This window comes from Papaver somniferum, unplaced genomic scaffold (assembly GCF_003573695.1).
Source record: "Papaver somniferum cultivar HN1 unplaced genomic scaffold, ASM357369v1 unplaced-scaffold_117, whole genome shotgun sequence".
NCBI classification, from domain to species: Eukaryota; Viridiplantae; Streptophyta; class Magnoliopsida; order Ranunculales; family Papaveraceae; genus Papaver; species Papaver somniferum.
The window spans coordinates 5,537,363-5,681,541 of NW_020620714.1; the positions used below are offsets into that span (position 1 = coordinate 5,537,363).

The window sequence follows — 144,179 nt, forward strand, 5'->3', positions numbered from 1 at the left end:
CGAAGAACAGCCTAGTATTGTCAATCACCTCACAATAAACTTAATCGACTAGCGAAATAAGTTATTTTGGAATCAAAAACGATGAGACAAAGTTTGTTTGTGATTACTTTTCTATCTTTGCCTATCAGAGATATAAAATCTCGAGCCAATTATTTCAATTGCACTCAACACAATAGAAACAGCAAGATCAGATCACGCAACTACAAAGATAATAGTTGGGCCTGGCGTCACAATCCCAATGAAGTCTTCAAGTCGTTAATCTACAAGGTCTCGAGAAGAAACCTAAGGTTAAAGGATAATCGACTCTAGTTATGCAACTAGTAACTCACATGAGGTGTGGGGATTACCTTTCCCACTTGCTAGAGTTCTCCTTTATATAGTTTTCAAATCAGGGTTTGTAATCCAAGTTACCTTGGTAACAAAGCATTCAATATTCACCGTTAGATGAAAAACCTGATTCAACCAAGCCAATATCTTTCAAACGTTAGATCGAACTTAATTTGTTACACACAAATGAAATGTACCCTCATTTAGGTTTATGTATCCATACCTAAACGTGTACACCATGTTGGTTCACAAATAGTTAACCGAGGTTAGCCATATGATTACTCTCATATCAACCTTATTATATTAACCATAACTAGTTCAAATGACTCAAATGAAACTAGTTAAGAGTTGTTAAATTGTTTAAAAAACACAATTGAAATTAAATCGGTTTGATTCACTTGAATCAATCATGAACATTATATCAACGGTTTGCAAAGATTTCATTCCTTATGATTTAAATGTTTAAGTTCATGGACTTGACCGATTTGACAAAGTAACCAAATTAAGTATGCGTACGGGTATGCGTACTTAGGCAACCGGTTTTGAGTTTGTGAAGTTTCCAAACTCAGCAGAAATTTTCGGTTCAACAACTTCCGCCAGTATGCGTACGGATACGCATACTTAAGGTGACTGGTTTGTGAGTTTTGTCAAAACCAAACTCAGCAGAAATTCTCGGTTTGAGAACTTCCGCCAGTATGCGTACGGGTACGCATACTTAACCTGTCTCCTTCACCAAATCTGCATGCACACGTAGGCATACTCTTGGCTTCCGGTTTATGGACTTATACACTAATGTGCGAACACAATATATATGCTTATATCCAAAGATGGTTACATCATCAACTCTTTATTTCAATTATTGAAATATTCTTCTATAAGTAATTTTCAAGATATTGAAATAATCATTATTGAAACCTTCCAAGTCTTATACCAAATGATTGTATCACACAAACCATGTACAATATTACTCGAAAATTTTCTCATGATATAAGATGAACTTGGTAGAAGCGAAAGCTTACTAACACATATTTCGAGAAATATGTAAGCGAGATATACGCAGCTCGAAATCTCAAATGTGCATAGAGAAAACTATGTCGTAACACGACTTATGTCTCAATATAGGAGATTGTAAAAATAGACTTTCCAAGTGATAGATAAGTTCAAGTCTCTATATACCTTTTGTCGAAGAAGTTCCACAAGATCCTCTTAGTAGTTCTTCGTCTTCAAGAGATGAATGTCGAGAGATTTAAGCTCAACTACACTATCTATGTCCTAGTTCGAGACATCTACAAATAGGCTAGAAATCAAGACTTGTAGTTTTGATCACTAGCATTGAAAAACATGGAAGCGCTTGAGATAGCAACGCATGCGATTTTGACCGAGTAATGCTCTAACAATCTGCCCCTTTGTCAATTTTAGTGACAAAATTATCAGTACATATGGATTACAAAGATAACAAAATAAGATTCTTATCCACATGCTTGATCTCCTTGGAATCTTCAACGCGACTCGAAATCTTCGTCACTTCCAAGTACTCGATGATCCTAAAGGTTGTAAGTTCAGCATCACAGTTGTTGAAGATCCGTATCTATAACAATGAGAAAACAAAATATTATCGATCTTATACAGTGTCATAGTATTATCACACAGCATCAAAGTTCAATTATATCAAAACTTTCAATTGTATCACAACTTTGACAATAACACTATGGTGATATGCATCACTCCCCCTTAATCAATACATATCTCAACATGAAAACGACTTCCCCTTACATAATGATCCGTAAACCATATGTATTTGTAGTGTGAACTACACATTAATTCTCCCCCTTTTTGTCAACAAATTGGCAAAGGTACGAAAATTAGTGGGATCCAAATGAATTTCCACGGAGATACATCATGACCGAAAGGTGTATAACATACTAACAAATTTAGATGCAATCATAAAGCGGAAGCTAAATGCATTCATCAAGGAGTTAATGAAGATAAAAGATAACTCCTGAAAATTCCACAGCCGCACTCCCCACAAAGATTTGGAAATTAAGCACCAGTTCAAAATGAACTCTCCCCCATAAAAAGTCATCCCCGAAAAACAACAAAGGCGACCTTACTTTCACAAGAAAAGAAGGATTTCTTTTGGACAAACAAATCACATGAAAACATGAATTTGTATCCACAAGATTCAATTGAAAGAACCGCAAAGAAACCCATAGTTAGTTCAATCAAACAATAACAACCAAATTAACCACAAGAGAACCCATGATTAATTTAATTGGAATACACAACCAAATTAATAAAAAAAATGATCAATTTAATTGGTCATGCTCGACATAAGCGAACATACGGAGCAACAACTAAATAACCAAAAGAGAATGATTAATTTAGTTGATCATGTTCGACATAGGGAACCTCATGGAGCAACAACTAAGTAAATCGTAAGAAAATAATCAACTCAGTCGATTGTGCTCAACATAAGAAACCTTATGGAACAACACAGTATATGCACAAATATTGTGGATCGGAGATCGACCAAATACTGCGGAATAGACAAGAATTCATTCTATTTTGCATCACTATTTGCACAATGACATATAATAGACTTAATCCTTGTAAACAAAAGTTTTATCCTTTCTTCCATCAAAAACATGATATAAAAGGCTTTAACTTTTGTAATGCCAAAACTTCATTCTATCTTCCATCAATACATTCATATCGACATAATAGAGATAAATTTTGAACAAGTATGGGACAATCACAGGTTCACAGACGTAAACAACATATCCTATAACAATTTGCAATGTATAAAATCATAAAGATTAAAATTGCAAAAACAATCTTTTCCCTTTGAAGGTAGAATCAATCTTTTTCCCACGGATTTACACCAAGAGTGGTTACCAAATGCATATAAAAAGTTTTTCTTAACAAATAAAAACATACAAAGTCATTAAAGACCATGCATCATAGTTCACATAAGATGATTGTGAACATTCAAGAATCCCATAGGAATGCGTACTACTGCCTATTCTTGAACTTCCTTCTTTTTGATTCACCAACATAATTCTTGTAAAAGCTACAAATGAGCTTATAAGAGAAATACTCAAAGAATCCAAGTGCCAAAGTCCAACAGAAGTAGAACAAGTGCGATGAAACGGAACAAATTACTCAAAAACAAGATACGAGACAAATACCAACCTCAAATCATTCAAATTTAGGATTTTTCATCACCATTTTGAATAGAATTCAAATAGAAATAGAATGCAAAAAGAATGAGGTTATTCCGAGTTCGTACGAAGAAGTTACGGCCAAAACAAATTTACCGAATATCGACGTCAAGTATGCATACGGGTTTGCAAACGAATTTTCTTATCCTGGAGCAGTATGAAAATTGGTATGGGTACTTAAACCCCTGGATTTTGATTTTAAATTATGTACGCATACCTGGTATGTGTACCATGTAGTCCAAACATCCCGAACTATTATTTTCAAACCTAAATATTTAAGAACCTTAAACAAAGATCAAGTTAGGTAGAAATGAACAATAAGCAAGGTACATGGATCATTATAAGTAATCTAAGCAAATAAAAACACAAATCTTGCTCAGATTTATAGACATACCTTTTTAGAAGAATCCAGTTGAATTCTACAACCTTACCGAACATAATCTGTGTGCCCCAGTTCTCGTGCTTTCCTCACTGTATACATAGCAGGGATTTCCTTGGTGAGGATGCACTTACAACACAATCAAGTTGTGTTGGGGTGAAAAATGTCTTGCTCACCACAAGTGACCTTTGGATTATCATGAAAGAGATCGCTTTTAAAACATTTCACGTCTAATTCCATTTTCCCAAAAAACTTGTTAAGTTCCAACATCATGGATACTGACTTCTCCATAGTCATGGAATTTTATGGAAGATCATACCTTTTCACACTCAAAGAATCATTGGATTTCTTTTGTACCAACTTCTGAGTGCGTTTAGGAACAACCGAAACCTTCTTCCCGTTACTCTCTTCTACAATTCTCAGAAGAGAATTAGATTGACTATTCTTTTGCAAGTTAGTCTTTCTCCAATTGGGAGCATCAGATCTTGTCTTCGTACTTACGAAGTTATCCTTTTGATAACCATTACGATTGTGAAAAGTATTCGTATGACGTTTATAGGCAAAACTAGGATTATCACAACACTGATTTCGTTGCCTAAAGGTTGGACAGTTACAACTTGTAACGTTAAGAGGATTAGTCTTAGCATATGATCTTGGTTTCACAACTTCTTGTGATTCCCAAACAAGAACATCATGAAGTTTCTCATTCCTTATACGGAAACGACATGTCCTTTCCAGGTGACCTTTATTTCTGCAATAGTGGCAAACATAAAGAATGTTCTTACCTCGATCCGTGTGTGTTGACTTTGGAGGTTGATATACTTTGCTCTCTCGAACTTTAACTTCCGGTGAAGGTTTTTCACTTTTGCCATCATTAGAAACCTTTTGTTGAGAATAATCACTAGCCTTGACAAACTTTACCTCTTTGCTAATACTTGGAGCGTTTATTCCCTTATAGCCCAACCCTCGTGTATCACGATGATTTTTACTTGATCCTAACATAATGGTTAATTTTATTGAACTAGTATTGAATTTTTTCAAGTCATCTTCCAACACTTTGATTTTATCAAGAGCAACAGATAAATCACCCTCAAGGTGTTTTTCTCGAGTGAGATAAGCGTTTTCTCTGTCATCAAAACTTGCTTGCTGAGAGTTAATCCTTTCTTCAGTTTCTGCAAGTTTCTCTTCCAACAAAAAGTACTTTTGATAAATATTATCATATTAAAGTGACTTCATACGTAGGTTTTCCTCAGAATTCTTGAGGATTGATTCGTTAGAACGATTCGAAACATAAACACATGCGTAACATCTTCTCAATTTGTTATTTGTATGACAGAGATTAGTCAGAAAAGGTGTGACATGAGAAGTTTTCATCTTTTTCTTTTCCAACTAATTCAAAAGCTTAACATACTCCGAGACTTACTCATCAACATCTCTATTAATATATGAATCACCTTCATAAGAAAGTTAATCTAACTGTTCTTTTAGCCGTGTTTCCCAGAATTCAATAGGTTCTACATTAAGAGAATGTTTAGATACTGACCTAGAGGTGACAGTTCTCTCAGGTGAATCCAATCTTTGAAAAACATTTGGCAATTTATGAACTGCTAAGTTATTAGAGATAGATTCGTCCATAATCAGATTGCTACAAACTCAGACTTATAAGGTCTTAACGTGTTTTCCTGCTCTGATACCAATTCAAAATACGGGGGTCTAACAACCGCACCCAACAATTCGTTTGGAAATCTGAAAGGACTTACTCCAGTATACTTTTTAGAGAATCAACTAGACAGTCAGACTTAATGTAGAATAAAGTATATCAAAGAGTTTAATATCTCTAACTCTTAATTCAATCCGCAATCAGAAAATAGAAATCTGCGAGCCCGATTGAATAAGAGGAGTAACTTGAACGGTACCAAAGACCAATGTTCAAGTGTCAATCAATGTAAATCAACAACCCAAGGTTGGATATTATAATTGATTGATCTTTACGCACAACCTGTGATATTTTAATTATATAACAAAATATAATGCGGAAAATAAATAACACAGACACCAGAATTTTGTTAACGAGGAAACCGTGAATGCAGAAAAACCCCGGGACCTAGTCCAGATTGATCACCACACTGCATTAAGCCGCTACAAACACTAGCCTACTACCAATTAACTTCGGAATGGACTGTAATTGAAACCTAATCAATCTCACACTAATTCAAGGTACAGTTACGCTCTTTACGTCTCTGATCCCAGCAGGATACTACGCACTTGATTCCTTAGCTGATCTCACCCACAACTAAGAGTTTCTAAGACCCAAAGTCGAATACTTTATAGACAAATCTGTCTCACACAGAAAAGTCTATATGATTTAATAAATTTGTATCCCACAGAAATACCCAAGAGTTTTTGTTCCGTCTTTTGATAAATCAAGGTGAACATGAACCAATTGATAAACCGGACTTATATTCCTGAAGAACAACTTAGTATTATCAATCACCTCACAATAAACTTAATCGACTAGCGAAACAAGTTATTGCGGAATCATAAACGATGAGACTAAGTTTGTTTGTGATTAATTTTCTATCTTTCCTATCGGAGATATAAAATCTCGATCCAATTATTTCAATTGCACTCAACACAATACAAACAACAAGATCAGATCACACAACTACAAAGATAATAGTTGGGTCTGGCTTCACAATCCTAATGAAGTCTTCAAGTCGTTAACCTACAAGGTCTCGAGAAGAAACCTAAGGTTAAAGGAGAATCGACTCTAGTTATGCAACTAGTAACACACATGAGGTTTGGGGATTACCTTTCCCAGTTGCTAGAGTTCTCCTTTATATAGTTTTCAAATCAGGGTTTTCAATCCAAGTTACCTTGGTAACAAAGCATTCAATATTCACCGTTGGATGAAAAACCTGATTCAACCAAGCTAATATCTTTCAACTGTTAGATCGAACTTAGCTTGTTACACACAAATGAAATGTACCCTCATTTAGGTTTATGTAGCCATACCTAAACGTGTACACCATGTTGGTTCACAAATTGTTAACCGAGGTTAGACATATGATTACTCTCATATGAACCTTATTCATCTTAACTATAACTAGTTCAAATGACTCAAATGAAACTAGTTAAGAGTTGTTCAATTGTTTAGAAAACACAATTGAAATCAAATCAGTTTGATTTACTTGAATCAATCATGAACATTATATCCACGATTTGCAAAGATTGCATTCCTTATCATTTAAATGTTTAAGTTCATGGACTTGACCGATTTGACAAAGTAACCAGCTTAAGTATGCATACGGGTATGCGTACTTAAGCAACCGGTTTTGAGTTTGTGAAGTTTCCAAACTCAGCAGAAATTTTCGGTTCAAAAACTTCCTCAAGTATGCGTACGGGTACACATACTTAAGCTGACTAGGTTTTTGAGTTTTGCCAAAACCAAACTCAGCAGAAATTCTCAGTTTGAGAACTTCCGCCAGTATGCGTACGGGTACGCATACTTAACCTGTCTCCTTCACCAAATCCGTATACACACATATGCATACTCTCGGCTTCCGGTTTATGGACTTATATACTAATGTGCGAACACATTATATATGCTTATATCCAAAGATGGTTACATCATCAACTCTTTATTTCAATCATTGAAACATTCTTCTATAATGTTAATAGCCGTTTTCATACACTATCAACATCAAAGCAATTTTCAAGATATTGAAATAATCATTATTGAAACATTCCAAGTCTTACACCAAATGATTGTATCACACAAACCATGTAAGTTGTTACTCGGCAATTTTCTCATGATATAAGATGAACTTGGTCGAAGCGAAAACTTACCAACACATATTTCGAGAAATATGTAAGCGAGATATACTCATCTCGAAATCTCAAATGTGTATAGAAAAAACTATATCGTAACACGACTTATGTCTCAATATAGGAGATAGTAGAAATAGACTTTCCAAGTGATAGATAAGCTCATGTCTCCACATACCTTTTATCGAAGAAGTTCCACAAGCTCCCCTTAGTAGTTCTTCTTCTTCAAGAGATGAACGTCGAGAGATTTAATCTCAACTACACTATCTATTTCTAGTCCGAGACACCTACGAATAGGCTAGAAATCAAGACTTATAGTTTTGATCACTAACATTGACAAACATGTTTGAGATAGAAACGCATGCGAGTTTGACCGAGCAATGCTTTAATACTTATTTATATGCTTACACAAAATATGACTAATTGTGTCTAATTTATCTATTCTTATGTTCAAATTATAATCTTTGGCTCGGATTTTTTTTATTACCATTATCAAATATTTTTAACATTATACGGATAAAAATAAAATTCAACAACTCAAATAAAGTTAGATACGTCGGCACGTTCAATAACAATATGGTGCAATAATTTCTTAGGATATTATGTATTTGTTTTTCATTGGAGTATGAACAATTAAGATATCCATCATCTAATTTCTGAAGAAGATATTCATCATCTTGTTTCATTTAAAGTAACCTTGAAAGATCTTTAAAAAGATTTCTCAATATAACATGATGACAAGATTATTAAAAATAAAGCTGCAGTTAAAGTAACCTTGAAAAATGTTTAAAAAGATTTATAAATAAAGTGCAACTCTTTAACTTTCTTTTTAATGTATGAATAAAACTTGTTAATTTATTATTTTATGTTTTGTTTTTAAAAAGCGAATAAGATAACATGAAAAACATAAGTAATGTTCGAAACTAATAATATGTGTAAGACTAAGTCCTAGTAGTAGATACTAGCTAGTGATAGGGCCATGTGTTCTTATATACTTTGCATCTAACTGACTTCAACTGTGACTTTCATTACATTTTATATTTTCTTCTTCTGATGATACCGATATATAAAAATATTATCTTTTTTTTTTTTTTGTAATTCTTAAACTCTCTTAATACAAAGCATTACAGTTCTCATAGTATGTTTTCTGGACATTTGATGACACTTCTAGACCTGTTCAAGTATTGAAGATATTCCATAATTCAGGATGCCATATTCCTGGGTTTGTAAGGAAGTGCAGGGCCAAGAAGTTAACTTGTTATTTTTGGTTAAAACTCCGCGTTAATTGTTTTATATATGTTAAAAGTTTTCTACGCTAATTGTTCTACTTTTATAAAAAGTTTTCGTTTGTTGTTTCAGGATTCGTTTGATACTTTTCCCTGAATATTTTACGAATTCTTCGTACCCAATTTCCTAAATTACTAATGGTAATTTATGAATATAGTGATTGTAGATAACGCAAAGGGTCTTTTAACGGATTATAGAATAAACTAAAGGATTCATTTACGAATTCTGTTGAGGATTTAATCCAAATTACATCACGTGTTTGAATTTTGTAGAGTTAAGGAGTGGACTAAAATAACAGCTGATGACAACATGGAGAAACCTTGGAATTCCATTGAGTTTATCAGTGAGAAGTTTCTTACCACCGATAATCCTAAGAAACTCATTGACGATCTATAAGACTATGCCTCATTCATATCTCCTGATGGATTCAGTAAACCAGAAGTCGACTGGGGAAGTCCTAAGAAAACATGGACCAAAGGTGAGAGTGATGCTTCAATCGTTAAAGGATATAACGATTATAGAAAACGCATTATAGTTAAAGGACTAAAGGGTCTTTTAACGGATTATAGCGTAAACTAAAGGATTCATTTACGAATTCCACGTACTCAAGTTCCTAAGTTACTAATGGTAACTTATGAATATAACACTATTGTAGATAACGCAAAGGGTCTTTTAACGGATTATAGCGTAAACTTTTAATGGACATATTAGCCTATGTAAGGTGTTTTTACAATTGAAAAACACTCTATTTTTGTTTTTCAAGAAATATTCATATGTATAACTAATAAAATCACGTGCATCTATTTCAATATTTACTTTTCTTGGTTTTTGTGTGAGTTTTTAACACCTAAGACACAACTTTATTATTAAGTTAATTTATTATTTTTGATTGATTATTAAGTTGACATTAATGCACATATAAAATGTATACAGTAACTTTCGTCATGATAATATATATTAGCAAATATCTTTATACATTGGTACATGTATACATAAATATTACTAACAAGTTTGATATAAAAGAGAATATACGAAAGAAAAAAAAAATAAACGCGAAAAAAATGATAAGCTATTTTAACTAGGGGACCAAATGAACTTAAGTTCATGTTTAAACTGCATATGAGGTGGTGTAACCAACATGTGAGTTGTTATGAAGCATTCATGTCAATAACGTCCGAATTTTTATCATGTTTTTTCCTCGAGGCTTAAAACTTGGTTTTATTTTTAAAGTGCATGAATGGTTAAAAAATAGACGATGAAACCTACCATAAAACTAGGATTACATGATGATTGTTTTATCGTTAAATAAGAATACGAGCACTCCTATCTAATTTACTTATTCCAATTTGTGTTTCAACTGTAATTTTATGTCTAATAAGTCAAAGACCATTATAAATTTGTTGAATTTAAAACAATGAGCGCTATCAAATTTTTTTAATTAGTTATTATCATGTTTCTATGCTCAAGGCTCCAAACTTTGTTACATTTTTAAAGCGCATGAAAGGTTGTGAACAACATCAAACCGAAAAACAAAAAAGATACAAAAAAAAAAAATGAAACCAACCATAAAACTAGGACCACATGGTAAAAGACTATTTAATCTGTTTAATTTGTTGAATAGGAATATGAGAACTCGTGTATAATTTATTTTTTCTGAATCATGTTCTAACTGTGACTTTTTTCTTCTCCAACATAGTATTACGAATACTAGCAATAGGCTATCACACTGACTACCAAATGAAGTGCGTGTGTCGGGATAACTTTGTAAGAAGAACAAAGTTAGTATTTATAGAACAAGGTACATTAGACACCAAGGAATTTCCATAAACTAAAATATTAAAAGATATGCAATAAATACCAAGTTTCAAGTTTGTTTAATTCCTACTGTCAGAGCATTACTCGGTTGAACCCACAAGTTTTCCTATCTCAGGTTTGTTGTCAGTGTTAGATGATCAAAATTGTATCTTGATTTCTAGTCTACTAAGTCAAGTCTCGGATTAGGTTAGAATTGTAGTTGAGTATCAGAGATCACCCTTGAAGACTGAAGATCGCCGAAGACATTTGGAGAACTTCTATATCAGGTATATGAAGACTAAATCATTCTATTTTACTCAATGTACCATCATTCTATATGTTGAGATTATGTCATATGACTTATATTAGAATTACAAAGAAGAAGTTCCGAGTCAAGTTTTTTCTTGTGAAAAATCTCGAAATATGATTTAGCAATTAAGATGATCAATGGTTCGTAACAATATTAGTTCTATTTGTGGTTTAATTGAAAATTGTCCATGCTAATGATCCCATCACTTGGGAATGTTTCAAACATCATAAGAAGGTTTGCGAACTTACTAATATTTCTACTCAGGGTAGGTTGGCGAAAAAGTTCGCAAACTATAGATATTTGAGATACAGAAATATAGGAAGGTTGGCGAACCAGTTCGCAAACCGCAAGATCAGTCAGGAACAGTTCACGAACCTGGTTGGTGGGCCGTGGTGAACTGAATTTTATAAGTTGGATAAATAGGCTAACAGTTGATGAACCCGGTTCACGAACTGTGGTCAAGTGAGTTTGGTAGTCTAATAGGGTTGACAAATCCGGTTCATGAACCATATTACCCTGGCTCGTGAACAAGCCTTGCGGTTCAGAAACCGTTCTACCAACAGTCCCAGTTTATATTTTAGTAACTTAAAGAATTATTTTTATAACATGTTTAGCATTATTACCACTCTTTTAAACACTTCTAAGACTTCATTGATCACTTAAACACTTATGTGTGTGAATCATTGCTAAATTCTTAGTTGTTTAAATGAACATCAAATTTATTTTAGTTCTTTGGCTAACTTACCAAATCGAATAGTCATTATACGCATTTCCGTAACCGAACCTATGTGTATACTCTTCTATTGTATTTTGAAGACCTAACGTGTTTGCTTGATTCTCAGGTTATCTCAGCTTGATTTCTGCGCTATCCCCGGTCTTTGAAAACTATTAATATGTAATTCATTTCTGTCAACTGGGAAAATCAATCCCTAAGACTTTGTGTATTAGTTGATTCTAGAGTCGTCCTCTATTGACCTAGGTTTCCTCTAAGAAACATAATTAGGTCTACAACTAAAAGACTCCACTTTCAGGATTCGTGTAATCAGGTCCGACTATCTTTAAAGGATGCATTTTTTTTCTTATGTGGTGTGAAATTAAAAATCTATTAGAAATGTCTAATCAAGTTGTCTAACTAAAATTCCCAATGTCTTCATCTGTTTGATTACGTGATACAAAACACGATCTTAGTTATTCTACCGAAAATTTCGCCGAAATAAAGTTATCAAGATGTTTCGGCCGAGTGCGGATCCTCTGTGCCCAAAATTGCCTATTCCTCTGTCCCCACCTATCACAGCGCACCATGTGTCCTTAGGATTTCTCATGGTATCTACCTCCGTTATCTCTTTCTTTATTTTTTAAGCATGAAACATTTTTTCTTAATAAAAGGAAATTAAGTTTCTTGTCCCCCCTCCTCCTCTCCTAATATCAAAATACACAGTGGTTTTTCTGAAACATATATCACAATTTCATATTGATATATCCATATTTCTGAAATTGTTTGATACGATCAGTGAAAAACATATTTAATGACTCGTAAAAAAATAATCTTATTCTTCAGAATTATTACGTAAACCAAATCAAATGTTAAAAGGATTTTATATCAAATCAATTAACAAGCAAAATAAATTTCTATTTAATCTTTGTGATGAATTAACATCTTTGATTTTTTATAATTGATTATCTTCCATGACCATCAGTATTCATGAAGTTATACTATTGAAATTAGAAATTTGTAATTAGTTGAGAAAGAAGAATCAAACACATCTATGGCTCTTGACATGAGATCGCCAGGTTATTTTCTAATGCAATTGAATAAAGGTCGCGGATGTAATCTTCATCCCCTTGATGAACAATCTTGTGGCAGATGGAAGCTAAATAGGAAATTTGTCAACCAAAATTTGGGACCAGACAATCCCAATTTTTATTAGTCAAATTATTTATCTTGACTCTGTGGGTACCACATACCCACGCCAAATTGGAACATAATGTTCGTTTTATAAAATGAATGCTTCAAGAAAAAAAAATCCCCTCGATGATTAGAGTACTATCACAAACACCAATTTCGGATTTTCGTTCCTGCTTCAAAGTACCACTAAAATTATTTTCCTGTCAAACTAGATTTGGTAAATCCAAATTCAGATTTCAGATGACATAACAAAATAAAAATAAGATATGAACAATCAATACTCCATTTATTTCCTTGTATGATTAAGTTCATAAGTGTCTAACGACGTTTAGCAATAAAAACATGAGATATAAGATTTATTTTATATACATAACGGTTGGATCTTGAACAATATGATAATCACAATACGCATAGATGTGTTAAAATAGAATACCTGATGAAGCCATTGATTGAATCCAAGAAATCCTCAAAGGTTGCAATCAGAGCCGTAGAGCAGAATACAATGGAATATCTTGGTTTCTCCTTCTTGACCTTTTGTGTAATGAATAATAAAATTCTCGAACCAATACTAATGGCTATTGAGTTCCTTTTATAGTTAGAAGGAGGACCAAGTTTCCTAGGGTTAGAGTTAGCAATCAATCTCGACCGTCCATCAAGGAAGAGTTAATAGGAATTAATCCCCTAGAATGGTAACCGAAATATTTAGAAATATTCTTAATTAACCAAAGTTATTACATGGGACCACAGGATATTTCTATTTAGAGAAATATTCTTACATTCTCCCACTGGTCCATGTGATAATTTATTTAACGGTTAATTATAGAAAAAAATAAGCGTGCATAATTGTTAAACAAATTTAATGATTAAACGAAATACCTTAACCAAGCAAATCACTTATGCGAGTCATGGCGGTGGCACGTTGTCCTGTTATCAACATGTTCCCTTCCATGTACCACAACACAAGCAACTTACTTAATCATGCCTTAAATGGGGACATCATAATGGTCCACTAATGTCTTCAAAAGAAAACAATATCTGTAACATTCATCCAATAACATAAAAGTATACTAAAACGGATACATAAATAAGTTCAGAATAATGACAATAATAAGATATCAATAAGTGTTCAAACATAAGAAAAATTCTAAGTGAAGCTAATTATTTGTTACTCCCTCAAGACCCATGTTTCCAACATGTTCCAGAAAGGTTTTGGGAGGTAACGCCTTCGTAAATACATCTGCAATCATAAGTTTTGTGCCTATGTGTTCAATGAACAACTTTTTAATCTGAACAACTTGCTTCACGCATAGGTACTTTAGATCCATGTGTCTTGAACCCTTAGTATATCTAGCGCGCTTTGAAAAGAATACTGCTGCGGCATTATCACAGTAAAGTTTCACTGGTGCGGAGGAAAAATTTAGGTCTCCAAACATTGAGATGAAATTCCGCAGCCATGAACAGTGATTTGTAGCCTCATAACATGCTACAAATTCAGCTTCCAACGTTGAGCCAGTGAGAATAGACTCTTTTGCACTTTTCCATGATATTGCTCCTCCAGCTAATAGAAAAAGATATCCAAAAGTGCTCTTTCGAGTATCATTGCATCCCATGAAATCGGAATCTGTATAGCCAACCAACTCAAATTGATCTGACTTCGTAAATGTGAGACGATGATCCTTCGTTCCTTGCAGGTACCTTAAAACTTTCTTTGCAGCTTTCCAGTGTTCCATTCCAGGATTCAAAAGGTATCTTTTCAGCATACCAACTATATAGCTGATATCTGGTCGTGTGTAAACTTGAGCATACATTAAACTTCCCACCACAGAAGCATAAGGGATTTTATCCATTTGCTTACGTTCCATTTCATTCTTAGGACAAAGATTGAGTCCAAACTTGTCTCCTTCAGAAACCGGAACTATACTTGGCTTACATCCACTCATCTCAAACCTCTCTAGAATTCTCTCGATATATGCTTTATGGTGAGATTGATAATGTTCCAAGTGATCTATCACGGGATATTTCTATCCCAATCACATAAGAAGCCTCACCCATATCTTTCATTTCAAAATTCTTTGAGAGATATTTCTTAGTTTCATGCATAAGGCCAAGATTACTACTCGCAAGTAGTATGTCATCTACATACAATACCAAAAATATGAACTTCCTCCCACTGATGTTGAGGTATATATGCATGGATCTACAACATTTTCTTCAAAACCAAACTTTTGAATGGTTTCGTTGAATTTTAGATACCACTGCCTGGAGGCTTGTTTAAGTCCATAAATTGATTTCTTAAGTTTGCAGACCATGTATTCCTGTCCTTCTAAGACAAAACCTTCAGGTTGACACATGTGAATTTCTTCTTCAATCTCACCATTAAGAAGGCTGTTTTCACATCCATTTGATGTAACTCAAGGTCATATTGAGCTACTAATGCTACAATAATTCTGAGAGAGTCTTTGTTTGACATGGGAGAAAAAGTCTATTTGTAATCAATGCCATCTTTCTGAGTGAAACCTTTGGCTACAAGTCTAGCTTTATAATATTCAATATTGCCATTAGCATCGTGTTTGGTCTTAAAGACCCATTTACACCCGATTGCTTTGTGTCCTTCAGGCAATTCAACGTTTTCCCAGACTCCATTATCATCCATCGATTTTTTCTCTACTTTCATAGCATTAATCCATTTACCAGAATTACTACACTTGATAGCTTGTAAATAAGAAACTGGATCCTTCTTAATCCCTAAATCAAAATCCGATTCTTGTAGATAGACCACATAATTATCAGAAATAGCCTTTTCCATTCTCTGGTAGATCTTCTTAAGGCTACTTATTGTGGTTGTTCTACAATTTCTTCAGTGGAAATAGTGTCATAATGAAGCTCCGGTGCCGTTATTTGTGTTGCTCCCTCATCAGTCGATTCTACAACCGGAGGAGTCACAATATCTGTAGAAATCTGAGGTAAAGGGATTATTACTCTTATTTCTTGAACAGATTTTTCTTGCACTAGTGTACTCACACTAACTTCGCCATCCTTAATGAATTTTGCATTTCCAGTTTCAACAATTCTCATACTATAGTTAGGACAATAAATAATATACCCCTTGGATTTTTCAAGAAAACCAATAAATTAACCGCTAACAGTTTTCATATCCAATTTCGTTTCTTTGGGATTATAAACTTTATCTTCTACTGAACAACCCCAAACTTCCAGGTGTTTTAAACTAGGTTTCCAGCCTTTCCACAGTTCAAAAGGAGTCTTTGGAACTGATTTGCTTGGAACTCTATTTAAAATGTACACAACATAACCAAGGGCATACATCCACAAACTTAAGGGTAAACTCGCATGACTAATCATGCTTCTAACCGTTTCCATTATAGTACGATTTCTCCTTTCTGCTACACCATTCTGTCAAGGTGAACCTGGCGTTGTGTATTGAGCAACAATTCCAAGCTTTTGAAGAAGTAAAGCGAAAGGTCCAGGATGTTGTCCTGTTTCGTCATACCTTCCATAATACTCTCCACCCCTATCAGACCTAATGATTTTAACCTTCTTTTCTAATTTCCTCTCAACTTCGGTAATGAATTGCTCTACAACATTCACATCTTGAGATTTATCATGCAATAAGTAAAGATAACAATAACGTGAAAAATCATCAATAAAGGTGATAAAATATTTTTCTCCTCCAAAAGTTGGAACGTCGAATGGTCCACAAATATATGTATGTATTATTTCAAGGAGTTCGGAACTTCTTGTGGCAGCCTTATTTGTGTGTTTTTGTCATATTTCCTTTAATACAATCCACACAACTCTTATAAACAGTAAAATCAAGGTTCTATAGAATCCCATCTTTTACCAATCTTTGAAGCTTTTCACGAGATATGTGTCCCAGCTTCTTATGCCACAAGAATGAGGAATTACCCTCAGCATGTTCAGTTATATCATTATGATGCATCGTTAAATATGTTTCAGGTATTGATGATGATAAATGTAACTTGTAAAGACCATCAGAAAGATAACCAGAACCAATAACTTTATAATCTTTAAACAAACTAAAAAATCCATTGGAAATTTGAAATTGAAAACCTTGTCTATCTAGTTGAGAAACTGAAATTAAATTGCGAGAAATAGTTGGAACATAAAGAGTGTTTTCTAAATCAAGAAAGTATCCATGATCTAGAATCAGACGATAGGTGCCTACAACATTAACTGGGGCTTTATTGCTATTGCCCATAAAAAGGAAGTTTTCATTCTGGTTTGTGATTTGGATTGAAAGGTATCCCTGCAACGAATTAGAAACATGAACATTAACACCAGAATCAAACCACTATGATAAAGAAGATTCTTTAATAGTCAAATTTGTTTCAAAATAGCTTACGAATCCCAACGGATTACCTTTCTTTTCGAACCATTTTGACGCTTAGTGCGATCTTTCTGTAAATGACCAGTTTTCTTACAAAAATGACATTTATTTCCATCTTGCTTTGCCTTCTTCTTTTCAGGTTGACCAGAATTATTCTGTGGTGCTCCCTTATTTCCCTTTGCAGGCTTACGCTTATTGTTCACTCCTCGATTGACAAAATGTGCTTGATTAAGACCTTGCTGGTTTAGCATAGCATCCTCTTGAACCAACATGTTTCCCAGTTCATTTGCAGTCCACTTTTCCTTAATAGTGTTGTAATGCACTTGAAAGGGGGCAAATTGTGGTGGTAGCGAGTTGAGAATGAATTGGACAAGAAAGTTCTCATCCACAGTTAATTTCATCTCAGTGAGCTTAGAAGCAATGCTACGCATTTCTATCACGTGATGGTGCATTGAACTTACACCGGTATACTTCATGGTGGTCAGATTAGCCATCAACTTCCCAGCTAGAGACTTGTCCGCCGTCTTAAAGTGTCCCTTTACGACTTCCATAAAGTCCTTAGCATTTTTAGGTTTGGGAAGCGATTCTTTAATGTTTGCATCAATGTGCATTCGCATTAACTGTATGCTCAGTCTATCACTTCTCTCCCACTTTTTCAAGAGATCCTTATCTTCAGTGGAACTCTTATCATCTATAATTGGATTTTCAATTTGGAGAGCAAGATCAATATCCCGCACACCCAAAGTGAACTCAACATTCTCTTTCCATTCTGAGAAGTTGGTACCGTTGAAGAATGGGATAGAAGAAGTATACGAATGCAAAGACTTAGAACTAGAACCTGTAAATATGACAAAGATACACAAATTCAAACTCAAAAATATACAAATTAAGAAACTCCTGTGGGTAAATTAAGAAACTCAAGTGGGTAGAATCTTAATAAAACAACAATCATGTCATAAAGTCATAAAAACATTCATACATATATAAGCAAGCAAAGAAAAACATCTGTGGACATTATGCCTTTCATGGTTACATACATAAACATTCACACATATATAAGCAAGCAAAGACAAACATCTGTGGACATTATGCCTTTCATGGTTACATACATAATCATAATATTTATTCAAACATGTGAATTAGAGTTACCTGTGGGTAACTTTTCATTCTAATATGTATGACTAAATAGTTAATTTATTTATGTTTATATATACAAACACTTGAACAAACATCTCCTGTGGGTGATAGTTATTCTTATGTGATTGCACAAAACGATGTAGACTTACAATGACATGTTAACATAACATAATACTTTAGTATCACTGTGGTGATAGCTAAAGAGCATACAATTCAAATATTTTTAATAACCTATACATATACAAGTTAGGCTGATTTGAAACGAAAATCATACAGTCAAAACAGTCAAAATCATCATGTGAAAGACAACAAAAAGTCAAAGTCCACGGTCAAGCAGTCAAGTCAAAGTCAACACATGAAGTCAAACACAATCAACTCGAACAGTCAAAGTTGATGGTCAAACAGTCAAGTCAGAATCAACATGTGAAGTCAAACAGCCAGTCAACAATCAACTCGAAAAGTCAAAGTCAATTATGCAGAAGTCAAACAGACGCAAAGACATGATTAGACGGTCAAAAAGATAATGGAAGGAAAAGAAATCAAACGTCACACTTGTTCCGAGCAAACCCACTTTCATTTTTTTTTCCAAAACTAATTTTATAAAACAAAACAGTTGGGCTTGGTTCTTAACAGAACCCATTTAAGCATTAGAACATATTCTTCATAGCATATCGGGCTGTTTTAGACGAGGCCCAAAACGCATACAAAAAAATTGCGAACAGTAAAGTGAGCCCATACACAGTTACATAATAAAAAAGAGAAATTAACGTACTGTTCTAACTGTTCAACTCTAGCCGCATAGTTACAAACATTATATGGACGTTTTGAGTACTTTACCCATGAATCAAACAAAACAGACTTTTATTCATGAACTAATCACATCATCATGTTATATCACGTCAAGCAAAAATCATACGAGATCATATCATTTTCAATCTGATGAAACAACACATCAAATCTTTCTTATATGTTATAAATCCAATAATCATAGAAACATATCAAGCTATTATAGGTGAGCCCATATTATAATTAACAAGATCTAAAAAAAAATATATAGCCGCATCATTTATTTTCTCAATCAATCAAAATTGAATATCAATTAAGTAATACAAAATATTCATATTTATAAATAGTACATAAAAATGAATATTAGTAATCAAACAGACATACCATGGATTGATATAAACACAACAACTGCATACAATCATCAAGGACAATCATGGAGTTCTAAACCTGGCTCGATGCCAAATATAAGATTTATTTTATATACATAACAGTTGGATCTTGAACAACATGATAATAACAATACGCATAGATGTGTTAAAATAGAATACCTCATGAAGCCATTGATTGAATCCAAGAAATCCTCAAAGGTTACAATCAGAGTCGTAGAGCAGAATACGGTGGAATATCTTGGTTTCTCCTTTTTGACCTTTTGTGTAATGAATAATAAAATTCTCGAACTAATACTAATGGCTATTGAGTTCCTTTTATATGTAGAAGGAAGACCAAGTTTCCTAGGGTTAGAGTTAGCAATCAATCTCGACCGTCCATCAAGGAAGAGTTAATAGGAATTTATCAGGGCTTAATTGGAGGCCCCAAGGAATAATTAAGGGCCTCAAACATTTTATTCTCACCCAAAAAAATCTATTTCCACCCCAAAATATAGTCAAAATACTGTTTTACCCTTCACTAAATCTAAAACTTAAAATTCTATTAACCCTTAACTCTAAACCCTAACTCATTTTCATTTTTAAACCCAAAAAAATAATCAGTCCCCTCCTCCCATCTCTCTCGACTCTCCATCACAACTGAAAAATAAGAGTCGTCAATCTCATAGTTATACACCCTAACGATTTTTCATATGCATGTTATTTGTATGAAAAATCGTTGATGTCTAGAGTGTAGGAGATAACGACCTTTTTTCTGGGTTTTGACGACCCCTTTTTATACACTAACGACTCTTTATGACCAAAAACTATATCTCTGTCCAAAAAAATTGAAGGATCGTCATTGTTTATTCAAAAACGACCTTCAAAACGACCCTCATAAGTCTTCATTGTTTATTGACGACTCTAAACAGTCGTTAATGCTTATAAAAGAGTCGTTATCCTCTTCTAAGATTCATTAATCGCGGAGATACATTAAAGGGTCGTCAACGACCCTCACGAGCCGTCTTTGTTTCTTGACGACCCTAAACAGTCGTTAATGGTTATAAAAGAGTCGTTATCTTCTTCTAATGTATTTCCTCCATTAATGACTCTTCAAAGAAGATAACGACTCTTTTATAACCATTAACGACTGTTCAGAGTCATCAAGAAATAATTTTTAAACACTAACGATTCTTGAGGGTCGTTTTTGAAACTTAAAAGACTGTTAAGAGTCGTTATTGAAATACTTCACTACCCTGACGACTTTTCATGCGTGTCTGGGGAAAAAAATGAAAATTACAAACAAAAATTTTGGAAAAAAAAAGAAGGTTAAAATCAAATTAAGTGAAATTAACACTAATTAACTAAAATTATCACTAATTAAATAAAGGTAGATTAATATTTTTAGAAAAATTTGGATTAGGGGTGACTCAAATTAGGTTTTAACGACATTTTTTATCCTCTAGTTAGGGGTCCCCAATTATTTTCCAGGGCCCCCAATTCAGTCCTGAAATCAATCCCCTAGAATGGCAACCGAAATATTTAGCAATATACTTAATTAACCAAAGTTATTACATGGGCCCACATTATATTTTTATTTGGAGGGGACAGAGGAACATGCAATTTTGGGCACAGACGATCCGCACCCGTTTCGGTCCGGCCAAGACGAGACCAAGATCCGAAATTATCCGCACTGATCAGGCGTTTAGATGCACAATGCAAATTACTCTTGGTGCCATATATGTATTCAGTTTTTTATTTTTTGTGATAGCCAGAATCCGAAAATACGCGTCTCTTAATTAATCTCTCCCTCTCTCTCCACTGACTACTGTATAAAAAAACTAAAACATGAATTCCTCAACACAGATATTCAATCATTTCTTCTTCATCCTCTCCTTCAAAAAAACAAAAAAAAAGCTTCAAAAAGGTGAACTTTGATCTTTGTTAGCAAAACCATCTCCTTAATTCTCGTTGTATTTGTTAAATTCTGCTCAAGTATGTTCTCATTAGCACCGATTAGACTTGGAATATTGACTGTTCGATAAAATGCCTGACAGAATTAATGATAACCACCTGGGGCTGGGGAAACGTCATTCCGAATGCTTCTGCTGCTACTGCGGTCAATTCTTCTTCTTTTTCAAATAAGGCTTCAACAGGTAAACTTTCATCTTTTATTTATGAACCATGCTGATGTATTAAGATTTTGTTGCATTGGGTTAGTATAAACGAATTTGTTTGAAAGAATTCTTATGTGTGAAAACAGAAATTGGACACATTATTGGATATTTGTTTGATTAGAGTTGGTTATTTGTTGCTTCTGAAGGTGGAAGCTGATATTTGTTGCTGGCCATTTCTTCTTGTTCTTCTACAAAGGAAGCTTCAAAAAGTAAAACTTTCATCTTTATTAGCAAACTCATATCTTTGGTTCACCTCTGAATGTATTTGTTAAGTATGTTCTCATTAGCAACGACTAGATATGGAAACCACATTCAAGCTGACACAAAAATAAATACTGAATTTTAAGTAGAAGAACTTTATTAATTACCATCAATTTTTGTGAATACATATGACTATTTTAACTGCCACAGAATCAACAAATCTCCAATAAGGAAACCGGAATTTCTGTGCATTTAGAAGCAAAACTAAGAACAGACCCCAAAATCCAACTCCAAATCCTAGGGCAACAATAACATGCAACAACAGCTTCTCTGTTGCATCCTCTCGAGCATCTTCATTAGCTTTCTTTGAAGGATTAGTATCACCTGTGCTAGCATTAATGTCACCTTCACAATCTTTGTCCAAAGGTAATCCAAACAATAAATCATTCCCAGTGAAAGCTGAACTGTCCAAACTCAATGTATCAAAGTGATTTGTTCTAGGAATCCTACCACTTAACTTATTTTGAGATAAGTTTAGAAATCCAAGGGAGTAAATCGATGCCAAAGATTGTGGGATATGTCCAGATAGTCTATTGGAACTTAAATCCAAAGACTCTAAACTAGACATGTCTACCACACTTGCTGGGATGTTGCTCGATAAGCGATTATGCGACAAATTAAGCATAAGAAGTCCGTTTAATGAACCTATATCTTTTGGAATGTTTCCATCAAGATTGTTGCATGATTGATCGATTCCTAAAGTATAGGTTTTCATTTTCTCAAGTTCTCTCATGGTGCCTTTGATAACCAACTGGAATTTCCCAGTATCGTAGTTGCTATTTGGAAACCTGTAACTTTCTCCACTTGTTAGCATCATCAAGTTAGCAACTTTAATAGGAATTAGACCCGAGAGATTATTTATCGATAAGTCTAATATTTGAAGATTTTCTAAATAAAAGAGCTCCCCAGGGATAGAACCATTGAATTTGTTTGACCTTAAAGAAAGAACAATAGGGCCACTCAGTGAACCAAGATCAGTGGGTATATTACCTTCTAAGTTGTTCCTTTCCAAGTTAAGGACTTGCAATTCTGAAAGTTTTAAGATGAACTCAGGAAAAGTACCATCCAGATGGTTGCCACTTAAGTGAAGATTTTGCAGACTTTTTGCTTGTTGAGAGATTGTTGTTGTTGAGGTTTAGGAAATAGAGAGAACTACAATACCTATACTAGTAGGTATAGTCCCAGATAATTTGTTATTGGATAGGTCAATTATTCGCATTTTATGAGATAGTCTTTCCCCAGTGTCCATTGAGATTATGCCATTAAGTTTGTTGTTAGACAAATTTAATAAAAAAAAAAATTTGAGTTTGGAGATGCAAGAAGGAACAGCTCCTGCGAGGTTATTAAAAGACAAATCCAAATACGTAAGATGAGTGAAGTCACAAATGAAAGTAGGGATGATTCCTTTCATATTACATGACTCCAACTGTAAACTCTTTAGTTTAAACTTAGATGGATATAGGAGTTGATCTATAACTACGTTTAGTTTGTTTGAACTCAGGCCCATGGTAGTTAAATTTAGCTCATTGATTAGAGAGATGAACGAAACTTTTCCTGTAATAGAATTCATGGAAACATCAAAGACACTAAGATTTTGGAGTCTTGTAATGCAATGTGGTATAGTTCCTGTTATGTTATTATTCCGTAAATCAAAGTGTCGAAGAGAAAAAATCTCGCAAATTGATTTTGGAATGGGTCCTTGGAAATTATTGTAAGACAAGTCGAGAAATTTAAGATCTTTCAAATTGGAAATCGGGGATTGAATATAACTTGTTATGTTGTTGATAGATAGGTCTAGGTACTTCAACTGAGAAAGATTGTAGATTGAAGAAGGTAAAGATCCTTGAATTTCACAAATTGAGGCAGATGGACTGAGCAATATTGGTGCATTTGAAATTGAACTCGGAATTGATCCAGTTATTCTATTTGATGATATCTGAAGCTTTTGTAGTTTATCCCAAGGACGTTCAAACATCCTAGTTAGATTCATTTTAAGTCCAAAATTACGACTCACATCAAGCTCAGTAAGTTGAGGAAGATAAGGAAATGAACCATAAAGATAAGTCAGATGACAATCAGACAAGTCAATAATGGAAAGTGATGTTAAATTATGATGACTCGAAATTAGTTCTCCATTCTCTTGAGAATAAGATAAATCAAAACCACTTAACTTTAATATCTTTAGATTCACTAACCCGCTAACCCATTTTATGGTTGATGATTGTAAGCAAGAGGTAGGAGAATAACTTTCTATGCCTGTAGACCACGAAGAGCAAGATAAATCGAGGTATCGTAGAACCGATTGGTTACTGAAATGTATTTTAGTCGATGATGGAAAGTTTGAATGGGAGAGATCAAGATGAGCTAGTTTTTCCAGACAAAAAAACTGAAGTGTGATATCTGATCCTGAAAAATCATTGAAAGCAAGATCAAGGTATTCGAGATGAGTAAAGTTGAAAAGGGAAGGAGATAACTTACCTCGTAGTGCGGTATTTGGACATGACATGAAAAGACTCACTCGGGCATTGAATTCCATGCCAGTCACAACAATTTCCATGTTGGCTGCCTTCTTTCCACGAAGACAAGTGTTTGTAAGGGTCATCCAAAGAGGATTTGAAATTTAACAGAGATCTTCTTTCCTCTTCATGGCATCCACTAGAGTCTAATGGACATAGAATGATGCTGAACAATAAAAACAACAAGAAATGAAGATCAACAAGAAGAAGAGGAAACGATCTTTTATCGAGCAGTCTTAATGAATAAATCCATGGCTATCTGAAAATAAACCAACTGTATTGATTATATGAAGCTTTCGTTAGATAACTGAATATGCAGAATGGGTTAGGTATAGATTGCTAGTTTTGCCTCTAACTTTAGTATTTCAATAATTGCTAGTTTTACCTCTAACTTCCTCTTCTGCACCACTAGCTATTTTCTTTGGCCGTAGGACCTAGATAACTAAATCCATTAATTGAGAAAGTTAGTGTGAGTAGGTGAAAGTTGCCGCCCATTTATACAATTGTGGTCCTCGTTACAAGTTAGCGTAGCTAGGCAAGACCGATGATATACTTACTCCAGCAAGCACGCTAACATTTCCACAAGAAAATGTGGCAGTGGACAAGAAAAAAAATTGCATTTCGTGATTTCTTATGTAAGGTGGGTGAAAACATTTTCTGCAGAAATACATGAACTTTTTTTCTAGTGGACTTTTTAATTTTCTTTTAATATTTTTATCGATAAAGAATTTGGTGCTGACGAGTTTCGAACTCAGGTCACTGGTATAAGTATGATCACCCAAAGAGTTTACCACTGTATTGTAGTGACATCGGCATAACATCTCGTTCCCCATAGATCCAAGTCCAACACACATAATGCTTTGAGGAAAATATCCTTAAAAGTATCAATGAAAACGTAACCAGAAGAGTTGTGTCTCATATGATTTATAACCCCAAGATCCCTAAGTCATGATGAGAAGACTGTTATCTATATTCATTGTGGGTTTTCTTTCTTGAAGTGCTTCTGCAGTGAACTCCACTCACCTCCCTGGGCTCCTTTATCTATATTCATTCATTGACTTATATTTCATTCATTGACTAGTATTACAGTGCAAACTAGACCTGGAAATCAAATACTTCAGCATTTTCTACCATTAGTAAAAGTACTGATTAGTTTGTTTTCTGAAGAATTCGAAAGACATATCCCTTATTCAACCAACTCAAGGTTTAGATCTCTTTAATTCTCATTGTTCTCTGTTTGATAAAGTGCCTGACAGATATAATGACATTATGTCCACCGGAGAGAACTTCACTCGAAATGCTGCTACTGCGGTCGAATCATCTTCTTCAAATAAGGCTTCAAGCGGTAAAAGTTCATATTTTATATGCAAACCTTTCTCACGAGTGCTCTTGTCAATTAATTTTTTATTGCATTGGGTTATAAATGAATTTGTTAGACTGAATTTCTTATGCAAAATTAGACAACTAGCCAAGAGTGACAATGAACTTGAAATTGGACGCGTTGTTCTGTATGATGTTTCTCCGCTTAGGGTAGGCTAAGAGTGATACTTTTGATGTTAGTAGTTGGTACATGCCTGTGTGTGGGTTTTATCACATCTTCATACATTAGGTGTATAACGCATCTACAGTCAGCTAGTGTCTGTAATGTCATTCTTATAATATGAAACGTTACATTTGAGCATCATTTACAAACACAGTTGCAGACCAAATATAATTCAACTTTCAATAGACAAGTCTAGTCACTCTAACTGCAACAATATCCACTAATCTCCAATATCCGAACCACCATTTCTCTTTCCTTATAAGCAAAACAACGAACGGACCCCAAAACCCAACTCCAAATCCCAAAGCCATAAAACTGTAAAACAACCAATCCACATGTTTGTCAGTAGTAATACTGTTCTGGTCAGTGTCACAAGTTCTGTTTGTAAGGAACCCACATAACAAACTGTTGTTGGCGTACACTGAACCATCACCACTCAATGTATCAAAGTGTTCCCCTCTTGGGATTCTGCCACTGAAATTGTTCGAAGATAGATTCAAATAGCTGAGAAAATCCAATGACGCTAGGGATTGTGGGATAAGTCCAGACAGTTTGTTGTCTCTCAAATCCAAGGACTCTAAACCCTTCATGCTTCCAACAGTCGCTGGGATTAAACCGGAGAACTGATTATGTGATAGATTAAGCATAGAAAGCCCTTCCAGTTGACCTATCTCTTCTGGTATGTTCCCCTCAAGAGCATTGCACGATAGATCGATTCCAGAACTGACGTACAACTGCTCAAACTTTCTCATGACCCCTTTAATCACCATCTTGAATTGAAACTGAAAGTTCATTAGCTTTTCACTGAAGTCCAAACCAGGATCCCGAAAATGATACTTTTCAGTAGGTCTACTCAGTAGCCACCTCAAGTTCCCTATCTTAAGAATCGATCCTGAGAGATTGTTTATCGACAAGTCTAATATTTGAAGGTTAGGCAAATTGTAGATCTCTTTAGGGATTGGCCCACTGAAGTTATTTGACCTTAAAGAAAGAATCTTTAGGCCGACTAATAAACCAAGACCAGTGGGTATAATACCTTCCATGTTGTTATTTCCCAAGTCAAGAATTTCCAAATTCAGAAGTTTCTCTATTGAATTAGGAAATGTACCACTGAGATTGTTGTCGTTCAATTGAAGAAATAACAGGCCTTTTGCATTTTCAAGCTGTTTTGGAACATTTTCAGTGAGGAAGTTGTTGCCGAGATTTAGATAAATAAGAGAATTGCAGTACCCTATACCAGTAGATATAATCCCGGATAGTTTGTTGCTAGAGAGGTCAAGGTATTGTGTTTGTGAACATATTGAGAAGGGAATTGAACCTGAAAGTCCATTGCCATTCAAAAGTATTGTGTTAACACTAGATAATCGTTTTCCAGCTTCTATTGAGACTTCACCATTAAGTTTATTATGTGATAAATCGAAAATCTGGACACCTTTAGGTGGAAGAGGCAGACTACCACGAAGATTGTTGTTAGACAAATCTAAGTAAACGAGATTTTCAAGCTTGGAGATGCAAGATGGGATAGCTCCTCGGAGGTTATTATGAGATATATTCAATGCTCTTAGGTGAGTCATATTACAGATGAAAGTTGGAAAAACTTTCAGATTGCAAGATCCCAGTGCCAAAGTTTCCAGTTTAGGTTTAGAGGACAGATGTAAGTGTTGATCTATTGTGACCCTTAGCCTATTTGAGCTCAGATCTAGGGTAGTTAGGTTTGATAATTCATTAACCAAAGAGATAAATGAAATATTGCCTTCGATAGAGGTTTTAGATATACGCAAGTCAACAAGGTTCTTGAACATGGTAATGCAACTTGGTATGGTACCTGTAAATTTATTGCTTTCTAATACAAGTTGTCGAAGAGAAACAACCTTGCAGATTGAATTTGGTATAGGTCCTTGGAAATTATTTCTTGACAAGTCGAGGAAGTGTAGGTCTTTTAGATTGGAGATTGAATTTGGTATTGGTCCGTGGAAAATATTCCTGGACAGGTCTAGAAATCTTAGCCCTTTTAGCTTGAAGATTGCACTTGGTATGGATCCTTGGAATTTATTGTAAGACAAGTCAATAGAGTTTAGTTTTTTTAGATTGGAGATTGAAGAGTGGATAGAACTTGTTATGTCGTTCTGAGAGAGGTCCAGATGATGCAACCGAGAAAGATTGTAGATTGAAGAAGGTAATGATCCTTGAATTGTACCCCATGCGGCAGAAAGACTGACTAATAATGGCGCATTTGAAATTGAACTTGGAATTGGTCCATTTATTTGATTTGATGTTATCTGAAGTACTTTTAGTTTCGGCCAACGATTTTCAAACATCCTAGTAAGATTAGGCTGAAGATAATTGAAACTCACATCAAGCTCTCTGAGTTGAGGAAGATATGGAACTGAACCTTGTAGTTGACAGTAAGACAAGTTGAGAACTGAAAGTGAAGTAAAATTAGCTAGCTGTTCTGGTATTAAAGAACCGATGTAGTTGTCATTCATTTTGAGGGTGGATAGATGGGAAAGATTGTGAAGCTCATGGATTGGGAAAACGGAAGTACGAATATTGCAGTGAGAGAGATCAAGATATCTAATATTATAAAGGTACGACATATGCTCAGCAAAATTCTCTTCTAAAGATGTGGCCCCAGCTAGATTAATACCACTCAGCTTTAATACCCGGAGATTTACTAAACCTCTCATCCATTTTATAGATGACGATTCTAAGCAAGAGTTAGAAAACTTGGAGATTGTTTTGCAAGATAAATCAAGGTACTGTAAAGATGATAAGTTGCTGAAATGTGTCGAAATTGATGTTGAAAAGTTTGTGTTTGAGAGATCAAGATGGGTGAGTTTATTTAGATCGGAAAACTGAAATGGGATATCCGGTTCCTGAAAATTATTGAAGCCGAGATCAAGATACTCTATATAAGTTATGTTGAATAGAGAAGGAGATAGTTTACCTGTTAGCGAAGTGTTTGGTGGGTTGTAGGTGCCTTTGCCGTACCTAGTTTCTTCGATATAATTTTCAAGGTTTGTGTTCCGAAGGTCGATAGAGACAACACGAGATGACTCATCTGAACACCCAATTCCATGCCAATTACAACAGTTTTCATGTAGGATGCCTTCTTGCCATGAAGTCAAGCGATTTGAAGGGTCGTCCAAAGAGGATTTGAAATTTAATAGTGCCCTTCTTTCCTCTTCATAGCATCCATGAGAGGCTAGTGGGCATATAGTGACGTTGATCAATAAGAAGAACAATAAATGAAGATGGATAAGAAAAAGAAGATCAAATGATGTTGTTTGGGTAGTCTTATTGAATGAATACATGGCAAACAAAAACTTAATTAGCCCTATATGCTTATTTCAAGTTTTGGTTTGATCAATGAATATGCAGAATTGTTTAATCAGATTCTGATTACTAGTTATAGTTTTCATATTATCAGGGTGCTGCATTTATAGTTCAATATTTGGAATTTCGTTCATTGACGTAAGACTTTAATAAGCATGATTTGACTAAGGTTCCTTGCCGTGTGTATGCTAATGAACCATCACAAGTTTGGATAGTTGAAAAGTCAGAAGTGGGTGTTTTCTGTAGAGTTTGGCACTCTGTCTAGCTAGCACATCTGGTCCCACAGCTTTATTGTACCCATGCGGAGCAAAATAAGATGCTCACCAAGCAAACTGAATTGATCACCACAGCTTTGTGGCACTTTAATAGCAGACTCTAGATGCAGTCAGGTTTATAGCCTTAAGTTCAGTTGCACATCTAAATGTCACAAAAGTCTTTACGGAAGCAGAATAACTTGGGTTCTTTTGATGGGAGAGCTTCAGCAGTGAGCTCCACTCACCATCTCCCTGGGCTCCTTTATGATCTATGTTCACTTATGTTTGATTGACTTGTGCTTCTTTCACTGACAAGTATTGGAGTGCAAACTAGACTTGGAAATCAAATGCTTTCCTTTGCTAGCAATGCTTCTTTTCCACCACTAATAAAAGTACTGATCAAAGACTACTGATTAGTGATTAACATGTTTCCAGAATTATATTCGCATCATGTGGACACATTTGAAGAACAACTTACTCAGTCAATCGATGATAGTTACACGGTTTCTAGTGCTCCACTAAATTGAACAAATATTTCACTTCTCTAATTCCAATAATTGTAGTTTCTACGGACAAGAAAATGTATTGAATTTGCCAGTGAATTGTGTCGACTATTGCGTCCCAACTTTTATTCTACTGAACTAAATTTGCTCGATCGATTTTATAAACATTTTGTTTCATCATGAACTGTACGGAATGGGTTACTTATAGATTACTATTTATAGTTGAAACTTTATGGCATAATAAGTTAAAGAGCACCAACTTGTTCAATTAATTGAAATTTATATGCACTTTTAGTTCATTGATTTGACTTCACTTGGAAATTACTCACTGTGGCTCTTTTTCGTTGCTTGTAGACCAGTTGGGACATCTTTGTTGAATCATATTTGAGATAAGAATCATGTGGACATCTTTGAAGTCAACATATCCCACGTCAATCAATTAAAATTGCTAGTTCAAAAGCAGTACAGTTTGGGATATCTTCATTATCTGCCGACAGCTTGTTTGGTATATATCACTACAGATACTGCAGTTTTGTATAACCATACAGGTACTTGTGTATTACAGCTCGAGGGACAAAGTGTTAAAGTGCCGAAGGTAAAGGCTTCTAGCGTCAGGAAAATGCAAATACTCATAACTCTGTCATTATTTATAGATGTGTAAATTTCTTGCTTTCAGAACGAGAGGAAATGGAAAACGCCGTTTAGTATCATGGTCAGTGTCAGAAATAAATCACCCGTTCTATGCTTATTTTTCTTTGTCATGACATTTATACTAACTTACTTGCCAAAATCGTAGTATTAGTAACTGGATATGTAAGCATGTAGTTGGGGAATGCAATAAGCCAGCAGATTCATTGGCAAACGTATGCTAGGAACTTTCAGTTATCCGAAAAAAGGAAAAAACACCAACATGATAATATAAATTCATAATGATCAAACTTGATGCAGCAGATTTATAACGAATTTAATAGCTAATATATTTCAAATGCTAGAAAATGTATCCTGGCTAGCTAACCTTCACCCTACTTGATGGAATTGATCTTTTCTTTCTTTTCTTACATGTTGTTTCTCCTAAAGCTTTCAAGGAAACAAAGCTGTTCATATGAGGAATTACTTCAAGAAAATCCATAGTCCCAAGTGTTTACCAAGTTGCAGTTTTCGGGTTGTAACTATAGAATGTCCCTTTCTCCGAGACAATCGACAAGTCTGCATACCAGAGTACTAATAAACCAGTCTTTGTGAACGCAACAGGTACGTTATCCCAAGAGGATGAACCTTCAAGGTCGATACTGAACTCTTTACACCAACTCCACGACTCGTACTTGTTATTGCCAACTGTAATGGACGTAGTAGTACCTGACGATGTTTTCTTAAAAGTCCATATATCTAAACAATCACCACTGTCATGGTTAACAACACACAACCACTCTCCATATCAGCCAATAATAAAAGTGTACGTTGAGACGGGAAAATGGTGGAGAGGGGAGCACATGGAACCCTTCGTCTGACAAATTGAAGGCCATTATCATCGTGTCTTCTTCATTCATATCTAACCAATGTATAGCTCCATTAACAAAGACACCATGTTCTTCAGATAACATGTAGGTGACTACCCCTTTTTTTCTCCACCCACTACCACCAGCAAGAGTGTATACTTGTAGATCTGCTGTACCAGCACCAAAGCTATATAAGATTCTAACAACCTTGTACTCGTTGGTTTCTGCACTGTAACCAAAACCACTATGTATACAAGTAACATGATGGTAGTCATTAGTTTCGTTAAATCCTTGAAGATTTGAACATTCTCTAGTAATGGGATTACAGATATGGATTGGATCCTTGACGCCATACATTCTAGGTTCGGCTAAGCAAATCAAACCATTGCAAGAACCAACTAGCAAACGTGTGCTGTAATTCTTTTGTGATCGAACGGGAGGATGATTGATTAGTCTAACTGTGTTAGGAATGCTACACTCCTCTTTACTATTATTATTGTTATTCGTCTGATCATATTCTCCGTAGAAGAGTTCATGACCGCTTAAGTTTTTTGACTTGCATAAGAAAATAAGACCTAGACTTACCTTTTGTTCATGATGATCTAGTAGATCCTGTTGACGGCGAAAGTGCATGTCAATGAACTTCTTATCAAGTGATAAGAGATTTTGCCATGTTTTACAAACACTTTCGCATTCTAAGATTGTTTCTGCTGGTACTCGAGAAAATATTTCGATCGCTATTTCTGCTGGGATAACATCCATGGGGCGGGATGGGATTTGCCGATTTTCCCTTGTCTTCTTTTCTTTTCCCCCAACTATGAAGCTAGTAGGTTTACTTGTATAATGTTCATATTTACTATATCACCCTTGTAACGTTTGTAGTTTCTGGTGGTAGCCCCAGCCCCAAAACTGGTGCTACCTGAATAGAACTCTAGTATAAGTTTTTCTAATCTATTTGATTATTAATTCTTAATTTTAACTGTTTCCAACCCAAGAACTCTGGGACTATGATGTAAAAACTTTAAAAAGAACATTGGTTTTGTTTTTCTCCTCGTAAACAGTTTGCATAAACTTCAAAACTAATATAAAAACAAATTCAGATCAGCGCATTCAGATGACACACAGCAGTAGGCCTTCCTTTTGCCTTGATATCATTATTATTCATTTAGTCCTTCGTCCCACAAGAAACTTCAACTTCAATAATACAAGTATCATTTACGATGTATCCTTCATCAGGGTCGTACAGTTCACTGAGATGCAAGAATTTTATCCATCCCCAGTCCAAACCATATTTTCTTGGTAGGGAATTGGTATCTGTTTCTGCAGATTGAGTACAAAATTAGTTATAAGCTTAGTAAGACTGTGACTCAGTAACACTACTAACACACAGCAGCTACACATATAGAACATATTCTTATATTTTGATGCGTACCTCTTATGATTCTGTTACTGCTATTGCTTTGACTAGTAATGGATAAACTGAACTTCACATACAGATTGCAAGGGCACACGAAAATTGACAAGTAATCATACACTTTTTCGACTCCCAATGGATGAATCTCCAGCATCCTTTATAAGAACAACGTAATGGTAAAAACAAGCAACAAAAAACAAAGAGAGAAAAAAAATTCAAGTACATGGAAAGCTAGAGTAGCAATAACTCGAAAGTAATGCATATAGACAACTACATACCATTCGTAACCATCCGCTCTAAATACATCAGAGTGTTGTACCGCTTTGTCAGTCAGCTCTGAGAAATTTTCAATCGTCCAGACGAATTTGGAAGATACTTGAACTAGTTGACCTACCATTTTTCACTGTGAGTATTTTCTTCTGAAAAAAAACATCCAGTATGCCTGCATTTATATACTCCATCCGTTCCATTTTATATGATGTTTTAGGGTTATTTTTTTGTTCCACAATACTTGAAGGTCTTCATATTTTTCCACAAAACTTCCAATAACATCTTAACATTTTGTCTTGAAACTATAAATTTATTTTTAAATGCATTAATAGTAATTAATATTTGATGATTTTTTTAAAGGTATAGATGGAAAATATTTATATCTCTCTCCATTTCTTAATCTGCCTAAAAACTCCAAAAACATGTGGAACCGAGGGAGTATAAGCTTCTTTCTTGTTTGAGGGAAACTAAGAGACGTATTGGAGTTTGAAGACTCTTTATTTTGACTTGACTCATTGATTAGAATTTCTTTGGAGAACGTAATAGTCAGAAGAAACTTGGGTCTTGGGAATTCAAGAAAAATCAATTAATGGGTACATTGTACAAGATATTTTTCACCAGTGAATTTCTTAATGGAAAAGTCCAACTATTCTTATTCAATGAATGAGATGGGTTGGTGCTCTTTAGATTTTGGGACATACCCGCCCTGGAGTTATTTATGTCTTCTTTCTTTCTTTCTTTTTTTATTTTTTGATTTTTTTACATATATTTATGTGTCTAATATGTATGTATATGTTTTCATTCATGTATAAAAAAGAAGAAAAAACAAATTAATAAATGAAAGAAAAAAATGGACAAATTAATAAGTGGTGCACAATACTATTTCACCACTGTACAAGTACTAACTTTTGTTCTTTTGACCGACAAAGAATTTCGTGTTGACGAGTCTGAAAACCAAACTTAAATCACTGGTATCTATGGCTACCTATGCGGTTTTAGAGGGTCGTGGCCAACTTTCAAAAGCTAGCCTTCTTCTAAAATGCATACATGGGCATAAACGATGAATGGCCCCTTAATTATACATTTCATATGGTTGTCTCTCTGTCTGAAAAGCCAATTAAAATTAACATGTGGTTTGAAAAAAAATTAGAAACATGTGAGTTGTTATTGTGAAGCATGCACACAATTTTTATGAATGAACCATAATGCAAATATTGGCAAATTCTCTGATATTTAATGAAATATCTTTAACATACCTCCAATATCAAACTTTAATTCTGTGAACCTTCTCCCTTGCAGATTACTCCTTTTAGGGTGGGTCCTATGATTTTTTTTTTTATATAACCCTCAATTTCTAAAATGATTAATTATTTATTTTCTTATTTTAAGGCTTAAAGTTTTAGGGGAATCTGGTTAAATAGTCTATCCAAAAAAACTACGAGATCTAGTCCAGTTCTGAATACTCTTAGAATTAAGCCGCTATACAATTAAAGAATACTAACAACTTCGTATGGTTGAGACCAAGTAAACTAATTTATTTAGTTCCTTCTATATTCCTTCACCTACTACCAAGCTTTCCAACACACGTGAGTCTTGATATAAAGTTCATCACCTACTACCAAGCTTGCCAACACACGTGAATCCTGATATAAAGTTCACTATCTTAAGTTGCTTCACCCACTATGAAGACTTCTACAACTCCTTTGGAACAAATTCTAAAGCAGTTACAATTCTAAATAAATGAATCAGAGATGTATGCTGAGTTATACAAACAAGCTTATTATAGGGGCGACATGGATTATTAGAAGGACGGCATTGCGATAGTAATGTCCCTTTAGTTGGTTAGGGGATGTCCTAAAGGGGATGCAAATTGACTAGATTACCATTTTCACCTTGCATCAACCAAAATCAAATAATTTTTTTTGAAACCTAATGAATCAGAAAAAATCAAATCAGTTTTTTTTCATCTTCTTCTTCATCTTCTCTTCGCCTCCATCAACCGTAACCTCCACTAAAACTGAAAATTTCATCGTCTTCGATTAATCGGCGATTTGAAAAATGTTTGGAAAAACCCAGTTAGGGTTTAGTTTATCGTGTTGGATTTAAGTTAATTTTGTATCAAAAGTTAGGTTTTGTATGAAAATTGAAATTGAAATTTCTAGTTGCATGTGAGTTACGGTTGGTAATAACTCAAATACCAACCGTAAGTTCTTAATTTTGAGAAATATGTTCAGCTACGGTTTGTATTTGATCAAATTTAACAACCGTAATTGAGTATGGTTTGTTACTCAAACAACCATACCAACCGTAATAATCTTGTGTCTTAAGAATTTATCAAATAATGATTTACGGTTCAAAAGTTAAATTGACACACCAACCGTAGGGTAGTTACGGTTGGTCTCGATTCATTAGTTACCAACCGTAGTTTAGTTACGGTTGTTGTCCAAATTTAATTACCAACCGTAAATGGTTTTACGATTGGATCTTCCCCAAATTTAACCAGTTACAGTTGGTATTCGATAACTTACAAACCGTAACTAAGAGTTACGGTTGGTCATGAGCAAAATTGCAACCGTAAGTTCTTCTGAAAATTTAAAAGTTTTGATTTTGTTACGTATTTTAGATAATTTTGAGCGATAAAAAGCTAATGGGAACTAATTTAGAAGTATACCGGGTCACTGGAATCACTCATTTTGGTTGAGTGAATCAAAATCTAGGGTTTCACAAATATCACAAAAGTTTTTCTTTTTCTTCTCCTCTAAACTTTTTTTTTTAACTCTAAAAATCTGATTTTGTTTTGATTTTGAGTTAATATAAGTGAAATTAATCATTAACACTAAACTTGATAATCATCACTAAACTAGGCTATCAATAATGAGGATTAATTTGTCATTTCCAGTTTTTCTGATAAGGGACACTTTGAATGATCATGTAATGACCCTTTTTGTCCTATTAGAATGCCGCCCCTCTAATAAACCATGCCGCCCCTATAATAAGCTTGATATGCTCTTCTGTTTAAATAATATAACTTCTTTGTTTCGGTTTAAATCAACCAAGATCTAGATTATCGAGATAATCAAACCATAGTTTGCAATCTATAAGATTCAGTTCCGTATAAGAAACACCAAATGATACATCACCCATCTCTATTACAAGCTATAAGATGTCTATCAAGAAAAACAAGTTATATCGGATCCCAGTAAATTAAATGTGCACGAAGTATATCACAAAGATAAAAAATAAATCATAAATCTTCTTGGCTTGAATTCTTCGGTCTTCAATATACTTGCAGAAATATATTGATTCCCTTATGATCTCAATCACGTACAGAACGAAGTCAATTAACAGTAGACGATCACAAGTCTATCTTCAAATCTAAAAAACTGATCTGAATCTTGTCGATCATTGATCTAGTTTGAGTGATCATATATCAAAAGACAAAAGAAAAAAGCTAATGATTTTCAAGGTTTATCGTTAGTCAAACAAATTAATAATCAAAAACTAAATAACAATACGATTTTAGTTTTCCACCAATGCTACATGCAGATGCTTCTTGATTCCACTACAAAAGTCTTCGAAAGCAGACGTAAGAGGCATAATTAGGTTATTTTCCTCTCCAACATAGTATTACGAATAGTACTAATAGTCGGCTCACACTAACTATCAAATGAAGTGTGCGTGTCGGGATAATTTTGTAAGAAGAACAAACTTCTCTATTTATATACCAAGGTACATTAGACACAAAAGAATTTCCATAACCGAAAATATCAAAACATATGCGATATATACCAAATTTGATTTTTGTTTAATTCCAAATAATATCCAATGTGGAAATTTCTGTAAGATGGTTTATTTCTGTAACCCATCATTAAGATGGTATATCCAAGAGTGCATCATTAAAATGGTATATTTTTGTAACCCAAAATACGACATGTACAGTTAATATTAATAGTTTTAGACTGATTTTAGATTTCACATTTTATGTGGGACTAAATTAACCTTTATAAATTACGATAAATTACGATTTATTAACAAAATTGTTTACGGGTCAATTACAGTCGAACCTCGATAAATGAATGCTCTCGGGACCAAGAAAAAATATTCGTTTACGGGGTTATTTATTTATCGATAAATGAATATTTTATTCATTTATCGATAAACGAATATTTATTCATTTATTTCTTAATTAAGAAGTTAAATTGTATAGGAGAAAACGTAGTATACCTAGGAAATATTGGTCAAAATTCTTATCAATAATCCAATTAACATTCATTTTCTTTTGAATGAACTGGTGTCATTTCTAATTTACGTTATAGAAATGTGATGCACGTCGAATATCTTTTGAACTATCCTAATGAGAATGATGCAGTTATATGGAGTGTCCAACAGAAGAAGAAATTATTGAGTCGGTAATGAATAATGAGAATGATCCTGAACCAGATGATAGTAGAGTCATACCAAGTTTGTCATCAAAAGATGTTTTTCAAGCGATGGTCACTTTAAAAAATTACTTGTTACAACACGAGCAAAATTTTCCAGAAATTGTGCAAGTATTGCATAAAATTAAGGATAAGGTGCATTTTAGTTTGGGTGGAAGAAAAAGCCAATCAACCATAGATAAATTTTTTTTGAGTTCATTCTTACATATATTTTTATGTAAAATTTTCTGACTATGTATTTTGGTTTATTTTTATATATAATTCAGTGATTATTCGTTTATATTTCTATAGGGCCTTTAAGGATCAATTTTTTCTTATCATTAATACATTAAGCTAGGTTATTCATTTATCACCTTACTCGAATCGGGACCGGAGAAAATTATTCATTTGGAGAGGTTATTCGTTTATCGAGGTTCGACTGTAGTTACCTTATTTAACGGTCCAATAACATACTTTCCGGTTTTAATTAATAGGTAACCTTTCTTCCTCTTCCATTTTTACTTCCTTTTTTATTTCTTCTTCATAGAAGCTTTTACTTCTTTCTTTATTTCTTTCATCCAAACAAAGTCGATTGTTGGGCTTCTTAATATCAATTGTTAATAACAAGTCAAATGCAACCTTTTCCGTTTTGGTATCTTTAATTAATTGATTAGTAAATCTATCATTCATGAACAATTAAGATGATGCCATGGTACTTTTATATGCTATAGAAGCTTCCATTATACATCACATCAAGAACAGGATTTTTCATTGGATCGGTCGGATATGAATAACTGCCCTGATTACTATGATTTTCACATCCATCATGCGCATGAGAGGGAAACTATAAAGAGATTACTATATTGAAAGTCTATAATTAACAGCCATATATAGATAGGAAAAGTGAGATACCAACCAGTAGTTAACTAGTCATGGAGTTGGAATGAATATATTAGAACGAAATTTGTGATTTCATCATGTTATCAGATTTTACATCTTTCACATTATTTCATATGAAAAGTAGACCTTTCACACTGTTCGTTACGAATGAAAATTTATGTTTTCACGATATTTTTGAAATAGTGTTTTTTCACGTGACTTTCGAATGAAAATTTATATTTTTCACCGTAGTTTGTTTGGAGTGAGAACTTGATCCATCACGTTTTCCGTTTGGCAACTTTTACTTATTTAAACTTGGAGAAATAAACAGTAATGGGTAATTTTAAGGTGAGATAAACACTAAAGAGTATTTTTAGGAAAAAATAATTTCGGCAAGCATAAATTCTCAATTGAGTGATTTTAGGGAGTAAACCTTTTGCTAAATAATCTCAACTGGTTTAGAGTTTCAATAAAAAGAATTAATTTCCTAATTTATTGGAAGGATATTAGTGTAATCAACTACAATTAAGGGTGGGCATTTGGTTCGTAATCCGCGGATTTAATCGGGACCAACTGTTCATTTGCACATGGATGCCCGACCGTTCGTTAATGGGTTGGATGCAGATGGAATTTTTGAAATCCAATGGATTACGGATCGGTCCCGGATGCAACTTTAAAAATCCGTTGGACATCCATATCCGTTAAATTAAGTGCATTTATATAGATCTAAAAAATATTATGGATTATTTAGGAATTCTTAAGGTGTTTGCTTGGGGTGTTGTACATGGCATTTTTATCTTCCTATACATATATAGGATATGTATGTTCTATGAGGAGTCATTTGTCTTGGATTTATTTTCTTTATTATAAATTTTTACTAAAACAAATCCATTGGATTATCCGTATCCAATCCATCCATCCGTGTATCCATTGGATGCGGAAACCAAATTTGAAATCCGTTATGTATTGGATTGGATGCGGATGAGGTGAAAACCGGTCTATACCGGCCCGTGCTCACCCCTAACTACAATATAGTTAGTTATGGATTTTTGATATATGTAAACTTATTGATGGGTTTCTAATATTGAAAAACATAGAATTGGCCTAGAAACAATTTTCCCCAATATCCAATATACCAAAATATCCGATGGATAGATAACAACTCAATATTAAGCATACTTAACTAATTGTATTCTCCAGAGATATGTTTTACTTACATGGAAAGTAAAGACATATAAATTGGAAATTCCAAAAAAAAAATTCTCAAATATATCGACTTGGGATCTCATATTGAATATCAAGGAAGATCTTTTAAATTTGGGATACAAGGAAATTAAAAGTAGGCTAAACTTTAATTATTGAGGAAAGCTATACGACCAATTATCTCAACTGGTACAATTTCGTGCCGAAAACATGTGAAACAACGAATTTTCATTGAAAATAAGAAAAACAAAAATCAAAGGAAATCGAGCGAGTTAAAAGAGTGGTAGAGACATACATTTCTCATACCCATCTTAACAGAAGTAAGAACCCTAAGATCATCTTTAGATATGTATCTCAACACATCTCCATTTAACTTCGTATTGTGTTATTTGATGAATTAACAGTCCATAACTGTAAAGTTAAATCCTCGGCAGAAAAAGAGATGAGAGAGTGGTAAAATAGGAGGAAGACAAAGAGCTTTGTTGTATGGGACGCGAGAAAGAGGCGAACCAAGAAGGGTGTTGGGAATTTTATATATGTTTTTGTGTGAGTTAGGGTGGTGTATAAGGATCTCCATTTTCGATTGAGGATAACTTTTGATTCATCTGAGACATCCAGGGTGATCTTGGTCTTTTCTGATAAATTCAGTCTATTGATAAAATCCAAGTGTTTGTTGTATTACTAAAATATATATTGTGTTGAGATTAAATCAAAATTCACATAAGTTATCATTACTAAAGCTTCAAAGAAATTTGGAAAAACTAGCAGTAGAAAATTAAGAAGCTAGTTTAACATAAGCTATTAAATATTTTAAGAATTTTTGACCAGAATATTGCTACAAGAATGCAACCTTTAACAATCCACTGATTAAGCTCGTGATTTTAGAACAAACTAAATCTTTCATGCGGAACGCTGTCTTTCAAGTTTCACTTTGTTTCCCAAAAGTCGAAGCAACAAAGACGCCCACCATTGAACTAAATATGTTTCAATGTACAAAACGAACAACGCGCAGAAAAACATGACCTAAAGAATAGGTCTTAGTGGACTTAAAATCACCCGTATTGAATGCAAACGAAATTATCCTTCTAGTTTTAGTTTCCTCCAATATTTTACACACTATCATTATTTTGGTTATTAAATTATTGGTGTTATTAGCCACCTAAACCGGTTCTTTGCGAAACCAACTTAACCTTTTATGATCAATTAGTCATGTAGTTTAAAAACATATATAAAAACATGTTATTAATTTGTATAAATCATGCATGCAAATATTGTGAAGCATGTATGCAAATATTGGCAAACTCGACCTGGTTTAGGAATTGCCAACTTTTAACATGCATGTCATACACCAAGTAGGCCTATACTCAGGGCCGAAGCCATATTGAAGGGTGGATGACCAATTACCCGTCCAAACCAACTGCATACCAAACCCAATTCAAGCTATTTTGCCCAAAATTAGGCATTTTAACACATTTTGCACCTTTCAAATGTGTGCCCACCGATGAATTGTCGACACGTTTTTGATTATCTGGCTTCGCCCCAGTTTATCCCTATTCCTAATCACAATTAGAAAATTAAACAAAAAGTTTTAATGTATTTTCCCATCAAACTTTTACCAAGCGTTTATTTTATCGACCATATTTTTCTAGTCGGTTTCATGACTTTTGGATAACTCTTCGCTATGGAATGTTTTATTATCGCCTTTTATTCAACGATCGACCTAATAAGGCCGAAATATATTTTTAACTCAAGTCTAATAGCTTTGATAAGCCCAATATGTGTTTGGTGCCAACGATTATCAAACAACAATCACTAATGTTAGTACCAAGTGACTTTACCACTATATTGCAATGATTTTGTTGATTTATAATAATTTTGTAATCTAGCAAATGCTATCAGGATAAATTTGGAGAGCTAATCAAATGAAAAATAATACTTTAATGGGTATAAGGTAATATATGGTAAAAATTCACACTAGCTTACACTATTAATCGATTACATAACTATTCTCTAAATGAAGTTTTTCATTGTCAAGTCTTTTAACTGTTCGCAAGCTTTAATTTATATTTGGGGAAAAAGTTGACTAGGCGGTTTTACATTTATTTTCTTTGGGTCCCTCAAAAATTTAGTTTTAGGATTGTCAGTTATTCTGCCTTAGACATAGGACGACTTTGCCGGAATCATGTCATCACTCAATAGCTTTTATAGTGACATAGCGCCGACCATATCAATTTTTTTTATGTAAGAACGATTATTTTTAGGCATCATGGTTTTTTTTTGGGCCATGATTTTATTTTGGGTAAGACATTATAAGTAAATCTAGATCATCCCTTATCTAGATATTTGTATTAATACCTAAATTACCCTCCTCATTAATTTTGGGTAATGATTAGTTAGTGTTAATAATAGTTAGTGTAATGATTAATGAGATGATTAAGTTAAATATAATTAGTGAGATTAAAAAATCAGATGTTTTTTTTTTAAAAAAGTAGAATTATTGATAGAGTAAAGTTAGGGAAGATGAAGAAGGAAAACATGAAAAACGATGGATTTTACCAACCACAACCGGAGGAAGAGTATTTGGGTACCCATGTATGTTTCAAACTTAGATAATGTTGGTTGAATTGGTCCAAATATTCATAAAACTGTAAATTTTTATAAAAATTTCCTGCTAGGTTTAGGTAGTTCGGTTATTAAGTGTGAAGAACAGGTAATCGAACACGTAGTTCGGTTAATAAATGTCAAGAACATATAACCGAACACAGAGTTCGGTTTCTTTCTTCAAACACGTAGGTAGCCGAACTTTAGTAATAAGATTTACAGAGGTATGTTCGGTTGGTTCGCAAACTTCAACGCAACCGCACTGCAGGTTAAAAGTAACCTAGTGTTAGAAATTCGGTTGGTTCGCAAACTTCAACATATTTTGCGAATCAACCGAACTGAGCTTATATATGCATATATGCAATTAGGAAAACGTTCGGTTACTACGAAATCTATTTCTTGGCGAATTAGGTAGAGTTCGGTTACGAAGTTTTAACAGTTTTGTTTTTTTTGTACCCAGGGTACAGTTCGGTTAAAGTAAAAACTTCACAATTTTTGCGATCCAACCGAACTGCACTTGCAAATGCATATATGGAATCATCCCACAGTTCGGTTACTTTGAAACTTATTCGTGATAACCGAACGTTTTGCGACGTAACCGAACTAAAAGTTCGGCCGAGACATTTTTTTTGCGACAAAACCAAACCTTTCTCTGAAAAAACCCTCCATTAAACCCCTCCGCAACTTCCATTTTCAACTCATTTTGATAATTACTTCTCATTTTTTCAACCAAAAACGAATGACAAGTAATGGGTTTGTGAGAATATCTTTGTTAATGATTTACATTAAGCTATATATACATATAGAGGTGGTGGTGGTTGGTGGTGATGGTAATCGGAGGTGGTGGTGGTAATCGGTAGCTGGTGGTGGTGATAATCGAAGGTGGTGGTGGTAGTAATCGGCGGTGGTGGTGGGAGGAGGTGGTGGTGGTAATCGGTGGTTGGTGGTGGTGATAATCGGAGGTGGTGGTTCTATCTATATTATAAAAAGAAGTGATGTCTGTCTTGGGTATAGACGGCCATTGATTTCGGCGATCCGGCGGCTAAGATAGATAGTTGGTGAGGTTTCTATCCGTCCATCCATTACTGACATATAAATTTGAGAGATACTTACGTCCGTCGGTTCATGAGATGATCTTAATTATTTTGGACGGTAGGGATTATATCACGACCCGACCTGAAAAGACCTAAACACGTCTAGCCTTGATTACTAATCTGCGAAACATAGGTTTATTACGCCAACGTTTAAGATTCCTAATTTAATTAGATTTCCTATCTTACAGGGGAGTATTGGATTAAGATTTACATGGATATTTAACAATCCTAAAAACTCCTAGGTATTCAATTAGGATATGTAAGGAATCATTAAATATTCATGGTATTCAATTAGGATTTTTTAGATTCCACAAATATCTTAAGCATTCAATTTATTTAAGATATCTTAGGATAGTTAAGGGACAAGATATATATAGATTCTTATGGATACTTGCAGGCAAAATATGTATATTATATATTATCTCATATCAATCTTAACCCAAACTACAAGAGTTTCATGGATTCTTATGGACAAATTTTGTTTTATCACAACATGCTATGTTTTTCCACCACCACCATTACAAACCACCACATACCACCAACCACCACCAGCACAACCACCACCATCGACCACTGCTGTCACCACCAACCATCACTGCCACACACAAACCACCACCGCCGCCACCAGCAACCATTACCGCCACCACCACACCATACACACCAACCACCACCGCCCACCACCACCTCAACTTTTGGAATTTTTTTTAAAGGAATCATCATGATCTTGGTTTTTTCAAATATATTACTAATTGGTAATATATTTTAATTTTTAAAAATGTAACCACTCTCCCAAGAAAATTCATTAAAATCCAGAATCATATATTTATAAGAATTTTAAAAATTCTTTAAGAAACATTATAAATCCACTAGATTCGGGTAAAATTAGTATCCAATTTTATCTAGAAAAATCTTGATCCAATTCCAATACACCCCTGTTAGATTTCATCTTAAAATTGCCCTGACACAGGATTGTTCTTTTCTAAGGCAAGTACATAAACAATCTCTTCTAATGATTTGACGGATAGCATGGATTGTGGTGGCTCAGTTCTTTTCTCAACTGTTTGATTAATGAGTAAGTCAGGACACGAAAAGTTAAGAGTTAAGAGAAAGAGATGTCTCTCGCTCTCACGCTACTTGGGAAGTCATGGAATCTTCTTTGCTTCTCTCCACCACCACTGTGTCGTTGTTTTCGTCGAATTCTTCGTGCATCATCATCGTTATTATCATCATCATCATCAAACTTCAACATATTTTGCGAATCAACCGACTAGAAATTACATTTGATTCTAAATTTTCCAATCTACGGTCGAGCCTATGACCACGTCTGTTATAACCCGACCAACTGCGATCCAATCATTACAATCTGATTATGTGTGAGGATACTAACTAAAAAAATATTACGAACCTCATCTGTAATTTTTCATTTCAACCCGGCCGATTTGAACTGGTCATCGATTTGATACACCGTTAATAAAAAAGGGCTAAAATAAATAAAAAAAATCCTTGAAACGAACCATATGCAACAAAAAATAACTAAAGAGGTTGAGCCCCGAACGTAGGCCAGGGTGATACCTGGTATATATAAATAGGTGGTTATTAAGTTGGTTTTAAATTAAATTAGGTTAGGATAGATTAGTCATTTTAATCTTTAGGACACCCTTTATAACTATAGGGAAGGTGGCCTAATAAAACCATGGTCCCCTCAAAAAAAGAAACCATGGTCCATAAAAAACAAGGATGAATTGGGAGCCATGGAAAATAATTAGGGGCCTCATCCAATTTATACCCACCCCATAAAAGATAGAGGGCTTCCAAAATATTGGTGAAAATACCAATTTATCCTTCTCTAATAACTACCCTAAAAATCTCATTAACCACTAACCTCGACCCCCAATCTTCATTTCAATCAAAACTTCTTCTCCTCCCATTCTTCTTCTCCTCCGCTCCCTCCCTCCCACTGTCTCCCATTCCATTAACGACTTCTGAGAAAAAAAAAAATCTCACCGATTCATCGTCGTAAGTGAACTAAAACCCCCTAATCTAAGTTGGGTTTGTGTTTAATTTGATTTGTTGATTGGAAAATTAGGTTTTCAACTTCCAAATTGCAGTTACAGTTCCAGGGTCGTTAACCACGGTTTTTTATTGCTTAACGATTTTTGATATGCATATTGAATTGATGAAAAATCGTTAACCACTAGGGTGTAGTAGATAACGACCCTAAAGCTGGTTTTATTCCATAGAATAATGTCGTCCAGGAATTTCTAAATCGTAAACGATTCTTCTCGACGACCCTTTTTAAATACGAACGACTCTGTCTTATGCAGAACCACCTCTCTGTCCCAAATAGTGATAGGGTCGTTGGGTTCTAAACATATTAAGTTAACGACTCTGTGTGACCTAACTAGCTCGAGTCGTCAATCATATCACACTTGGCTGACGATTTTTCATAACCTGCAACTTTTGCAGGGTTGAGTCGTCAAAGGTCGTGTCAAGTAAATGACGACTTCTTAGAGTCGTTCGTTTATTACTCTCTCAACTTAACGACCCTCACTCTGAGTAGTTGCATAGTGTACATGAATCGACCACTTGGAGCATCATTCATACAATTTGAAGAATATAGGAAGTTTACCTGATTGTTTTGATCTTCGGGTTCTTCATTTTGAGGATTGGTTCCTTCAGTTTGAGCAATAGGATTCCTCCATTGGAATCACTCATTTCAAATAACCCTAAATTTTCCCCCCAAAACTCAATTTCTTCCTCTCCACAACACAAAAACACAATTTTTCTTTTATCAAAATTTTATCCCTAAATCTAATTTTAATCTAACTAAACTAATTAACAATTAATTAACACTAATGATTTGGAGGTAGTTTAGCCATTTTAAAAAGAGTGCGATAAAAGATAATTTCCAATTACCATTTCATGATCTTTTTTTGTCCTGTAGTTAGGGTCTCCAATTATTTTTCCAAGGCCCCCAACTCAGCCTTGATAAAAAATCGTTCTTATGTAAACCTCCAGGTTAGATCGCGGCTGGACAGAAACTAATCCTCACATATATTCAAACGGGCCCATAACAAGTGGCCCTTGCTAATCTAGTGGAGGCCAACCCAGAGGATGGTTTTTGCCTCGTTCATTTTAGGCTGTCTTCAAAGAATCACTGCCACCCTAAAGAACAAATGTCGGAATAACCTACTTGCCCGGAGACTTGCTTTAGACTTGTCTCACATGGTTAAAGTCAAAGAGGTCAGGCTCAGAGCTGAGGTTCAACTACATAGTTTTCTCTTTCTCTGTAAATCTTAGGTGGTAGCCCGAATCCAAAAGAGAGGGCTATTCAACAACAGCCAGTCTCTCATCTCCAACTTCCAGTCTCCTTTTCTCTCCGTAGTTAAAAGTTCAGAAAACTTGCTAACATTCTCCACTCAAAAATCAGAAAAAGCAAACGAAAACATGGTTTCCTCAGCAGATCTATACAATCAACTAAAGGTCTGATTCACACTATATCTAATCAATCAACTCCATCTGAATTCGCTCTTGGATCCATAGATTTTAGCTTTTTCCTTGATTTCTATTTCAATTCTGATTTCTATGTCATAATTGAATACAATGTGATTTAACTAAAGATGGGTGTTCTTTGTTTATGATTTTTCAGTCTGCTGAACCCTTTTTTGTATTAGCTGGGCCAAATGTGATTGAATCTGAAGAGCATATTTTTAAAATGGCTAAACATATCAAACACATTACCGACAAGTAAATGTTTTTCTGCTCTTGTTTGCGTTATTTCTTGCTATAATATGGTTGAATTGTGTGCAATGAAAATTGGGTTTAGTCTCTATTCTCTTATTGGTTATCAAAATTTTAATTTTTTACTAATGCGTGAATTTTCGGGAATTGGGTTGTTTAATTAGAGTTGGCGTGCCGCTTGTGTTTAAGTCGAGTTTCGATAAAGCTAATAGAACGTCGTCTAAATCGTTTCGTGGTCCTGGTTTGGAGGAAGGCTTGAAGGTGAGTAGCATTGAACACTCCTTTAATGGTTAATGAGATTTTGTTTTGTTGACATTCGATACATCCGGGTAATTAGACGAAATTGATTCTTCCTTTGTATACTAGTTTGGAATTTCTCACCTTTAAGCAGTAGAGTTAATGATGTGCACTGGATAACTATAAAAGCTGCCTAAATTAAGACTTCCAAGAATATGTAGCTCTTACTAACATCGAAGTAGTTTTATGTTTAGCCCCCCTATGTACACTGGTTAGGATGTGTCATGTTTACCCCATCGAATGAATTGTGTGACACGGACGTAACATTATCATTCTCTATTATATCAAGTTGAACTTGAATATGATAACTTAAGCCTCTTCTTGTATCCAACTACTATATGTTTGTTCGTTTGAGATTTTGTTTATCATGTGTGCTTCTTAATAGACAATATATTGTCAGAATATTTAGTTACCTTTCTGTTATTTAGTTACCTTTCTGTTCTGGGAGAATATTGGATTTGCATTGACTTCTCCCAGATTTCCTGTAATATACAAAACTCTACTTATATGAGTTTATGGAAGAAGAAACAGGAGCATTGATTACCAAAACTCTGACACTTCTTAATCTCTGATGGTTCAAAGTTCTCATAAAATTCGTGCCAGTCCTCTCTATTTTCATTTTGTCAGGACTCAACTTTGTATACCATTGTTTGCAAATGCAGATTCTTGAAAAAGTTAAACTTGCCTATGACTTACCTATGGTTACCGATGTGCATGAGAGTTGGCAGGTAAATTTGTGGTTTCCTCTAGTAACTTGGGTTCTTCGATTTTTGCCTTAAAGGTTAGCCTGGATTTCATGTCACTTCGCCTGTAATCATTTAGGAGGTTTTAATGAAGTTAATGTCATGCAGTGTGAAGCTGTTGGTAAGGTTGCTGATATTATCCAGATTCCTGCTTTCCTATGCCGTCAGGTTTGTATCCTTTGTCATATTTCTCACTGAATATTCTTTCAGTCACTCAGCAAAGGCTTGCTTTGAATATGAAATTCTTAATATGGATTAGCGTGCTACCTGACTTCTAATTCATGTGGACTTCTTTTTATTGTGACAGACAGACCTTCTAGTTGCAGCTGCAAAGACTGGAAAAATTATCAACATTAAGAAAGGCCAAATGTGTTCTTCTTCTGTAAGTGTCGCATCAAATGCCTTTCCTTTTCCGCTCAAAGATTTTTTTGTATCTTTCTTCAATACTCAGCATATGGATTTATGGTTTCGAAGTGCTAATATATTTAAGGGTTACTATCTTTCATGGTGTTCTTGATCTAGTTGAAGTTTTACATATAGCGTGAATTCTATATAACATGTATTGCTTCTTTGACAGGTTATGGCAAATTCTGCAGAAAAGGTTCGGTTGGCTGGTAACCCCAATGTGATGGTCTGTGAGCGAGGCACCATGTTTGGTTATAGTAAGTTAATTAGCATTTGTTTTGTTTTGTTTTGTGCAAAAGTTGCATCATTGTGAGATCTTTGTTCAGGCACAAAACTGCATGGTTTGAGAGTACAATTATGTTTCCTTCCTTTAGTATCAGCATAACTGAATTTATAATTGGTTTCTAGATGATTTAGTTGTTGATCCCCGCAACTTGGAGTGGATGCGAGAAGCAAATTGTCCCATTGTAAGTACAGTACTAATTTTGCCTTTTATTCTCTTCCCTGTACTGTGTGTTTAATAGGTTTCAGAGGTGGTATATCCTAAGATTGATCGAGTGTTCTCCACATCCTTATTGATAGTTCCATAGTATATGATTGTTATTTACCTCATTGCAGGTAGCAGATATTACGCATTCATTGCAACAACCTGCAGGAAAGAAGGTCAGGCATTTTATGAATGCAATTTTTTTTAATTGAGTTTAGGGATACAAATTATTGGAATATTCAGTCACTGAGGTGACAGAGGTGGTTAGTTAGCATTTGCAAGACTAAATCGTACATGATTATGTAATCTAGCTAGTGACCTCTGACTAGGAAAACTAAAACTTATCTAGCTAGAATACACAGTTACTAGCTAGCTAGATTACATAATCATGTACGACCTATTCTTGCAAATGCTATCTAACAACCTTTGTCACCTCTGTGACTAAATATATCAATAGAAATTGTTCACTTTTGATCTGAAAGGTATTGCATTTATAACTTTTTTTATAATAATATAGTGCACTAGATGGAATCTGTCGTTCTATATTGTTTGGGTTCTTTAGTAACATATATATGACTGAATTTCCTAATTAGTTGGAGGGTGGAGGAGTTGCAAGTGGAGGACTTCGCGAATTAATACCATGTATAGCAAGGACTTCAGTTGCTGTGGGGGTGGATGGTATCTTTATGGAGGTATATACTTGAAACCATTATACTTTACATTTTCAAATTTGGTTTATTTTGGTATCTCTATGTTTATTTCCCTTTGCATGTTAATGTCTGGTTAGTTAAGTCATAACTTCTAATATAAATTGCCATTGGAGGTAACATGAGCCGCAGAAAAGGATACATGATTTTCTTTGTTTCCTTTAAACATGCATCTCACTGTTCTTCCTTGATTTACTTCATGTTCTTGTAGACTGTAGAGGGTTTCTTGATCCGTCTTTCTTCTTTGCACCATTGTAGCTAATATGTTTTTCCTTGATTTACTTCATGTTCTTGTAGACTAAAGAGGGTTTCTTGTTCCGTCTTTCTTCTTTGCACCATTGTAGCTGATATGCTATTTTTTTGACCGATTAGGTGCATGACGATCCCCAAAGTGCACCTGTTGATGGTCCAACGCAGTGGGTGAGTTTCGTTTGGTCAAATTCTTTTAGGAAAAATCTAGTTCTCGGTACTTCAGTTCTTATATCTATTAAGTTAAGATATTCTTACCAACAATGGCTACGCTTTCTTTTACAGCCATTACGTAACTTGGAGGAGCTATTACAGGAGCTGGTGGCGATTGCTGTAAGACTTTTTCCATCTTTAAAATGATAAAATAGTCCTTCAATTTGGCAAAAATTGGCACCCTTCTTTTGAGTAATTACTGGTCATCATTAAGGATTTAAAAACGTGCATGGTTTCTTATCCGCTTCTTCTCTTTTTGTCATTCAGCGAGTCAGCAAAGGAAAACAACAATTCAAAATAGATCTCACACCATTTCGTGAAGATTAGTCTTCAATTCACGGGAAAAGGTAAAGCAAGAAAAGCGATGTAGCCACCATTTAGTGATAATGTTTTTCCGCAGTTTAAACTTATCTATGCATCAACAGAAGGAAATATTGATAACTGTAATTTCTGTCTATCATAGCAGTTTCGACCCCATATAAGTAATTCATTTACATGACCTTCCCAGTTTTGGGTTTGCTGAAGACCTTATAAAGTTTTAATGTCAAAGTCTGTTTTTTCTATTGGACCGACTCACTCAGTTTTTAATTTTTGGCCTTGTAATGCAAGCATCTTAGAAAAGTATAAGATGTAACTGGCATGGACTGGTTATCGCAATAAGAAGTGGCCAATGTTTTTGCGTACTGAATTAATGCGTATAGTTCACTAACACACATGAGTTGGCCAGTACATTCTGCATGGTGCATATGTCTTTTAGTCGGCAACAATGACAATTTCAGGGCTTTTGGTTGAAGGCCGAATAAGGCTTGAATTCTAGAGTTTCTGTCCCCACTTGACCGAATATAGACCAATAAGGGTAGGCGATAGACAAACCTAGCTTACGTGCAAAATAAGTTAAAAATACCGTGTTTTTATTATTCTCAGACGAAACGGAATGAGATATAAAAACCCTAATACTACTGTCTTCTTCCCTGATTCTCTTTTTCCGACTCTGTAAAAAATGGTGTATCGCCGTGGTGTGGTGCAGCTGCGGCGGTACAGTAATTGAAAATCCACTCCGACGGCATCTATTATCTGCAATCAAGGTAACTATTACTGGACTAACTCAGTTCATCGAGATCATCTGGCAGTTATTATTCTTTTAAAACAATGTATATCAATGGATATAAAATACACATGGTCATGATCTTCTACTATTAAGAAACAAGCTGTTCTCCGACCTATTGCAGGAGATCTAATATTATCATATTGAGGTACTTAATCCAAGAAACGATAACGTAATAATAGAGGTGATTTATCAATAGATATGATTATATATCCTCTAATGTCATCAGCAATTAAATAATTTAGCTATAATAGTTTGCATGTAGATATGATGGGGATATTTCCGGGGTATATCTAAACCATAATTAGATGCCAATCATATCAGAAATCTGCAATTAAAAGGTAGTTTTAATACATAGTAAAACAGACCTATCACTAGATTTGCGCAATACCAGAAGTTAAAACATGCTCTCCTAAAAAAAGCTCTGCAACTCTCTTATCCCTTGTTTACGGTTATATTCATCTAGATTTAGTTATCTTCAACAACTGTCATCTTCAACCTATTTTCGTCTAAACTTTAAGAGGTTTCTCACTTATCTAAATTAGTTTTCTGCCCGGATCTTGATTTTGTTAAGATCGGGACAGAGTAATTTAGGATTTGTATATGTATATATATCTTAATAAATAAAAGTGGATGGCATACTATTGCAATCCAGATTTCCAATACACCGGTGGTTTATCTTAGCCTTATAGGCGTATTTTGGTGGTGTTGCTTTATCATCGATCACTTTATCAAGGATGATCTATTTCAACAACTTATTGATCAGTTCTTCTGGAGACAAGATCAACAAACATCAAAATCGATCGGAATAATCTGGACATATCACTTTCTCTTTATGGAAGCATCTAAGCTCTACGGTGAACATCAACTGCAATGGTTTCGAACCATTGGTGATCAAACAAAATGGGTAAATCCCATTAAAATTGCACTTAAAGAGTCTTGAGATGGCCAAATTTGCGGTCCATGAACACAACAAGAATGAGAATGCAGTTTTAGAATTTCTAAAGGGTAATGGGAGCGAAACAACAGGTTGTTGCCGGGGGGGAATCCAAGGGGGAGCCAGTGGGGTCACTGACCCCCTAAAATTTCTGAAATTGTACTGACACCCATATGTATTTAGGTGTTTTTAATCTTAAAACTATTCTTGGCCCCCATAAAATATAGAAATTATAAAGGTATTCCTATAATTTCTATGTATTTTTTGTGTAATTTTGAAACCGACTCCTTATATCCTATTATATTCGTGATAACTATAGGTAAGGCAAAAGAATTTCTTATGCTTATGAGACTGTTTCTGACTATGATATCTTAGGTATGATTTCTAATGACCATGAATGCCCCCACTGAATACTTGTTGCTGGTTGTATGCATTATCTGACACTGGAAGTGGTAGATGAGGTTGAGAAGAAGAAGACGGTTTGGGAGAAGGCGTGGATGGATTTCAGGGAGTTGCAGGAATTGAAGCATTCTGACTATTATGAATATTATGATGATTTGCAAGCAGTGGCCAACAGATGATCCTCCAGTCAAAGGTGCAGAACGCTTGATGCGAAGGCTTATTTGAGTGAAGGGTCGGCCAAGTCCCATATGATTCTCAAGGTGGAAAGCAAGGAAGAGAATTCCTACAAGGTTGTAGTGCAAAAAAATGTCAAGGGTGATACCCCATTTCTATTCCATTATACATGAACCCTGCCAACGCCAGTTACTGGGTTTGGATTGAAATTTTCCGGTACATTCAAAATCTACTACTAATATTAGTACACTGCTCGAATATATAAGATACTTCTTTCATAAATATAATTAGCGTCCGTCATTGACTTCTTTTTCTATTTTGATAGGAAATAAGATTTCATTGCAATGATTATATCATAACAGATTGTTTATCCTTCTCCGAATCATTCAGGAAAAAAAACAGGAGGGGATGACCATTCTAAGTTAAGCGATTCTTTTCTGACATACTTAGCTAGTCTGTCTGCACAAGCATTTGTATCCCTTTTCTAAGCATTGGCTTCTTCTCTCTTTGTCATTTAGAGGGTTAGCTAGGAGGGATAACAAGAAGTTCATCTTATCGTTAGCTAGCGAACAATGAAACTAGGTGGATCTCTTGGAGCTTTTTGGATGGACGATTCCATCTGCTTTAATTTATCAAGTTGTTGCATATGGTTTCTGTCGAGGTGGCTTCTCAGCGACTCAAAGAGGGCTCTCAATCAGTCATTTAGAAAATAAAGACACATGGTTTTGAACGGCTACACATCTTTCTATGTGCACTTTCTAACAGCTATTTTCTTTCTTGGATTTGTGTTGTACAAAACTTCAAAAATTGATGCAAAAAAATCAACCAGCATGGTATTGGAGTGTACTACTTGGCGTTGACATTTGCTGATGAACTTGTGTAGCATAAAACTTGAAAAATTGATGCAAAAAAAGAAAAGCAAACAACCAGCAAGGTATTGGTGTACTGAACTTCATAATTGATGCAAAATAACCAACCAGCAAGTTTCCTCTCTGGGCAGGCTGAGTAACGGAGTTGGGTGTAATATAGATAAAATAAACTACACAAGAAGCAGGCTTGAGTAAATGTTTTTTGCATACTTACTGAACAAAATAATGCAAGTGTTGCACAGAATGAAAGCAAGATAAAAGAAACGAATTACATGCTCGCTTTGCTAAACCGAATGCAGTTCCGTACTCAAAAATTAAAAAATAAAATACATATATAACAAAACGAGTTGCTAAAACATTCCATCAAGCAGTAGACTCTCTCGTATCTCCAGGTAGGTTTCATCCATATCTTCTTATATAGCGGAGCTTGTGTTTCTAAAATATCGGAACCTCAACTTTCTCAAACTCCCCGTCCAGGTCGTCCTCCTCGTCCCATGAGGATTCCCATAACAAATCTTTAGAGTTGGAATCGATGATTTCCTCAAAGGGTTGTCCAGCACAGGGATAATCTCGTGATTCACCCCCACTCTTGGTGTCTCCACCATCTAGAGCGTGTTCTTTCCCATCATCATGTTTTAAGTCATCCCCTTGCTTGATGATACAAGAAATTCGAACTTCGAAAATAACAGTATCATTCACAATATATCCTTTATCAGGATTGAATAGTTCAGTAAGATTCAAGAGTTGGCCAGAACATTCTGGAGTACAATGCAAAATTATGTGTTTCAGTCAATAACCTCGCATATACAAGTACTATCAATCTAGCCATTTAGTCGAGTAAAAATTTATAATAGTAAAATTTATACGCACCTTTCATGATCACGTCTTTCTTATCCGTTTGACTAGTTATCACAAGACTGAACTCCACCAACAGATCTGTGGAGGGCCTCTCGCCGTCGACAAGTTCAAGCATGGCAAAGTAATTATCATACACTTCCTTCTCCGGATATAACACTACCTTCCTATAAAAACAAAGAGAAACGAAGTACCTGAGACTGAAAATCGTAATAACCCTAAAAAGATGTGCTAGAAAGCTTCGACTATGTACGTACCATTTACAACCACCGATTGTGAAAACATCGGAACAAAGCCCTTCAGGGCTTAACTCGGAGAAGTTTTCAATCTTCCATATGAATTTAGTGTTGAGATTATTAGTCCCACATAGTATGGGCAATCTAAGATCCTGCGATTTATAACTCTATGGGCCTCTCCACTCATTGCCAATTGGTTTTGAGTTGGATGCCTGTATTCTAACATGGTATCAGAGCAGGCTATTTGCGACGAGTCGTTTGACCGCGCCTTTACTTTATTGTCCACGTGTTAGACCCAACGAGGCTACACGTGAGGGGGCGTGTTGAGATTATTAGTCCCACATAGTATGGGCAATCTAAGATCCTGCGATTTATAACTCTATGGGCCTCTCCACTCATTGCCAATTGGTTTTGAGTTGGATGCCCGTATTCTAACATTTAGAAGACGATGATGAATCAACCTCCTCTAGCCAAGATGATATGACTACCTACTTTTCAGTGCTGGTCTTCTGATGGAATATGCGCTTTAGCAGCATACCCAAACTGTCACAAAGGTCCATTTTAGAACACAGTAAAGAAACGTGCGTAATTTAGGGTTTTGCTGATTTTAACCGATCAATTTTTTTAGGGTTTTTGGATTTTATATATGAAATATAAATGGGAGTGATAATTAGGGATTAGCATTTAGCCTGTAATCCGCAGATGAAAATCTGTAGAATTACAAAGATACGATTGAGAAAGTGCATAAAAACTTGTGACCCAAAAAAAACCCCGGAAGTTAGATAAATGGGCGTTTTAGACGATAACATGGTTTGACCCAAAATATATGTCCGGTCCGGTGACCTTAAATCTGCCTGGATGATCCAAAATGCATCTTATGACCCAAAAACGAAAAATTTTCTTTTGTGACCCAAAATTCGGTGTATGCATGACTCGGGGAGCCAGTTGAAAGCATGGTGGTAATTGTACACCAAGCCCAGCTGACTTTGAATCTTAGGTTTTTAAGAATTTTGGCTTCCAAGCCCATTTTTACTTTCTGCACCCCAGACCCTAGCAAAACTTTGCTTCTCCTTAGAGCATATCCTATGGGTAATCTCCAAACGGAGACTAACTCGCTCAAATGAACGACCACTCAATCAAACGAACGAGAGAACCCACTATGGGCAAATACAAAAAAAGACACTACACGGAAGACTGTCTCCCGTGCAGTAAAAAAATTTGGAATTTTGATCAGACGGGAGACTGTACCCCGTCCAAAAAAAAACATCCAAACGGGAGACTTCTCCCGTTTGGAACTAAAAAACTTCTAAAACGGGGGACTGTCCCCCGTTTGGTGCAAAAAAAATTGCTATACGGGAGACAGTCCCCTGTGCAGCCCTATTTTTCTTGACGGGGGATAGTCCCCCATCCAGTGTTACACTCCCAACAACTCGTCCAGATGAACGAGTGCATGAACGGGTTTGGAAGAAAATTGGGATAAAAAGTATCCATAAAAGCATCAAATTTGATCAAATCGGTAGTGCACTCTTTCATTTTAAAAAGTGACACTACCCATAAAATTTGCTCTTAGTTCTGACCCTGAAAAAGACTAAATATGATTCATGACTTCATCCCAGTACCCGCCGGTGATGTATAAATAGCGAAAGAGTAAAAAATACTGGCAATAGGATCATCTCCCATGATTTACTGCTCTATCTCAATAATGTTGATCTCATATGCACAAAAAAAATAAAATCTAATCGGATATGAATGTAGAGGCTCAATTGAGACTTCAAGGCACACATGGCAGAATCTACCTCAATAATGCTGATTCTCGTATGCAAAAAAAAAAAAAAAAGAAAGAAAAAGAAAACCGATTGGATATGAATGGCTGATAGCTCATATAGGTTTATTAGGTTGGGCATACAATTAATAGCCAATTGGCGATATGCAGTATGATTTTAACTTATCAAATACAGGATTCCTCAAATAGTACCCACATTTGTGGGACTAAATTATTAACCGTGTAGCACGACTATAAAGATCCATTGTCTCAAAAGAAGTTGGTTTCCATACAAAGGAAAAATTTTATTGAATTCCCGGGATTTTCATACCGGAGCTTCGCATTAAGATTTCAGAATTTGAACCAAGCATTGTGTGCATTAAACTGCCCCAGCTAAATTTATATGGAGAACCTTTCCATTCTTAGTAAATCCAACAGAATAGAAGAAAGGGATTTACAAAACACGAAGATGTTGCTTGACCTTAATACAGTAGAACTGTAACTCTGCAAGGAAATGTAAAAACGAGCATATGCCCTGCTTCATCTGCGGAATATGCCGCGAAGAACCATTTTGACAAACATTGGGAGATGGGTGCATAAGAACATACATACGGGTACTGAAGCAACCATAGACAAGGGAATTGGAATCCAGGTGAATCTAGGTCCGAGGTAACTAGGTAAGTAGCAAGTGTAGCACAGAAAGCTACCATCATCGTAATTATGGAGATGAAGAGGGTTACCAGACCTATAATCAATCTTTTGGGTAAAGACCGGAGAAAATCGCCATGCTCATACTGGGAAGTTAAGAGAGCTAAGAACATAAGAAGTGATGAAGTTGAAGAGAATAGTGCCACGGCATTAGATACTGCAAACAATAAGAATGAGTTTTTGTTTAAGAAAATTGGGATTCCTCTGTTAATATCACTGTCGTCACTGAAAGTCCCACCGGGTACCGTAAACGTAGCAGCAAAAACAACGGTAAGAATGAGTGCAGATACAAATGCTAATGCTTGAGATGTGTCTGTCATCCATCTCTTTCCATCAAAAAATAGTTTCTTGTGCTCCTTATCTTCAAATATATCTTGAGCAGTATCCCCCTCACGGTTTCGTAGTAATCCATGTGACGGCGGCACAATACTCTCCACCTCATGCACAAAAGGTTGTCAGTCAGCAAAAATCATCAAAAGCCAGTGCAGTTTATCATTAGATTAGCTCTGAAAATTACCTTGAACCACTGGATCTCTCTTTGAACCTTCAGAGCAATACAAGACACTGAACTGAGTTTGGAACGAGATTCTAATTTCGCAGCCAGATGCAATATAGTGTTATTACTGAAGTCTATTGAGGCTTCAAGCTTTTTCCTATACCCACTGATTTTATACACGAGATTGAATATCTTTTCTTGTCGTTCTTGAACTGCACTCATAAATACATTGTGTCCCTCTTCTCCCATTCGAACCCAAACTAGGTCAGGAAAATTCTCTAAACACTCAGTTACAAGTTCAACTGTTCCAGATTTCGTTGCAGTACCCAAGATGTTTGTACGTTGGAAAAACTCTTCCTACTCATTGAGGAGATGATCTTTTCACAAATACATTTAACCAATGCTACAGCTTCTTCGTTCATCAATTTTTTATTGTATAACTGTTTGATAAAAGGGACTGAACAAGGGAAAACAATAAATATGTGGCAGTTTATATATGCATCATTCTGTCACAAATGTTTCTTAACTGCATTCCCGCTATAGAATATTGAGAAGGCATTCTTAAATATACCTCTTGATGGAATTCCTGCTTTCAAACTTTCCCCAGCTTTCTCTATGTCTGCTGGTTTTCCAACCCAATAATTTCCCATGTCTGCTTTGTAGGCATTGCAACAGAATTGCACACGGACAGGCAAAACCGAAGAAAGTTTAATTAGAAAACAAAGACAATGGTAAAAGAAACGAATGATTCAAACTAGAGTTACACACAGACATGGATAGACGCTACGCTCCCAGAATGTCAGTTGAGTTCCACTTAGGAATGCATGTGGACTTCCTGCCATCATTTCTAATGCACTGACACCATTGTTGTCTGTTATTGTAGCCAGATATGGATACCTTTGGACCATATCATGGGCAATATCTACAATGGATACAAGACATGAAAGTGTCAATAGAAATTTTGCTGGTTTTCGATTACATATATAAACATTAAAATGACTGAAATTTATCATGCTGGATCTGTACGACCTTTAGCTTACCATAGAACCCAGCTCCAATTATACTGCATATTACTTGAGCACCCAAATTTCCAGAGAAGGCACTCGGCCGGTTGTCCACATCATTCTCTCTAGTAACTGAATAAAGATAATCGATCATCTCCTTTTTTTCTTCCTTCACTGATGCGTACTTTGATGCATTTACCAAAGGAACCCATCCATATTTATCAGGTATCAGGGTCAATTTTGGGTTCTTTTCCACCATTGCTTTTACAGCTTCGAAGTTTCCAGCCATCACAGCATTTTGAAGTGCTGTTTCACCCTCTTTGTTCTTTATTTCAAGTTGCTTTGGTTTCAGGAGTTTCATAAGATTCTTCATGAACATCAAGTGTCTTGCACCTGCAGCTACATGTAATGCTGTCTCCGAAGAGAAAGTGATCCTCGCTGCTACAGCTTTCTTATCAACAATATCAAAGAAATGTTTAGCCTTTTCCCAATTACCTTCAACTGCTGCTTTGTATAGCGGCAAGTACTTATTAAGCTCTTCCCTGGCATTGCCTCGCCAATCATCAAAGTCGCTCTGTTCAGAACCATCATCTCTGTCACCATTTGATTCAGATCCCATGTTTGTATCCGACTCCCTAGAGCTCTTTGCAGAAGAGACAAAAACCAATATATCTGAACTTACTTTACGTAGTGACTGAGGGTTTTTTGAAGTGGCTGAACTCATTCTGCAATACGAGCCAAGATACTTTTAACTTTTTTTGAAAGAATAAAGACTTTGCCTTATGCTCAAGGAAGAGCCTTTACCTTAAGTAGGAATTACCAATAAGTACTATTATGGTAGTCTTAGTTAGTAGCAGGTCCACCCACTAAAGTCCAGTAACCAGAGGTCCATAATAAAAAGAAAAAGAGGAAATTGGACCAAAATTTTTATCCCCTGGTCCGGTACACGTGCGGAATGTCATAATCCACTTTTAAAAATACCCAAACTACCCATTCCCTGATAATACATATATATCTCTTAAAAAAATCACCATTTTTTACGGATCTGAGTTCCGCTCTCCTCCTCTCTTTCTTCATCTTCTCAAATTTTGCTCCTGCTTTTGGATTACGAGCTAGAGTTTTTATGAAGATTTCTTTGAAGATTTACAGGTATGTTATGTAATATCTCTTTCTGCTGCTGTTGTTTTTTTTTTCAACTGAATCTGTGAAGATCGGATCGTTTTAATTACGTTTTCACTTTCTTGTTTCGTTTTTTGTTTGTTTTTTGCATTTATTTTTGTTTTGGTTTGTTTTTTATGAATCTTGATCGTAATTATTCAATTTTTTGGCTAGATTATGATGTTTTTAACATATTTGAACTTTCAATTTGATTATCTTGTTGTTTTCGCTTCTTCATTTTATCAAAATCGTGCTTGTTTGTTGTTTCAGGGGTATTATCCAACAGTACATATGTTGAATACTGATACAAATTGCTTTTGATTTTGTTTTGTTCTTAGTTTTATCACTTGTTGTTGTTTGATTCATAATTACATATCTTCGATACTGAAATAAGACTCTCTCGATTACGTTATTTTGATAGATTCTTTACATACAATTGTTTTTTAGTTCATGAATCAGCAGTACATATGTGGAATACTGATACAAACTTTTTTTTTTTGGGTTGATCCATTAGTACGTATGTGTAGTACTGAATATGTGCTTTAATTCGTCTATATTCATGGATTCGTCACTTTTTCTTTACATGCAGTTGATTTTTTAGTTCATTTGATTTTGTTTTATTCAATGTTTTGCCACTGTTTGTCTGTTGGTAGTTTAGTTCGGGTTAGGCGTAGGAATGGATCGTGGTGGCCGTGGCGTATAATGGGATTTCCTGAATTTCTTGATGGTTGCGTCCTTTCTCTGAAGGATCAAACTCCGGTGAAGTTCTTGGGAAGATATAATGCAAACATGTAAGTGTTTCGATATTCTTGTTTATGTAATCTTGTTTAGTATGAAGTGTGTTTTAATAGGTGTGTATAATGTATGTACTGCATTCTCATGCATTTTTAGTGTGTTTTGATGAGAGTATGTAATGCATGTATTGCATTCTCATGCATTTTTAGTGAGTTTGATGGAGTCCATAATGAATGTACTGTATTATTCCCAGATAAGTATTGTAGAAGGTTTTTGCAGCTTCATTTGGTATAATTTGGCAGTGCGTATATGCTGCACTGTTGAAAATTCAGTTTATATATGCTACACTGACGAGAAATCAGTGTATAAATGTTGCACTCTGTAAAAATCACATTCTACACTTCATAGAACATTACAGTAGCTGCTGGTTTTTTGCTCCATAACTATTATTCTGCACTAAGCATAACCAAGTAATCCGCTTGGAGTTTTTATACATTTTTTGATCATCTCAGTTGGTTACTAAGCAGGGGGCTCAACAAGACGTGCTAGTTGATATGGTTGCATAAAGTCATTCTTACAAGCAGAGATTGGTACACCTTATCAACACAACTACGTAAGACTCTTGCTTAAGTTTCTTTTTTCGCATATAGGAATACCAACAAAAAAACTAATAAACAGTTTATCTCCTTGCTATACCTTTTTCTCTTAGTATACCAGCACCGTCGTCTATCCGCTGGACAACCCATAACGATTTTAGGTTCAATTTTTAAGTATATTCACTCTATAATTACCCAAGTTGGACCAAGTGAAGTATTGTTCATTATGGGGACATTTATAGGATCCTTTACATATTTTTCTTAACATTAAATCCGTGTTATTATGTTTAAAATCCACTGAAAATATGAGTGCATCCAATATGTACTGATAGTTGTGAAACGAAGACTTGCCTTTCTTAGCATTACACATAGGTTTAGATAGAATTAGTTGTGTTTTGTAACGCAATCACTGCCATGGTGTGAAAGGAAGAATTTTGTTTCTTAGCATTATCCATTGGTTATATGATCTTTTTGGGTTGGTAACGGAATTGGCTTATTAAGCAGTTTATGTGTCGGTTCGAGAATGATTTTTTTTTGGATTATACAGTATGGATTGAGTTTATTCAAGGATGATTTTTGTAGATGTAAAACATGAACTGAGTGTAGGTATACTGTCAATAAATTGGGTGTATAAGTACTGTCAAGAAATAGTTATTTGTTGCCTTCGAAAAAAAAAGGACCGAATAAATTGAGTGCAGATGTACTGTCAAGAAATTAAGTACATCATTTATAGACTGGAAAACATTTTGCAGGATTATTACTCTTCGTTAGTTGGTATGGTTTGCTAAACGCCTACACGTCTTAAGAGTTTTCATTGGTAATGGGTGATAAGTGCCTTAAATACATCTTTTGAATGTTAATTTTTTATGCTTTTCTTAGTTATTTCTCTTGTATTTTTGTATATTAAGTTTGTTTTATTTTGCAGGCATTTTGGAGTCATGTTACATGAAAGAAGAGGAGAAGAGGCATAATTCATCATTTTGGCTACGCTAAGTGCTAATGGATTTGAAGCCAAGGAAGTCACACTTATTAATCGGGGTAGCCACCTTCTGTGATAAGGGCCAGTCTTATACGCAGCAACAACAAAGCTAGGTCCTAATACACTCGACCAGTTCCGCTCATTTCATCTCAGTCTACAACCAAAATACGAAGAGCTGCTGCCAAGAGTTCACAGTTGTCCAACAAAGTCGACCAGCAGCTAGTCACGGTTCTTGTGGTCGTGTTTGAGGAAGAAAGGCGTGATCCAGAAGCTCATAACAACACGACAGAGTGAGAGATTAATACCGAGAAACCAGTTGGGAAAGAGTTGTTGTCTATCATTGATTGGAATGAAGATCAAGGGAGATCAGGACTGGGATCTCGAAGCTGAGAAGGAAATAAAGGTTGGGTATTCAATTTTGGAGAGTTTGGTTTGATTTTGAAGTCTTTTGCTGCCAAGAGAAGGCAGTGAAGAGAAGACAAGTTGCTGCCGTTATGATGATAAGTGATGATGAATGTTTCTGAGTTTTGAATGAATTAGAAATGTGGATGCTTGTGTAATTTAATTATTGTCGCAGGGAAGGAGATTGAAAGAGCTTAGGATTCAACATCAAGCTCAGAACTGTATATAAGCAAACTGCACACATGTTGTTTGTAGAAAGGCCGGAAAGAGCATTTCTTCACAGTTTCAAGATCAACTGCGACCAGCTTAGTATGTCAGATATAGGAGATGTTAAAAATGTAGACAAGGGATTGCGCAACCAATATTCACAAATCCAAGTAAGTCTTTTGCAGTTAGCAGCCATGGTTACATTGGTTGTACAAGGGTTCGACGAGACTTTCGACAAGAGTTTGAGGAGAGTAATCAGTGAAGAGGGCAACAGTTCTGCCCAAGTATTGTGTAGCTGCTAGTCTTGGCTCGAGGCTGTGCACAAGGGTTGTCTGGCAAAGGCAAAAGCTTGATTTAGAACTTGAGATAAACATGGAAATATTCGTCGAATATTCAAAGATTGGGTTTGTAAAACTTGGACGAAAAACCAGTTAAGAGAGTGAAGCTTCTTGCCGTTGATTTTGATAGTTAACAGTGCAGAAGATATGTACTCGAATTTATAAGTATATAAGCTATGTGTACTCAAATTTGTAAGTAGTGCAGCGGATATGTACTCAATATAATAAGGGTGTAGACACGCACACGTTTGCTAGTAGAGGGTATTATGGTCATTTCAATGTTTTCAATTAATTTTGAACCTCCAGATAAAAGAAAATACCGCTTGGACCCTACTATAAATAACTATATGGGTCCAGGAACAACCAACAAATTTTCCTTACCTTAAGCCCAAGGAAGCACATAATCTTAAGGACTCCTCTGGGGTGTTGATTCCAACTTTCAGAGGTCCAACTTTTTGCTTTTACGGACAAATAACGAAAACGCAGATTATACTAAAATTACTATACCATACAACATACCAAAAATAAGAATCAGTCATTTAAAACTTTATTTGAAATTATTCTACATTCGAACTGGATAAAGTGAACGGTAAAAGGTACTGCAGGCACCAGCAAAACTTCTCTCACTTCATATGGACATTGAACATGACATGAATGTGTTGCCGTCAGTAAAAGAAAAAGAAAAAGTTGTCACCAATGGAAAGGAAAAGGTCACATGGTTCTTGGATATGATTCCTGCTGATGTGAGTTTAGCAGATATGCAGTCTTGGTGCTTGATACCTTAGCTAAGATAAACCCCCTAGTGCTTTAGCTTTAAGTCGTGCTTGAACAATGATGCCATCTCAATCTGTAGGAAAAAAAAAAGTAAACCATGATCATTACGGGACACACTAACTGAACTACGAGATCAACGAATGCGTAGTCCTAAAGAAACTTTAATTAGACAGCCAGCAAGAATTTTCTGAAAATAAAAACAGCAATATAAACTTACTGCAGTCAGTGCAGTCTCAGATCCTTTATTTCCAGACTTACCACCAGCTCGATTTAATGCCTGTAAATATCAAAAATTCTTAGACTGCCTCGGACGATTAGATACTACGAGAATGAAGGCATACTTTAGCATGATTAAATGTCCCATGCAATTCAACCAGCAAAATATCCTAATGTGGGGGCCAAATAACAATAGACAAACAACCATTTAATTTTAGACACTTGGGCAGAATAAAATCGAATAACTGGAAACCCATTGTTTCTGTTGATGACCTTGACATTTAACAACCATCAGTTTCAAATTTGATCAAGTGATTCAGACAAGTTCAGATTGATCAGTGAGCATCCAACACCACCCGAAAGTAAGAAATATTTTGCGAGTTTACCTGATCCATGTTCTCAGTTGTCAGAACACCAAATATACATGGAACCCCTGCAATTTAAAGAAGAAAGATGCTATAAGTTCTAATTAAAGAAAATGATTGCTTTATCCGAAATAACAAATTATAGCAGGGGAGGGGAAATTCAGGATGACCCAACCATATCTGACAGCCTATAAATTTGTGAAGTTTGACGATGGTTTCCATAGTCAATAAAATTCAGCCTCAACCTAGTATTTGCAGCTGTTTAATTGTGACACCTAATTGATACTCTTCATTCAAACATTTTTTTTTTGAAGTACATTGACTAAATACAGTTTTGGTGCCCATGATGTTTTTGCCCATCCATGATAATGGCATAAAGGTCAGTCAAGCTACGATATAGCCTGATTATGATTAGGATTTGGTACTGTGTATTGGGAAAATAAATGACACAATAAGCTACTATGTGCCAGCTAGCTGTTTCTCTAGCATCAAGAAAAACTCAAAAGAAATTCAGGATCTGTCGATGGCAACAAAAAGGCAGGTACTATGCAACCCACCTGAGTTCAATCCAGCAGAAAGTACTCCCCCAGCAGCAGAATTAGCAACCGCGTCATAGTGGGTAGTATCACCCCTTACCTACAGACAGTAGATATGAGATTAGGTGCATAGTTTAGGGCATATTCAACAAGTAGAACGTGCATTACCAAGTGTTCCACAATAAAAATACAAGCTCTAATAAACAGACATCACTAGGTGTGTGTCAAATTGCTAAACAGAGCAGTTCTACTTGTCTAACAACAGCCTAGGAACAGGACCTAATAAACTATAAAATGAACTAACTTTGCAGAGGAGAATCATACCACAGCTCCAATACATAAAATTGCATCGTATTTTTTCAGTTTCCCAAGTCTTTCAGCAACCAGAGGAATTTCAAAGCTGCCAGGAACCCAGACAACCTGAACGCCAGTAGAGAAAAAGATAAGATTACTAACATATGCTGTAACCGACTTAGAAAAAATAACCAAATTTAGGTTCTTAAACTATGAAATGACAAGAATAAGCGTATGCCGTGCAAACTGCAAACACTGTCTATGTTGCGCGCATTGAACTGATAGATGTCAATTAATTGTTCGACTTCATCTGAGTGAATCATTAAATCTAGAATCTAAGCTGGTAAACGTTAAGCCTATCCACCTATTAATAAATCGAACAATAAACTAGGCTGTGACAACAGCGGCAATCAGTAAATGCAAGAATTCCAATCAAATTCAGATTCTTTACATAACACAAAACAAACTTGCAGCATGTTATCTTTCAGAGAGATTATATACATCAATATCTCCCTCTCCAACACCGTATCTCTTGAAAGTATCCAAAGCTCCATCCAACAACAACCTTGTCACAACTTCATTAAATCTCGCCACAACCTGATACACCAATCAGTTACATAAGAATACAGGACAGAAGCCAATAAAAACAACAACATTAATTTAAAGTACTTCTAATAAATTAGACAAAGAATCCAAACCAACATCCACAAGATCTCGCAAATTTATACAAATCTGAAAAAGATAAACCAATCCAGGACAATAAAGTTTCAATAATAAGCTACAAAAGAACAAAGAAGACAATTTTCTTACCACAGCAAAACGAAGTCCTTCACATTTAGTAAGAGACCCGACTAAATGACGCACAGCAGCTGTTTGTACAAATGCCGAACGACTTTTCCCTTCCGAAACCGATAAATTGGTACTCAATTTGTTCGAATCTGAAACAAAAAATAAAAACCCACATTCAAAACCCTCTCAATTTCATCAATCAACACATTCAGAAATCAAAACCACCCAAAATCACATGAAACTGAAGTATACCAATCTGAGCAAATTAATTAATGAGTAAAAGAACTTACTTGGAAATGAAATTGAAGAAGAAGGAAGATGAATTGAAGGGCGGATTGAAGAACCCTTCGTAACAGATTGTGTGAAAACCTTAGTTACGGCTCCAATTGAAGTCATCTCTGTAGATAGAATCTCACTGTATGGAACTTAACAGTCTAAAAGAATGAAACCCTAGGTTATATACCGGTCCTTCCCACCACCCCCAAACGGTCCCTAAATTCCCGTTCTGTTCTCGTTGAGGAGGATGGATGGTTAATGTACAACCCCGGTTTACGATATGAGTTCTCTTAAGACAGAAAATATATCTTCTTACGCGAGAATCACGGCGCACGTGCAGCGCACAATATTTTAGGAAAGGAAACTTGCTTGTAATAATCCAAGTTACATGATGTGGAAGATTTTATACAACAAAAACGATGTCTTTGAGTTTGGACACGTTTGACTTGTGGATGGCATTCGTTGAATTTGGGCAGTCGGCTTTTGTGCACTCTTTCTTTCACCAATTTAGAAACTCCAAAACGTCATATTGACGGAGGAGAATGACTGAGCTCGCTTTACTCGTTACTTATATTCACGGCTTTTCTTAACTTGTATACCCATGATAAGATTTAATAAAAAATTATCTTAGGGTATCGGAAATTATATTTTTTTGTCTTATTTTATTAGAAATTGGTTATTTTTGCACTAAAAACAACAAATTCCATTCACAATGTAAAAAAATGTTGTTTTCATTGCAATAAAACAAACAAATCTTATTTCCAATGCAACGAATTTTTATTTTAATGAACCTTAACATGTATACGGGTATACAAGTTAACATGACCCTATTTTCAGTAATAGACACAGTTCAGAAAAACGTGGGATCTTTATATGAGAATCTTTTTTGCAAATTTCCTCGGTTAGTTTAACAGCTCCCTTTTGAATTTTTCACTACTTATAACTTCTTTTTTTTCCGTGCCAAAGTTGAGAAAAGAAACCTCATAATTTATTTATTTTATTCAAAAAGGGTAAGATATATCAAAAATCCATACCATCGCCAAGTATGTAACAAATTGAAGTAAGAAAAAGAACAAAAACAGCTCAATCAAAATAGATTTGTAAGAAATGAAAAATTAACCCACCACCAAAGCCAAAATAAAGAAATTAGCTAAGCTATCCTAATACATTACAATTCCCCAGTTATACAAAACTGTGTTGATATCAATGCCGTCAATTATATTAGTTCAAATATATTAATTCATGTGCACCAATTATAGATCAGGATCTTGATGTTGTCCTTGATCTTTTTTATTTCTATGTGTTTTTCATTGAAGACTCTGGCATTTCTTTCCGACCACACCGCCCCCAAATAGCAAATGGTATAATGTCCCAAATTTTTCTTCACATATTGCCGGTAACACCTTTTTTTATTCTTCATTCTCAAAGATTATCTCTTACAGTAGCTTGAAACACCCGATATATCCTTCTTGAAAATTCATTACATTTTTTATTTCTAATTAAAATAAGACACTATTCCACACAAATAAAAAAAGAATCTAAAAACACCGTTAGATCCACTTATTAAGGAAATGATGAACCCCATATAAGGATTGTGGGTTCTACCTAAATAACCTTGTGATCCGGTATTTTTATGTGAGATTTAACTTTCAAATTTTATTTGAAGTCTGTTTAGAATTTTTGTTTTATACTTACAAGTCCGAACAATAGTAGAAGGCTAGGGTTAGAGAACGAAAAACTTACCCGCGTAGTGATTTGATACATTTTGTTCCAAATTTTCATGGCTGCCAATAGGGTTACCAATGGCTGCCAATAGGTCGTCTTATAACATTGGCGAGCAAGGCGACCGCCTGGGGCCCCAAATTTTTGGGGGCCCAATTGTTATTTAATTTCAAAAATAATTATCAAATCGTAAGAGTTATAAGTATTAAGAAAACAGTTTGACACGTTAATATAATTGTATCAATTATAATTGTTACTAAATTTTATGTATCAACTATGAATGTCACTGATATTTTGATGTTTCCAATTAATAACTAATTTATGGGGTTTCTATATACCAAACAACAAGCTTTCAAACTAAAATCTATCAAGAAAGATGATAAAAAATTGAGAAGCCTTCAATGGCATGTAGAGGTGTAAAACATTCCTGCCTGACACAGCCATGAAGTCATCTGTCTAACGTGCTACGTGTTGTGCTAGGTTGCGCCATAGATTCTAACTGATGTGCTATGCCGTTCTAAATGGCGTTCCGTGTTGTGTTGTGCCAGAAAAATAAACGTGATGTGCCGTGATGTGCTGTGCTAGCACACTTATTTTATGTTTTCTTAAGTAAGTAATTTTTTAGATATTTTAGCTAGTATTTATATTATTATAGAAATAAATTAGCATAAAGAAAATTAAATATCAAGAGCTGGCCAAAACAATGATTGTTTCGTTAAATATGCATCAAATGTGATATATTTTGTAGTATTTTATGCATGATATGGCGCGCTTTCTTTGCGTGTCGTGCTGTGTTGTGCCGTGCTGATGTGTCTATATGTCTGGCACAACACAACATACTAAACTAACATGTTGCGTCCGTATTGTGCCGTGTTGTGCTCGCCGTGTTGTGACGTAGTGTCATGTGACATAAACATGCCGGCCCGACACAATTTACACCTCTAAATGCATGGTTGGATCCCAATTGTCATTTTAGATATGTAAATTTGTGTCCCTCTAAAATAATATTCCAACGGTGGCTTGCTTTAATTTATGAACCATAAAAAGAACTCATATATTGCTTTCGTCTAGGTTACGTTAGTTTAAACTATAAGACGGCCCTATCACCGTGAACTCATCATTGTTATGCGTTTTTTATCCTCAAGGTACACCGAACTATGGGTGATCTGGCGATCTTGCAATGAGGTAGTGGGTTTGTCTGGGGTTTGGTTCTAGGTATTTGACCATCAGCTGACTTCGTCTTCATATTTCAACTTCGTATGTGTATTTTAACACCAAACCACACAACTTTTCGTGGTATCCTCCTTTTAGATCCTAGGATTTGTTTTCTTCCGCAATTTTCATCTCTGATTTTCTCAATGACAGGATTCGATAAATCTTTTCCTTCATCTCCAATTCATCAATCCACAAAAAAATAACCAAAGCTCAGAAAATCATCCAAACCATGTTTCTGCAAAACCCTAGAGTTTAAGATCCTTATGTGATTCACCCATCTGACAACCCTGCAACTGTGTTATTCTCTCCACTTCTTCAAGGAGATAACTATGCTTCTTGGGTTCGTGGCATCACAAAGGCTCTGAATGCAAAAGGGAAGCTCGGGTTTGTTGATGGCTCATTACTTCCTCCAGCTGATGATCTCACTTACACATGCTGGAAGAGATATGACAATCTTGTGGGAAGCTGGTTGCTTAATTCTGTGCATCCTGACATTTGAGCAAGTTGATTATATGCAGCCTCCTCGTATGCTATCTTAAGGATCTTCAAGTACGTTTTTGTATTTCCAATGCCCCCATATTATTTTGGCTAAAATCTGCCATTGCTTCCATCCGTCAAGAACCCATGCATGTCTCCTTATACTATACCAAGATTAAGACCTTATGGGATCAATATGATTCCCTGGTTGCAATTGAAGCCTGCATCTGCAGGGCTGGGAAGTCTTTGCTTGAACGTGTTGAGCGTGATAGAGAAATTGAATTTCTCCAAGGTCTTCATGATCGATTCTCGAATTTAAGAAGCCAGATTCTGACAATGGATCCATTCCCAAATGCTTTGAGGATTTTTAACTTGGTACAACAAGAGGAGGAGCAACAGAATATCACTGCTAGTCCCCTACCAACTGTTGAATCTACATCACTCAACATCAATGGTCATGCCCCTCAACATCCTCGTTCTTCCACTAGTCACAATAAGCGTCAGCATGCTCATTGTGACTACTGCAACCGCCACGGCCATGTTTGTGACAAGTGTTATCGTTTGCATGGATTTCCATCTACACCCGGCAACCCACCAACTACTGCTAATACAACAATCGTGACTCAAGAAAATCAAGTCGCGCAACCACAAGTTCCTTCTCTCTCAGCTGAACAATACTCCCGTCTCATTGTTCTCCTTGTTGGGACAATTGGATGCTCTGATACCAATTTTCCCAACAATTGGTATCAGAGCTATAGGTTGGGTAGAAGATTTGAAGAGAAAGTTTTGGATTTTCTGGTTGGAAGAAATTTTGAAGACGAAGGATTTGGTTTCATCAAGTATGTGAGGATTTGATGTTGCAGCTTCCGAAGATGCAGAGTTTGATGTTATCAAGTATGTGTAGGATTTGATTTCATAAGTTTTGGATACAAAGTAAAGTAAGCGTACCTCTAAAGGAATGAGATTATATCAGGTGATCTACATTCGATATGGTCAAGATGTATGGTCTTGATGTTTATGGTGCTCTACGTTGGAGATTTGACATTGATACTTATTGGAGCATAAATCATATACATGACTTCAAGTAAGTTTATTTATTCTCTATACTTCGTACCATATTCTTGTGATCTGTTTGAAAGACCTACGTAGATTTTTTTTTCAATTAATCGGTGTTTGTTTGGCAAGACACAAGAAGGAAAAAATATCGTAGTTGGGATACAAATATTGGTTTGTATGTTTTTGGAAGTAAAGAATATTAGCATGTCAAAGTCTCATTATTGTTCCTTACCAAGGGAAACCATAATTTGGTTATCAATCGTCATCAGTTGGATCATGTTGTTGATTTTATTTAACCTGAAGTTGAAGAATGTGAAGATGAATTCTTACTCGTTCTGCCTTAATTGTTTGTTACAATAAGGATTTGGGAAATCTCGTAGTAGGTTTCGTTTTGGAAGTATTTACTGTTGTCCAGGGTTTGATATGTTCCAGAAGTGAAGAGTTTGATTGTCAGTCTTAGTATTTGAAGCATGTGGCTACAAATAGTTACAAGACATTGATCATTGGATGAGATGCGATATTGGCTGTGGTGGAGCTATGGTTTCTTATTTTTATATAAGAAGAAGTTTTTCGACACAGCTTGTAGGGTTTGTTTGTCTGTGTTGAGTACGACATTGTGTCGGGTAGAACAATGTTTTCTGGAGTTTCTCTCGTACTGTTTCTGATGGAGAAGCTAGATAGTTTATGATCTTTTGATTTTTGTCGATGACGTTCAGTCGAAGAGTTGTTTGGTTGTACACCATTTGAAGTCGATCGGAGCTGGTTGAAGTGCAAGACCGTTTGAAGAAACAGGTTGGTCTATTTGTGTTGCGGATACGTTCCTACTTTTGTGAATACCCGTTGTGAGGAATTAAAAAGGTATCACTTGGACACTTCAAGAGTTTAAAGAATAAAGATACAATACTACAATGTGTATGGTGGTATGGCTACGAGCTAGCGCATATTACTTAGGAGAAAACACGGTGCATGAATTTGACAGAGCTACAATTTCTGCGTGTTTTTCCGTCAACCTTTATTATTCGTTGGCTATTTGATTTTCTGATGATCAATGTGAGATTTTCTGTTGGAGAGAGCTACATTATAGCTATGGTAATATTTGGTGGTTTGCTCATCTACTATGGTTGTTGAAATTGGTTTCAATAAGGACAGAGCCTGTAGAGATGAAGGTAGAAATTTCTATTGAGAAATTTGGTTTAGCAATGGTATAGTTTCCGTCAAGTTATTTTATCTATATTGTTTGAGAAGATAAACACAGCAGCGTCTTGAATTGCTTGGACCTTGAGGAAGTTACCAAAGGTTTCAGATTATGGCTATGTGTGATTGGGTCTTTATATGAAGGACGGATTATCAGATTTCAAACGTTGGTGTACGTTTTGGAGCAAGATTGGTAAAAGGATATGCACAAGGCAGAATGTGTGACTTTATGTATTGTTACAACGGTAACAATGAATTCTTCGACGTTAATCATAGTTCTATATAAGTCTTACTATGTTGTGATTTGACTGTCGCGAAGTCGAAACTACATGATTGCTAAGAAATTGATAAAAGACTATCTTGACAATTCTGTTAAAGCCCGTAAAAGGACATTGTTGTCAAAGCCCGTTGAGGTTGCTGAAGTGATGAAGATGATTGGTGTGTCAGTTGTCAAAGACTCTGTGAAGCTGGACATATTTAGTATGGTATGTATGCATTAGTTGAAGATATGATGAGCTTTTTGAAGGAGTAAAACTAAACTGGGGAAATATGGTCGTAGAATCATGATCCAATCGGAGATAGGCTCGTAAAGAAAGATTCATAGACATGAGATCGAGATTGGCACGCAGTGGCAATGATCCATGGATTGGTTTTATTTGGTGCGCAGTTAGAGTCATGCTCAATATGCTTTGGTACATACAAGATGATTAGTTTCTTGGGAGCTAACATGAAAGTTGGTTTATGACAAACTAACGCAAAGTTTCTCGTTAACTCGCTTTGGAGGACATGCTCATAGAAAAGAACAAGTACGTGATCAGTTGTTTAAGTAAGCAATTGACTCGGCTGGAGTTTAGAGACGAAGATGAAGACTATGGTTCTGCTAAGGTAATACTTAGGCAGACGTGTGGAAGCTACTGTGGTAGTATTATTTGCTTATCGAGTAGTTATGGATGTCAACCCTAACGGATGTGGTGCGTAACTTGGAGTTAGTAGCTTAGAAGAGTGGAACATTAACTCAGGTGGAGCAAGGCCAGTCAAGATGGAGATGTGTTCGTAGTTTGGAGCAAGTTCGGAGGTGGCGAAGGCTCAAGGGCGCATAATGACTGTAACTAAGTTCGATGGAAGCATATGGATAATAATGTTATATGGTCTGATTGAGTTGGCATGCAATACACCTAGATGATGCCAATCAATGTGGAGTTGTGAACATAAAGGAGTAAGGTGTATTTTCTCAAGATGTTGCATAAAGGATGATCATATGATGTTGATTTGTTGAGATGGTCAGATTTTTCACCGTGGTGGAGATTTGTACAATCACCAGTAGGTTGGATTGTTAAGTCTGAGTTGGTGACGTTCAAGTTTGGTTTGCTCTCTTCTGGTGGAGGTTCTACGGAACAATATGGGTGAACTACATTTTTCGGTTTGATTCCTATTGAGGATATGTAGGCAACCAGTGATGGTGCAATCAATGTTCAGAAGATGGAGGGATAACAAGTTGATCGTCTCATGCATGAATGAAGTGGAAACTGTTATGCATTTGTTTGTCAGATGTCCTATAGCTGCTCATATTTGGTTTTCTCTTTCAATTCAGCATATGCTACCAGCTAGGTTGGATTGCATTGATGATATTTTTCTGCTATGGTTTGAAAATACCTTAGGAAAGTCTCCTTTCGTAGTGAATTGGCCGTCTGTTGGGGCTATAGTTATGTGGAGTATTTGAAAAACGAGATGTGATGTTGTTTTCAAAAAGGCTTCTATCAATATGGACAAGTTCATCCTTGATACAAGAAGACTTATAAATTCTTATGTTGCTGTGCCGGCGATTGATAAGATTTCTATTAAGATTGTTAAAACTTCCATTCAGGAGGTTGATCATATAATGTTTTTAGATGGTTCCTTTAAGGATTTTAACATGGGAGTTGGTGTTATTATGTGTGATATTGCAGGAACAGTAAGGAGGTCGAAGTCAGACTTTGGACTAATCTCAGATGCAGTTGGTGCTGAGGGAACTGCTCTCATTTTGGCTCTCTCTTGGGCAAGGGAGAGGAATTTATCTAAAGTCCTTTTTGTTAGTGATTGCCTCAAGTTGGTAGATTTTGTGAATGGAGGCAACCATGTGACAGATTGGAGAAGCAGCGATCTATTGGAAAGATGTCGGAGTTTATTTACTTTCTATAGTATTTTCAAGCTTGTATATATTAAGCGTTCTATAAACAATCTAGCGGATCGACTTGCACGTCGAGCTAGGAAATTTAGTCTTAAAGACAGTTGGATCCCTTTTCCTCCCTTTTTGAGTTCTCTGTTGAGGAAAGATCCCCTCTCGGATGTTTGTAATTCCCCTTTATTCTAATGACTCGGTGTGTTTCTCAGCCAAAAAGAAAAAAAGAATGAAACGATGAAGTCTACACAATCGTGAGACTATCTTCTTATCTGTTTTATAAATCTAAGAAATACTGTGTGCTTGACAGTTGTTGTCTTGTTGATACGATCATTACATTCGAGCTTATGGATTTGCTAACTGGATTATGCTGGGGATGATTACTATATTTTTGGTGGTTACTACGGGACATCTTGGAATTCAGCTGCACTTATGATGGAGAAAGTTTAAAATGTGCCTCCTTCCTCCTTCGAATGAATTATTGCTTAATTCTCAATCTTTGAGAAAGCAAAACAATGTTCACGAAGCGTGAACATCTAATACAACTCGACGCCAATGAAAGGAGGAAACAGGCACTAGCGGTACAAAAGAAACAGTTGCATAATTAAAATACTCCCTCCGTTTTTTTAATAGATTGGTTTCTATAAATAAATGTTTCAAAAATATAGGTTGGTATCCTAATTGGGAAAGTCAAATGATACTTTAATTTTATGGGACCAATTTTTTCTTAACTTCTTTTGATGACAAGTGTCATGTAGACCATTTCACTTTACTTCTTTTGATGACAAGTGTCATGAGATCATTTCACTTCACTTGTTTTATTGACAAGTGTCATGAGGACCACTTTCAATGCTTGATTCTTTTAATTTCCTTAATTTTTTCTAAAAATAGTTAAGACAACGTGATTAGTACGAATAACTTATCATGACTCATTATTTGTTAATTTAATCATTTGGATTATTCAGCTCCATGTCCAAAGGCCACGGGTAGTTAGTACTTGCATTGCGTTGCACTGACTATTAGGTGCGCAATTAAGCGCCCTGATCAAAACTAATTAGCTTAAAATATTTTTAACTCGGATTACTAAATTTTGAATTAAGTTGTTTATTACCGTTACCCTTCGCGTTAACGTAATTTGAGCAAATTATGCAAGTTGAATATATAAATGAAGCTGAGCGAGTACTCCTGCTCACGTTGATGAGATTTATTAAAAACAAAATCTACTGGCTGGCTGTACTATTTGCCTCTTCATATATCCTTTTGTAATTAATATAAACACGAGCACGTACCGGTTGTGATCTTAGATTTGATTCTTTTAAGTATTGTGCACTTGCAATTCCAGCAACTTTTGACATTACTCTCAGTTTATTTATTATTTGCTCAAATATCAGCAGATCACCGGTCCATACCCTAGTTAGCAATTCGGGATTCAGTAAACGTACGGAACGGTAAACGTACGAGTATTATACGGTTTTGTAAAATCCAGATTCGGTACAAAATTCGGTCAACGGGACGTGATTCGTCAGTAATTCGGAACGACATACGTACGTGTATAATTCGATTTATAAATGTGAGTTCGACTCTGAAAATTCGGTATCTATATATAACAAATAATTTGTATTTATAAGGTCATAGACCAATTTTTATGCATATGTGTGAGTTATTTAAAGAAAAAATAAACTTAATATGATGATATTAATAATATATACAACATTAGTTATCCAAGAGGACGTCGTATGGTGGTTTAGATGCTTGGTTAGTGAGTTTGAGATCTCTCTCACCTTCACCTTCAAATCTCTTCAGTCGTTTTTGTTTCATAAAAATTACAACACGTTTAATATTCGGTCGTGTATGCTCGGGAGGCAGTAAAGCCCAAAAAGTGGAGTCTTTGAAAAGTAAAAGCTAAAGAATTTATGGCGAATTAAGCGGACGTATCATTCGGGATATGTAAAATTCGTGAACGGTTCGCGAATAATCCGGGAATGCCACATAATACGCGACTTGGGTTCGGAGTTGCAAACGTACGCGAATAAGACGGTAAAATTCGTGATACGGAAAAATTCGCGAATGATTCGCGAATCATTCGCGAACTTACTAACTAGGGTCCATACTCCCAGCAAGACAATTTGAAGATTATAACGTTAAATACTGTATGATCAGATTTAGTGGGACCCAGTGATCTTGTCTTGGAACCACATCTGAAAATATACTAATTAACGAACTATTCAAATATATTTCTTTCAGCAAAAATCTCGGTATAATCATTTTTGGTGGGTAGTGGTGGACGATTAAAGTATTTCAAGCTCTTTAAATACATATATAATATAGAAAAGCAGTAGTCATAACCCCCGTTCTGATTATCCTCCTCATTCACCTTCCCTCCATTGTTTTCTCTGCTCTTCAATTTCTCAAACTTCATAACAAGAAACCGATTGTTTCAAATTTGCTGCAACTTATTGTAGTGATCAGGCCTTTTTTGATTATATACATGGCGTCATCTCTCAACCCAGCTTGCTCTATGATAACTACTCTCTCCCATTCCCAGTAATCTCTCTCTCCCTGTCTCTGGATCTGAATTTATTGATTTCTTTGATTTTTATATGATTTGCTTATTGTTTTTCATTAATCTATCAGGGCCTCCCACTGTGATCCTCAACCAATGTATGGGTTTGATTAATTTGGGTTAGTGTATGTGAGATTTTGTTTGGTTTCTTTCCAGAACCAATAAGTTTAAGTACTATTATTTTTATTTGTATGTGGTTACTAACAAAGTGTGAGCATCCATGAACAATCTTATATAGACATTATTGATCATATAGTATACTGTATATATGCATTAAGATATTTATATTCCTTCTTTCAAAATGATAGACTTTTTTTATTTTACACCGGAGTAAGAAGTGTGATCAGTATATTTTTTTTCCATATCCGCACTTGACATTTTTTCCATCTTTTCCCTAGGAAACTATGTAGTTTGGTAATGAAAATGTCACTGTCTACTTCTTAAAATAGAAACAAACCAATTACTTATTTTTGTATTATGAAGGTGCCTTTGTATAGTGAAATTGAAGTAGTTTATCCTGATAACGAAGTTGCTTACTCATAATAGTAAAATGTGTTTGGGTTTCCGTTGAATTTGTTTATTTTGGGAACTAATCTGATTACCTTTTATGGTTATGAAGAGGGAACAAATATTATAACTGGTTCAATCGGCTAAGATGGGAGAAGTCAATTGGAAATGCAACCACATCGAATATTTCCATGATTAGACTGAATAATTCACGCAAAGGTGACAGTACAGTTAGAGCTGTAGTTGTTTCTGGGGATGAACATACTAAATTATCAGGTGCAATTGATGATACACTGGCAGCAGATATGATTCCCACAACTGATGATTTTTTTATGCACAAGAATGAGCCTGATTGGGACACGCCAACGTGCGGATTCGCTTCCGTAGATGAGGCAATTGAAGATATTCGTCAAGGCAAGGTTTGTTCTCTTCTTGGATCTCTCTTTCTGTTATCCAAAATTAGTGAAAGTTGTATCCATAGCTCGGATCTGGGTTTGATGTGGCCTGATCAAAGTATCCATTATCTAATTCAGTTCTTCCTTTGGGTCTATCTTGTAGATGGTCATTGTTGTGGATGACGAAGACAGAGAAAATGAAGGAGATCTAATAATGGCAGCAGAACTAGCAACGCCTGAAGCTATGGCGTTTATTGTAAAGCATGGAACTGGAATTGTGTGTGTCAGCATGAAAGGAGAAGACTTGGATAGGTTACGGCTTCCTTTAATGGTTCAGACAAAAGAAAATGAGGAGAAGCTTTGTACAGCATTCACAGTAACAGTGGTACGTAGTTATCTCCCTTCTTAATACATGCAACTAAATGTTGATTGATTCCTATACACTTCATATAATGTGGTGTTTTAGGATGCAAAACATGGTACAACCACGGGAGTGTCCGCTGAAGATAGAGCAAAGACGGTCTTGACACTTGCATCAAGAGATTCTAAACCCGAGGATTTCAACCGTCCAGGACATATCTTCCCCTTAAGGTATAGGGAAGGAGGTGTTCTTCGAAGAGCTGGGCATACTGAAGCATCTGTTGATCTTGCAGTCTTGGCTGGGTTTGACCCTGTTGCAGTTATATGTGAGATCGTTGATGATGACGATGGTTCCATGGCAAGATTACCAAAGCTTCGTGAATTCGCACAGAGAGAGAACTTAAAAATTATATCGATTGCTGATTTAATCAGGTAAATAGTCTTGAAATCTGCAAATATCTCTTACCTTCAAGGATGATTGATAATTCTTGTAAAGTTGATTATTCGTATTGCTATTATTTTGTAGATATAGAAGGAAGTCAGATAAATTGGTCGAACGATCCTCTGTGGCACGAATACCAACCACATGGGGACCTTTCGACGCCTACTGTTACAAGTCGATGCTAGATGGAATTGAGCATATAGCCATGGTGAAAGTAAGCAAGCAAGATCCTTAAATTTGAGAAGGAACTATGCTGTTACGAAATTTTTAATGTGATTTGTGTTGTATAAATAGGGTGATATCGGGGATGGTGAAAACATTCTTGTACGAGTACACTCAGAGTGCTTTACAGGAGACATATTTGGGTCGGCAAGATGCGACTGTGGGGATCAGCTTGCACTTGCTATGAAACAAATTGAGGCAGCTGGAAAGGGTGTGCTGGTGTATCTTCGTGGACATGAAGGAAGAGGAATTGGTCTAGGCCTCAAGCTTCGAGCATACAACTTGCAGGATGATGGGAGGGACACAGTAGAAGCTAATGAAGAACTTGGATTACCTGTTGATGCGCGAGAATACGGCATTGGTGCGCAGGTACTCGTTTTATAATCAAAACTTTGATTAAGCTTGCTAAGGCCCTTAGATATTAAAGAAACCATAGCTAGCTCTAGTCGAGGATTCATCACTTTACTGCTTATTTGCAGATATTACGAGACGTCGGCGTACAGTCGATGAAGTTGATGACAAACAATCCAACAAAGTATGTTGGGCTCAAAGGTTACGGTTTGTCAGTTGTCGGCAGAGTTCCATTATTGACTCCAATTACAAAGGATAACCACAGATATTTGGAGACAAAACGGAAAAGAATGGGGCATGTATACAATTTTGAATTTAATGGTCGGCTTAACATTGATCTCATTACTGGTACTGAGCAGCAGTAACATTTCGATTGTGATAAACCAGGCAAGGATTACGTGCTTCAACTCCTGATCCAACAAAACCCTGGATGCGTTTTTTCCTCAGGGAGACCATGCATGATATTGTAAATTTATTGTCACTAATGGAGCCGCTTTTCTTTGTTATTGCTCGGTTTCTTATCCACACATTTAAAAGCTCAACTACTTTTTCGATATATATTGTTTTTTTTTTTTGAAGATAGATTAAAATTGATAACAGGGTGCCAAGGAGGCACAAAGGTACAGAAGGTCATACAGTTTACAGAAAGAAACAAGCCTGACTGAAAACAAAAATTACAAATTACATTTGGTATATTATACTTCCCCAATTTACGACGAGATCATCAAAAAATAAACCTTTGAAAGCTTTGGCCGGTAATCCCCATTAAAATAAGAATGCCTTCACGGCAATGATTGTATCCTCTTCAAGTTGAACTTTGTTATGGAAGCATCTTCTATTTCTCTCCAGCCACTTTGCCCACTGCTTTTGGGTCTGGTTTCAAATGTAACAGTGCTGTTTGGAAGGCTTTGAGGACCATAAATCCAGCAAAGGAAAAGAACCCATGGATGGATGAGATTCAACAGTTCCCAGTCGACGTTCCAAGGGTCGCAGCAATCTAAACTTAAAGGTTGTTCTTCTACCGCTCTTGGTTTATCGAAAACTGATTATTCTTTTGATGGTTTATATGAATGGACAACAATCTGAATGCTGCACGCTGCTGGAGCTCTTTGGTTGTGAGATGCTTGTCAGGGAAAAAGGATATCAGTTAGGATTGATAATTTGTGTGAGTGATGATTTAGACTAGAAATTTGTGATATTTATGTTGGTTTTCTTTGGGTACTGAAAATTGTTTGAGTGTTTTTTTTTTACTCCATTAGGGAATTTGAGTTTTAGACGCAGATTAAGAAGCCGAAATTGGGTTACTCAGGCTAACTTAATTCATGACTTATGTGGGGGAGGAGGGAAAGAAGAAGAGGGGGTTTAGAGAGTGTGTGTCTGTATTTAGACCCTAATTCCATTTAGTGGAATTCAATAGATTCATTATTTTGATCTCTGTTTCAATCAACTTTGTTATATATTCTTTAACTTTTCCTTGGCTATATTTTTTGTTTTGTTTGTTGTTACTGCTCTTAAACTGCTGCTGACAGGTATTCCGAAATTGAAACAAGGATGCAAAGTTTCAAAAGCATAAAGCACATAGGATTGGAAGTAAATGAAAATTTATACCAAGTAACCAAAATGCACAATGATCTACTAACACTTCCTCCTTTTACTACGCCGCAGTATTGGTATGTTACTCCCTGAACTCTCACCATTATCCGGAGTCACATTATTACCGGAACATTCTCCGATATCTTTTAAAGAAACAAGGGTATTCATGTGAGGAATTGCTTGAAGGCATGAAAAGCCCTTACCATCGTCATTCCGAAGCTTAGTGAAAGTTGGTGTATTAGTGTCATAGCAGTATAGGTACAAACTCTTCTGTTTATACCATAATAGAACATCACTGCTCTCTGTGATTCCAAATGGTATGTACTTGTGCATCCCTGTGCAATTGAATCACAAGCACTCCCGTGTAGTGCATTTGTTTAGGGTTTAGATTCATTTCTCATCCACACACCCCAAATTACCAAAACCGGTAGAAATAGTTTTCACCCATCAACAATTGGCGACCACAGTGGGAGGTTAATCTCTCGGTTGCAAAATTGGATTCTCAATATTCATTCCAACCTTCTCAATTTTTGGGATAGATCTTGGGTCCGATTCAATCATTAACCTATTCTTTTTTCAGTTTTCATCTCGATTTTCATCTCACGCTGTATCTTCGCTCGCGAGATTCTTCGGAAACCATAAATGATTCAGATATCATGGGAAGTGTGGCTAGAATGCTGGAGGATGTCCTGGAAAATTAAGCTGGTATCGCTAGAAGGCAGAGCAAAACATTCCGCCTTTTGAACGATATAACAGCCCAATTACAAGAAGGATCGGCAGGCATTTACCTAGACGGTGCAAGAAACGCTGAATCCTTATCTAGAATTCATGCCTTTACCAGCGGAGATGCAGAGAGAGCGCGTAGCCACATGGGACTCAGGAGAGACGAACAACATGATCCAGCTAGCGGCAAAGACTCGAGATAACTCCACAGAAGAAAATACTTATCCGGGATGCCACAACGTTTGCTGGATAAAGAAAAAGAACCTGCAGCTTACGGAGCCTTGCTAGAAGATTTGTACCTCAAGACTCTTGCCGAAGCTCAGAAGACTGCCCAATCCACAACGACCCTTCATCCAAGTGAAGAAGTGCTCGAGGAGGGAGAAATCACTCAAGGAACACGTGAGTGCATAGGATGGGAGCGTTGAACTCATTCACCCAGCAATGATGTTATGACGCCTTCCGCATTCCGTCATCCAGTCAAGCGAGCCGCGGATATGATGACACACACTGTTTTTCCAACTCCGTATCCGAAGCGTGCCCCACATCAAATCCACATAGAGACGTCACAACGTCCGCTAACGCAAAAAAGGATGGACTCAAAGTATCCTCGTTTCCCGTTCCCAATGAAGAAGATCTTAAAGCTGTTGGAGGCATGGGTGCGAGACGGAGAGGTACAGCTGCCTCCTGTATGGTGTCAACCGACTGATCAAGAAGTGATAGATCCGAGATATTGCCACTATCATCGATTCCTTCATCACCCTACCAGTGAATGCAACGCCTTGAAGTGCATTATTCAGGAGAAGCTTAATTCAGAAGAGTTGCCTTCCCTCTCTAGAAATTAATGCGTACGACTTCCTTGAAGAGATTACTCAGGAAGATTCAGTTTCATGCAAATGAGGTTCCAAAGAGCAAGTAAGTTCTATTAAACGATTCTACAAGAAAGATAGTTTTAGAATTTACTGGGGACTTGGCATCCCACACGTGGAGAAAGAAATTCAATTATCAAACACCATGCTTGTTTCCCTTCATGTTCCCTTTTTCACACGATATTTTCAATTTCATATGACATATGCAATCATTCATAACCAAGATGCAAATTCCATTTTAGAATAAACTTTTTCGGAAAAATCATTCACAAAACTATCTCAAAAAATAAACCAGTTCAAAATTCAACCACCTATTAGTTCAAAACCTGAAATCAAATTGTGAAAGGAAATCCTCACAATCAGTCAAAAAAACATCAAAAGAAAGAACACAAGTAGGCGGCACGAATCCTTCAAGGAAAGTCCTTCAGCAGCAACTCGTCTTTCTAAGCAAGAGCGGATTTCATCCTTTGGAGTGCGGCCTGTTTCAGCTTCAACTCCTTAGAAAATTTTTCAACCTCTTTTTCCTGGCCAGCAATACAGTCTACATAAGGAACTTCGCCTTGCAGTTTCTGAAGCTCCTGGATTTTAGAAAATCCTTTGAAGAACCAAGGAGCGTTGAAATCGTACTGCACAAACACGTCTCGGTGACACTTCCAATCTTCAATCACCTCCTCAGAAACACTACGACCAGTCGTGACGCTCATCCCGTAAATGGAGAATAAAGCTTCTTGGACGCGATTGACCAATGCAAGGTGACTTTTGAGCTTCGTAGTGGTAGCAATATGGTCGTGCTTCTTCCATATCACCGTGTATAACTCCTCGAACTAAGCCGGCACACTGAATCCCCAAACCAACACATGACCTGCATGAGGGGTATCAAAGGGAGGATCGAAGATAGCCCCAGGAACAACAGGTTGCCTTGCCAATACTTCATCAGGAACCTTGTCAGCTGCAAGATTCCTTTCAAAAGAAGTCACTATGACTGCCTTATGAATGGGAACCTGCTCAGGAATATCTTTAAGGGGAGCCGCCTCAGCATTAACAGATGTTGCCTCTCCTGCATTCCTTCGGGTGTCCAGTTCACTCTGAATGTTGATTTCCGTCACGACCTCGTCTACAAGCTCACTAAGGTTACCACTTGGGGAGGCACTCTGTTCAGTCGAGCTTGCACCATCTTTGTCATTATCTTGAAGAGGATCATTATCACTAGACCTCTCCTTAAAAACATCACCAGACTTCTCATGAAGACCAGTATCGCCAGACCTCTCATTATGACTACGAGCCAGTCTTGCGAAAGCATTTTCTTTCGAGATTCCCTGATCGCCAACAAAGGATTACCTTTAGTGAAAGTTGCTCAGGAAGAACGAAACCAAGGGATCAAACAGAAAGAAATTTAAAATACCTGCATATTGGAGGAATTGAGGATCACCGAACCACATGCCTGCTTCTTAGACCTCACTCCTGCTTGGGGACTACAGTCCTCAGCTCTGGTTCGTTTACCTGGGAGTGGTTTCAACCGAAAATGCTCCTTCAAAACGTCAGAAGATGGTTCGCCGAGGGAATCTGTCACAACCTCCTCGGTGAATTTCTGAAAGGTTAACAATTGCTCCCTCCAAAATTCCTTATACCTGTAGGTTACCGCTGGGTTTCTTTCGATAGGCCAGAAAGGAAGACTCTGCACTGACGAAAATGTATCATCATTAAAAATGTCCGGGAAAAGTTCTTTTGGATCCTTCAACGGACGAAGAAATGGAACACCCTGGTCAAATCCCATTTGCCGGGCAGCCTTGTCAATATTGTACGGAGTCACGGTGAATGCTTCGTAAAATAAAGATGGGATATATCCCGGAATGCAGCTTCGCAAGTAAATAAGTTCCCCAAGACTCGCGGTTTCGGCATCAGTACGCAACACAGCATCAGGAACAGTAGCAAAAGTCTTTGGATGAACAATGGAAGGGTGGATCGAACCCCATGGACGATAACTTATGGAGGACACATTGTCGAAGACATCCACAAGCTTCACACCGGTTTTTGGACGTCTCTTCTGCCAACGAAGTATTCTCGAACCACCATACAAACTGCTGAGTGAAGTTGCAGGAACAAGAGCATAGATTTTGAAATGTTCCCACAAAAACGCCTGAAGAAAAGCAATGTGGATATGCGACTCCACCTTCTTATACCCATTGGAAGCATGCATGTCCGTTACTAAGGCGTCCAGATGAGAATACAGTGATCCAAGAAACAAGGAACCTAGAGGAAGGACCTCACCTTTTGCCAGCTTTATAACAACACATGACGAGGTCACCTCTTATTGTCTTCCTTCCAGAACCGTCGTCAAATATGTCTCTGGATAGCCACAAAGACAGAAATGCAATCACGCTGAGCTCATCTTCCAACTCCTGATCTGCTTTCGGGTCTGCAGGAGACCACTCCGACACCCACCAAGTGTAAAAGCATTTCGTATCTTTCTTCTCCTTCTCCAGGTCATCAAATTCTCCCGCCTTTCGAAGTATAACATTATAATCGCGACGTTCTGCACCAGAAAGTTTATAAAAGAAGCTACCGGCAACGAGCAGGTTCATCAATGCAGCAACTCTTTCCAAAGTAATGGTCATCTCTCCCCATCCACATATGGTTGTATGAGTAGATGGACACCACCGAGAAATGAAAGTGATCAAGCCTGCAACATCCTTCTTAATCTGAAGAGTGACGGATTCCATGATCGCATCAAGGATTTGCGCCTTAATCAAATTAGTTTTAATACTCTTATTATTCAGCATGCGTCTCATCCATCCTTCATAAGGACCCAGCGGGGTATGACATATCTTGAAGTCAATAGGAGAAGGTGGATACTCATTTCTCCGAAGACAGAATCTCATCACAAGTGCTGAAGAAGAGGATGGATCAGCTTCCATATTTTCTGAACCAGAGAGCAGGACTATCTTGTGTGAAGGATGCTTTCTAATTTTCGGAAAAGGCATGGTGAACAACTCATCATCTATGTTCGGCATATCTTTGAATCTATCAACACTCCCTGACTTGGCATCAGCATTATCCCCATAAGACATCTTAGCAGGAGCCCTTTTGTTCATTCTACAATAAAGAAGAAGCAGGAGAGTCAATACTTGTACGCGTATCATGTATAGTCCCGGCCGAGAAGGACACACATTCACATTAAAGTACACCAAGCTGGACAAAGAAGGCAAGGCTGGTATTGGGCCCAAACAAGGACGGTATTGGGCCACGTCACCAAACGAGGCAGGTGTTGGTTAAGTCCGCGAAGCTTGTGTTGGTCGAGATTACATGGCTAATATCCCCGAGCAAGACTGATATCACGTCAGTCAAGCAGGGCCATGCAAGCAAGACTCATATCATGTCAGTAGGCTAGTGTTGGGTCACGTCAAGCCGGTATTGGTCAAGGCCGATCAAGGTCACAAGTCTGGTATTGGGCCACGTCAGCAAGCAAAGCCGGTCAGGACCGATCAATGTCACAAGTCTGGTATTGGGCCACGTCAGCAAGCAAGGCCGGTCGAGGTCACGAAGCTGGTATAGGGTCGATGTTCAATCAGGCGTACATAGTGGGACTCACGTTCAACCGAACATATGGTGGGGACTGCATTCATTTGCACGTATTATAACACGGTTTTCTTTATTCATGGGAATCGTGTAAACGAAATTCAAGCCAAGGGTTTTTCAAGCTATAGCCTAAAAGCTAGGTTTTGCATGCAACAATGAAATAACTCGATCGTAGGCAATTTCTCTATATCTATCTTACATATGAAACCTTCCTTACCTTGTTTTAATCTCGAATCAATGAGTTCATTTGCCACCAAAACACTATCTAAAATTTGTTTATCTTTCACGAATGCTCCCTGGCAGTTGGAAATAATCTTGGGAATCACGACCTTGAGTCTATTAACTAGTACTTTAGCAGTAACTCTATAAACTCTCCCAATAAGACTAATAAGACTAATAGGCCGAAAATCTTTAAAGGATGAAGCACCTGTTTTTTTGGAATAAGACAGAGAAACGTGCAATTTAAACGCGAATCTATATTACCTCCATTTTGAAATTCTTTTATCACCTTCATAAAGTCTTCTTTAATGATGCTCCAGGTTGCTTTGAAGAATTTGTTGGGCATACCGTCTGGTCCAAGAGACTTACGATTTGGAAGCTTGTTGATTAACTGCAGAACTTCATCTTGAGATATCGGGAGCTCCAACAACGTCTTCTCTGCAGCTGATATTGAAGGAAAGACCAAGTGATCAACTTTGGGTCTCCACTCTTGCTCTTCAGAATATAGGTTAGGGAAAAAAGATACAGCTTCTTTTTGGATAGAAGCAGGAAAACAAATTCATGTCCATTTACTTGAATTTTATGAATCCAATTTGCTTTCCGTCTGCCATTCGCCACCACATGAAAATAAGAAGTATTCTTTTCTCCCTTCTCTACCCAATTCACTTTCACTCTAATTTGCCATTTTTGATGCACCAGGTGAGACACATCCTTAAACTTACCCAACAAAGAAATTCTCTCACTAAATTCTTGTTGAGAGAGGAAATGGGTTTCTTCCTTTGCATCTAAACGTCCGATCTCCTTCTCAAGAGCTTCCCGCTTAGTTTCTAAATTCATGAACTTATCTCTACTCCAATTCTTCAAAATAGGCTTCAAACTTTGCAGCTTTTTCGCGAGAATGAAACCGGCTGAACCTCGAAATTGGAATTTATTCCACCAAAATCTCATAACTTCAAAGAATGTTTCTTCCTCTAACCAGTAAGCCTCGGGGAACGAAGAAACTTCTGCGATCCACCTTGCAACGAGATAGGAGAGTGATCCGAAGCGCTCCTGATAAGTACCGACTGTTTAATATCCGGAAACAAAGTTAACCAATCTTTCGAGAAGAGAAACCTGTCGATTCTTGTCGGAGTTGGATTTACTTGTCCAGGTATACTTCCCAGGATATCAACAAGTCCTGCTTTGACAATAAACCTATTAAATTGTTTCATGGACTTAGTTCTTCTAGTTGCTTTATTCTTCTCATTAGTGAATCTAATGCAATTGAAATCACCACCTAAAATCCACGGACGTTGCCACAATCCCCTAATATCCCACAATTCATTCCATAACAAATCTTTGTCCTCATTACCAGCCGGACCATAAATATCCAAACAAAACCATTAACTCCATTTCTAAGTAAAAGAGTGATTGAGTATGGACCTTTTGGTAATCTGCAATCTTTTTAGCTTGAGTTTCCTGTATCAAAAGAAAAGAAACTTTTTCTACTGCCATCATCCTTCTTAAAACTTCTGCTATTCCTTTACAATTAAAATCCCTGATGTTCCATGAAACTATTTTATAATCCACCTACAACAGAATCCCCTCTCTGACCTGCCCTTCTCCTTCCTAGAGAATTATTCACTGGAGTAAGTGAACTTGCAATTCTCGCTTCTTCTCTTTCTGTTTTGCTCTTCTTTCTTGCTTTGGATTTATCTAATTCTTCTTTCCTTGTCTCTTCAGATCCCAATACCGGCTCATCTTCATTAAAGTCTTCTATTGATGAACTAGTAGAAGCAATTGAATTCGAATTTATCTAATTCTTCTTTCCCTACCTTGAGAAGCTGCTCCTAGAGATTGGAGAGCTTGAGGCAAGATCTGCCTTTGTTGATTATCCTGGTCTAATAAAATCATTTCTTTTTGTTTCTCTACAGTAAAGCTTTCAATTGGATCATCTTGCTCTTTAGATTGATGATCAGAGATTGGGCTGGAAGAGATTATTTGAGTTTCAGAGCTCACCGCCGTTGTAGTGTGAATCGGTGTAGACAGTTCCATCTCGGTGAAGATAACTCCTCCTCCTCGACTTTTATTAGAGTATAACGCCGGATCCAACTCTTGCAAGGAAGGTCCACTATCTGCCAAATTGATTTCTCTAGCAGTAATTCTGTCAGGCCCACCGGTCAAAATTCACCGGTCAAACCCACTGCTTGTGTGGCAGTGCTTTGACTTGACTTTCTAGTTTTCTTCTTTCTCAAGCAGGTTACTCGAACTCCCTATAACAGGGAAAAGAGCGTTGAGAAGGAGGAAGCCAGTTCATCAAAGCAATATCCAGGAGAGGGCGGAACAGATGGAAGAAATCAAAACCAAAGACTTGGTCTCTTTCAGGTTCATAAATGATAAACCCTAATCTCCTTTTTCAATTCGGGTATTTCTCTTCTTTATTATTTTTTTTTTCTGAATGGTATTCCTCATTCGTTTCGTCAATTTCATGCTCAAAAAGTAGATCAAAACAAAAAATCTTCAATTTATCATAGAAATTTTCAACAATTTGATCCATGAATCAGATTAGTGCTGCATAGGAGTTCAAGTTTTTAGCTTATAAAAGTCAAATTTAACCCGGTGAAGCTAGGTATTATAAAGCTGCTCATCAATTCAGGTAATTTTATCTTTCTCTACACCCTGGTTGAAGTTCCCATCGGTTCATTTGAAATTATTATATGGGTTTGTGAGAATGTGTTACAATCTGTATACGGTGGTAGTGATAAGCTTAATTTCTCATTGGTGGGAAACTTTAGCTTGGTTAAACTTGATTATGGTTTTGTTTACCATTGTTTGTGTTTGTTCAAAATTTCGAAATTACTTACTTCGCTTACTGAATAGGAATTGCGTTGTTTCTCAAAAGTCTTTATCGATCCAAGTATTCAATCCTTACTGCTAATATCAATCCTGGACCTGGAGGAAACATAAAACATGTCTAAATAGAGTTAGATTTGAGAAACACATATGAGGTAAGGATTGTCTGATTCTTAATTTTTACTTGACTTCAGTGGTGGTTTCACATTTCATTTTGAATCCATACTTGTTGCTGGGCATCAAATATTGTTACAACCCAGCGTTTTGAATTTAAAATGTTTTTTTTTCATCTTATGCTTGTTGGGATGGTTGCATGAACTGATTTGAGTACTAGGGAAATGTTCACCACCGTCAGCAGGTGAAGAATTTATCGTATTAATTTTTCGATAAAGTTCTCTCATTTTCTGATTTATATGAGATTGTGTGTATGTGAGCTAGCTATTGATAATTATTCTTTGAATTGCGCTGAATTAGTATTTTGCATAAAAGAATATGAAATGTGTACTATACTGCTATGTATAACGAGATGGTCTTATACGCATATGGCCATGTCTTATATGTGTGATTTCCTCGTATAGGAAAATTACGTTTTTTTGTTCAGAAACAATAAGAAACCTATTTATTAGTATTTTAGCATTTGTGATCAAATGATGGCTGCTAAGAGTGTTAATCATCCACTGAGCCTTATTTTGGTTTACAGGTATAGTGGTTGGGGTGTGAATAAAACTTTTCATCTTTAAATTTCACTCATTCATGATCTTGTCTCTGTTAGTAGTATGTACAAGGGTATTCCTCGTCCACGTGCTTACTACAGGTGCGCAATGGCTGTATGATGCCCAGTGCGGAAGCAGGTGCAGAGATGTTCGGGAGACAAGACTATATTACAGCTTATGAAGGAAACCACGATCATCCTTTACTGTCTTAAGACACATCAATAGCTCACACAACCATTGCAGCTGCTACTGGTCACCTCTCAGGTTCCATGAGCAACAACAGATAAACAACCGGCGCAGCGAATGGTTTCTTCTCTTCACCATCAACATCTCTTGTATTCCCTTACACTGCTAGCATTGCTACGCTGTCAGCCTCTGCACCGTCAAACTGCACACCAGTTGGCTTGTAAAGTTAAAGTTTTAATCTTATCGTGGCTTAAAGTCCATCATCCTACAAGTGCAATACCCCTTCAGCGACTGGATATTCACATGGGACATTCTTTTGGAGTGGCAGCCACCTTAGGTGTTTGGATTTTGATTTCATCTCTTGTCTGTAAAGCTTTTTGAATGGAGTTGGTTTTGTACTTGATGTTCTTTTGGTTTTTTTGATCATTAGAACTTGCCTGTATTGCTTGTACATTGTACAATTTTTATTTGTAAACTTCGAACAACCACTATTGTAAGACATCATCTGTATAAAATGTTTAACCCCTAATAAAATAAACCAGATTTGATAATATAAATTACTTTGTGTGAAATTTCTTTTCCTCTTCTATAATCGTGAGAAAATATTACCAGAGATTGCCAACAAACTCAAGCCGATCGGGGAAGAAAGAGGAAGGTGAAAGTGATTCACCGCCGACCAGAAAAGGAGATAAGAAAAAACAGTTCGCCGGAAAAAGTGAAATTAGTAAAACTAGAAAGTCAAGTCAAATTACCGCCGCATCAGCAGTGGGTTTGACTAGTGGGTTTTATTAGTGGGCTAGATAGAATTATTGTTTCTCTAAACAAGTTCATTTGAGCAAAGTCATGAGGGCCTTTCTCAAGAATCATAATATTGGGCATACCAAAATCTTTCAAGGCATACTGAATGAAGACAAAAAAAGGTTGTTGAATAGCAAAATCAGATAACCCCTTAACCCAATTTTTTTTTAATGGCAAATCTGCCCTTTACGTATTAGTGTTAATAATCTTGATTAGTGATTAAATATTTTGTTTAGTGATTAAGATAATTTTCAGAATTATAAGAGTTGTTTAAATGAAAAATTTGAGGAAAAAAAAATCAAAGTTTTGGTTTGGTTAAGAAGGAGAGAAAGAGAAGGAGAAAGTGAGAAAATTCTAATTCTTGATTCAATGGAGGATGAGGAGGGTCATCATTCATCTAAAAAACCTAGGAAAATACACATCAACTACAACAATGATCCAGAAATGGCTGATTTCTTAGATTATGAGAATGATTTTACACCCACTCAAACTCAAGCTCAAACTCAAACACAAACTCAAGATGATGATTTTTATGAGCCGAATCCTGATGATGAATACATTGATGAGGAACCCAATTCTTCTAATACACAGGTACACTTATATCTTATACTTAATCTCACTTCTATAGCTCTCAATTATCAAAAGTTAGGTTTTTTGAATCATGGTTCGGCGAAACAGGTTGAGGTTCGGCTCACATCTATGAGCCGAATCTACCATTGATGAACGGTTCGGCTTACTGAATCTGTTTACTGCATGCGCCGAACCTATAAATTCCAATTCCAACCCTTTTTCTAGACACTAGTTCGGCTTATATGAAAGTTTCATAGTAAGCCGAACAACATCCTGAATAGCCCGGAATAGAATCATTACTAATTCGCTTACATATCCAAAATCGTATGTGCCGAACATAATTTTTTAATTTCTGGGTTGAAATATTGTTACTGGTTCGGCACATATGGAGAATATCGTATCAGCCGAAACCTCTTATGTTTAAGGTTCGGCACATAATTTGATTATAGTATGAGCCGAACATAAATTTGTAAATTTTGGGGTTAAAATATTGTTCGAGGTTCGGCACATATTGAGGATATCGTATAAGCCGAAACCTCTTATGTCCAAGGTTCGGAACATAATATGATTATCTTCTGAGCCGGACATAAATTTGTAAATTTTTGGGTTAAAATATTGTTCGAGGTTCGGCACATATTGAGAATATCGTACAAGCCGAAACCTCTTATGTCCAAGGTTCGGCACATAATGTGATTATCGAATGCGCCGAACCTTGTTATTATATTCCCTTTCTGGTTTTTAACCTTGTGATATTCTTTGTAGATCGTGCTTGGACCCATGGAAAATCAACCTGATCCAGTAGACATAATTCACGAGGATACCAAGGATCACTTCCAAAATGATTTGGTATGTAAGAACCTTTTGCTTACCTTAATGTTATAGGAATATTCCAAAGTTTTGCTTACCAATTACTTGTTTTGGAATGAACGTAGATATGGAATACTAAACCAGAAGTTCTGGATTGGCTTGAGGAACACGCGATGAAGATAAATTGTGTACTAGTTAAAGCACAACAAAGCCGATGGGATCGGTTTGAAATGATTTGTGAGCGTAGTGGAACCGGCGCTAGCAAGGTTAAAAAGGGTACTGTATACGTTGGGAAGACCGGGAGAAAGAATAGGACGAAGACGAAGAAAAGAAATTGCCCTTTGAAGATCGTTTTCAACCTCAAGAATAAGTCCATGAACAAAGAAGATCAATATTGGATAATGAATAAAGATATGGATTGTCGTCATAACCACCCACGTCCCAAAGACCTTCATGGACATGCGAAAGTAGCGCGACTCAAACCCGACGAGATGCTAGAAGTGGATAAAATGACACGAGCACGTTTGCCACCTTCTAGGATTCTTAGAAAATTGAAGGCGGACAACAACAATAACAAGTCGACTATGCAAACTATCTACAATGCAAGACAAAAGATTAGAATACTCAATTTGCAAGGTAGGATGGTGATGCAACAAGTAATGTGGTTAGGGGTGAAGAATAACTACGCTTGCCAAAAGAAGTTGGATGACTTCGGTCAAGTCACACACCTTTTCCTTGCCCACCCGGAATGCGCCCAATTGGCTCTATACTTCCCACAAGTTATTATATTGGATTGCACGTACAAGACTAATAAATATGAGATGCCGTTGATGAACATTGTGGGGCATACTTCGACAAAGGCACCGTTCACCGTGGCTTTTTGTTTCATGAAAAACGAGAAGAAAGAGAGTTATGTTTGGGGGTTAGAACAATTGAAGTTAATCTTCCGGCGCGTAACTAAGGCTCGGCTTATAACTCAAATTATAGAAAAAGCAGAACCTGAAGGACAAATGATTCGGCGCGTAACTAACATTAGAGGATAAGCCGAATTCTATAAATTCGGCGCATAACCGTTAAGCTATTCATTAAAACATGAAATTGAAGGTGTCCATAACCAAACCCAGCACATTTAAAAACAAAGTTGAGCACCTAAAAGCAAAGGTGTTTGCAACACCTTAAAAGTGTACTTAAAACTTAAGAAAAACATTAAAAGGAAGTTGGAAACATAAAAGGACATTTAACCACGACCCCTCTTCTTAGTGGTAGGCTTTTGTCCGGGTTCCTCGGGTCCTTCTCCTTTGTTGATGATTGCATCCCACTTTTTGTAGAGGTAGTTTTGTTCTTCCACGGTCATTGGTGTTTTGGAATCAATTTTGTCCTTCATTTTTTTCAACATCTCCCTACCCGCGGCATTGGTCCTGACACAAGTATGAAAGTTATTAGAATAATTCGGCGCAAGTATGAATCATGTCTTGAAATTTTTATTAGCTTACACAGAGAGTGGATCGGCTCATACCACAAAATAATTATACGCCGATCCTAAATATTAGGCTCAAAACCTATATTGTTGAGTAAGCCGAACCCTGTATTCGGCTCACAACCGATATTGTCGAATAAGCCGAACCTATGATTATGAACTCAAACATGTATTCGGCGCAACATGATATCATATAAATAAGCCGATCCTACACACTTGTAAAATTTATGAAATTTTAACAATGATATTCGGCGCAGCCCTAATACTATCGAATAAGCCGAATCTAGACTTATGAATTGACACATTTATTCGGCACAAAACTAATACTACCATACAAGCCGATCCTAAGCACATGCAAAAATTCTGAAATTCAAACAACATTTATTCGGCACAAAACTAATACTACCATACAAGCCGATCCTAAGCACATGCAAAATTTCTGAATTTCAAACAACATTTATTCGGAACAAAACTAATACTACCATACAAGCCGATCCTAAGCACATGCAAAATTTCTGAATTTCAAACAACATTTATTCGGCACAAAACTAATACTACCATACATACCGATCCTAAGCACATGCAAAATTTCTGAATTTCAAACAACATTTATTCGGCACAAAACTAATACTACCATACAAGCCGATCCTACGCACATGCAAAATTTCTGAAATTCACAAAACATATTCGGCACAAAACTAACACCATCGAATAAGCCGATCCTAAATATAAGTCTCTGTTTTACTAAGTTCGGCTTAAAACAGATTTCAGATATACGCCGAGCCGTTCATATGCACTTTCAGAGTTCAGTTTCAAGAACAGCTCGGCGCACATCAAACATTTGTTTTACGCCGAACCATACCCTGTAACCGCCGAAGAACACATGATTTTGACGAATTAAATCGACCAAAACAATCAAAAACATCAAATATGAGATGGGTTGGTAGAACTAACCTTCTTATTTTCATTTCCGGCGTTGGTTCTTTTTCAATCTCTTCTTCCGATTGATTTTGTGGTTGATTTTGAGTTTGTTCTTCACTCTCTAAATCTTCTTCTTCATGAATAGGTTGTTCAATCGATCGATTTGAACGAGATACTGCCTTACGACGATCCATTATATAGTTTCACAAATCCACAATTAAATTTCCGCGATGAAAAAAAAAGAAAGGGAAGGGTGGAGTTCGGCTGTGGAGAGGAAGAAGAAGAAGGTGAATGAAACTGATTTTAGGTGTAGTTGATTATAGGTTTTGTATTAGGGTTAGGGATAGATTAGTAGTAATTTAATGGATTTAAGGGCATATAGGTAATTGAACCACCACATAGGATACCCCTTATAAGGTCACCCAAGTTAGGACTAGTCCTTTGTATGCCTTGAAAGTTTTAGGCATGCCCAAAATTGGTGTTCTTCTCAACATCTTCGGGTTTTCTGACGCGTGCCACTCTTTCCTGCTTCTTTTGTAAGCCCTGTCAAGCCCATTAATAGATTTAGATTTCCGCATTTTCCATTGGACGAGCGGTCCTACCGGATTAATAACCTGATCAACAGTGTTAGCTGGCATGCTAGCTTCCTTGTGGAGGTTTTGTTCACCTTGAAGAATTAAGGGTGAAGCATAGTTAGCTTCTGATTCGACCATATCCGACACTGTTAAGTTTAAAGTACTGTTCCCATCAGCTAGAGAATCCTGCCTGCACCACACAATTGTTAGCTTCTGATTCGACCACTCCCTCCCCAACTAACTCTTTCTCCTCATCAATGCTTGCAGCTTTGCAATTAATGTGAGCTACTCCTTTGTCTCCATCGCTTGAAATAACCGTTGTTTCTAACTGATGAATCAAAGGCTGTTCTCCTCGGGAAACTGTCCTTGACTAGAAAGATTATTGTGCTCTTCTGCGGTTGATCCTCCTCTCCCCTCCGATGTATTCCTCCCGTCCCTCAAATATAGCTCTGGAATCATTGTCTCTTTGATTTTCCTCTTCTCCCATCTAGGAAATGTTTGATAAGAGACTTTAGAATGGTCACTTAATCCCAAGACAAAGCAATCGATCTTATCAAGATTACCGGTGGGGATAATCTCTACTATTATTTGGACATTAACATTATTGATCTCCATAACTATGGCAGCTGGGATATTAGTGATTTTGCCATGAACAGAGATTGTAGCTTCACTGATCTTCATGAAATCTGTAGTTTCCCTAGATATTGCAACTAGATCACCACATTTCCGACCAATCTGAATAAAAGTCTCTATGCACCAAAGATGTAATGGAAGACCCTTAATTCTTAACCAAGTGTTGGTTTGATCTAAATTAAATGATGATAAGTGAAAAGAAGGGGACCATCTTTGGAAGGAAACTTGAGAATGGTTTAATTGGAAGCCATTAAATTGCATTAATTGAGCTACTTGACAATCATTTTCTGCAATAAATATTGCATGCTTAGAATCAATCTGTCTGAGACTAATATTCCTTGACCACCCCAATTCTACCTGAATTGATTGAGCTACCTTCCTCCATCCTGGATTCCTTGGAGAGGTAGTGATGACAAAACCAAACTCCATGATCTCTTGACGTTCAAACCCCTTGTTCCAAGTAGTGATGAAGGACTTTGGATTTTTTGAAAACTTCTTGAACGGTTTCTTTTCCCCAGTTTGAGATAAAGCGTTCACGTATGATGTGTGAATTGACTTTTTTGATTTAGACACCAGCTGTGGAAAAGATTTCTCATGAAATATCGGTGATTGTTTAGCCACCTCTTTTTTCAAACCTTGATTCACTATCGAGTCTAAAACAATAGCTAAGCTTCCCCAGCCCCATCGTTCCTTACCAGCTGGAAAGATGAATGATTTCTTGAAGCCATTGTTGTTAGAATAAAGGTATATAGTTCCCCGAATAAACTCACCTTTGGCATTACCGTCTCTCTGAAACATCCACCGTGCTTGTGATTCAGGACACTTGACCAAATCATACTTGCAATGAGCCGTCGCAAAATGATGGCCGAGAAAGCCTAAAAGAACATAAATGGTCTCTAATGAGAGAGAGGCTGTCCATGAGAACCCTATTCCTTTTTCGTTGATCTCCAGAGACCTGCCTTCAAATCTAGAGCAAGTAAAGGTTTTACTTTCTATCTAAAAGCTTTTTGTTACCGGTACCATCGTTGACACTGAGAAAAGAGAACTTGAAGCAAGACGGAAAAAACCCTAGTGACCAATAAATCACGGACCCAAGGGGAAATATCCACAAAGAGATCCGTCCTTGGACATCGCTGAAGTTCAATCAGCACACTCAAAAACTCACTCAGACCCAAGGGGAAGGAAACAACTCAGTTGCTCCATCCTTGGACGCCGGAGAGGAAGAAGAGGCTGGGTTTTGAAAAAGACTTCGCTAGAAATGATAAATTACAGGAAATACTTTCAAGAACGGACAATCAGAAAAGAGATACTCAGTATCCATTGTTTCTTCTATAGATATATGCCGGAGAATATGACCGGAAAAATAGCTCAAGAAATTTCATCAAGTAGTTTAGAGCATCCAACTTCTCCTCTTTGCCTCACTAAAGTTGAGGTTTAGCATACCGTGAGTAGTACCTCCATATATGCAGAGGTACAATAACTACTTCCATTTTCCAGATCATTTTGATATACATACGAAGAAGGGACGGCTCACTGTTTGAATTTTACCTTTAAAAAATAAATTGATGGTAGAGAAAAGTAATGGGTTAGGAGAAGTAATTCTATATTCTCTGTTCATTTTGACTCGTTATCATGGGTTGACAAAGTCAACAGGGTTGTGAAACACAATTTCAGCACTTCTGTAACATATAATTTATGACCTTGCTAAGACTGGGTTCGGTAGTTGAAATTGAAAATGAAGGAAGATGGGAACCATAATTTGTTAATTGTATCCCATCGACCTCTCAATTTGATCGAGCGGTACCACCACTTGATGCGGGTGAGTTAGGTATGTGCCTAGCATGCAGGTAGTAAAATATGGGCACTCCATAGTCTTTACTTTCTTTTCGTTCTTCTCTGAATAGTCGGTGTCTTGCATTTAATGTGGTCTTGAATAGTTCGTTCTTCTTTTCATGTACTCCATTATTCTTGGTGCAACCGATCTTGCATTAGCAAGAGGAATAGTCGTTTGTAGAAGATCTCTTTGTAGAAACACAACAACATTTCTTTTTCCTCCTAGTACAACACAAATGCAAAAGATCAAATCTCATATCAAAACGAATGAAAAGAAGAGGATAAAGTGCCACTAGAGGTACAACGTTGTTTACTTGGCAGTCGATCCTAGAATATTAGGTTGTCACAGACTCACAGTGCCACGAAATACAAACAGTACTCATAGGCCATAATTCCCAAGATTTACAAGTTACATTAGTTCTTAATGAAACTTCATCAATAGCGTGGTCTAAATCAAGTGAAGATTATATGTTAAGATGGATGGATGGATAGAGAATAGACTAATGATTTCTAAGAATCGTAGGATCAGACTAGAGAGAGGAGAGGACAAATACAGAATCAATAATCGATTACATTGATAATAATCTTCGTGCGCAAGTTCTCATGGCTCAACAACCTATTTATAGTTTAACAAATTCAACGACTAGGCAACCAACTTTTCTAATAGAATCAAACTCTAAACATAGAACTCTTCAGGAAACGAAACAACCAACCACATAGTAATTTAATTCTAAATTAATGGGTGAAAATTTCACAAAGTTCATTTGGCTTCTTCATTGACCCTGTCTCCATTTTTGTTGATTTGAATTAAACTTGATTAGTTAAATGGAAATGTCTAGATACCTAGAAAAGGTGAGTAGAAAATTCAGTGATGTAAATGAAAATATCTCAAGTACTGACGAGTGAATTCACTGATAACTAAGTTTCCATAACCAAGTTAAAAAACAAAATTTCCGGGTTGTCGGCCCCACTCGCCAGACATCCCTGGGGGCAGATGCCCTATTCACCCGAAAGGATTTACCCACAAAAGATTGGGTTTTCTTCCTCCATCCCATGCGTTTATCAACCCTGTGACTTCTTTTGTGGCCTTTGAGTACTCGCTCAACTCCTGTTTGCGTGTCGCTAATCAATAATCAATTCGGGAAGCATTTTGTGACCGGGAAAGTTGAATCAATTCGGGAAGCATTTTGAGACGGGGAAAGTTGAATAATGGTAACAATGATCTGAGTAACCTGTTAACACCGGAAAAGTAAAAAGTATTTAGTACCGACAAATATTAATTCGGGAAGCATTTTGTGACCTTTGCATGCGGTTCAAACGGGTAAATAACTAATGTTTTGATTAAAAATCATGGCTACTTGTATAACCAAATATATGAGAAGATTTACCAAAAAAAAATAAAAAAAATAATCATGACATCATTTCTCATAACCGTGCAAAACATAGATCTTTTTACTTTTTTTTTTTTTTTTATCTTTTGAAATGACTTTTATTATTGGGAAAACTAAAATGGTTCGAGGAAAGCTGACTTTTAGCCAAATATGACTGATCTAAAATTAATTTGGGTGCGAACATAAATCTTCTAATACATGCATAAACCTTTCATCAAATACATAATGAAAGAAAATTACTCTCTTCTCACAAATAGTTAATGACTTGATCTCCAAAATAACTGATTATGATTAATTAGGATTCTAGTTCTTGTTTTTTTATTAAAAACAAAAGAAGAATTCTTACATAGCAGACAAGCGAGCAACAAAAGAAGAGTTCTTATATAACATGATGGAATTGTTTGTTTGTTTTTTTTTGCTTTTATCGTCGTCCTCATATCATTTACCAAGTAACAAAAATTTTATTAGCTGGATCACTGTAGGGGAAAAATATCACTTGACCAATGGGAACGCACAAAAAGCATTTAGTAATGTGATAGAATCATAACAAGGGTGAATCAATAACTCTACTGCGTCACTAGTGAGGTATGCGATAACATCACGGAAGTAACTTAGCAATATAGGATTGCATGTATACTACCGTGTCTAAATTAGATTAATAAGTAACCTAAGGATACAATTGTAATCTTTATTTCACAACCCTAGGTACTTAAGAAAAAAGTCCAAGAGAGAAAAAGGCACGGTGTATTATTGTTGTCTTCTTCATCTCCTTCATCCTCCATCACCAAAATCTAGAGCTCCACAAAACTCATTAATGGAGTTTTATATAACACAAAAATAATTACAGTGAAGAATCATGGATGTAGATCACACTAATCGAACCATGTAAAACTTTTGTGTCTCTTTACATTTCTAGCATTTATATTTGATATTTAGATGAAAAATGATGTTTAGATCTAGGAATTGATACTTGAGTGTAGTTGTGGGGGTTGAAGGAATTCTCGCAACTACATTTTGGCGCTAGAAATCACTCCGAAAGAGTAAAAGATTTATCCAACCTGCTACTTGTTGGTATGAAAGAATTTCATTGAAGAAGCTTACTGTGAGCAACAAATCTTACTGCATCTACAAATTTCAAGGGGAAATACAAAAGTTTAAGCGATAAGTTTATCTCTTCAGACAACTCACAGATATCAAAAGAAAGTAGAGAGGGAGATGTTAAAGCAACATCAGCAGCCAGTTTCAAAAAAAAAACGCATAAGCAGAAAATCAAAGGAGTCTATATCGATCTTCAAAGGACAAAACCTCTTCTTATTCTTTTAGTTTTGCTTTTGAAATGTTTAGATCTGGTGCTTTCACTACACCAAATCAAGGATTTCATTATGAAAGAAAAGTGTTACCAGAAAATAGAAACTAATTTCCCTAACTAAAAAAATGATTACCCGTAGGCAGTTATATAATGTGTTAGTATTTTATCTAACTCTTTTAGTCCATTAGGGAAATTAAATAAACTAACACTTCATTTCCATTACAATATTTATCCTAACTATTGACATTTTACACTTCCTATTTATTTTGTAATGAAAAGATTGTGTTATAACCTTTGCTAACTCTTTATATAATTGTTCAAGTGACTAATAGAGAGATGACATGTGTCTTATTTTCTGACCAATGAAGAAACACCATATGTCTATAATGTTTACAGGGACCTTTCAGGTAACCCAGGCCAGGTTCCGGCTACCGGAAAATGTCAGGTCCCGATGACCTGAGGTTCCGGCTACCTGAAAATGTCAGGTTCCGGTGACCTGAAAATATACTGCAGTTCATCTCATGCATGTGCTCGGATTCAAATTTAAGTGCAAATTTATAACAAGAATATTGGTGAAACTACAATTCATATTCATATCCAGTACTATTTGATCCCAATACATTGCAACCTTTCTAAATTCACAGTACAAAACTGAAACATTTGGAAAATACAACCAACAACCTTCTTGATCTATAAATATTATTTCCCAACCTACAACAGTAACCAGCAATGCAAAGTTCACCAAAGAAAACTGGACCAAATTCCCTCCCCAAAGAGGAGAGCTTCCAGAATTCACTGTTTGAAGTGTGTGGGCTTCTTTTGTTGAATCTGTTTGTGAAGTATGAATGCTTACTCTATCTGGTTCGCGTTGGATCTGTGTTTGTACTTGATTTCCCCTATTATTTCTTTCTCCCATCCTTGATGATTCAACAACTTCGCTTCTCCTTCTTCCAGCGATTCTTCTGCTCCTTCTAGTTGCTACTGCTTGGTCTGCCGCAATTGCTTGTCTCACCATCTTTTTTTTCTGTAATAATTTTTTCGCTTTTCAAAGATAAAAATTCTCTTTTGAGGACCAAAGATTTTATTAATGATGATTGTTTTTCTGAAACAACAAAGATTGTTCACTGAATCTTTTAGATCTAAACTTTCAAACTTTTCCAAGATTATGAATATCTTCTAACTTGTTTTTAAGAAACTCCACCAACAGGGTACATCACTCCGAGCTGATTTCTAGCGCCAAAATATAGCTGTTGGAAATCCTACAACCACACCCTTAATGAAATCTAAAGAACAACTCAAGTGATCATCATAAAATTCATAAGAACATTCATTAGATCTTCAATTTGGATACAAACTTATGAGAAAGCTCTAACTTGGAGAACAAACAATCTTTCTCTCTCCTAAATTTCTTGTCTAAGCTCTCAATACGAGGTCGCGCGGTCCCTTATATAGGGATTTACATAGTGGATGATAGCTAATAAAGCCATTATTTTCGGATCTGGCGTGCGTTATTAACGCACGCTTACACTGACTCTTCTAGCACATACTTTATAACATCGCACGCTCTTCACACTTTACTTGTGATTAGACTGAGGTCACCCGATGCGTCATTCTGAATAAGTTGTACGCGATTGTCTTCGCTCGGTCTTGATAACCATTACTTCACACGCTTGATTGGTGTGCGGTATTTTGTATCTACAGCTACATCGGCAATATCAAAGATGGGTGGGGCTGGAAACTTAGCATAGACATTGCTGCGCTTCCTGCTGCTATCATCTCTATCGGATCTTACTTACTCCCAGATACTCCCATTTCCATGATTAAGTTAGGTCAGTTTGACGACGCAAAACAGTTGCTCCAACGCCTTCATGGCACCAATGACAGCATTCATATCCTGTTCAATGATTTATTAGCCGCCAATGAAGCTTCAAAGGTTGCAAAAGGATCTGAGAAGCAAATTATGTCTCAAACACAGAACAGGCCTTACCGTTTGATAGCCATAGCTCTCCCCTTGTTCCAACAGCGCACAGGAATGAATATAATACTTCGCTATGCTCCCTACCTTTTTCGAGTTATAGGATTTCGAACCAGCACAGCTTTCACGTACACTGCCATCATTGGAGGGGTCAATTTTGCTGCAACCATCATTGGTATAATCTCAGTAAGTCGAGGTTGGAGAAGGTTTTTCCTCATAGGGGGAGGAGTTCAAATATGTGTCGGTCAGGTAATTAATGGCACCCTAATTATACAACAGTAAAATTTTGGAATAATTACCTTCTTTTTATGTATCTGAGTATCACTCAGCAAAGAAATTTCCAATTTCAGGTCATGTTGGGGATTCTGACATGGATCAAATTAGCAGGTGCGGTGAGCCGTTCTGATGTGTATCATGACTACTTAATTGTAGCCACCACATGTATTTGTGTTTCAGGATTTGCATGGTCATGGGGTCCTTTAGGCTAGATATTTCTCTCTAATGATGATATGTTGGTGTTATATCCGTTGGAAGTTCGGTCATGCGGTCAGAATTTGGCTTCAAGAGTGCACTGGAATTTTTCCAGTTTCATGACTTTGGTATTCCGCTTCATGGTCTGCCTATACGGGCACTATGTGTTATACTTGTTCGCTTTCTTTGGTGTGATTATATGTATGCTTGCCTACTATTTCATACCCGACACAAACCAAATCCGGGTCGAAGAAGATGTCTCGGAAGTATGGAAGCAGCATTGGTTCTGGAGAAGATACCTTGTTGACCTCGACAACGATTTGATGGTTTGAGTAACCACTTAGCACATAAAGAAACCACACAGTAATCGCTTATAATATCCCATCAAGTTTCTCTCCCTCTCAACAAATAACGCCCTGTCAAGCATCTTTTCTTACTAATTTGCGGAAAGTGTGCCATTTTCTGAAATTGGACTCATGTTATCTTAAGTCTCCTTTACTAATGAATGTCAGTTAGGCAGATATCATAAACTACCATTTACTTTGTTCATTGATAAACTAACTCCTACAGAGCAGACACCCAAGACTATTCACTCGATGTTAGTTGCTGATGCTTTTTTTTTTTTTTGATATTTCATTAATTTAATCCTCAACTAGTCAGAGAGAGGTTTCACGAAATACAACAAGGAGGGTCATGTTTAGACCAATACCAAAACTTAAAACGCCATTAGTATTACCAAATGGCATTTATTCCCGACATGCATATTATCTTGTTGAATTTTGTATTTATTCTCTATATAACCTATACTGCTGACATGTTCTTAAATCACTGATTTAGAATAAAAAACACTAAGAAAAATTTTGATATATGAATAGTATGAGTTTTTTAATTTCTATTGGTATGATTTAGCTGCAAGGGCACATGCTTTGTCTGCAATTTTTTTTTCTTTTATCATTTGGGAACAACATGTGTTCATGCAGATGCCTTATTCCAAATACAATGAAAATAATTCTGAAATCTCATCCACATAATTAAAAGCTAAAGGTCAGTGGTTATAAATCCACACTCTTAATTGTCTGACAAGCATCAAACTACATTTTCCATACAGAGTTTCATTTATGTTTTAGCATAATGTGTGTGGTACCTCCATACGGGTCACAGTCATATTCGGGGTTTCTTAATTAGTAGCTCGATGTCGTCAACCTATTAAATACCTAAGGGAAGTTCTTGTGTCAACGCCAGTACCAAAAGTATAAAAGAGCTCAGGAGCGGCATAAGGCTGCTCTATCTCCCCGGATTTCGTTGTACGGCCTAGGGCGCACTACAGTATTTTTGAATCCAAAGTCGGATTATGTTAATCATGCATCCTGTTGCAGTTAAAAAACAGCAATATAATAGAGGTAAAGGTAATTCCTTGCCAATCAGCCTCCTTAGCTGTCTTCATCTTTTAAAGCCGTATTCTTGACCGTCTTCATTTTTACGACTCTTTTGATCTATTTTCTCGGACATTTTTTTTCTAGTCGTCCTGCCTTTATCTTTTCTTACTTCTAATAAGTCATCATTTAATTACACCTAATATCTAAACGTGAGTCCTCAACGAATCTCGAACTGAACTCGAAGATTATATATACTTGGGAATACAGAAAACACAGTACTGTTTATAAAGGAAGTGAGTGGTTTACCCATTCCGACGATTAAAGGTGCGTGGATATACTCATTCAAATATTTTACTTTGCTCTCAGCTTATAAAGGAAGATATACGTAGAAGCTGCTTTTTCCTTTTCTTTTCCATCCCGAATGACGAATGAAGTAATTTCTGAAGTTCCCTGTGGATTTGCTTACTCGCGTTTCTTATGATGGGATATTTTAATCATGACATGTATAGGATATAGGATACAGGCTACAGCTTAGTGGGAGAATTTCAGCCTTGCACCTGTCATGGACCCATATTTGTACAGCCTTATTCCTCTTTCATTCCATTGAAGGACACAAAAAATCTTCACTCCCAAATTCTCTGCCATTTAACTTTTATGATTAAAAGTGAAAGGGAAATGTACTATATATAGTGTTACTCTTTTACCTGCCATATGGGATACTTTAGCAGTCTAACCTAATAATGGTAGAGGGTTAGATCCCAACTGACTGATGGTTGAGGGTCTCTCGACTCTCTTCGGGGCTGTCTGTTTTTTTTTTAATCGATAAAGAATTTGATGCAAACGAGTTGGCCAAAAAAAAGAATCAAAGATGCTAAATTATATTTAGTCATAAGATCACTTGACTGTAGTCCGCTTGGTAAATGTGCTTCATCACCAGAATTCACTTGACTGTAGTCCGCTTGGTAAATGTGCTTCATCACCAGAATTTGAGGCACATGAATAACAACGCCGATGCTCTAACATTTGTACTGAAAAGTCATGCATAGCATAACGGTTAGTTGTCTGAGTTTGAAACTCGTCGGCACCAAATCATTATCTGTAAAAAAAAAGGTTAGTTGTACAGCAGATGAATTAAAATTGATCGAGCAAACAGAGCGAGCATACTGACATATATAAAGTCACGACAGCTGGGATACATGTATAGTTGGAAAGGAGAAAGAAAACCCAGCATTAATTTTGGTCCTATATTTCTGTTTTAAGTCATGTCCATGGGTCGTCTAAAACTTGAAAGACAAGTCGTTTCAAAGTTATCCATATCCTCCACATCTCTACACATCACATCAGCAATCAACTTTAGTTGGCCCTAACAATCAAAACCAAAGCTACTTTATCTATGATTATTTGATTCTTTCACACCCGAGATAATCTTTTATATATTCTTTCTATATCTATGATTCAATGTCAAAAAAATGTTCAGGCAAGTCTATAATTTAACCAGTAAATCCAACTTTTTTTGTTTTTATTAGTGTGCAATATTTTAAATAATTTGGTATGATATGAGGAGTCAGAAAGATATGGAAACGAGTACTAGTCCTACTCATAATCAGAAAGAGAGTGCATCGTCAAATACAAAAACTGAAAGAAAAATCGTTGAGAGAAACAGAAGAAATAACATGAAATCACTTTACTCGCAACTTAATTCTCTTCTCATCCCACAGGAGAACTCCTCAAAGGTACTACTCTCTAACTCTTTCAATCTGTCTCCTTTAAACTCCGCAAGAACATAATAGGATCAATCAATCGCATCATCTTGTGTTAGGACGTCATGTATGCTTTGGGTTGATAAGCATTTTGTTTCATCATATTATAGAACTGCATGTAACTCCATGGACACCCTGCTAGCTAGCTAGCTACTGGATGTAATAGTATATGTGTACAAATCATTTTTTTTTTTGTTTTTGAAGAAAAGTATAAATCTCTTTGGCAGAAGCTAATGTCAGTACCGGATCAACTTTGCGAAGCTACAAATTATATCGGAAATTTGCAGACAAGAGTTGAGAGGATGAAACAACAAAGAGAGAGTTTATTGGTAAGGTCTTCAACAATGAACATTAATAATAATGTTAAACCACCACCTGAAGCTGATATGATACCACCTATAATCGAGATTACAATTGCTGGTTATGCTTTAAAAGTGGTACTAATAGCAAGTCGGATTCACAATCATCAATCCTTGTTTTATGAGCTTATTCGAGTTCTCCAAGAAGAAGAAAGAGCTGAAATTGTGAATGCTAATTTTTCTATCATCGACAGTGTAGGAATGCATACTATACATTCACAAGTAAGTTTTTTCCATTAGTTTCCAATGGTCTTCAACGATGATTTTTTATATTTATCATCTTTATTATCAATGGTTTTTTGAGTTTTAATGTTTATGTTAGCATTTTCTCATAAACTTTCTCTTTTCGAAAAAAAAATGTTCATATTCGTTAGCATTATCAACAAAATAAATAGAGAGTTGATATATATTTACATGTGCATATTAATTATTGTGTGTTCTAGGTTGGTGATTCTGAACTCGGCTTTGGAGTCGAAAGAGTGAGAAGAAGATTAACAAAGCTCGTGCATGAATTTGTTATACTTTAAGTTAGAATACATTCCGATGTTAGTGCAGTACAATGATATGTTTTTGAATAATGGTACCAATGATCTTCGAAACTTCTCACCATCAAATTCTTTGCCTATCAAAGAGAAGTGAGAATATGATTCGTTTATGAGTATAAAATTTTAAGGCAACTCAAAGAAGAAAAACCAAATATTGTGTTGTCAGTGATTTTTCTTTGATTCATTTCCTGTCGGATCTTATATATTTAATTCGTAATTCGAAGAACCAGATTTTCGGGTCAAATTTTGTGCACCCTCTCCGAGGAGCTGTTCATGTAAAATTTTAATTTCATCATATATAGTCATGTAACAAGATGAGAATTTTAGTAGCAATATCTAACAATTAAATTGTCAAATTACACACTAAAAAAAAAGGTGCGGGTTCCAATAATTTTTCCCATGAAATTAGTAATTGACTGTGTCCGGTAGAGTTGAGGACAAGTGAGATATTCATCACTATCCTCAACCCAAAAAGAAAAAAGTAAAACAGAAATATCTCTCGTTGTAGAAGGTAGCACAAAATTTGGTCATTTAAACATACACGATTTACATATGAAAATGCCTATTAGCTTGTCTTCTATTGTATTTGTCCACCATATGAGACATTTTCACAGTAAATGCAGCAGTTTCATATGGACAAACATTATCATAGCCTGCTCAATCATCGGTGTATAATTGCTGTGCCAACAAGAATGCCATTAAAATACTCTTCTACATTTATTTTAGTGTTGCATCATCATTCTTGGGTGGCAAGTAGTTGACTCCTCATGCTTGGATCACAAGTAGAGGATTGAAACCAAGAAGAGAAATATTAAAAAAATACAAAGAGGAGTCCACGTTCTAATCTTCAACTTTTCTTTATAATGCTTGAATTTTCTTGTAGTTCTTCTATCTTCATATTACCCTGAAAATAACAGACAGTTTTAGAGACAGTGAGACAGAGAGAATGGAAAACCTCGACAGTTTAAATTCGATTCTACCATATTTACCAATAGTATCATCATCATCATCTTATGATATATCATGGCCGAATCAAATCATTGAAGCATTAAAATCTCTGAGTGAGGGTCCTGATCATAGTGGAGTTGACTCTGGTGATGCTTTGTTTCATACAATTTCAAATCTCAGAAATTATCTTGATTACCCTTCTTCTGAGCTCTCTCATGGTACTGAAGTAGGTTACACTCTTTTCTTCAATGAGGTATTGAGAATTTCTTACCCTTTTATGTATTTCTATAATTTTTGTAACTTCAATTATATGTTGATTTTATTGTTTTGTAGTTGATGTCACCTGTTGAATCGAGGAAATGGTTTGGAGAGACTGTACCAGCGTTAGCAACTTTGTTGTTAAAGCTACCATCTCTAATGGAAGCTCATTATAGAGATGCGGATGAAATTCATCGTGGAGATAAAGAAGGTTATCCTAAAATCAGAACTGGACTTCGTATGTTGAGTCCGCAGGAATCAGGCAAGGTGTTTCTCAGCCAGGTACAGTCCCTTTTTAGCTTTTGGTTTCGATTATAACCTGTAGTTACTGGTGAAAAAGGTAGAGAAAGAAGGCTATTGACCACTCTTAGAATAGATCTAGACTTTGTTAATGATACATTTGTGACTTTTTGGGGTTCTTCAGGAATTGATTGGTGCTCTTCTTGCCTGCTCTTTCTTTTGCTTGTTTCCGACCGTTGATAGGCGTGCCAAACTACTTCGAAGAATCAATTTTGATTTTTTGTTTGGGTATGTCACCTTCACCTTCTAGTTAAAGAATTATCCTTGTAACAAGAAAATGAGCTTTTAATTTTGTTTTCTGCAGAAACCTTCATTCCAGCTACAAGCAGCACATAGAACATAAAATAAGGTGTCTGGTACACTACTTTGAAAGAATATCAGAATGCATGCCGATAAACTGCGTCTCATTTGACCGAAAGGTTATTCCTATGGCTGTAGAAGGTAGTTCGCTTGGTGTATCATATCCTGAAGCTGAGTTCTGGAGCAAATCTACCACTTCACTCTGTCAATTTGAGGTAAGTACTGTTTCGACCATCCATACCTTTCAACTGCTAGTAATCGCCATCTGAGTTATGGATACTGGAATCTTTGTCCTTGACCTATTTAGGAGACATGTATATTCTTGATTTTATACAATTAGTGATTTCATTATACATATTCTTGGCTGGCGTGTTTCTAGGTTTTTCTGTCTGGCTTAATAGAGGAGCAGACACGTGAAGCTCTTGAAGTGGACTTCGCCAACAAGTTTATTGGTGGTGGTGTTATGGGTAGAGGCTGCGTACAGGTTTGTCAAGTTCTTTCTTAATTCTAAGTAAGCCATTCGATATGATTTTTTTTTTAATAGTAGATATACTTTAATAGGTTACTAGTTATATGAGAAGTCATTTAAAGTAATAAGGCTTAGTTGAATTAGTCAGGTTATAGTCTAGAAGCTTCCCACAGCCTCACAAGTACGTAGGAAAATATTTGTTCTTCTCTGTGAAGTACTAATGAAAATCCATTTACAGTAGGAAAATGTTCGGTATTTATATTTGTTGCTAGACTTTATCTTGATTTCGTGGTAATTCTAATTCAGTACATTCTCGAAAATTTCAACCAATATAGACTATGATTCTTACTTATATACTGCTGTGCATTTTGTAGGAAGAGATCCGTTTCATAATTATCCAGAGTTAATTATTGGCATACTCTTCTTGCCTTGTATGGATGCCAACGAAGCTATTGAAATTGTGGGCGTGGAGAGATTTTCAAATTACACAGGGTTAGTTGATTCATCAAATTGTTGTTTCTTTGATTTTGTAATCACATGGAGAATGCAGATTTTTTCTTTTTTTCTTACTCACTCTCATTTCGTCATCTTTGCTATGCAGATACGGCAACACATTCCTTTTTTCGGGTGAATATTCAGATAACAAGATAACAGATTTCATGGGAAGACGCAAAACCAGGATAATTGCAATTGACGCATCACCAAGACTAGGAATAAAACAATTTTTGGTCGAAAACCTTGTCCGGTAAGATAAATTTTCTACATTTTCTTCTTTACTGTCTCTCTTATCCTTTCTTTTTTATTTTCCCGGATCCGGTCCTCTCTTACTCAAGGATTTGAATTTGCTTGGTTACCACAGGGAGGTAAATAAGGCGTGGTGCGGATTTTTTGATCATGATGAACATTGTCATGTCAAAGATGATATTGGAATAGCAACAGGGAATTGGGGATGTGGTGCTTTTGCAGGAGATCCTGAACTTAAGGCTATGCTTCAGTGGCTTGCTGCTTCTCAGGTTACCTTCCTTCGCTTTCCCTCTCATTTTTGCACCATGTCTACTTTTATTGTATTTTTGTACAATGTATTTGTTGGTATGATAATTATTGATCTACATGCTGTTGTATCATGGGGGTAACTTAATTTGTATTTGCAGGCCTTAAGACCTTTTATTTCGTACTACACATTTGGGCATGAAGCTCTGCAGAATTTAGAGCTGGTATCATTCTCTTTGGCTGTCTAAACTTACTTTACAAATGGTTTCGGTAGATAATGGCTCCAAGTTCCATTTATGGTTTTATCAAGCTTTTCATTGTGCATATCTGAACATATTTTTTTTTGATTTGGACAGATGACTTGTTTGATTCAGTCGTACGGATGGACAGTCGGAGATCTTTGGGATATGTTGGCGGAGTACTCATCTCAGAGAGTAAACGGTAAAACCCGTCTCGGGTTTTTTAGTTGGCTCCTTCCATCTTTGGCGCCACCTCATATGACAAAAAAGGAGAAATGGAAAAAGAAGAAGAAAGAAAAACGTTAGATGTTTCTGCACTTATGTATATATGTGGCATTACTTGAGGTGCCGAAGAGTGTTTAATTGTTATACAAGCATTTCTCACATGCTTAGAACTTTGATCTAGAACTGGAACATGATAACAAAATCATTCTAAGCTGTGAGATAAGTTGGAGGGAAATCTTCAAATTTCCAACTGTTTTACGACTCATTGTCTTTTATTGTATTTGTGCGTCACATATTGAAACATGTGGTTCGTGCACCTTATAAGTGTCAGTTCCCTTTGAATAAATTACTCTTTACTGTTTGATTTCAATATCTCGCAATTGCTACTAAGAAGAAAAACAAAAGGTGTTGGGAAACCAACACTATTCAGAATTCTAGTTCCGTAAATATTTGCAAATTATATTTATCTTAGGAGTTTCTATATATTATAGGAATTGGTTTACGTTCCAGTATTTCCTTTTTAAGTCTAGGACTTCGTATCTTAATACTCTGCTGCCTCATGTTTATAAGTGTATTTATTCATTCAATACAATATGGCGAGCCTTCCTGAAGATATGATGATGGTTATACTTTCGAAGCTACCAGTCAAATCGATGTCTCGTTTCAGGTGTGTATGCAAACCTTGGTATGAATTGTTGAAAGACCCTAAGTTCATTAAGATGCATCTTCACGATGCCATTGAGAAGAACAAGTTTAGTGTCCTACTAAGATCAATCAAGGATGAGGGTGGTACTTATTATCATACCATAGATTTTGACGTAACATCTCATCGTACCATATGGCTGTTGAAATTAATCTCCCAAGTAATACATATACACCACCTTTTCGACGTATTGATTCGTCTGATGGCCTCGTTTCAGGTGTGTTTGTAAATCTTGGTATGAATTGTTCAAAAACCCTAAGTTCATTAAGATGCATCATCACCATGCTACTAAAAACAATAAATTTAGTGTCCTGCTTGAATCAGTTGACGGTGGTTATTATACCATATATTTTGATTTAACATCCTCATCTTACCATAAAGTTGTTCAAACTAGTCTCCCTCAGGATACGTATATGTCTGGTTTTGAACTTTTTGATTTCTGTGATGGCCTAATTGGCTTAAGGCATTATCAATATGAAATTTGTTTGTGGAATCCATTAACTCGAGAATACAAGACAATATCAATACCAAGATCAATTAGAAACATATATATCCCCTTCTCCAGATGTGGGTTTTGTTACGATTGGAAAATTGATGATTACAAGCTGTTCAAAATAGTGGCCAATCATCCATATGACAACGATTCTTGTCAAGTTTGGGTTTCTAGATTAGGATCGAATTCATGAGAAAGTATTGGAAATATATGTTATAATGTATTTGAAACTTGTCGTACTTTGACGCATTTACATGGAATTATTCATTGGATAGGAAAAACTAAAGTTATATATTCGTTCGATATAGTTGAAGGGAAAACCAAAGAGATCCAAATACTCAGTTGCTATCTAGATGATGAATTGTACTCGTATAAAAATATGGAAGTGGGTGTCTTGGGAGAGGACCTTTACCTATTACTTAATTGCACACGTCGTCATGGCAACATTGATCTGTGGGTGATGAAAGATTATGGAGTTGCAGATTCTTGGACCAGAATTTTCTGCCTTTCGGAAGATAAAACAGGTTTCATATCATTACGGCCACTGAATTATCTCAATAAGAATTGCGAGATTCTATTACACGGATACGCACGTTTAGAAGATGAACGTTCAGGCAAAAATGCTTTAGTATCATATGACCCCAGAACCAGAAGACTTTTGACTCTTGATATCCCCTGCATGCCAAAAGTTTTTAGTGCAACTGCTTTTGTTGGAAGTCTAGTTTCCCTCAAGTCAGGTGAATTTGTGAAGTCTTCAAAAATATCTAAGGTGGATACCATTCCTGGCGCTTATAAGTTCTTTCCCCGGACAGTTGAGCCAGCAAAATCTGGGTATTTGGAGTTACGAAGGTGTGGCCGAGGCAAATATTTTGTTTTCTTGCTTGTACTTCTTGGCAGTTATCCGGCTTTGGGTATATTGGGATCTTAGAAATTTTACTTATCCTTTCGCTTGAAATGGTTAAACAAGAGAGTTTGTAATGGCTTTTCTATTTTACTGTGAAAATGGTGGTAGCAGCAGTTTGGTCATCTACCGGAGAAACAACATATGCATTGAAATACAAATTTCTCCTTTACATTTTTTCTCTCGTCTTTCCTCTATATGATACTTATAAATAATTTTGGGTATTTTTTAGTTTCCTGTTGCGAAAAGTTTGTAGGCCTCTTTCTGATGATGGTCGTGCCAGGAGGAGAAAAATTTGCAGCTTCTTCATGATCTTTTTAAGAATTCCCTTTACTGTATGCAATTTGAAGGCTGTCCTTCCATAACATCACTGCCAGATTTGCAGAGACCGAATTCCTTCGCAGCTTAAGTTATCATTGTGCGTAAAAGTTTAAAGTCATTACTAGATGTTATACAATATCCTGTAGCCCTTGAGTTTCTGCAAAATTCGTCACTTCATTACAGGGCATCTGAATAGGCACATATGGTTCCTTCACTTGAGTCTCTCCCAGAGTGGTTTGGCAACTAATCTTCCTTTAAGGAGTTGTCTTTATATGTTAGTGAAAAACTGAAGTCTCTACCTATTGAAGTACATATATTATGCCTCAGCAGCTCACTGTAAGAGCTCAAGTATCATTAATTTCTTTCATTATCTTTCACCGTGCAAATCTTTATTTTAATCTTTAGATTTCAAAAAGTTGTGTTGATTGCTTTATATCATTTTGTGATATTTGTTTGTTGAATTGCAGTTCTGCTAGCAACCTAAGTATTTCAAAATTGGATAAATTGTGGTTTTCTCTCAGGCTATGTTGTAAAAGGCGCCCTTGGTGCCTGCCTAGGCGCTCTAGGCACGCGAGGCGCCTAGGAAAATAGGCGCCAAAGTGTGACCAACTTTGTGATTTCTGACTTTTCCTCGACGCCTAAGGCTTCTTAGGCGCCCTAGGCGCTAGGCGAAGGGTCTGGCGTCTCGCCTCTCCTAGCGCCTAATACAACATAGCTGAAGTAATAATGGAATCCTACATGGTTAGATGAGGTATTGAAATTTCTTATCCTTTCCTCTCTTAAATGGATTTATTGGTTATTGAGTTTTACTGAGAATAATTAAAATATATAATCTCCTTGGTTGACATCTTTGTAGGTCCATCTGGCTTAATGGAGGAGCAGGCAGATATGTGAAGCTCTTGAAGTGGACTTTGCCAACAAGGCAGCAAGTATATTGGTGGTAGTGCTATATTGGTAGAGGCTGCGTACAGGTTGTTAAGTTTTTCTGAGAATAATTAAAATATATAATCTCCTTGGTTGACATCTTTGTAGGTCCATCTGGCTTAATGGAGGAGCAGGCAGATATGTGAAGCTCTTGAAGTGGACTTTGCCAACAAGGCAGCAAGTATATTGGTGGTAGTGCTATATTGGTAGAGGCTGCGTACAGGTTGTTAAGTTTTTCCCTTATGATAAGTAAATTATCGAATTAATAGGAAAATAGTTATAATTTTTGTGATTAAGTAAACCAAACTATTAAAGTGAAGCATTGAGGAAAAAGATAATTTTTGTTCCAGTAGAATACTAGGCATCAGCTGTTGAATATAACCATAGTGCATAGTGCTGTTCGAACACCAGCAACATGACACATCAATGATTGGGTCAGCATCTACTAATGAAGAATCCTATGAAGAGGTTTATTTGTTGAGTTTTTCTTGTATTACACGTGGATTGTGACAAAGAAGGAACAGAGATATATTTTTCAATTCAAATAGGAGTCATGGTTCTAGTCTTCTTTGTTAACATTTGCTTTTTCTTCAAAAGGTTCTCTTATCTTTATATTACCATTATAATTACAGGCAGTTTTAGAAAGAACCGATATAATCATCATCTTCTCCTTATGATCTTTCATGGCCGAATCAAATCATTAAAACATTGAAATTACTGAGTGAAGGTCCTGATGTGAGTGAAGTGAATTCTGGTAAAGTGTTGTTTGTTACAATATAAAATCTCAGAAACTGTCTTGATTACCCTTCTTCTGAACTTTCTCCTGGTACTGAAGAAGGTTACACTCTTTTCTTTGCTGAGGCATTGAGAATTTCTTACCCCTTTTATCATCAGTAAATAACTGAATTGTGATTTTTTTCTACATTAACTCATTTTGCTAATTCCTTAGTTGATGACTCGTGCTGAATCGAGGAACTGGTTTGGAAAAATCGTACCGGCAGTAGCAATTTTGTTGTTAAAGTTACCATCTCTATTGGAAGCTCATTATAGAGATGCAGAGAATTCATCATGTAGGAAAGGAAGGGTATTCAAAAATCAGAACTGGAATTCGTATCTTGAATCCGCAATCAGGCAAGGTGTTTCTCAGTCAGTTTAGTATACTCTCTTTCTATCGTTTGTTTATAACTCGTGGTGATTGGCGAAGACTAAGAACAAACAGTTACCCTTGACTTTGTCAATAGATTTGACTAACACAGGATGACTTTGTCTAACATAAGTTGCAGTACAGGAATGAGTTAGTCTAACATAAGTTGCACAGTCATCTGTTATTTTTTGGTGTTTTTCAGGAATTAATTGGTGCTCTTCTTGCTTGTTCCTTCTTTTGTTTGTTTCCAACCGTTGAAAGGCGTGGCAAATTTCTTGGAAGAATCAACTTTGATTGTTTGTTTGTGTATGTCACCTTCACTTTGACACGCAATATCTACGGGTAGAAAGTTTTGTGTAACTCCATGGTTCATTCATTTTTTGGAATGCAATTGTCTACATGATTTGCTTCAAGTACTTTTAGCTCATTTTAGTTCTTTGTTTTCCGTCCAGTTAAAGATCTCTTTTTGTATTAATCAGTCCCTTTTCTTCAAAAAGGTATATTTGTAGCTAGCGAATGAGCTTTCAGTTTTGTTTTCTTCAGGATTCTTCATCCCACTTACAATCCAAACCAAGAACATAAAATAAAGTGCCTCGTAAACTACTTTGAAAGGATATCAGCATGCATGCCATTGTACTGTGTCTCATTTGAACGGAAGGTTATTCCTGTGGAAAGTAGTTCCTTTTGTGTTTCGTATCCTGCAGCTGATTTTTGGAGCAAATCTACAATTTCACTCTGCCATCTCCAGGTAACAACTATCCTGACCATGCATAACTCTCAACTGCTAGTAATTTCCAACTAAGTAATGGATAATGTGGCTTGTCTGTCCTTGACTGTTGGTCAGTAAGATGGATAGTGATTATTTTATTGTTTCTGTTAGAGCGTCTTCACTGTTAAAGCTTATATGATGACATTAAGCAAAAAGTTGGTAATTGGATTTTGTATTTTGCAATGTGGTTGAAACTGTCTCACACCCAGGCTATTAGCCCCGTGAATGCTTGTTTGCATATTGAGTTTAAGCTAAATTCCTTGCCCAATTGAACTTGCATGGGGCTTGTTCCAGGTTCAGTTTCAAGCATAATGTGCCATGGGAAAGGTTTCAAATTGGATATACAGTAAAGTTATCTCGGGATTGCAATTAAGTTACTATTTTATCTTTTCTTTGGCATGATTCGGTTTTAAAATTTTTATACAGCATAATATCCCTTTTTGTGTTTTCATTGTGCAATATCCCTGGTTGGCATCTTTCTAGGTTGTTCAGACTGGCTTCATAGAGATGCAGGCACGTGAAGCTCTCGAAGTGGACTTTGCCAATAAGTATGTTGGTGGTGGTTGCTTTGGGTAGAGGATGCATACAGGTCTGTCAAGTTTCTCTTAATTTTAAGTAAGCCATCAGATTTTACTGGATAGTAGATATAAACTTATCCTGAACAATTTGAATCTAATTCTCAAAGAGTCAGGATGCAGAGAAAAAAGATAGTGGTAATTGTAGCATCATCATGGGTGCTACTATAACGAATTAACCAAGCCAAGTTGAATATTCCTTGCCTCAACTTGCTGTTTATGCTAATGTGCTCTTTTTTTTCTGTTGCTAGACTTTATCTCGACTCTCGTAGTAATTCAGTTTGTTTTCGAAAAAAAGTCCGATTAGTATTGACTATGATTTCTTGTAGGAAGAGATCCGTTTCATGCTTAATACGGAGTTGATTGTTGGCATGCTCTTCTTGCCTCATATGGATGCCAATGAAGCTATTGATTTTTAAATTATACCGGGTTAGTTGATTTGTCTAATTTTGTTTACAGTTTTATGATCTCTGGGAAGATACTTCGTCTATAGTAACCATTGAAAATTAAGCTTGTATGATCTGTAACTACAATTAAGATGATACAATTACAATATCTTCATTTTCAAATGGTTCAATATCTGATCTGCTTCACCTTTCCTTCTTCTTCTTTTTATTTTTTCCATATACCTCGTGGTATGGCATCTGGAATCCTCTTTATTTGAACCTTCATAATGTTTCAAATTTCCAAATGAGTTATTATACCTTCACTTGTTCAAATTACATGACTGATAAGCATGTCACATTATGTAAAATTGGATTCTCCTTACAGTAAAAACTCAACACTTTTGCACATCCCTTTAATTACTAGAGTATGTTTCAAATGTTTCTTGTTCACTCTTGTGCTTTCATCTTTGGTATCTGCAGATATCGCTCCAGTTTCCGTTTTTTGGGAGAATATACATATAAGAAGCTAATAGATTCACTGGGAAGACGCAAAACAAAGATAATTGCAATAGATGCATCAGCAGGATTAAAAGATAAACAATTTAGAGTCGAGAATCTTGTTCGGCATGATAAATTTTCATCAAATCTTGTTCTTTTTCAACTTTACATTGTCTGCGCGGGTCCTCTTTAGTAACTGAATTCTTTGTTCATTTCGATTTGAATTTTGAAATGCTTGGTTACTACAGGGAGGTGAATAAGGCGTGGTGCGGATTTTTCGATAAAATAAAATATCTTAGTTACCAAAATTTTGAAATGCTTGTTATGTGGTTTTACTTTCTATACCTTCCATTAAATTTGTATGGTTGCACATATATCCTTATAAAAGAGAAACAAAATACATCTGCCACCGAAATCTTTCCGAATCGTAGTTGCGCCACTCCATCCACTTTTCCAGTCTGACTTATTCAGGGCTATTAATTTTTGTTAAATGACTCCTAAGTTCCATATTTTGATGTATGATCACTATAAGTTCTGCGTTGTGTTTGTAAATGTATTTTTTCGATGGGGCAGGTGAGATATTTCATTCAGTCACAAGTATGGACAGTTGGAGATCTCTGGAATGGGTTGGTGGAGTACTGAACTAGGAGAGTTAATGGTAAAATTTGTGTCGGTTTTTTAAGTTGGCTCCTTCCATCCGCAGCAACAAAATGGAGAAATGGAAAAAGAAGATAAAGAAAAATGTTCCTCTCATACATGTGAGCATTACTTGAGCGAGACGAAGAATATTTAGTTCTTATATAAGCATTTCTCACTAGTTTAGAGCTTCGATCTAGAACTGGAGTATGATTTTACCTTTACTCGCTCATTGTACACCGTGAGACATGTTGGAGGGGTATCTTCAAGTTTCCAAACTGTCCTATGAGTTGTTGTCTTTTATTGTATTTGTGCATCATAATTTCTACAACTAAGAACTGAAAGTACTCTAACATGTCATTTCACCGTATAAATGGCAGTGTAATTTGAATGTATCACCATCTGTAGAATGCCAAAATTGATGTTGCATTGCGGCATCTACATTTTTCTTTAGATCTGACTCGCAATCTGAATCTGATTTTTTATTTAGATCTGACTCGCGGTCTGAATTTATCTCGGTTTGAGTGAGATATTAGGCTGACTGGTTCTTTTATTACCCGTTTTATTTTTGTGATGTGTAGCTCAAAATTTGACTTTTATCTAACTCGGAGTATTTGACTCAAAACTTTAGCAGACTCTCACTCTTGACACATATCTTACCGAATCCAAAAGAAAATAAAATGTTAAATTTGAGTTAGACATAATGACCTTGAAACTTTTCTGACATCCTCGTCTAAACTTCTTTCTGCTTGGTCCAATCAAAATTGGCCCGACGGACCAAAATCGATCTCGCGGCCTAAAATATCCCACAGGCCCAAATGGCACGGAAGCATGTGGGTTTCTCTCGATAAGAACAAATTCCAGATCAAACCCGATAAAGCATTTTTCCTCCCGCCAAATTCCAGAACAGAGAGGGAGAGAATGGAAAACCTAGAAACTTTGAACTCGATTCTTCCATTCTTACCAATTGTACTTCAATCATCATCACCATTTGCTTCTATTTCATGGCCGATTCAAATCATCGAAGCGTTGAAATCACTAAGTAAAGGTCCTGACCACAGTCGAGTTGAATCTGGTGAAGTTTTATTCCTCGCGATTTCTGATCTCAGAAAGTCTCTTGGTTTATCTTCTTATGAAATCAATTCTTATGCTGAACAAGGTTATTCTCTCTTCTTCGATGAGGTAATTACACATATCTCTCTTTTGATTGAATTGATAGTTTGTTTAGGGTTTATGTAATTAGGCAAAATTTTGGGGGTTTTATAATTTTAGATGTTTTTGGCAAGAAAATTATTGAATTAGTGCGGTAATATTCATTATGTACCTATAGTAAGCTTCAATTTGACTACTATTGGACCTGATTAGTTTGAGGTTTTTGTTGTTTTGGGTAGTTATTGACTCGTGTTGAATCGGGGAAATGGTTTGGAGAGGTTGTACCAGCATTAGCGACGTTGTTGTTGAAATTGCCGTCTCTATTGGAAGATCATTATAAGAATGCGGATGAAATTTATCATGGAAGGAAAGAAGGTTATCCTAGAATTAACACTGGACTTGGTTTGTTGAGGTGGCAGGAATCGGACATTGTTTTCCTGAGTCAGGTATACTTTTCTTTCTTGATTTTGTTTGCTTATCGGGTGGGTAGATTTTATTGTATTTGGGCATCGAACATTGTGGTGGTTATGGTGAGAATATTTGTAGTCTTGATAGTAGGCTAGGTATCAATGTGGTGGTCGTATGAAAATGTAGGGATCGTGGTGTTGACATAGCATTCTTAGTGGTAACGCCAAGTTATGAACTATTATATAATACGTATTACAGATTTGTTTCAATCTGCAACTTTTGCTAAATAACTACGAATTTTTGTTGCTTTTCAGGAATTAATTGGGGCACTTCTTGCTTGCTCTTTCTTTTGTTTGTATCCGACATTTGATAGAGGTGCCAAACATCTTCCTGATATCAACTTTGATCATTTATTTGCGTATGTCTCCTTCAGCTACATTTAATACAAACAATATAATCATTGAGTTATTGAGTTCCGGGCAGAATTATATATTCCTTCAATCTTAGTTGTGTTTATCCTTTGCTATTGATCTAGATAATGACTTTCCTTTGTATTGATCAATACTCTGTTTTCTCCAGGAGTCTTCACCCCAGCTACAAAGAAAATCAAGAACATAAAATAAGGTGCCTTGTACACTACTTTGAAAGGATATCATCATGCATGCCAATGTGTTGTGTCTCATTTGAACGAAAGGTTATTCCTTTGGAAAATAGTCCACTTTGTGTTTCATATCCTGAAGCTGATTGTTGGAGCAAATCTACCATTTCAATCTGCCATTTGGAGGTATGGACTAGTCCAACCTATCCATGATTATTAACTGTTAGTAATGGTCAACCAAGTTATGGATACCGTGGCTTCTCTGTCCCTCACTCTACTTTATATGGATAATGTATCAATGTTTATTTTATAGTTTTCTAGTATTTGAATAGCCAAATTGGAACATCATATGACTTTGTAATCATATTTGACCAAAATGTTGGTAATTTTATTTTGATTATTGGAGTATACGAGAGGAAGTGTAATGGTAAAACCATTTCATCTGGTAGAGATTGAGGCTTTCTTGAAACAGATCCTCGCCCAATTGATCAACTCAATAGATGGTTGTTGTCAAGCCTATCTTGTTTCATACCTGTTTCTGAAATGAGCCTGTCCGTTTTCACTAAAAAGTTTATGCTCAATTCCTGGCTGGAACAGACAGTGGTATCTAACAGGCTTGATTTTGGACAAAATGTGCCATGTGTAAGGTCTTAAATTGTGGTATAGAGTGATCCTCCAGTTGACGTTATGCTCGCTGCATACTTGGTTTGAGGGTGGGTGCTAATTGATTCAGTGTTTGCATTTCCATATGGAATGCTGCAGATTTGGCCCATTTGGGTGTTTGTTATCTTTTCCGTTCTTCGGTTATTCGCACTTCTAAGCTCAATAAGTTTTTTAATTTTCCCACCAGGCATGTTTTTGTGTTAAAATCTAGAGAGTAATTACAACTAGCACTGAGACCAGTTCAGTATTTTAAATATATAATCTCCTATTGTTGACGTCTCTGTAGGTTTTGACATCTGGCTTAATAGAGGAGCAGAATCGTGAAGCTCTTGAAGTGGACTTTGCCAACAAATATATTGGTGGTGGTGCTATTGGTAGAGGCTGTGTACAGGTGTGTTGAGTTTTTTCTTTATATGATAAGTGGATATGTCATTTGTGAATAAGACTAGCACATCAACTTTGGCATTTCTTAGATCAAGCTTTATAAGTGGGTGTATTTGTTGTTGTGTTTGTGCAATAAGCAGTGCACAAGCCGTGACCTCAACAGAGCTTAAGCTTGGGTTTACTTCGTTCATACTCAAGGGAACAAGTATTGTCAGAACTTCTGAATAATATCTTTCCATGAAATTAGCATTGGCAACTTCGCAAAGTAACCTCACTTTTTACCGAGGCTTTTCATATATAACCAATTTGTAAATGGTTGCTAATATTTTAACTTTGTCTGATAATAACTTATAAACTTCTCACAGCCTAATATTATAATGTGTCGAGAACTCAGAATTGGTCTTTGTTTTTTCTGACATATATATACTATGGTGGACCATATTTACGAGCTGCTTATGTTGATATGTTCTTCATGTTTGTTGTCACTTCATCATTTCTTTTGTGGTAATTCAGCTTTTTCTTGAAACACCAGTGGAAACTACAACTCTTACTTTTATTCTGGTGTACATTCTGTAGGAAGAGATACGTTTCATGATTAATCCAGAGTTAATTGTTGGCATGCTTTTCTTGCCTTGTATGGATGACAGCGAAGCTATTGAAATTGTTGGCGTGGAAAGGTTTTCAACTTATACCGGGTGGGTTGATCCTTTTAACTGCTGTTTGTTTTGTTTCCTGAACAAAAAGATATACGGTTTTCTCCTTAATTTTCTCTTAGAAGGAAGTGGGATGGTAATATATAAATTCCCTGTTATCGTTAAGGGAATAATGCAACAAGTTGGAAGTTGAAGTCAACACTGATGAAAGAGACAAGGATCTGGTCTATGCTAAGATTCACTGTTTTTAGCAAACATTTAACATTAAGTTGTACTAAACTTTCTCCATATGATGTACACCGTACTTCATTTTGGTATGGCCTTTCTTTTGTTCACCGACTGAAGAAACGAATCCAACGCCTCCTTTATTTGTGGTATATTAACAGCCAACACACAATGACTGACCTTTCTACCCTTTTCTCATGGTTACGGATAACTACATAGATCTTGCTAATACTACGTTGATGACATTAAATTTGGGTTTATTTGTATGAAAACAGGAATCCTCTTTTCTTTGAACTGTAGAAATTGTTTCAGAAATCCAATTCCTTCGACGAACCCTTCACTTGTTCCTTAGATAACTGGTTCTACATGGTGTTGTTCGCTCTCTTTATAGCTACAATTCTGCATACCCTATTAGGAGCGAGAGTAAGATGTTTCAGACTTGCAGTTAGATCGTTCAAATGTTTTTTGCTTAGTCTTTTGTTATTTTCTATAATATCTGCAGATATGGCTCTAGTTTCCGTTATTCGGGTGATTATTCAGATTAGAAGTCAATAGATTGCATGGGAAGACGTAAAACCAGGATAGTCGCAATAGATGCGTTGCATAGACCAGGAATGAAACAATTCAGGGTCAAATACCTTCTCCGGTAAATATTTGTCGGTTTCTTCCTTACTCTTTCTCATCCTTTTCCCCTTATTCCGAGTCATTCTCATTTTTAATTGAATTCTTGTGTCTGTTCTGACTTTGAATACTTATTATTGTCGTGTAGTTTGTGCTATGTAATTTATATAACTATAAGTTGAATAATTTTGGTTACCATAGGGAGATCCATAAGGCGTGGTGTGGATTTTTTGATCAAATAAAATATCAAAACCATCAAAAAGCTCTTCAAGAGGATGAGTTTTCCAGAGATAGGCTCCATTGGGATCACAAAGCCTCCAGTAGTAAGGTTGTCAACCAATTAAGTAATGAATGTAGCATTTCTTTTATTTGAAAGTGGCCTTTGCTGTTTTCTGAATTTTCTATTTGGACTAGCCTGCTCATGTCATTTTTAGAATATGATTTAGTTACCTTCCCTTCCTTGTTGTATGAACAGCCTTCCACTTGCAATGGACTTCATGGAGGAGAAAATGAGGGTCAGGTAGATTCAGATGTTCAAGACGATATTGGAATTGCAACAGGGAATTGGGGATGTGGTGCTTTTGGAGGAGACCCTGAAATTAAGGCTATAACTCAGTGGCTTGCTGCTTCTCAGGTTATTTCCTCCCAGTCTGCGTTATAGTTCCCTTCATGCACACACAAAATCGAGACCTACATTGATATATGTTATTTTGGTAGAGATTTACATTTGCATCGTTGTTGGAACAGTTTCTACGTTAATGGCCTTCATATTTCTTTTTCTGTAGTATCATTGGGAATAATTTGAAATGTATTTGCAGGCACTAAGACCTTTCATTTCGTATTACACGTTTGGGGAGGAACCTCTTCAGAGTTTGGAGCAGGTGCATCTTCATTTTGTCTCAAAATATTGTAAAGTTATTACCTTGTTTTGTTAGACTTCCATGGGTGTTGTCATCTCTATAATACTTTTGGTTCTGAACACTGGATTAACTCCTATAGAAAATCATCTTACTGGTGATACTTCCAATAAATCGGTAAAGTTGCAAACGTAGCCTTGAAGGAAATAAAAAAACACATGCCTCAAGTCTGCCACCAATAAAAAGCTTGAATTTTACATTCACTGCTGTATCATAAACGTGTTTTTGTTAAATGGTTTGAAGTTCCATTTTTGAATCACCACTTTCAGACTTCCAATTTATTTATATACTTTTGTTGTTGAGCAGGTGAGTCGTTGGATTCTGTCACATGGATGGACAGTTGGGGACCTCTGGAATATGTTGGTGGAGTACTCAACTCAGAGAGTAAATGGTGAAACTCGCATTGGATTTCTCAGTTGGCTCCTTCCTATACCGCTGGAACAGTCTGCACTTTCATCATAACCAGGAACAAATTTTGCAGTGCCTGTAATCATTCTAGCTACCTGAATGTTAGCTACCTGTAATCATTCTAGAATTACGTTACCTAGTGTGCTGGCACAGGAGCCTAGCAAGGTAGGAGCAAGTTGGATGTGTTGCCTCTATTTACCAGTGCTGTCCATGCCTATCTAAGCTTTTTTCCCCCTTACATCCCTTAAATTTGTGTTTTTATTCTTTTATCTGTCTCACTAGTGGTGGATTTTTTTTCTTGGTGAAACCCTTGTACAACTTATAATCCTGGCAATCCTCGCTCTGCCATTGGCCTGGCATGTAGAAGGTGAGATTAGGGATGAGTGTGCTACATTTCCCACGCACTATCTTCCCATAGGTTGTATCAGGCAACATTAGAAATTAGAGAACACACTGTAAATTATAAAAATTGTGACAAGGCATGTTATATGGATTTTTATGAAAGTAGTTATGCCCAATGTAGTCAATATCGGATACCGGTTTGTCTCGGCTGAGGACCGGTACACTGGTACAACATTGTATCGGGGAGATCTCGGTTTCAAATATCGGTTCTAAATTTATATGTATAATTTATATTGTTTCACACAAAATTATACAACATTAAAATGCATCAATTTTAGAAAAACAAACAAGTTCATTCAAAACATAAGAGTCGTCGTATGAAGTTCAAATTGGAAAAATGGGAGAATTCACAACTTTAAAGTTCACAATCTGGAAACATAATTAAACATGGACATTACAATTTTAATCAAAATCATTCGATTCATCATAGATATCATAATCTTCCGTAGCTCCATCATCTCCACCAAGTAGTCCATAATTAGAGTCCAACATCAAGTCATCAGTATCATATCCACTATATTCAGAGTCAGTTGGATAAGTAGATTTGCGTCGGGAGATACAAGCACTTTTACCAACAACTGGCATACCTTTTTCACCAACAATATCTTGCAAATCATCCAAAATAACATTATCTCCTTGTACAACCAAGTCATCCAAATTCTCTAAAGCCAACCATTCATCATTGTCATCACGCTCATCCAGAAAAATGGGATCATGAGCTTTCGGATCATCATTATATTCACTGATTTCTTTGTATCGACGTTCCAATTTCTTGTTGTATTGAATAAAGACGCTATCATTCAATTTTTGTTGCTTTATGCGATTTCGCTTCTTTGAATGCAACTGAAAGACGAAAGGATAATAAGTAAATGAAATGAAACACATCAAACAGATTGAATCTTGATGTTCATCATTCTATTTAAGTGCACCATATATACGCTGAGAAAAATGGCGTACAACTGGTCGTGGTGCATAGATTGAGTACAAGCTTCAGATTTGCAGGAACTCTTTTGTTCCTCCACAGAATTATCAAGATTATCAATGATATGAACATTAAACACTTCATTTAAAAGCTGAATAACAATATGAGTACCAATAAATCCAGCTCCACCAGTAACTAATATAGTCTGATCAAAATTACAAGCAGAACCCATTTCTCAAAACCAAATTTTAACAAAACCCAAACACAAAGCTTTTCAAAAGAAGTTGAAACAGGAGAGAATTTTAAGAATTTGAGATGAGAAGAAGATATGAGAGAATGAATGAGAATAGAAGAAAATATATAGGAGAGTGGTTTGAGCAAATCAAGGAACACAATTGTGTTCTGTTGCTGTTAAATAATAACAAAAGTAGTAGTTGAAATGAAATGGATTGTACGAATTAAATCCAACAATGAATTTACGAATTAAATCAATGGATTGTACTACAAAGTATGAGTTGAAATGAAACAGTAGCCTAGATTTAGACAAAATATTAAAAATATTTCATGAAACAGTTGCAGCAGTAGCCGTACCTTGATTTATTCTGCTCTTACGTTAATCATTGGAGAAGCTATACGCTGAATCTGTACAGTTGGTTTGATAGTTTCATACAGAAAGAACACACATAAATTGATTAGATCTAACAAGAATGGAACTATCAATTAAGATGGAGAAACTAATTTGTTAATGATGAAAACCAACCTTTTGTTAAGATAGAATCAATTAAGATGGAGAAGAAGAACCTGCAAACAAATTTACCTGAATTAAATCTCTTCCCTTTGCGTATCGATGGGATTTAACGATTAAATTTCTTCCCTTCTCATAGAATTCCGAAAATGCCCTCATAAATTACTGTAAAAGCCAAATATCGCAGAATATCGCCGATAAATCGATGTACCATTTTTCCCGTATCGGATGACATTATCGGTAAAAAATCGTATCGCGATATTAGGATTTCCGTATCGCTCAGCGTCCGATACCGGTAATATCGCCGATATATCGGCCGGTACGGAAGAAATTGACTACATTGGTTATGCCATTTATATGGATTTTTAAAAATTGTTTTCTAAATGGCCTCTGGGTTTTGGAGATTCCATTTCTTATCGTCTTTCACTCTCTTCTTCAGTAAAGAGATCGTAACCAATGGATTCCTTCACAGCAAACTCAAAAGCATAGGTCACCACTAAATGTTCTCCGGCAATGCCACAGAGATGAAGTTATCTTGAGGATTTCTACATATTTCCGGCAGGTAGCAATCCAGCTAACTATAAATGGATCTGATGATCCTTCACACCAACCCCTGAAATTCCTTTCTTTCTTTTCTTACATTTCGTTTCTCCAAGATCTTTCAGAGAAACAAAGCTGTTCATATGAGGAATTACTTCGAGACAGTTATTCAAACCACCGCCTAAAGACATTGCAGATTTCGTTGCGGGGTCATAATAACATAGCGTGTTTGTCCCGGAAAGAGTATCCCAATGCCACATTAAAACTAAACCACTCTTCGTGACAGCAAATGGTGAATAGCCAGAAGAATGAGTATCCCAATCCCAAGACCCATACTCATTATAGGTAGTTGCTGCTGTATTATTAGCAATTCCCTCTAATGACAATGTACTCCTCAAAGACCATACATCGAAACATTGATGACCGGTTCCGACACCATATAACGGCTCTCCCCATGATCTGAGAAACAAAAACTGATAATAACTAGGAAACAAAAATGGTCCTGCTGGGAGGACATGGAAATTCTCATCTGACAAATTGAAAGCCATTATCTTCTTTTGTGATGAATCTAGCCAATGGAGAGCTCCATTAGCAAAGACACCATATATTGAATTGAAATAACTGTCGACTATCCCCTTGTTTCTCCACCCATTTCCACTGCCAAGAGTGTATACTTGGATTTCTCCATGGTTGTTAAGTGTATACACGATTCTAACAACCTTGTACTCATTAGTTCGAGGATCGTAACCGAAACCACTGCGAACCGCATACGCAGATTTGTACTGACCATTTTCGTTAAACCCTGGAAGGTGCAAGCATTCTCTTTTATGTCACGCACTCTAGATTCAGCTAAACAAATCAAACCATTGCAAGAACCAAGAAGCAATTTTGTGTCGCAGTCCTGTTTGGTTCGGACGAGAGGATGATTTATCAATCTAGGTTTATTATCAACATCATTCTCATCATATTCTCCATAATAAAGTGGGTGACACCTAGGTTTTTGGTATTCTGACTTTAATAAGAAAATAAAACCTAGACTTACCTTAGAACCTGCACCGCCATTGTTAAGATTCTTGTGGTCATGCCGGCGGTGATTGAGTTGCCGCTGCAAGTGTGTCTTCGCAAAATTTGTTTTTTCAATGGATAAGTAGTTATCCCATGTTTTGCATACTTGTTTGCAGATTATCACGGTCTCTGCTGATAATCGAGATAATATGTTAAGAAGAATTTCTACTGGGAGGTTGTTGGCCATTGAAAGGATTCTTAAACCCTAGGTGCAGAGGCACTGAGTTTTTTGAAGATGAAGATTGAGATTGGAGAAAAAGACGGATATAAGGATTGCCCCTTCTCCTTAACGATCGGATCCAGGGTGGGAATTGCGACGGACCGATCTGCCCGGCCTAATTAATAACGAAACGGGCTACAACATCTGTTACCCATCAAATTAGAAGGGCCTGGCGGACAGGGGCTATTTGTCTAAGACTCTAAATAAGAATGATTTTTTTTTGGCACCCCTCATTTCTAGGAATGATTTTTTTGGGGACCATGGTTTTTTTGGGAACCATGGTTCTATTTTTAGTAAGACATTTAGAAGTAAATGTAGGTCACCCCTCATCTAGATATTTATATTAATACATAGACTACCCTCCTGACTAATTTTAGGTAATGGTTAGTGAAATTATTAGTGAAATGATTAAGCTAAAGAAGTAGAATTATTGAGAGAGTAAAATTAGAGAAGATGAAGAAGAAAAGCATGGAAAATAATTTTTTTTTTCCAATTCACTAAGCTTGAGTATTCAAGTGATGATAGCTCATCTGATTCTTCATCTCCATCCTCTTCTAGAGTATTTGTTAATCTTCACAATGATCTAGATATGAGTTATTTCTTAGATGCTGAATGTGTTCTTCCACAAACTCAATCTCAAGATGAAAATGATGGATTTTACCAACCACAACCGGAGGAAGAGTATTTTGGTACCCAAGTATGCTTCAAACTTAGATAATGGTGGTTGAATTGGTCAAAATATTCATAAAACTGTAAATTTTTATAAAAAATTCCTGCTAGGTTCAGGTAGTTCGGTTACCAAGTGTGAAAAACAGGTAACCGAACATGGAGTTCGGTTAATAAATGCCAAGAACATATAACCGAACACAGAGTTCGGTTTCTTTCTTCAAACACACAGGTAGCCGAACTTTAGAAATAAGATTTACAGAGGTATGTTATGTTAGTTCGAAAACTTCAACGCAACCAAGTTCCCAACCGAACTGCAGGTTAAAAGTAACCCAAACTTCAGGATATTTTGCGAATCAACCGAACTGGGCTTATATATGCATATATGCAATTAGGCAAACGTTCGGTTACTACGAAATTTATTTCTTGGCGAATTAGGTAGAGTTCGGTTACGAATTTTCAAAGGTAGAGTTTGGTTACAAAGAAAACTTAACATTTTTGCGAACGAACCGAATTTTTGGATTTGTCATTATTTTCGTAAACTAAAGTTCGGTGATATCCTTATTTTGCGAAGGAACCGACCTTATGGACTTGCGTTGTTCTAATACAAGGAGTTCAGTTAAAAGTATTTTTTGCGAATCAACCGAACTCTGAGTTCGGTTAAGAAAAAAATAATTCGTGATAACAGAACTTTTTGCGACGTAACCGAACTTTTCTCTGAAAAAAACTCCATTAAACCTCTACGCAACTTCCATTTTCGACTCATTTTGATGATTACTTCTCATTTATTCAACCAAAAACGAATGACAATTAATGAGTTTGTGAGAATATCTTTGTTAATGTTTTAAATTAAGATATATATACAGAGGTGGTGGTGATAATCGGAGATGGTGGTGGTAATAGGTGGTTGGTGGTGGTGATAATCGGAGGTGGTGGTGATGGTAATCAGCGGTAGTGGTGGGAGTAGGTGGTGTTGGTAATTGGTGGTGGTAATAATCGGAGGAGGTGGTGGTGGGTGGTGGTGGTTGGAGGAGGTGATGGTTATATATATAGATGGTTAGTAGGTTGGTTTTAAATTAAATTAGGTTAAGGATAGGTTAGTCATTTTAACGCTTTATGACACTCCTTATAACTATAGGGAGGGTGGCCTAATAAAACCATGGTCCCTCAAAAAAAACCATGATCCCTAAAAAAATCATTCATTTTTAGAGGGGGCCATGATTCCTCATATTTATCTTAATAACAAAACTACCTTTTCTGAATAAGTAGTGTAAGATATTTAATGATTAGTGTAGAAATAAATCAATAAATTGTCTTTTTTAAAATTAAATTATTGAGAGAAGATGTAGAAGGAGGAGAATAAGATTTTGAGAATATGAGTCAGAAGACAACCTCACTACGGTATGCTTTTATCTCTTCCTTATACTGCATGAAAACTCAGTTTCCATGTGAACAATGAGTTTCCTTTTTTTTTTTCTAAATTTTATTTCCACGGATTCAAATAATTATTATTTATGGATAAAAACGTTTGAAGAGAAAAAAATAGAGATGTAATAGAAAATAAAAAGTTTTAGTAGAAATAAAAGAGTTAAAAATAAAAATAATGAGTACACAAAAAAAATGTCAAACGGAAATTAAGTATCACTGAAAATCACAGAGAAACTCAGATTCCGTAAAGTAGTTTTCACACGTGAAAACTGAGTTTTCATGTGATTTCATTTCCTTATTACCTGGATCAGATCTGATCCAATTTTAAATATAAGGAAGGAATATCCCTACTTAGTAAGAATATGTATAGATGGATTTTGATAAATTTCCCTTTAAGGGATAACTCTTACCATAGTGCTTAGTCTTATAACTGATGAAAATCAAAGGTATAGAGAGAGAGCGGAGAGGAAGAACAGCGGAAACAATACGAGAGATACATTGTGTTTAATGATTTTCACACTTTTTTCATTAATTAGAAATCATGCCTTTATAGGCTACATATTACAGAACTCCATTAACAGACACTAATTCAACTAACTAGTGCACGACTACACGTACACATCTAATTCCTGATTCACAGGAAATTACAACCCATGATCGACACAACTAAACAGTCCCTGAAGACTAGGACCTATAATGACCCCCTAATAACATTACGTATCCCACTCTAAACAGAAACGTGTGAGTGTAACTCACACAATACCGAGTCTAAGAGTAGTTTTAGTTTAATCAAAACTCCAAAACCCTCCCTTAAACTCAAATTACGATAACAAACTTCATATGATGTTCCATAACAACTAGCGAAGACGTTACCTTCGCCTTTTCCCGGCATATCCCGCGTTGATTCCGTTTCATTTGCAGACCCACCTACTTCACTTGTAGGCATAGTATGACTTCCCCGACGTATCTTTTCATAGCAAGGCTCTATCACGGCCAACCTACTTCACTTGGAGGTACATATGACTTCCCAGACATGTTGTATCAGAATTCTTACTGCCACTTCACATGCAGGAATCGCACGGTCACTTGATTTGGTCTTCACTTTACATAGTTGAATCACCACCGCAATATCGTCTGATTGTTTGCATGATTTATTTGGGATTACCAGTATTACATAAAATCAATTTGATTGTGCAAATAAAAGTGCCAAATGAACGAGGCACAAAGGATAAAAAGAGAAATGATTTTGGAAGAGTTATTTGACGAGAATTCTGATGGAGATAAACAAATTACTCATTGGAAAAAATAGACTATTATTGATGATTAGCCAAAACAAAATCAATGAAAATGATAATCCAAAAATAGAAAGCGGAAGTAATTGAGCGGATCTCCCCGCTCTGATACCATAATAAATTACGGGTATCACTGAGTCGGGATATCGATTATACGGAAAGCAAATCAAAGAAGAGGAAGCGATTAACGTGGTTCAGCACTAACGCCTACGTCCACACAAACCCCCTTTAGGGTGAAACTTCACTATTGATCATCAGTGGATACTGAGATGAATTTACATTTACATTAGAACACTTATTTATAAATTAAACTAAACCTAGGAAGATAATATCAAATCTTAATTATCTTTGACTAGTTACTATATATCTAGAAATTAATTGCATAATATTATAGGATCTTTTGATTTGGTCTTCACTTCACATGCAGGAATTGCACGATCACTTGATTTGGTCTTCACTTTACATGCCTAGATGCACCTCACTTGACATGGTCTCCATTTCACGGTAAAGTTGCCTGGTCTTTCTTTGCACCTCGACTACTTGCATGATGACGTGATATATACTCTAATACAGTTTTTAAGAATCTAACCTTTCCTTTGAAAGAACAATTAAACAGAACATTCGTACTATATTATTAATTAGAGCTAAGAGATAATATATTATTTGTACACTAAATTTTAAAACCACGCAATTTGATGAGTAAGATGTTCATATAATTGGATTTAGTTTATATTCATTTTTGTAGCGATAGGTACTGCAATTTTCTTCAATATAGATGAAATAAAGAAAAAAAGAATAACTGGATAAAGAAATTGCTTAAAATTTGAAAAGGCCGTGAGCCCATGCATGATGCATGCACTTGTGCTTTCATCTCCAATTATTTTTTTATTTATGTGATCACTATACAGCTCTATTATTATGTAAATCATCTTTTTCTATGATACCATTACGAATGAAAAACCCGTAATAGTTAGCCGTCCAGTGGTTCATGCAAATACAAAAGTTTCTAATAAAATAAAGTGGGACTAATTGATTCTTTCTGTACTAGATATATGATCGAAAGGTCGTGTGTCATTGTCACTTAGTTTTAGCTGCAGCAATGTGAAAGAAATAGTAGTATGTATATTGTCTACTAAATCGGCTAGCATATGCATATGTAAGCGCAACTAACAGTTGATTTTACCAAAATAGGTTGCATTATGGTTGTTAGAATCGAATTTTAACACCATTTTATATAGGATTAACAGTGTCATATCCCATGGACTAAGGAAGAGGCAAGTCTTCTTTTTTTAATTTTTTTTTTTTTTGATTGAATATGAAGGGCTAACTGAGAACTACTGGCATGCCTTTGTGTTTAAAACCCTATATAAACATATCATTTGTTAGGACTTAATATGACCATAAACCACTACTAGCTACTAAGGCAATAGGATGGATATTGTATCTTCATTGCTAGTAGTTGTGCGGCAATGGTTAGGAGACCAACAAATCAAAGGTCGTTCTACTTTACACTTCTTTACAATCTCAGTTCCAGTAATTATATCTCTTTTCTTCTTGTGTAAGATCCATAGAGTTTGGTCCTCATCAAAAAAGTCGGATATTTGTAATCTACCACCTTCTCCTCCTAGGATTCCTATTATAGGAAACCTTCACCTACTCGGAAAATTAGCACATCAATCCTTCCGAGATCTTTCTCAAAAGTATGGCCCATTGATGTTATTACACTTGGGTCAGTCGCCGACTCTTGTAGTTTCATCCGTTGAAATGGCTTCTGAGATAATGAAAAACCAAGATATTGTCTTTGCAAATAGACCTTATACTATTGCTGCTAACGCGCTACTTTATGGATGTACTGATATCGCGTTTGCGCCTTATGGTGAATACTGGAGGCAAGTGAAGAAAATTAGTGTTCTTCAGCTATTGAGTGTAAAGAGGGTTCAATCATTTAAGTATGTCAGAGAAGAAGAAGTCGATGTTATGATCCAGAAACTAGCTAGTTCATGCTCATCAAGGAAACACGGTGAACAAGTAATAAATCTGAGTGAGGCACTGCAGACACTCACAAACAACATAATTTCTAGATGTGTGCTTGGTGCTAAGTATGAAGGTGCTCATGGGAACAGATTTGGCCAACTGTCTAAAGAGATCATGGAGTTGCTCGGAGCTTTTAGCATTGGTGATTACTTTCCATCTCTTGGTTGGATAGATGTTGTTTCTGGATTATCTAATAAGTTTAAAAAGGCTTTCCATGAACTTGATATCTTCTTAGATCAAGTTCTCACTGAGCATCTTCTTCGGCATTCCAAATCACAAGATGATGATGGCCAAGCAGACGATAGCGAGAAACTGGACTTGACAGATGTTCTCCTCCTTTCTCAGAAGGATAACACAATGGTCTCTCGCAATAATATCAAGGCCATAATCATGGTCAGACCTCTATCTCTATTTGAGTGTGTGCGCACTTTTAATTTTCTTTTTTTTTTCTTAGAATTTTTTTATGTGTCTGTGCGAGCTTCTTGAATGATGCACCAAACTAATTAACTAAATCCAATTCATTTGCTATCATTAACAGGATATGTTTGTCAGTGGAAGTAATACATCTGCAACAGCAATGGAATGGGCAATGGCAGAGCTCATAAAGAACCCCCAAATGATGGAAAAAGCTCAAGATGAGGTTAGAAGAGTGGTGGGAAACAAATCCAAGGTCGCAGAAGAGGACATTAATCAAATGGACTATTTGAAATGTATCGTCAAAGAGATTCTACGACTACATCCGCCTATACCTACTTTAGTTCCAAGAGAGTCTCCTAAGAGTACAACCAAGTTAGCAGGTTATGATATTCCTCCAAATACAACAGTTTACATCAATGCATGGGCAATCCATAGAGATTCAAAAGTTTGGGAGAACCCCGAAGAGTTTCGTCCCGAGAGATTTAATAACAACCCCATTAGTTTCAAGGGACAAGATTTTCAGTTAATTCCATTTGGGTCAGGACGAAGAGGGTGTCCTGGACTATCGTTTGGTATCGCAATTATCGAGTTCACTCTTGCCAATCTCTTGTACTGCTTCAATTGGGAAGTTCCTGCTGGTGAAAACAGAGAGCTGCTTGACATGACTGAAGCTTCTGGTTTTACTGTTAATAGGAAAATCCCTCTTCGTGTTGTTCCCACAATAAAAAGGCCATAGACCACGGCTAATAACTGTGGTTAAGGCCTGACCCTCTTTATCCATGTGATCCAAGGGGTACTCTATAAACCTCGCACAAATAAATTTGAGTTTCAGACAACATTAAAGTCTTCGAATTCAAATTTTTGGTGGTCATAACTAGAAGCATCCACAAGACCTAAATTATCAATTTTATCAACGACCTAATTATCAGTTAAAATCCCTTATTCAAAATAAAACTAGCTGGCACTAGCGAAGCTTATCTGCACTCCCATTAGTTGGTGAACGTAACGGCGTCTTTTCATCGGCTCCGAAGGAAAACCAATCGTATCTGTTGGATGAAATTCGGATGTATATGGTACGTTGATGGGGAAACGTGCGATATAATTTGAATGGGTGGTTGTTAGACACTCGACTTACGTCTTTTATTGTTTGTTATTTATGACCGCTGGATCATCGAGACGAGGGTTCCGACGGTTGAGTATTTATTTTGTATTTTTACACCATGTTTACATATTTTTTCAAAGACTATTTACTGGATACACTCAGAATGTTAATCTTAATTTGGATTGTCTACTAATAACAACTAGTATGTAAATCGTGCTACGCACCGGGTTTGGTGGAAACTACTGATTGGTGTGGCGGGACTCCGCCCCGCACCCGTTGGAACGTCTATAAATTGAAAAGCATTTTTGACATTAGAAATACCCAAACGCAAAATTATGATTTCTGTCCATATATTGTTGCACGTTTCTTAAAATATTTTGGATATCTTTTTTCTTTTGTTAAACCTTAAGGTCCAAATTGTATACTCATCTTCACCCATTTTTTTTAAAATTGTGATTGGTTCATTTAAAAGACTAATAACTATCGTTGATCAAAGATTTGGAATTCAATTAAAAGCACTTAAGATCCCATATATATCATGTGTGTTATAATTTTCTTTTTTTTTTTTAAATATTCCTATAGAGTAAATGAAAGTTCCTCTAGAGTGGAATTAACTCAAACTAACTAAATATATTAATTTTGATTTAATTGAGATATAATCTTGTAAAAAAAAGAAAAGACTATATGATTCTTAGAGTGCCTAAAATTTTAATAGTCAATGAGAATCCCTGTCCAGTATAATTTATTAAAAGAAAAAATGAGAACACTTGTCCTCCGTGGCTCCATATCAACTCTCGTTTAGTTCGGAAAGACTTAAACGAAATTTGTGTTAGAAAATGAAAGTAATATCTTGTAAGGTTGATTATTTTTCATGTTTTTCCAATCTACTTAAAATTGTCTTTTGAATCCTAGAAAAGGTAAATTTCTTATAGAAAGAAATATTCATATAAAAAATACCAAATATTCCTTTGGTGGGTCGGTTATTATGTTATTTATATATAAAAGACCGAGATAGATATAATTGCTTGTTATGATATTTTAAGACTTGTCCCTTAGCTCAACCACAAAATTGGTCAAAAAGACCAATTGCAACAAATCTTGGGTGAAATATATTCTTATGTTTGGATACTGTTCATATAGCCAAAAAACAGAAAAATACTGTTCATTTAGCCAAAATGGATATTTCACCCAGAATTTTTTTTATTAATTAATTGGAACAGACCATTGTATCCCTATCTTCTACAAATGTTTACTGGGTTGTTTAAGAATAGAGTACAACAACAAAAAACAAAAAAACAGAGTACAAAAAAAAACAATTAATTGCTCTGTTTTTGCTCTGTTTTACGAGTTAATTGCAAGCAAAACAGAGTACTAAATTAGAGCAAAAAACAGAGTACTAAATCAGAGCAAAAAACATAATATATAAAACAAAGTAAAAAACAGAGTATGTAACACAGATACACACATAAAACAGAGTGCATAAAAAAGAGTAAAAAACAGAGTTAATTGCAGCAAAACAGAGCTTGTACAACAAGCTAACATGAAAACTACGACGATTGTTATACACTTCCAGATACCCATAATCACTTCTAGATACATGGTTATACACTTAAATTATCTCTTCTAATCGATTCTTCAAATACACTGAAAAAAAACGAGTTCATACACAGTTAATAACTCCTGTGGTTGACCTGATATGATTAGGATACATATGAAATTAACTTTCTGATAACAAGATAAAAGGTTATGGAAACATATATTTTACCCTCAGAAAATTTTGAAAGAATTTTCAGTAAAAGTGCTCCCTGGCCAGCCTGCAGATAATTAGTGAATCAACAGTCAGTGGAACAACTCAGATTCGATCAAATTGCAAGACATTTAAAATGCAGCCCATTTAAAAGGAAAATTTAATACATCTTTTGATTATGTTATTTCCGCATAGCTAGCATGCTCCTTCGCCACGGCCACTGGTGAAGAAATTATGCGTGACTTCAACTTTGGAAGTGTTGTTTTAATATGTTGCACTAAAATCTACAAATAACTGATTGATAAGCATAAGGTATAAATTGGGATTGAAACAGAACTAAAAGATGTCAAGAACCTGATATGTACAAGTTCAGATGCACTAAGACTAGCACTATGAAACTGTTGCACTATAAAATGAGATTGTTGGTTAGTAAACACACTACTACTACTTAAACACGTACTCACACATTAAACCTGGATGAAACCAGTTTCATCCTAGTTTAAAAGTGCTGAAACAATACACACCAAAAATTAAACCTAAATAGAACTGATATCACCCTAGTTTTTACTATACTAAACATGTATGAAAACCATTTTCATCCTAGTTTAAACATGCTGAAATTATAAACAACACAAATTAAATCTAAATGAAACTGGTTTCATCCTAGTTTATATTATGTTAAACCTGGATGAAACTGGTTTTCATCCTAGTATAAAGATGCTGAAAAATATACACCACAAATTAAACCTAGATGAAACTGATTTTCATCCTGGTATAAAGATACTTAATTACATCAAATAACATGAAAACTAGGACGCGGACAAATAACATGAAAACCAATTACATCCTATTTTTATGCTAGATGAAAACCAGTTACATCCTCCTTATTATCATCTTTATTAAAAATTCAAATATGCATGTATCATATGAAAACTAGTTACATCCTATCTTAGATCTAGATGAAAACCAGTTACATCCTTAACCATTTAGCCATAAAAACACACTTGGGCATTTCTTACAAACACTTGTTGCGGCACGACTTCGATAACCAGATGCAAACCATACAATACACATAACCAGATGCAAACCATTTTCATCCACAACATAAACTTTAAATTCATTACAATAACCAACTAAAATCCAGTTACACTAAATTTGAAATCAATTACAATCAAAAACACAATTAAGGTTAAGAAATTTACCAATTGATTAGTGGCATTTCAACTGATTTGAATCCAACCAAAAATTCCCCAATCACATCACATCTTTGATGATTTCAACATTACCCCATCCTACCAGCATAAAGTGAAGATGAGAAATAGAATATCGATGAAGAAATTTACTTCCAGAGGAGGTGCCGCTGAAACTCATCATGACAGAAAAAATCAGAAATTAGATCCAAAATTGAAAGATAAATAGGTATTGATGATTAGGGTTTCTTAGGGTAAAGTATTTTAACATCTTTTCCAAGGGGATTCAACCAGAAGAGATTGAATTGAGAAAAGGTCATACAACACCGGGAGTTTTCAGAAAATAAAAAATCCTAAATCAAACATGCAATTAATAAGTAGTCAATTCTCGTTTAACGAATTCAAATCAAACATAAGAACCCTAATGCTATACCGCCTTTACCCAAAATCAGATGAATTACCTCTTGTCGTTAGTTTCCAAAATAAACAAAGACGTCGAGTGGTCATGGTGTCCCTGTGAATTGGTTGCGGTGGTGTTTCTGTGAAGAATGAAGAAGAAGGATACGTTGCAGACGCTGATGGAGAGAGAGATGGTAATGGTTTTTTTAGATCTGGTTATGTGGAGGCGGAGAAGACGAGAACAAATGTTAAGTAGCAGTGATAGAAAGGGTAGTTTAGTCTCTCCACACTAAAAAGATTCCATTGGCTATTTTACCCAGGCCGAATCCTAACTGTCTATATGGCCCATAAAACTCCCTTTTTTGGATATATAGCCCATTTTCTGTAGCTCAACCAGAGGTGGAGCCTGTTCAAAGCAAGTTGCACACCCAGCCCAATTGACTCCTAAACCTAATTTCACGTTCTTGCACTCTCTAGAAAATGTCTTCCCTATAGTCAAGTTTCTAGCTCCGCCCAGTCAACCACTTGGCATTGGATGAGCTGTCGGGTCTAACTGGCTATTTAGAATCTAAGTTATTGTAGTGTTTAACATCCATTATTTGGAGCTATTTAGGCAAGTGATAGGCACGGAAACAACGTTGTTATTAGATTAGTACATATTCTTCGATCTTTGTGAGTTGGACGACTCAAATACCCCCGTCAATACTTTTTTCAAATTCTTTTTTTTTTGATCGGTAAAGAATTTGATGCTGGCGAATTTTGAATTCAAGTCACTGGTATCATCACTCGGTGACTTTACCATATACCATACTACAATGGCACCTGCTACTTTTTCCAAATTCTCCAAAACAGTTTTAAGTTCAACGCCAACTATAAAGCTATTGTTTTTGATTAGGGGCGGATCTATGTTGTGACTAGGTCTGGCTTAAGCCAACCCTAAGTCCAAAAAAAACTTCCATTTTGTAGTGCAATTGTATTTGGTTACAAAAAACCAAGCCTAAACAACATGTTTAATCCATCCCAAGTCAAACCAATTGGTTTTCAAGCCACCCCAACGCTCATTTTCTGGTTCCTCCACTGTCTTTGGTTGGATACCAAATCATCCTATGTCAACTGGAAGCTTAGGAGTTGTTTGGCTTGAAATTCAAAATTATTTCAAGTCGAAGCCAACCAACATCAGCTGATTTTCTGATTCGATTCAGGTTCCCGAACTCCTTCTTCAATTGATGGATTTGAAAACGAATTAGAACGTCTACTTCCTGCTTTTTGCTTTGTACAACCTATTATGTAATTGAGTTTAATCGTCTATCAAATTTTCCCGAACCGACATTTAATTACGAAGATGAATTTTTTTTTCGTGAGAGAACACGTTTGGATAGAAGGAAAAGGGAAGAAGAAATGTTTAGATAAAAATGATTTTGACTTTTATTAAACTGATTTTAGGTTTTTATATCACGAGTAAGGGTAGATTAGTAATTTAAATGTTTTAAGGGTATATAGGTAATTGAACTACCCAGGATGCGATTATTGGTATGTATGCTCTAAAAGTTTTAGATATGCCCTAAAACAAGGTTCCATTTAAACAAGCTAGGTCGGGAAAGCCTGTAAAGGGTGACAGGTACCCAAAAGTTGTCACACTTCAGGAAGGATGGTACTGGGCCCTGGGCTACCAGGTAAAATTACACCCCTAATCGGACCGTAGGTAGGGGTAATACTTGGGTTGGCTTGGCCTTGCCAGACCCGAAGGAGAAATCATTTGCATGAATTGCAAATCGGACTTGTGGAACCCATGGAGGTGGTATCTAAATATGACCAAGTTATATTTCTCCAATCGGCCCAAGTTTAATAGTAATACACATGGAAACCATAATAATTTGAACTTAGGTATCAAATGTTGTTATTAATTTTATGTGGTAATAATTTTTTTATGAGTATTAATAAGATTTAACTACTCCGTGTACCTTAAATTTCAATGTAACTTAAAACTATTTACAATAATAAATAAAGAAATTTCATATCAAATTATTAATATATATACTAGGGAGAATGAGGTATACACAGATAAATAAAAAATCTTTAGGAAGTAAAACCCAAAACTCCTTAGCCATATATTTTATAAAATGGCTAAACTGCCCTTGTGTTCTTAATTAGTATTAATCAACCCGTTTAATTAGTTTTAACCAAGGCAGATAAAAATCATCTGAAATCATATTATTATTAATGGAGATTGCATTGTCTTCCTTATAATAGTTTTGGTACTGAACACTGCGCTTAACTCCTATCAAAAGTGTCCCTTAGGCCTTAATAGAGAAAACACATGCCTTATTTTTCCCACCAAGAAAAAGCAAGAGCTTTACATGCTCTGTTGTATGATCTGACTGCTTTTCTGTCTTCTTTTCAGTCTCAGACTAGTTCATGACTTTCAAAGCTACTCGTAATTGGTTTCAAGGTCTATTTTGAGACTATATCACTTTCAGACTTTTAGTATATGAATGTACATATGTTGTTGTTGAGCAAGTGAGTTGTTGGATTCTGCTACATGGATGGACAGTTGGAAAACTCTGGAATATTTTGGTGGAGTACTCAACTCGAAAGAGTAAATGAAAAAATTCGTGTCGGAATTCTCACTTGGCTCCTTCAGATTTTACCACCACCGTGCTGGAACAGTGCAGTTTCATCATAACCTGGAACAAATTTTGCAGTGCCCATAATCATTCTAGCTACCTCATACTCAAGACGAGAATGTTAGCCATTTTTAAGTCACCCAACCGGTAAGGGTCGTGTTCGTGTACAATAACGTTACCTAGTGGGTTGGCACAAGAGCCTAGCCAGGCAGGAGTAAGTGGGATAAGTTGTCTCTGTTTAACACCGTGCAGTCTATACTAATTATTGTTTTATCTCTCCTATTATAATTTCCTTCTAATAAAAAACCTGGCTTGATTGGGGTAAATCCAAATTAATTGGGGTATACCTAATAAGATAAAATTCAGGTCATTTTGAAGTAAAACAGGCTACCCTTTAACCTTGTATTTTCTAAATGACTAATATACCCTTGTTTAATTAACACTAAAAATTCTGATTAGGTTAATTAATTAAGTTTAGATGAATTAATTAAGTAGATTAAAACTTATGAATTCAAGTTATCAAATTTTGTTTTTTATCAAGTGGGAAGATTTTTGATGAAAAAAATTTGTTTTGAGAATTTTGTTTGCAACGAAAATGAAAACATACTACCCAAACACTTCTAAAAAGGGATTGCAAAGCTAATGTATGAAATCATACTCAAAAGTAAAGAAGAAGTCAACACTTTCAATTCTGAAACTATGAAAAGTCGGCACGTTCGACGAATGAAGAACATGCCGACTATATCTGGCCGGCAAGGTCTACAGATGAATCACATGCCGACTTTATCCGGACGGCAAGGTCGATGATCGAATGAAGAATATGCCGAGCTTATTATTTTTGACACACAGGAGACTGTTGTAAATGCTTCACTAGTCGGCATCTTATTGATTTTTTACCTTGCCGGCTACCTTATAGTCGACAAGGTCGATAAAAAACACCATGACGACTATAGGATTGTTTGACATACATAGAAAGATGTTACAAATGCATAATTAGTCGGCAAGGTTTTAATTTCATAACCTTGCCGACTAAACTATAGTCGGCAAGGTATAAGGATGAATACCGTGCCGACCCTGTAAATATTACTTTCAGAAACAAAACTCTTTGAAAAGTCGGCATGCTATTCGTCTTATAATCCGACTAAAAATAATATACGAAAAGTCGGCATGTTGTTCATCCTATAAGCTTGTCGACTAAAAATAAATATGAAAAATCGGCATGCTCGAAAACAAATACCATGTCGACTGTTTAACTAGAATTCAAAATTTTCAAATTTTCTGATCTAATTTGTCATTCAAATAACAAAATAAAGTACTGGAATGAATTTGAAAGGATTAATCGACAATAAAAAAAATCATAATCGGCGATATTTTTTCATTTGAAAATGATGAAATATAGAGTAGGAGAAAGGAATTGATCTTTAGATTGATGATGAAGGACAAGGAAAAAAATTAATAAGGTTTTGATCTAAAACCCAAAAGGAGTGGTTTTGGTTATTATTAGGAGAAGTATAATTAGGTAACTTTACACATATTAGACACCCCTAAACCCTCTATTATGGTTGGGAACAAAATGGGTATACCCCAACTAATCTGGGTATATCCCAATCAAGCCAGGATAAATAATGGTCTATGACTGAGAAAAAAAAAAAAAAGGTCTACTAGAGAAGATATAATGCAGAATATTGTTTTCTAAATGGCCTTGGATTTCCATTTCTTACCGACGTTCAAATTTCCATGTTCCGGAAATTACAGTCTGTAATATTTTCTCTGTTACTTCTGACTCTCTTCTTGGTTAAAGAAATCGTAAATTCGTAACCCATGAATTCTTCTAGCCCCTTCAATTGTGTTTTTGGTTCTTTCTTCAAATATTCATACTTTAGAAATTACACCTCTACGAGGATTCTCTGAATAGTTAATATCCAATTACATGTTCCTCAAATGGACCAAAAGGTGACCTTTGCATGAAATTCAAAAGCATAGGTCAGCACCACAAATGTTCTCCGGCAATGCCCCTTTCATAAATGCGTCATAGAGATGAAGTACACACTCTTGCAATTTATAGCAGTATCCTTACTAGAATTTGTCTTTCTAGCAAACTTTGCAACACAGTCAACTACTTTGTTATTAGTAGTTCTGGAATCAAGAAACATTACGATACAAAAAATCGAGGTAATCTAGCTTTAATATAATAATTAGATTTTACGCAGAACATTATTAGTTCCATGAGCTAAACAGGTTGTTTTTTATCCATGTAAACTTATTAAAACAACCTTAAGTGTAACTACCATAATATCACTTACCACATTGGAGAGTCGATACACATCTAATGTGCTCTTTGGAATATTAACCAGTTTTCCACTTCATGTGTATGCAAAATTAGAGGAGGTTAAATGAAGATGCAAGATTGCAATCTCTAGTGCAAAAAATTAAGGCCACTTACACTGCAATTTATCAGTTAAGCAGTTTGGTCTCCATGGCTGGCAGATGTAGCTGGAAGGAAAAAAGGGTCTTTTCTGTTTTGGTAGATATCAAACAAATGCACTGAGTATCTTTTAGCCAGCCTCTTGCAGTCTTCAACTGCTTTAGAATCTAATGTATCCAACTCTTGCACAGTCTTCTTTAGGTCACCATTGCAGTCCTCATCCGTCAGAAACTTGGCCAAAGATGTACACCTGTTAAGAGAAAATATCAATCTAGGCCAGACTTGTATGAAAACTGAAAACCAAGAAAACATACTACTGTTAATTGTCCTCATTTCCATTTTGTACTTGGAAATAACTGGAAACAATAAACATTTTTGCTGGCTGGATTTCCTGCCCTGTGCAAATGCAGCCACGAGCAAGAAAATAGCTTGCTCCCGCCGTTTACATGACAACTACAGATACCGAATCTAGGGAAGGCAGCAGATCTTTTATCTGACAATCATGGAAAAGTCGAACTCTAAACTTTCCTGTTCCACCGAACTCTGTTGATAATAATTGATATACAAATTCCACAGTCAGTGCAGATACAGAAATTTCACATTGAGAATTTACAACTACAAATTTGCAGTAGAGATATTATCATCCCCACTGACATATTTTGATTCCTAAGAATAAAGATAATTCTACAAACTTTGCGAGTCTCGTGACATACAAGTAATAATGCTCGAAGTACCGCCGGAGTGGGAGCATACTTTTCTATGGTAAAGCCAGATAAACAAAGGAAATCCATCATTGAGATCAGATGATATGGCAGTAGAATATGAAAAGAGTCCATGCAGTAGATTGAGCAATTGAACAAAGACAGTATATAAATGTAACCCGACAAGCTTACATGTACTGTAACTGCAAAAACAGTAATTTCATGCAGTTTTAAAGTATTATGGAATTGGAAATTA

At 36.0% G+C, this 144,179-nt stretch overlaps 12 protein-coding genes, 1 long non-coding RNA gene and 3 pseudogenes across 21 annotated transcripts in view; 10 read left to right on the forward strand and 6 right to left on the reverse strand.

Moving 5' to 3' along the window:
• Positions 1 to 26,296: 26,296 nt before the first annotated feature.
• Positions 26,297 to 29,594, reverse strand: LOC113329999 (probably inactive leucine-rich repeat receptor-like protein kinase At2g25790). The gene is made up of 2 exons (XM_026576852.1): positions 29,151 to 29,594; positions 26,297 to 27,521 (listed from the first exon to the last, which is right to left on the reverse strand). Exons 1-2 carry the CDS (start codon positions 29,515 to 29,517, stop codon positions 26,383 to 26,385), a joined length of 1,506 nt encoding a protein of 501 aa, XP_026432637.1. The 5' UTR covers positions 29,518 to 29,594; the 3' UTR covers positions 26,297 to 26,382.
• Positions 29,595 to 31,437: 1,843 nt separating this feature from the next.
• On the reverse strand, positions 31,438 to 32,554 carry LOC113329695 (F-box protein At3g07870-like). Its single transcript, XM_026576538.1, has 2 exons — positions 31,794 to 32,554; positions 31,438 to 31,696 (listed from the first exon to the last, which is right to left on the reverse strand). The coding sequence occupies exons 1-2, from the start codon at positions 32,552 to 32,554 to the stop codon at positions 31,438 to 31,440; spliced, it is 1,020 nt and encodes a 339-aa protein (XP_026432323.1).
• A 14,446-nt stretch (positions 32,555 to 47,000) lies between these two features.
• Positions 47,001 to 51,076, forward strand: LOC113330018 (2-dehydro-3-deoxyphosphooctonate aldolase 1-like). Its single transcript, XM_026576869.1, has 13 exons — positions 47,001 to 47,154; positions 47,321 to 47,418; positions 47,577 to 47,673; positions 48,372 to 48,437; positions 48,561 to 48,620; positions 48,760 to 48,834; positions 49,030 to 49,114; positions 49,266 to 49,324; positions 49,476 to 49,520; positions 49,938 to 50,036; positions 50,424 to 50,471; positions 50,586 to 50,633; positions 50,781 to 51,076. Exons 1-13 carry the CDS (start codon positions 47,119 to 47,121, stop codon positions 50,838 to 50,840), a joined length of 876 nt encoding a protein of 291 aa, XP_026432654.1. The 5' UTR covers positions 47,001 to 47,118; the 3' UTR covers positions 50,841 to 51,076.
• Positions 51,077 to 58,083: 7,007 nt separating this feature from the next.
• On the reverse strand, positions 58,084 to 59,785 carry LOC113329696. Its single transcript, XM_026576539.1, has 4 exons — positions 59,098 to 59,785; positions 58,830 to 58,979; positions 58,629 to 58,709; positions 58,084 to 58,514 (listed from the first exon to the last, which is right to left on the reverse strand). The coding sequence occupies exons 1-4, from the start codon at positions 59,783 to 59,785 to the stop codon at positions 58,348 to 58,350; spliced, it is 1,086 nt and encodes a 361-aa protein (XP_026432324.1). The 3' UTR covers positions 58,084 to 58,347.
• A 4,207-nt stretch (positions 59,786 to 63,992) lies between these two features.
• On the reverse strand, positions 63,993 to 66,940 carry LOC113329487 (6,7-dimethyl-8-ribityllumazine synthase, chloroplastic-like). The gene is made up of 8 exons (XM_026576359.1): positions 66,741 to 66,940; positions 66,472 to 66,599; positions 66,163 to 66,258; positions 65,692 to 65,787; positions 65,389 to 65,467; positions 64,853 to 64,899; positions 64,468 to 64,527; positions 63,993 to 64,323 (listed from the first exon to the last, which is right to left on the reverse strand). The coding sequence occupies exons 1-8, from the start codon at positions 66,844 to 66,846 to the stop codon at positions 64,276 to 64,278; spliced, it is 660 nt and encodes a 219-aa protein (XP_026432144.1). The 5' UTR covers positions 66,847 to 66,940; the 3' UTR covers positions 63,993 to 64,275.
• A 3,347-nt stretch (positions 66,941 to 70,287) lies between these two features.
• Positions 70,288 to 70,995, forward strand: LOC113329698. The gene has a single exon (XM_026576540.1). The coding sequence runs from the start codon at positions 70,288 to 70,290 to the stop codon at positions 70,993 to 70,995; it is 708 nt and encodes a 235-aa protein (XP_026432325.1).
• Positions 70,996 to 77,802: 6,807 nt separating this feature from the next.
• On the forward strand, positions 77,803 to 79,768 carry LOC113329417 (bifunctional riboflavin biosynthesis protein RIBA 1, chloroplastic-like). Its single transcript, XM_026576292.1, has 6 exons — positions 77,803 to 78,037; positions 78,177 to 78,398; positions 78,480 to 78,805; positions 78,900 to 79,029; positions 79,110 to 79,406; positions 79,517 to 79,768. The coding sequence occupies exons 1-6, from the start codon at positions 77,810 to 77,812 to the stop codon at positions 79,751 to 79,753; spliced, it is 1,440 nt and encodes a 479-aa protein (XP_026432077.1). The 5' UTR covers positions 77,803 to 77,809; the 3' UTR covers positions 79,754 to 79,768.
• Positions 79,769 to 88,607: 8,839 nt separating this feature from the next.
• On the forward strand, positions 88,608 to 90,616 carry LOC113329497. The gene is made up of 3 exons (XR_003349914.1): positions 88,608 to 88,729; positions 88,909 to 89,000; positions 89,973 to 90,616. It is a non-coding gene; the product is annotated as an uncharacterized LOC113329497 (long non-coding RNA).
• Positions 90,617 to 100,848: 10,232 nt separating this feature from the next.
• Positions 100,849 to 102,873, forward strand: LOC113329699 (sugar transport protein MST6-like). Its single transcript, XM_026576541.1, has 3 exons — positions 100,849 to 100,895; positions 102,112 to 102,634; positions 102,736 to 102,873. The coding sequence occupies exons 1-3, from the start codon at positions 100,849 to 100,851 to the stop codon at positions 102,871 to 102,873; spliced, it is 708 nt and encodes a 235-aa protein (XP_026432326.1).
• Positions 102,874 to 105,747: 2,874 nt separating this feature from the next.
• LOC113329500 (transcription factor bHLH162-like) lies at positions 105,748 to 107,131 on the forward strand. The gene is made up of 3 exons (XM_026576373.1): positions 105,748 to 105,965; positions 106,220 to 106,573; positions 106,795 to 107,131. Exons 1-3 carry the CDS (start codon positions 105,789 to 105,791, stop codon positions 106,876 to 106,878), a joined length of 615 nt encoding a protein of 204 aa, XP_026432158.1. The 5' UTR covers positions 105,748 to 105,788; the 3' UTR covers positions 106,879 to 107,131.
• Positions 107,132 to 107,842: 711 nt separating this feature from the next.
• On the forward strand, positions 107,843 to 110,860 carry LOC113329481 (annotated as a pseudogene).
• Positions 110,861 to 112,200: 1,340 nt separating this feature from the next.
• Positions 112,201 to 117,981, forward strand: LOC113329700 (annotated as a pseudogene).
• An 893-nt stretch (positions 117,982 to 118,874) lies between these two features.
• LOC113329568 lies at positions 118,875 to 124,242 on the forward strand (annotated as a pseudogene).
• Positions 124,243 to 126,651: 2,409 nt separating this feature from the next.
• On the reverse strand, positions 126,652 to 127,675 carry LOC113329701. The gene is made up of 2 exons (XM_026576543.1): positions 127,656 to 127,675; positions 126,652 to 127,369 (listed from the first exon to the last, which is right to left on the reverse strand). The coding sequence occupies exons 1-2, from the start codon at positions 127,673 to 127,675 to the stop codon at positions 126,652 to 126,654; spliced, it is 738 nt and encodes a 245-aa protein (XP_026432328.1).
• Positions 127,676 to 132,715: 5,040 nt separating this feature from the next.
• On the forward strand, positions 132,716 to 134,471 carry LOC113329702 (cytochrome P450 71A1-like). The gene is made up of 2 exons (XM_026576544.1): positions 132,716 to 133,711; positions 133,857 to 134,471. Exons 1-2 carry the CDS (start codon positions 132,716 to 132,718, stop codon positions 134,469 to 134,471), a joined length of 1,611 nt encoding a protein of 536 aa, XP_026432329.1.
• Positions 134,472 to 142,964: 8,493 nt separating this feature from the next.
• Positions 142,965 to 144,179, reverse strand: part of LOC113330010 — a 3,496-nt gene continuing 2,281 nt past the window's right edge. The window contains exons 4-5 of one of the 9 annotated variants that reach the window (XR_003350056.1): positions 143,569 to 143,765; positions 142,965 to 143,472 (exon numbers count right to left, since the gene is read on the reverse strand). The gene's annotated coding sequence lies outside the window, so the exon portion shown is untranslated. The other 8 variants (XR_003350053.1, XR_003350050.1, XR_003350055.1 and 5 more) reach the window with 8 other exon arrangements.

Excerpts from the sequence above, each read along its gene's own strand:
- LOC113329702 (XM_026576544.1), top strand. The coding sequence starts at position 132,716 with ATGGATATTGTATCTTCATTGCTAGTAGTTGTGCGGCAATGGTTAGGA. Across the intron at positions 133,712-133,856 it reads ATATCAAGGCCATAATCATG|GATATGTTTGTCAGTGGAAG; the intron begins GTCAGACCTCTA and ends TATCATTAACAG.
- LOC113330018 (XM_026576869.1), top strand. The coding sequence starts at position 47,119 with ATGGTTTCCTCAGCAGATCTATACAATCAACTAAAG. Across the intron at positions 47,155-47,320 it reads ATCTATACAATCAACTAAAG|TCTGCTGAACCCTTTTTTGT; the intron begins GTCTGATTCACA and ends ATGATTTTTCAG. Across the intron at positions 49,521-49,937 it reads AACAACCTGCAGGAAAGAAG|TTGGAGGGTGGAGGAGTTGC; the intron begins GTCAGGCATTTT and ends TTTCCTAATTAG.
- LOC113329698 (XM_026576540.1), top strand. The coding sequence starts at position 70,288 with ATGCATGTCTCCTTATACTATACCAAGATTAAGACCTTATGGGATCAA.
- LOC113329500 (XM_026576373.1), top strand. The coding sequence starts at position 105,789 with ATGAGGAGTCAGAAAGATATGGAAACGAGTACTAGTCCTACTCATAAT. Across the intron at positions 105,966-106,219 it reads CACAGGAGAACTCCTCAAAG|AAGCTAATGTCAGTACCGGA; the intron begins GTACTACTCTCT and ends TCTCTTTGGCAG. Across the intron at positions 106,574-106,794 it reads TGCATACTATACATTCACAA|GTTGGTGATTCTGAACTCGG; the intron begins GTAAGTTTTTTC and ends TGTGTGTTCTAG.
- LOC113329417 (XM_026576292.1), top strand. The coding sequence starts at position 77,810 with ATGATTAGACTGAATAATTCACGCAAAGGTGACAGTACAGTTAGAGCT. Across the intron at positions 78,399-78,479 it reads CAGCATTCACAGTAACAGTG|GATGCAAAACATGGTACAAC; the intron begins GTACGTAGTTAT and ends GTGGTGTTTTAG. Across the intron at positions 79,407-79,516 it reads AATACGGCATTGGTGCGCAG|ATATTACGAGACGTCGGCGT; the intron begins GTACTCGTTTTA and ends GCTTATTTGCAG.
- LOC113329999 (XM_026576852.1), bottom strand. The coding sequence starts at position 29,517 with ATGTATTCATTCAATAAGACTACCCAAACAACATCATTTGATCTTCTT. Across the intron at positions 27,522-29,150 it reads ACCAAACACTTCGCTAACAG|GTTCAATTCCCTTCTCAATA; the intron begins GTAAACTATCTC and ends ATGGACTTTCAG.
- LOC113329701 (XM_026576543.1), bottom strand. The coding sequence starts at position 127,675 with ATGGCGGTGCAGGTTCTAAG. Across the intron at positions 127,370-127,655 it reads ATGGCGGTGCAGGTTCTAAG|TGGTTTCGGTTACGATCCTC; the intron begins GTAAGTCTAGGT and ends TGCGGTTCGCAG.
- LOC113329699 (XM_026576541.1), top strand. The coding sequence starts at position 100,849 with ATGTCAGGTCCCGATGACCTGAGGTTCCGGCTACCTGAAAATGTCAG. Across the intron at positions 100,896-102,111 it reads CGGCTACCTGAAAATGTCAG|CTACATCGGCAATATCAAAG; the intron begins GTTCCGGTGACC and ends TTGTATCTACAG. Across the intron at positions 102,635-102,735 it reads TTCAAATATGTGTCGGTCAG|GTCATGTTGGGGATTCTGAC; the intron begins GTAATTAATGGC and ends TTCCAATTTCAG.
- LOC113329696 (XM_026576539.1), bottom strand. The coding sequence starts at position 59,785 with ATGAGTTCAGCCACTTCAAAAAACCCTCAGTCACTACGTAAAGTAAGT. Across the intron at positions 58,980-59,097 it reads AATTGGAGCTGGGTTCTATG|ATATTGCCCATGATATGGTC; the intron begins GTAAGCTAAAGG and ends TATCCATTGTAG. Across the intron at positions 58,515-58,628 it reads AGCAGGAATTCCATCAAGAG|TCCCTTTTATCAAACAGTTA; the intron begins GTATATTTAAGA and ends TCCCTTGTTCAG.
- LOC113329487 (XM_026576359.1), bottom strand. The coding sequence starts at position 66,846 with ATGACTTCAATTGGAGCCGTAACTAAGGTTTTCACACAATCTGTTACG. Across the intron at positions 66,259-66,471 it reads AAGGACTTCGTTTTGCTGTG|GTTGTGGCGAGATTTAATGA; the intron begins GTAAGAAAATTG and ends TTGGTGTATCAG. Across the intron at positions 64,528-64,852 it reads CAACTGAGAACATGGATCAG|GCATTAAATCGAGCTGGTGG; the intron begins GTAAACTCGCAA and ends TGATATTTACAG.
- LOC113329695 (XM_026576538.1), bottom strand. The coding sequence starts at position 32,554 with ATGGATGTTATCCCAGCAGAAATAGCGATCGAAATATTTTCTCGAGTA. Across the intron at positions 31,697-31,793 it reads TTCAATTTGTCAGACGAAGG|TGGTGATTGTTTAGATATAT; the intron begins GTTCCATGTGCT and ends TAACCATGACAG.